Source organism: Scardinius erythrophthalmus (assembly GCF_964197995.2).
Source record: "Scardinius erythrophthalmus genome assembly, chromosome: 11".
Lineage (NCBI taxonomy): Eukaryota > Metazoa > Chordata > Actinopteri > Cypriniformes > Leuciscidae > Scardinius > Scardinius erythrophthalmus.
Genome location: NC_138231.1, coordinates 33,078,612 through 33,206,403, shown reverse-complemented (window position 1 = coordinate 33,206,403; position 127,792 = coordinate 33,078,612). Strand labels below are relative to the sequence as shown.

The 127,792-nt window shown below is 36.9% G+C and overlaps 4 protein-coding genes across 5 annotated transcripts; 2 read left to right on the top strand and 2 right to left on the bottom strand.

Moving 5' to 3' along the window:
• The first annotated feature begins 1,399 nt into the window (after nt 1–1,399).
• Nucleotides 1,400–22,155, top strand: LOC308698963 (E3 ubiquitin-protein ligase RNF19B). The gene is made up of 10 exons (XM_081379471.1): nt 1,400–1,604; nt 4,458–4,856; nt 6,876–7,321; nt 9,859–10,061; nt 10,145–10,292; nt 14,398–14,560; nt 15,210–15,324; nt 18,324–18,455; nt 19,582–19,846; nt 20,846–22,155. Exons 2-10 carry the CDS (start codon nt 4,698–4,700, stop codon nt 21,039–21,041), a joined length of 1,827 nt encoding a protein of 608 aa, XP_081235597.1. The 5' UTR covers nt 1,400–1,604; nt 4,458–4,697; the 3' UTR covers nt 21,042–22,155.
• Nucleotides 22,156–26,064: 3,909 nt separating this feature from the next.
• On the top strand, nt 26,065–61,050 carry LOC308698898 (low density lipoprotein receptor adapter protein 1; the record flags this gene model as incomplete). The annotated part of the gene is made up of 9 exons (XM_081379357.1): nt 26,065–26,149; nt 45,316–45,458; nt 46,627–46,739; nt 52,925–53,039; nt 53,369–53,441; nt 53,520–53,600; nt 53,702–53,820; nt 54,847–54,881; nt 58,992–61,050. The coding sequence occupies 9 exons, from the start codon at nt 26,065–26,067 to the stop codon at nt 59,086–59,088; spliced, it is 861 nt and encodes a 286-aa protein (XP_081235483.1). The 3' UTR covers nt 59,089–61,050.
• Nucleotides 61,051–61,376: 326 nt separating this feature from the next.
• Nucleotides 61,377–95,151, bottom strand: fndc4a (fibronectin type III domain containing 4a). Of its 2 annotated transcripts, XM_081379358.1 has the most exons (7): nt 94,891–95,151; nt 92,938–93,010; nt 77,657–77,772; nt 72,934–73,138; nt 67,307–67,396; nt 65,196–65,329; nt 61,377–62,235 (listed from the first exon to the last, which is right to left on the bottom strand). In XM_081379358.1, exons 3-7 carry the CDS (start codon nt 77,738–77,740, stop codon nt 62,194–62,196), a joined length of 555 nt encoding a protein of 184 aa, XP_081235484.1. In that variant the 5' UTR covers nt 77,741–77,772; nt 92,938–93,010; nt 94,891–95,151; the 3' UTR covers nt 61,377–62,193. The 2 variants fall into 2 exon arrangements, with proteins under 2 accessions (XP_081235484.1, XP_081235485.1); XM_081379359.1 differs by lacking the exon at nt 92,938–93,010 and having other exon boundaries at nt 94,891–95,147.
• A 3,553-nt stretch (nt 95,152–98,704) lies between these two features.
• On the bottom strand, nt 98,705–112,736 carry blk (BLK proto-oncogene, Src family tyrosine kinase). Its single transcript, XM_081379356.1, has 15 exons — nt 112,530–112,736; nt 112,191–112,232; nt 111,879–111,976; nt 111,696–111,789; nt 111,399–111,435; nt 111,017–111,110; nt 110,236–110,334; nt 109,306–109,409; nt 107,181–107,330; nt 106,638–106,790; nt 104,937–105,116; nt 104,760–104,836; nt 101,578–101,728; nt 101,097–101,228; nt 98,705–100,994 (listed from the first exon to the last, which is right to left on the bottom strand). Exons 4-15 carry the CDS (start codon nt 111,786–111,788, stop codon nt 100,792–100,794), a joined length of 1,473 nt encoding a protein of 490 aa, XP_081235482.1. The 5' UTR covers nt 111,789; nt 111,879–111,976; nt 112,191–112,232; nt 112,530–112,736; the 3' UTR covers nt 98,705–100,791.
• Nucleotides 112,737–127,792: the final 15,056 nt, after the last annotated feature.

Here is a 127,792-nt window from a genome sequence, read left to right as displayed (position 1 = left end):
ACCATAGACTGTTACATTACTGCAGTTAAACCAATGAATGTGTCCGTTACAAAGCGGGTGCCGGCTTCTGAAAGTACAGGTATGTGTAACGAACGCATCCATCAGGTGCTGCGAGGCAAAAGCCTAATAAGCACACAAAGAAGCACTGCTCAAAATGCAGGTGTGTGAGTTGTCGTCATCTATTTTGGAGTGATTGCAATGTATTCTAAATATAAACTTGTACTGTAGATCAGCGTCATTTCTGGAAAAATCATTCACCGCTTTATTACGAGTTTAAAAGAGCGCGAGCGTCATTAACGTGCCCAGACGCGACGCTTTGAATTTGCGCGTACAATGAATAACATAGCTGACTAGTAAAAAAGCTACAAAATTAAAAGACAAGACGTCTGTATTCTAAGTTAAAAAGCCAACACACTACAATATTTTTAAATGTTTCAAATAAAGGATCTCATATCTATGGGTCTATCTTCTAAATTCTGCTGCTGATTAGATTCCTGACATTACGCCAATAATATCAGTTTATATATTTTTTTTCTGCTCAGTAGCGATCGTGTTTTTCTCTTCCACTTGATTTGTGTATAGAATATTTAAGGTAGCAATGCAATATAAAGCACATATGCTCATCTACTGAAGTGTGATTCTGGAACTGTGAATAAATTGAATAAAACAGCAAAATAACAACAACAACAACAACAACAATAACATCTTCATTAAACAAAAAAGAGATTACCTTAGATAAAGTTTGATTAATATGTACATACAGTACCGGTAAAAGTCTGGACCCATTACTATTTTTAATGTTTTTGATTATTATGCTCTACAAGCCTGCATTTATTTGATCAAAAATACAGAAAAAAAAGAAACAGGAATATTCAGCAACTTTTTAATAATCAAAAATCCTGAAAAAAAGTATCACAGGTTATAAAATAAATATTAAGCACCATTTCTAACATTTGATAATAAATCAGAATATTATAAAGTTTTCTGAAGGATCACGTGACACTAAATTCAGCTTTGCATCACAGAAATATAACGTATAGTAAAATAGAAAACCATTATTTTAAATTTTAATAATATTTCACTATATTATTTTTTCTGTATTTTTGATCAAATAAATCCAGGCTTGATGAGCATAAGAGACTTCTTTCAAAAACATTAAAAATAGTAATGTGTCCAAACTTATGTAGTACTGTGTAAGTAAAAATATACTGCTTTTAAAATTAAATGTTGTATAAAAAGGTTAGGAATCATATTTGTTTCAAGTGTTTTTTTATTGGGGGTGGGGGGCCTCCAACATGAATTTTGCCTAGGGCCTCCTAATGTCTAGAACCGGCCCTGGTCGCAGCATCTTTCCCGCAGGCCGTTACAAGCTCTCGAGCAGCAGGCGCCGCCGGTGTGCAGAGAAGAGGGAACCTCGAGGTTTACGGGGATCTCCTCGCCAACGTCATGCGGCGAATCTCGGACCACAGGGTTCAGAAAAACGCTCAAAGACACCAAACAGGCGACGTTTTACAGCAGTGGGAGGAGCCGTCCTCAGCCGCTCAGTGGGAGGAGCCAAGCACCCAGCCGATGGTGCTGCTGAGCTGATAACGCACTGAGCGGAGGTAAGAGGCTGGTTTCATTCAAATATTGTGCGCTATCTTTTGGTCACAAGGTGATTTAGTCTTCTGCTTTACTGTATAATACGCTGCATTTACGCATAAAAGTGTATTATTTGGCGGGGGGGGGGGGGGGGGGGTGGGGGGTAGGGGGGTGAACAGTCATACGTAATAACCTTGCCACTCCCTGCAGTGCTGTGATGCCCTGGTCAGACCTTCTTATTAATTAATAATACAAATTCTGTTCGTAGACAATGAATTTCAGTGAATGAAATTTAAAGCAACGATAAACAGACCCATTTCTGCACAATCGAGAGGTCTTCTGAAGTGCATGTTGTTCTGTACGTAAAGTGTAGGCTAATATAAAAATTCGTAGGCTACTGTATCGTTAAAGTAACAGCTGGTGTACATGTCGGATCACTGATGCGCTCCTGGCCCTGTAATGTGGAGGTGTGTCCTCATATAACGTCCTTAACGGCATTGCCACGATGCTTTCCTGATGGGAGTTATAAGTCAGGGTATTAATGGGATCCCTTCCTTCTTCAAAATATCCTGATATAATTGTAATTTGTAAACATAGCTATGATAGCATTTCATCGGCTTTTGGTATTTTAGGTTTGCCAAGTTGTTGCCCAACTTTGCTTAATGTGGTTAAACAAGAAAGCCGTTGAGTGCATGTCCAGGAAAAGTCCAGGGAACCGAGAGAAAAGAAAACACAACAAAGCCTCAAAGATCTCAGCCACAGGATTTTGCTCTATGGCCAGAGAAGCTATAAAACACATTTGAGCTTTGTCTCATCATTGAGGTCCACTGGCACTGCATTATGCATGATATAAGTATTTCTTTTCCATGCATGCGTGAGACATAATATAGCATTGGTGGGAATTATTTCAGAAATCAATGATATGCAATTAGATCAGCCACGTTGCTTGTCTCTTAGAAGTCAAGCAGAATGTCTATATGCACCTTTGTAATAATTTAATATATCATGTAGGCTAATGTATTCCCTCCATTATAATGGTATAACCCTTTTTATTCACGCTTCAAGCTCGATCCTGTGCATTTTAAAACCCTGCTTGTCAGAATGTTGAATGACCTTGATATTATTGGTCCGTCTCCTATTGGTTTCTGTTCTGTTGAGTGATGGAGCATGCAGTCAAAGGCAAGACACAGACCCTCACGTTAATTACGTAATACTAGAGGTGCTGATGTTGCTTATTTCAGATCAAAATATTGATTTTTTTTTTTTTTTGGCCCATGAGATTTCATGTTTTTCTCTATTTAACAAAACCATGATTTACTTGAGATTGTTTTAAAAAGGGTAAGTGAAAGAAATATAGTTGTTTTGCTATTAAGAACTGAATAAGACATTGATTTTCTCGAATGAACATTTTATTTCTAATGACCATAAAATTCTGTTTTTTTTTATTGGCCATATCTCTTAATTTAATCTGCTATTTTTATAAGATTTACCACATCAGAATGTTTATATGCAAAGATCTGAATTAGATTGATCCTCATGAATATTAATTAATTAAAATATTATTTTATCTTAGTGTTTTATGTTGAATAATTTAGCAGTTTGTTTTCTGTTATATAGCAAAAGAACTAACAATATGTCAAATGGAGTGTTATTTTTGTATTATTTATATACTTATATATACTTGTACTTATATATATATTTATATTATAGTATTTATTCATATTTTGAATTAGTTTTTATTTTCAGCTTTTCAGCTTTTATTTTAATTTTAGTTCGCGTTTTAGTCATTTTTTTAGAGTACGTGCTTTTGTCATTAGTTTTTTCAAAATATTTCTTTTTAGTTTAATTCTTTTTTTAGTAATCTTTAAATTCAACTTATTTTATTTGAGTTAGTTGCCAAGCCAACGTTTCTAAGTTTTTAAAGCCAGATATGTCTGTTTAATTTGAAAATGCTTGAACGTGATGTTCTTAATAATGAGGTTAGGCCTATCTGATGTGGAGTCAGACTCCACATGAGTGTTTCTTTTGGAGGAGAGTAACATTAACAATTGACAGTAAAAAAAAAAAAAAAAAAAAACACCCCACATATACCGCATCTGAATCCTCCAGGGAAAAAAAGTCCGTCTTAACTATTTTTCGTCTGTCTGGCATCTCCTTCTCCATAACATGTTGACTGTCTGTTGATATGAATGTAACAGTCTGTGTTTCAGTTGGTAGATTAATTTCACATGATCATGTATCAAGATAAAATACAGCTCAGACTTCTCCATTCCACCAGTTTTGTCACCCCATAGCTCAAAATAACTACCTATCAGTGAAAGTGTGCACTATGCAGTTGTCTGTGCATTTTTTTTTTTAAGGTAAAAATATTTTTATATTTTATTTTATATACTTGTATGTATGTGTATGTGCAATATATGTGTTTGGGATTAGTAAGATTTTTTTAAATTAATACTTTTATTCAGCTTTTGAACTTTCTATCCATCAAATAATCCTGAAATGTATCAATGTATTTTTGTGGAAATGTTTTGTGGAAAAGCAAAACTGTTCTTAACATTGATAATAATAAGAATAAAAATAATCAGAAATGTTTCTTGAGCAGCAGTTCAGCATATTAGAATGATTTCTGAAGGAACATGTGACACTGAAGACTGGAGTAATGTTGCTGAAAATTCAGCTTTGCCATCACAGGAGTAAATTACACTTTAAAATATATTAAAACAGAAAACAGTTAAGAGACTTCTTTCAAAAACATTTAAACACCTTACCAACCCCAAACTTTGTAATGGATGTGCGCTGAAATATGTTTTCTACAACAATCTTACTTTCACAATCTACTGATACTGTTAATATGGTTTTGTTTTTTTGTTTTTCAGTTATGAAACCACCATTTGTGAACCGTTTGGATTACTAAAGGAACATAAAACATTTCATGTAAGAAGAAAACAAGGATGACCTTGATCAGGAAACGCTGTTGTGGACGATTTTTCTACTTCCTCACAATGGTCTATTTGCCAATGTTCAGTTTCAGACCATAAGCAACAAACAGAGACAGACAAACAAAAGGGGCCTGATTCACTCATGCTGTTTTTGGCTGGACTGTCCAGCTCTGTACAATGAAGAGACCCAAGCAGCAGTCACAGTCCCTTAGTTTTCTCAGCTTCTTCAGCCGAAAGCCCAAATCTGATCCCAGGATTGAGAAGCCCGCCGGGACTTTGAACAAGGAGGAAGTGGCCATCACTCTCACACCCAATGAGCATGAACATGTGGTACAGGTAAGATGATATTTAAACATTTATACTCTGTACATCTGTAACTCTGAAACATGTTTCAATTTAATCTCTGTATTCTGTAAGCAGTTGCTGTGATGGTTCACTTAAAGTCGGCATGAAATCAAATTTGACAAATCTTCTTTTTATATGTAATATTGTAGTGTTTATTATAAATGATTTATCTGTGCACTTCATTATTTTTTTTTAATTCATGTACCCTTATAATCTTTAATCAAATACATTACCCTTCCCTCCCCCCTCGAAACAACCTATCTTCTCTTTCGGTCACGTGCCATGGCGAAAGGGTGCGGCCAGAGCCGATGAGGGTGCGGCTATCGGTGTTTGTCTCGTTTCGACTGATTCCTGCCTGAAAATTGAGCTGCTCGTCCTCGTTGCCGGGCTCCTCAATAAAAAATCCTTCATGGGAGTGTAACGGTCCGGTGGAGAGAAATCCTCCACAACTGAATGTAAACTGGCATTCAAATCTGCCTCCATTTTGTTTGCAACGCCCAACCTCCAACGATCCAATCAATTACCGAAGGACGAAATCAAGCCCCGCCCTACTTTTTTTCTAATTTCAGAAGCCGTTTCACTCGGATATACGTCACAACAAGGAAAAAATGTTTCATGCCGACTTTAACCTGGTAGACACTTTAAAGGGGGGGTGAAATGCTCATTTTCACTCAATCTCCTGTTAATCTTGAGTACCTATAGAGTAATATTGCATCCTTCATATCTCCAAAAAGTCTTTTGTTTTATTATATTTTTAATTGAAAGATAGGTTGTACCGAGTCTTTCCGGAAAAAAACGAGCGGCTGGGGGCGGGCCGTGTGGGCGAAGCTTAGCTGTGCTTACCCGCCTAGCTAACAACACACAGAGGCATTTGTTCAACAGTTTTACTCACCGTTCCAACGCACGACCGCAAACCTTTATCATTGTGACTGCTCGATCCTTAAGCATTAGACGATCTGCAAATCCGTCGATCTGGGCTTTGTTTATAAAAAGATCATCGTCGAAATGCAGGGAACAACAGTCTTACACAACTCCGTTTATGCTCAGGAAAACAAACTCCATCCACGGGTCCCTTAACGCTGGGTTCTTTGGGAATCTGTGCAGGGTTGTCTTGCCCTGGCAACCAAAAACACACTTCTTTGGTGACATTGACTTCTCAAAAGCCGGGCAGGGCGCTTTGATGGCGAACTGCTTTCACTCTCTTGCTCTAGTCTACGAGTGCGCGCGGCCGCGATCTTACCGGAGAAGTGTCCTTAGGACCCATATAAGGAAATTCCGCTCTATCTTACGTAAGACAGAGCCATACTCGAAAAAAACTTTCCGAAACTTGTGACAAACCGGAAGGAGTATTTTTGGCACAGAAATACTCCTTCAAACGTACAACTTAGTTTTTGAAACTTTGTCCATGTTTAGCATGGGAATCCAACTCTTTACCAGAGTAAAAAACTCAGTATGCATGAAATAGCATTTCACCCCCCCTTTAACATCTCAGTTCCTTTCAGAAGCATCATGCCCAATCAAACATGCTCCCTCAGATTGCCGAGCCAAGTGGATTTTGAATGCAACTTCCAAAAAAAAAAAAAAAAATTTGAATAGCATAATAAAAAAAAAAAAAGGTCTAATAAAAAGTCTAAAATTCGCTAATTCAAAGTCAAACACATTACTTTTTCCTCTTGGAACACAAAAATACATGTTATCAAAACGTGAAATACAATAAAATACGATGTTTTTTTAATCCAATGAAAATAAAACTGTACCCACATTGGACATTTGGGACGCCCTTTGGACCACTTCCAGAAGGGCACCAGCACCCACTGAAAAATTAGATGCATGACGTTCCACAAACCTTGTTTTATTAGGAGTGTCTCATTTGTCCTGTTGTCAAGAAACAGAATGGTTAGACCGTGCCATTTTCTGATTTAATATAATAAAATTTTCTTCATTAGACTTTCATTAGTCCTAACTTTCATTACTGCCCTCAGTCATTTTGTCTTTCCCGTTTCCTCCCAGGACCGGGCTCACAGTGATGTTGGATTAGAGGGGGGTAGGGATGGAAGAGATCCTGGGAAAGGGGAAGATGACGAGGGAGGTGTGGAGTGTGGGAGCAGTGGCTCAATGGGTGTACTGTCCTTATCCTCCTCCAGCCAGGATCAGCTGCTCGAGCACCTGGTGGAGTGCCCGCTCTGCCTCCTGAGTCAACCACGCGACCACTTCCCACGCCTGTCCTCCTGCCAGCACCGTGCCTGCACCGACTGTTTGCGCCAATACCTACGCATCGAGATCTCAGAGAGCCGCGTGGGCATCGCCTGCCCGCAGTGCCCTGAAGTGCTGGCTCTGCCCGACGTCCGTGCCATCTTGGATGACGGTGCTCTGCTGGAGCGCTTCGAAGAGTTTCAGCTGCGCCGCTTTCTGGCTGCTGACCCGGACACGCGCTGGTGCCCAGCACCAGACTGCAGGTTAGCACATAAATGTGATTGCTGAAGCACAGCCATTGTCCCATCCTCTTCTAGAGTGCCATTATAGAGGGACATTGTTCCATCATTTGATTTAATATTACTTTTTCCTTTTATTGAACTTGTCACAATAATATCTACAAAAGGTTTTAGATGTTTTTAGCTGCGCTTTTTTGTATTAAAAGTGGTAAAAAAAAAGTGCAATGAATTTATCTTGGCGGTTTTGTATCTTTGATTTTAAATATAAAGCAGAAATTTAACTTAAGTTTATAATATTCACATTCTGGTCAATACGGGCAGATTTGGTTTTCACATTATGGCTAATAAACAATAAGTGATCATTTTTTTCAATTCTATATTATTTTATACAGTATATTTTTTATATTTAATAAAAAATATAAATTTGAAAATTTTATAAAAATCTTGGCGGTTTTTTATCTTTGATTTTAAATATAAAGCAGAAATTTAACTTAAGTTTATAATATTCATATTCTGGCCAGTACTGGCAGATATGGTTTTCACATTATGGCTATTAAACAATAAGTGTCAATTTTTTCAATTCTATATTATTTTATACAGTATATTTTTTTTATATTCAATAAAATAATAAATAACATTTTAAAGGGGTCATATAATGCCATTTTTGTACAAGCTAATATGATTCTTTAGGGTCTAAATTAAAAGTTTGTAATATACTTTAATTAAAAATTCTCATTAGTATTGTAAGAAAACACTAATTTTACCTGGTCAAAAACAGCTCTGTTTTCAGCACGCCGTTTCAGTGCATGTGCCTTTAAATGATAATGAGCTTTGCTCACCCCGCCCCTCTGTTCTGTGCGTACACCGTTTACCACGCGTTGTTCATTATAAACGTGGGATTATGAATTATATTGAGAACGTCGTACATAGAAAACATGCCGTAATGTACCCTGAGTGTAAACCTTAGAGATGCATTCATCGTGAAGCCTGCAGCAAGGTTTGCAAATTTCGCAAAGATTAATATAAATACTAATATAAAGGTTAATAAAACATTACACTCACATCTTCTGGAGGTTCAGCAGGAACACGTTGGTACCGATCCGTTTTTTCTCGTTTGTAAAGCTGTCTGGTGTGAAATGATTCGTGCAAACATGGATCGTGGGGAATCCCCGTGAGGGAATCCCCGCGTCAATCCTTTGGGCATATCGCTTCAAAAACAAAACTCAGCCACTGCATCTTCAACGGCTCGGATTTAGGAACATCCAAATGACTGCTGTGTTCCTTATTACATCTAAGAACAGAACACCACAATCGCTTAGACGCCATTCTGCTCCAGCATATCAACAATGGCGGACTACTGACGGCTGTCACAGCTCGCTCAGGGCGGGTCTTGTGTTGAAACACGGCTGTCAATCACAATCGCGGGAGGGGCGTTGGATATTATGACGTCACAATATCGAACGGCTTGATTTCAGAGAGGGTCAAACATATAAGGAGATTAAAACAAAACCACTGGATGGATTTTTATCATGATAGGATGGTTGTGTACAGTACAGGCACTGCCAACAGACATTTCAGTGCAATCAACTTGTAAAAGTGCATGTACCATTATATGACCCCTTTAATAATATTTTAATAAAGACACTAAAAACTAGTGAATTTACGCATCACCACATTATAATGTACAGTATGAAAAATGGATGTTCATTTTGAGATTCGATGAAGATTACATTTAGCAGTGCCATTAAATCTCATAAAAACCTGATCATCCATTTTTTTACAATATGCTGATATTCACAACAATTTAGATTGTGTTTCATAAAACAAACTTGCTGACATAAAGGCACCACATAATATTACTCAATGGAATTGCTTGTGAGAAACTTAATTGCTAGTGAGAAGTTTTATATTGAATAAAATTCAATAATTTAAAAATGTGGTCAAACAGTTTTTTTGGCTTGTTGCTGATAGTTAGTTAGACCATGGCTTCTCCACCAGCTTAGCCAAGGTGGTCTATCAACTCTAACCAGCTTGACTGAAATGGTCTCCCTCCCAGGTCATCCTCAGTCACACCAGCTTGTAGTCCTGCTGATCACCCGACCTCACCCATGTGATTGAGTTTTAGCTGGATTTTCAATGAGCAAGTGTATAGTGGCAGATCATTATGTCACGCACGCTGCAGCGTGAAGCACGTTCTCCTCTGTGGTGCATTATGTATAGTTCTGGAGGCTAGCTTTAGGTTTCGTAATGGTAACCGGATCGGGGTAGTGATGGGAATCCGTGGCTGTTTGGCATTTCTTGTCAACAAGACAGTATTAGGTATCACCTGCAGTCACTCACATGGGACCGAGAGCATCCTCTCTCTTTACTACTGTGACTGAAGCACAGAAAACAATGATATTCCACCACCGTCTGCTAGATGGTGGCTTATGTTCACATATCAAATGATGTGTGTTTAAAATATTGATTAACACACGTTAACTAGCTGCATGTTGTTGTTTTAATTTGAAATATAATTGACTTGACCCATATGTTTTATGTTGTATTCTGTCATTCATTAGCTATGCAGTGATAGCTTACGGCTGTGCGGAGTGTCCCAAGCTAAGCTGTGGTCGGGAAGGCTGTGAAACCGAGTTTTGCTACCACTGCCGTCAGCTGTGGCACCCAGACCAGACTTGCGACCAAGCCAGACGTCAGCGCGCTCGCCACACGTCAGGAGCCAATGATGTTTCCACACTCTTCGTGTTCAACGAGGAGCCTGGCGGTATGGTGCGAATATTGAGGGACTAACCTAATATCCATTTGGGGTCCCGGCTAAGATGTTTGTTTCTGCCCTTGCTCTTTAAGATGCAGAGGAGATCAAGCCCTGTCCACGTTGTGGGGCCTACATCATGAAGACTAATGATGGCAGCTGCAATAGAATGAACTGTACAGTGTGTGCTTGCCAGTTCTGTTGGCTGTGCATGCAGGAGATCACTGATGTGCACTACCTCAGGTACACACATACAGAACACACGCTCATCAGGTTACTGTAAGAGTTGTCGCACATAGCCAGATCTTTGACTAATGGCTAACAGCTACGGTCTCATCCACATTGTAGCTTATTTTGTGCAAGAACTGCCCATTTAGATCTGATTGACATGTAAAGCAACCAACCTTGGCTCAGTTTAGATTTTATGCACTTTAAAGATGGATTTATCTGAAATACACTACAGTTCAAAAGTTTGAGGTCAGAAAGATTATTTTATATTATTTTATTAAGGACAGGCACATTAAATTGAACAAAAGAGACAGTAAAGGCATTTATAATGTTACAAAAGATTTCAAATGAATGCTGTGTTTTGAGCATCAAAGAATCCTGAAGAAAAATGTATCAGGGTTTCCACTAAAATATTAAGCAGCACAACTGTTTTTAACATTGATAATAATATGAAATGTTTCTTGAGCAGCAAATCAGTATTAATGATTAGAATGATTTCTGAAGGATCATGTGATCCTGAAGACTGGAGAAATGGCTCCTGCCATTACATGAATATATATATATAAAAGATATATTAAAATAGAAAACAGTTATTTTAAGTTGTAATAATATTTTACAATGTCTCTGTATTTGTGGTCAAATAAATGCCTTGGTGAGCAAAAGACACTTCTTTCAAAAATATAAAAAATTCTTGCCTATCCTAAACTTTTGAACTTTAATGTAAATTATACCACAGTAAAATATTTAAATATCTATTTTTAATTTAAATAATAGTTCGCTAATCTCTGTGACCAGTCACATAGAAAATAATTTACATAATGACACTGAAAACGTCGACAAAAAATGTACAGGTTATTTCATACACAAAAAAAGGGAGAAAATATACAGTTTTGATCATAAATATTTCATTTACTTGCAGACTCAAACTGTTCTGGAGATTTGATGCTTCTAACATTGAAAACTCTTCCTCTCAAATGCTCATTGTATCAACCCTGTACATTCTAAATACTTTATTTCCTGACAGACTGATTTAAAATAAAACGTGCTACCCTTGGAAGTCACTTTAGCCATAAGCATAGTGTTAGATTTCTCTATATTTGGCCGAGCGATTGTTTGGGTGGCTCGATTTCTCTAATACATAAAATAAGTACGTTTGACCAGAGTTCTTGTGGGGAGATTAATTTATTGAAAGTAGTAGTGTAACAAAGTTCTCTCTGTGTAACAGACCTTTATACCTGGTAACAAATGTGCCACAAACAAAACAATGACACCCCATGGAGAGCCAATGAGACAGTAACCTGATGATGACCTAAGGGGCTTTGGGTCACACTTTAAGAAAAAAAAAATACAGTTACAAATACATCTGACTAAAGTTAATTAAATAGAAACAATCCTTCAGTAGTGTGGAATGGGTGATTTTATGAATGTGCCTGCAGTTTTGTATGCAAAATTTGGTCCGTGGTTGTGTGTAAGAGAAACTCATACAGTTTTTAAATCTGCCTGCGTTTATTAATTGATTAAGTTCCTGTTGGCTACTGTACACTTTGTAATTAACATTTACAGAATATTAATCCAGTGTGCAGAGCTTTCACAACCAAATATAGGACATTTGCCTGCAAGCACATAGTCCACATTCATCACAGAGTTTGTGATCTGTTATTAAGCTACTCTCTGACACATTCGGTCCAAGCTAAACAGGGGTAATTCTGCTGCACAAGAATGTCAAATATGTTTTTCTGGCCCTGCAATACTGAGTTTGTGCCAAGTTGCTTTTGTAGCCGACTTCATGAATGTTGCAGATTATCAGATTTGCTTAATTACTCTTAATCAACAAGTCTCACAGAAGCTGAGGCATTTTAGAGGTCTGATCTTTCAGATAGAGACTTTGCTTCCAGTTTCAGTAAGCTATCGCTGCACCAAAGCTGATTTCGAATAGATTTTTCCGTTCTTGGATGTTGGCCAGCACCAACGTTTGTCAATTAATCAGTGCAAATCTTGGTTCATATTTCCCTGTCCATGCAACCCAACCCCCATGATTTGCCAGAAGCAGGTTTCTTAATTTAATGAACACCCTATTCTGGTGGGCTCCAGCTGGCCGGAGAAAGATTTTTACTAAATGACAGAATGCATACATAATTCTCATCATAATTCTAAACTATCCATTTAAGACAAGACAGGTAGAGTGAAAAATGTGTAGAATTTACATTTCGTTATTGTGGATTTAGATTTAACACACCCTTGAACATCACCGAGATTTAGCGGTTTAAAGGGATAGTTCACCAATTTTTTTTTTACTCATTTACTTACCCTCAAGTTTTTCCAAACCTGTATTTATTTTTTAAAAAGTTTTTTTATTCTGCTGAACACAAAATAAGATATTTTAAAGAATGCAACTTTAAAAGAAACCAAACAGACCCAGGGCCCCATAGACCTCCATAGTATGAGGGGAAAAAAATACTAGGAAGTCAATGGCCCATCAACTGTTTGGTTACCGACAATCTTTAAAATATCTTCTTTTGTGTTCAACAGAAGAAAGAAACTTGAGGGTGAGTATGAAACTTGATGGCATAATTTTCAGTTTTGGGTGAACTATCCTTTTAATGGGAGCAACATACAGATGCATGTTTAATTCTGTCATGTGACTCCACATTTATTTGTGTTAATTTTTGAAAAAGGTAGAAAACCTTTTTCTAGACATAAAGGGAGGCCCCTTTATCATACACCCGGCGGAATGCGGCGCTGGGCGCGACATTAGTGTTTATTGCTAGTTTCAGCCTGACGCAGTTATCATTTTCACGTCCTGCGCCACGTTGTTTAAATAGCAAATGCATTTGCGCCCATTTGTGCGCCCATAGGCGTGCTGGTCTGAAAACGAGGTGTGTTCAGGCGCATTGTTGGCGCGTTGATATTTTGAGGCAACTGAAATAGACTGCGCAGTCAATGACGCAGTATTATTTTTTTTTGTTATTTAAAGGGTGCATTTGTAATATGAGCCTATAGGCGGGTACACAACTCGTGTACACTCTTCTTATTAAACACACAGGGATGCGCAACAGCACACAAACATGCCAAATATAAAAAATTAAAGGATTACAATGTAAAAGATTATTATTGTGTACATAAAGATATGGTGGAATCCGTCTTGTCCCGTAGATGGTGCACTTTAACCTAGCGCACGAGCAGATCTGTTTCCTCTCTGGAGAAGCGTTCAGTTTTTCCGCTTGCAAATTCCGCCATGTAAATAGAGAATCCGCCATGGCGCGAGCGCAACTGGCTTTTAAAGGGAATGGGAGGTGAGACTCTGATTGGTTTATTGCACGTTAAGCCCAAAACACACTCATTACTCATTAAGAGAATAGGGAGAACCCTTTAAGACCATGTGCCGACCATTTTTCCCATCGTTAAACTTGCAAAAGTGGATTCAGACACGCCACGCCCTAAGTGCACTTGAACTTTAGACCATGAGCTTAGATCGTTAAAAATAGGCCCCAAAGTGTTTTTGCGATATTTGAAATATTGACAGAAGTTACGAAAACCGATAGTATGGAAATTTAATTAATAATTCACATTTCTTTTAGCTAAATCAGTAAACATTTTGATGTGCTTACCCGTTTTCTGCTACAACAACAAAAATATCCTTGGATGAAAACTTGCCTATTGGGTGGTTGATCAACATTCATCTATAATAAAGTGTTGTCTTCAAATATTTACTTTAAATTCACTTTTAAGCTTGAACCTTGTAACACTTAGCCACAGTACAAAACAGGAAATGACACTGACCATAGAGGATTGTAATGCACCCAGGCAGTGCATGAGGCTAATCGAGGATGAGATCATAAAATATTGATTCAATGAGACTGTGTGTGTGTGTGTGTGTGTGTGTGTGTGTGTGTGTGTGTGTGTGTGTGTGTGTGTGTGTGTGTGTGTGTGTGTGTGTGTGTGTGTGTGTGTGTGTGTGTGTGTGTGTGTGTGTGTGTGTGTGTGTGTGTGTGTGTGTGTGTGTGCAGCTTTTATTGGCTAATATTCCTTGTCTTATATTTAACCCCATGTCATGTATATGCCACAGTGTGTGAGAGTATGAAACAGTAAATCAAATTTTTTTAATTTATTTTCTTTACAGTCCCTCAGGCTGCACTTTCTGGGGAAAGAAGCCGTGGTCACAGACCCGAAAGGTTCTGTGGCAGGTCGGCATGCTGCTCGGGGCTCCGGTGGTGATCTCACTCATAGCAGGCATTGCGATACCGGTCATCATTGTGGGCATCCCGATTTATATGGGCCGCAAGGTAAAGACTGAAAAATGTGCTGCATTATTTGAGCTGCTACTGTATCTGTCCTCTCTGTTGAGAAATGCATCCAGTGACCGTTTAATAGCTCTATGATTAAAAAGACAAGGTCATGCCCCTGGCTGTATGCTCATCATGAAAAAAGTGCTGCTGAATGCATATATGTAAATGTATGTAAATCCACCAGACCCCTTCACACAGCAGGTGAATGTGATATAGAAAATGTTTGCAAAGAAAGTAGAGAGTGCTTGGAGTCAATTTTGCTCTTTGGGACCCCATGAAAAAAACCCAGCAGGATATTTTTAGAGTAATCTGATTAATCAGAAAACACTCAATTGATTACTTCCTTTGTATGTGATGATTAATTTTAAGTCTCTTAAAAACCTTGCAGAGTATATTATAAATGATTTATCCGTGCACCTCATTATTATTTTTTTTAAAAGTCCATGTGCCCTTGTAATCTTTAATCAAAAACATTAATTAGCAAACCACAACATCAATAAACAAAATCAAGCCCCGCATTGCTTTTTTTTTTCCTTCTTGTTTTAGAAGCCGTTTCACTTGGATATAGAGTCACATAAAAGAAAGGATGATCACGATTTCCGTTTCATGCCGACTTTAAATCTGTATCTGTTTGCTTGCCTTTCAGGTCCATGGTCGCTGTAAGAAAAACAGTATCTCAGGAAGTAAGCATTATCTGACAGTGGCCAGTGGGGTCATGATGTCTGTTTTTGTGTCTCCAGTCATAGCGGCCATTACTGTCGGTAAGAAACTCATCCATCCACTTTGGCTACTAATATATTTGAGAGGTCATTTTATCCTATATGTTGTGTTTTATATTATATACATTACTGTTCTAAAGTGTGGGGCCAGTAAATGACACCCCATGGGGCCTTTTATTCAGCAAGGATGCATTAAAATATGGAAGCTTGTTTCCGCCACAAAAAAAAAAAAAAATTAAATGATAATTGCGACTTTTTATCTCACAATTGCGAGTTTACATCTCGCAATCCCGACTTTATTTCTCAGAATTGCGAGATATAAAGTCAGAATTGCGTGAAATAAAGTCGCAATTGCGTGTTATAAAGTCAGAATTGCGAGATATAAAGTCAGAATTGCGTGAAATAAAGTCACAATTGCGTTATAAAGTCAGAATTGCGAGATATAAAGTCGCAATTGCGTGTCAGAATTCTGACCCTTTTTTTAGCAATTGCGACTTTATATCACGCAATTCTGACTTTATAACACGCAATTGCGGGTTTATATATCGCAATTCTGACATCTTTTCTCAGAATTGTGAGATATAAAGTCCAATTCTAAGGGGAAAAAAAGACAGACTTTTTTTTTTTTTTACCTCAGAATAGTTTCTCACAATTCTGACTTTATAACTCGCAATTGCGACTTTATATCATGCAATTCTGACTTTATATCTCCCAATTGCGTATTATAAAGTCAGAATTGCGTGATATAAAGTCGCAATTGCGAGAAAAAAAGTCTGAATTCTGACTTTATAACACGCAATTGCGACTTTATTTCACGCAATTCTGACTTTATATCTCGAAATTCTGAGAAATAAAGTCAGAATTGCGAGATATAAAGTCAGAATTGCGTGAAATAAAGTCGCAATTGCGTGTTATAAAGTCAGAATTGAGAGATGTAAACTCGCAATTGTGAGATAAAAAGTCGCAATTATGTCTTAAAATGTTTTATTCTGTGGTGGAAACAAGCTTCCATATTAAAATGATCAAAAGTGACAGTTAAGACATTTATAATGTAAAATTTATATTTCAAATAAATGCTGTTCTGTTGAACTTTCTATTCATCAAAGAATCCTGAATTAATCGTAGTTTTCACAACAATGTTAAGCAGCACAACTGTTTTCAACATTGATAATAATCAGAAATGTTTCTTGAGCACCAAATAAGCATATTAGAATGATTTCTGAAGGATCATGTGACACTGAGGACTGGAGTAATGATGCTGAAAATTCAGCTTTGATCACAGGAATAAATTACATTTATTAAAATAGAAAATATTTTATATTGTAATGATGTTTCACAATATTACTGTTTTTACTGTATTCGTGATCAAATAAATGCAGCCTTGGTGAGCATAAGAGACTTTAAAAAAATCTTACTGACCCCAAACTTTTAAACAGTAGTGTTTGTCTTTTTTATGTTTTTGAATGTGAATATAAGAAATGGGTGTATTAAGAAGTCAAGGAGCACTTTAGTGGTCGTATTGTTGGGTTACGGCAATGTAAAGGTGCTGACTTGAGTGTTATTTCTTTGTAATGATTATTCTGGCATTCAGACAAATGAAGCTATTTAAAACACAAGTCTGCCTCTCTGCTGAGACCTTGAATGAAAAAGGTAGAAATGAAAACAAACACGCTTAAAGGAATAGTTCAACTAAAAAATATTAACTCACCTTCATGTCATTCCAAACCTGTACGACTTTCTTCTGTGGAGCCCAAAAGGGGATTTGAGGAATATTCTGGCCACTCTTTGAAATGCAAAAACCATCTGAAACCAAAAACAGACTGAAATTGAAGCCATTATATACTTCAAGTTTTTTGTGAAAAGTTCTTTTGAACCAGATCTTTTCAGTAAATAAGTTGATTTAGGTGAATAACAACAATCTGTTCATCAAGCAAAGCTATTGCATGACTCTGGAAGACCTCTTTTATGATGATTTATTGATATTTTTATGGTGCTTTTGCATCTGTTATAAAGCTTAAATGTTCCGGTCTCAATCATAATTATAGGGAAAAGAGCAGCTGGCACATTAAAATAGATTTCTCATTTCGTGTTATACAAAAGCAAGAATATCATATGGCTTTGGAATGACTTCAGAGTAAATAACCCTTTTTGGTGTTGGGTGAACTAATCCTTAAACATCCATATTGCACACATTTTAGCCTACATATGTGCATGCAGCTGTTTCATTCACACACACACACTGCCCGGTCGTCTCTGATGACTCATCTATCTTCTGCTTTGGCACTCCTGTGAGATTTGGAGCGGGGAGGGGAAGATTACAGCAGCCGGCCACGACTAAAATGTCAGAGCGATCTCCATGGCATAGCGTGAAGACCTGAGCGCAGCACATTCACTTCTCGGTGCTTTCCTCGCAAACCCATAGCTTGTGTTCCCTCTCATTCTCCCCTGTGAATAGCCCTGTCTGTTCTGTAGCTCTGACCTCTCCTCAGGAGAGCCACAGAGGGGCCTTGTCCCCTACAATGTCCTCATCAACAATGCCACACTGTTCTCATCCAGAACCAGGAGGATCATGGCCTTTTGTCTTCTTTATTGCGTGTTGTCCTTGTCTTTGCTGCTAGCATTATGCCTCTGTGTATTTACGCTGCCATGTGAATTACTGCCCTTTTCCTTCAGATTCATCTGAAAATAAGTTCACTTTTGAGGTAAATATGTCTGTGATGTATTCGTTTGCATAATATACAGTAGGGACTTGTACACTTATACAACTTTTTTCTGTAATTAATAATACACTGTAAGAAAAAGTTGCTGCCTTAACTTTTAAGTACAATCAACTTGAATGTTTAAGTCAATTCAACTTAAATTACTTAAAACAGATTTTAAAAAAATGAGTTTAATAAAAAAAAAACTTATTTTGATGAGGTAAAGCAATGTAAAAACATATGTTGTCATAACTTATTGATCATATATTTTTTTACAATGTAATACTCTTTTGGAACAACTTCCTAATTATTTCTAATGTAGTAAATCTTCTGTGTTTCAAGGTGTAGGGGTGCCTCTTATGTTGACGTATGTCTACGGGGTCGTGCCCATGTCGTTGTGCCGTAACGGCTGGTGCAGGCCACAAACTGAACCTCCTGAAGTACGGAACATACAGCTGGAAGATCTGGCCAATTGTAAGTTCAGCTAACGAGCTGCTTTCTAAATGAATATAATTGCTCTTGAAATTGATGTAAATTTAGCTGTTCAATTTAGTACAGAGATTCTTGTTGTTTTTTTGTGCCAGATAATGGCTATATGGCTGATACAATAATGGGGATAATATAATACAGATATTAGATAATATAGCAAGATAAATCTGCTTCTACATAGCTTCAGTGAAGTTAGCTATTTTGCTGCTAATACTGTAGCTTGTAGTGTAGCTAACAGGTTTATTTAAAGAGTATTTTTGCTGTAGTTTAACTACTTTAACTACTATGTTCTAATGTTTTGCTAACATTCCCAGTTCTGAAAAAAATATTTTCTGAACGTTCAACAGGTCCAGTTTTTTAAATGTTTTAAAAACGTTTCCATTTTATAATTCTGCAAACATTATGGGAACGTTACTTTTGAATGTTCTCTAAACATTTTGAAACAAGTAGTAACATTTAGAAAATGTTAGACAAACCAAAATGTTTCAGAAAAAAATTGTTCCACGTACAATGTTTTTGTGCTAACGTTTTGAGGACGTTATGACCAGATTTTTGAGCGAACATTCTATTAACGTAAATTGAAAACTTTTGTTTATGTTGAGAAAACCTTACCAGAACGTTAGCAAAAAAACTGAGGACGTTCCCTGTTAGATGGGTTCAATGTAGTTAGATACTTTTTACTAGTGATGATACTTTTGACTACTTTTAAGAATATCTTTGCTGTAGTTTAACCACCTTAAGGAGATTCAGACTGTAGTTAGCTACTTTTTGTTTGGAACTTTTGATGTGGCTTACTAAAGTATCTATTAATTGTAATTAGTTACTTGTAAATTTCTATAGCTAACTACTATTTTGAAAGAGCTTTAGCTTATTGGAAAGATTTTTAGCTTGGAAAGCTACAGTTAAAAAATTGCTTACCCAGCACTATACTGTACATTACCCATGACACTGTTTGCTTGAACATGATCTGCTTTATTATAAATTGCTTATCTTTCTATACGAGTTTGTATTTGATTATGCAAACATTGTAACTGTAGCGCAGAAAGATTAGTATTGCAATATTAAGCTCTCAGTTTGGCCTGATCTGATGACATTTAAACTTCTCTTGAAGATCTTCTATTTTCTCATGTAGTCAGTGATCATTGGACTGGCCAGCCTAACCCAGCTCTAACTGATGGAAGCATACAGGAAGTGAGTGTGAATGTGGAGGAAGTGATGCCGCTTCCCAGCACCAGTGTGGTCCAGACTGGAGCAAAGGGCTCCGTTGAACTCCCTAATGATGGACATAACGACAGCACTGAGCAGGTTGTTCAGTCAGACGATGTGGATGTAGCTGAGGAGTGTGCCTTCACCAGCACACAAACATTTGCTCTGAGGTCAGCAAATGTCATGAAATTACTTGATTTTGCAGGCAATCATTTTTCAAATATTAATCAAGTAAGCAAGATTGTTAAAACATATACAACTGTTTAAAAGTTAAAGATTTTGAAATAACTCTCTTATGCTCACCAAGACAGCATTTATTTTGATAAAAAATACAATATAAACAGTAATATTGTGAAATATTATTACAATTTAAATGGTTAGTTCACCTAAAAACAGAAATTCTGTCATTAATTACTAACCGCCATGTCGTTCCAAACCCGTGAGACTTTCGGTCACCTCCGGAACACAAATGAAGATATTTTTAATGAAGTATGAGAGTTTTCCATTTTAATATATTTTAAAATGTAATTTAGTCCTCTGATGGCAAAGCTGAATTTTCAGCATTATTACTCCAGTCTTCAGTGTCACATGATCCTTCAGAAATCAGATTTTTTTTTTTTTGAAAATGCTGCTTAATATTTTTGTGGAGGCCGTGATCGTTTTTTTCAGGATTCTTTGATGAACAGAAAGTTTTGTAACATGAATAGAAATCTTTTGTAACATTATAAAGGTCTTTACTTTCACTTTTCATCGGTTTAACGTAATCATCATAGAAGTATTCATTTCTTTCAAAAAAATCTTACTGACTCCAAACTTTTGTCTATTTTTCCTTAGAAATAATACTAAAAGTTTATGCCAAACTATGTACAGTTTAGCTTTTATTATTTAGTTGTTGTTTTTTTACATATGATTTTTTTTCTTCATTATGATATCAGGACAGTTTTATTACTCTGACATTTTGACATTATACCCCCTCAAAAATATATCAAAATTATTTTTAATTTAGAAATTAAAAAGATGATCATCATAGAAGAGGTGTATTTAAACCATTTTATGCAAGATATTACTTTTAATATATTTTTGTATAAATTATTAGATAGAATAAAAAAAAATAAGCATCACATCATTGACTCCTGTTTCCTAAAACAGTTTTTTGTTGTTTACCGCAGGGAAGGGACCAATATTGAGGTCCGTGTGGAGATCGAGGCCCAGCCACGGGGCGGCCGGAAGCCGAGTCTCAGCAGTATTCTGTCTAGCAGGAGCCTGTCGGCAGAATCTCTCAGCCAGCCCTGTGAACCTCTGTGTGCCTCTCAACAGCCTGGGAGCACCGACCCCGTGCCAGTTCCTGAGATAGACAGCGTCTGAGCGACTCCTGGAAAACCACGGCTTCCACGGCTCACCTACACTCCCACCAGGAGCTTCCAGCCTCTGCCTGCAAATGCAGAGAGTCAGCGAGCGTGAAAGTAAAGAGAGAGATGGAGAAGGGCATCCAGGGCAGCTGCTAAAATCCCACGGAGGGGATTAAAGATGATCATATAAACTCAAATGACCAAGCGCATGTTTGTCAACAAGTATGAGGAGTGCTAACCAATTTTATACTGTGTTCTATAGAAAACATTGCTGATTTGGATGCTGGTCTGTTTAATTTAATCAATCAGCTTTCCTTTTAGCTATACCCTTTTATCTAATGACCATATGGTTCATGTCCCCTGACTCATCCGTGGAGAAAAAAAAGAAACGGTAATAAGCTACGGATTAATAGCATGGTTATTTCTGCCACAGTTGCTAGCCTGACATGCCCTGTGAGTGACTTGCAAGATGGTAAAATGCGTGCTGCGGGCTAATGCTAAGGGCTTTTCCCTCATGGTATTCATTCATTTAAAATAATGCAATTTTCTTTTTTGCATTTTCATGAAGGAGCAGCAAAATCTGTGGGATTTAGGTCTAGAATTAGCCCTCAGCGTCATGCTGATTTCCATTATGAAAATCTTGGGTCAAAACTGGTGATCTTATGGAATGTAAACATCATGGACTATGAGTGCTGCTATGAAAACTGATGACCATGTTTTTCTCTATTCACTTTTCACCTTTATTTCTGCAGTAAAGGCATTTGTTTTGTTTTTTCCCACTGCTGTTATTGAGTACTTAATGAATCAAGTTTTAATAGCCCATTTACTAAAGAGAGCATCTTATCTCAATCATCTGCATTGACAGTTTCAGCTTGCTAAGTAATACATTGTACTGGTACCACAGAGCCAACAGTTGCATAATGTCTAGACTTTCTTTACTGCTATTTTTGACACTTTGCATTAATGAAGGAACTGCTAGATCAGGCCTCTAACTCAAACTGTTACCCTCTGTCCAATTCAAAAATGAACAGCAGATAGCCCTGCCTCCAGGAGTTTCCTAAACCTTTATAGCTGCACTGCAGATTGGGAACAATGAATGGAACAGTATGTCAGTAAAAAGATTTGTATTGAATGGTGTCGTGTTTTTATTCTTGGTTTTCTATATTTTTTCATTAATCGGATGTTATTTTATGTTGTAGGTGGTAGATTCTATTTAAACTGTTTTTGTCGCTATTTTATTAGGCACAGACAGAGGGCGCTAGAGCTCCAAAAAACAGACTAGATCGATGATACCTGCTGGATCCAAGCTGTAGTGGGCCAACAGACAGGCATGTCAGCAGTGCCGTCGCAGGTGGGCTGCGAGGCCCTGTGCGAATTTGAAATGCGAGGCCCTGCTCTTTGATGGGGATGCTCAATTGCGCATGAATAACAGTCACACGGACGTAGCTGTTCTAGTTCTATTGCACGCATAATCTCGCTGCAATAGGCTACGTTTTTATCAAGTAACGTTAGAATAATACAGCATAATCATGCACATAGTCTCAGCTATGACTTTTTGCTATTTATTTCAGAGGGAAAAAAAATCAACTGTGCAACAACGAGTAGCTTTACATCAACTCAAGTCAGCTCGAGAATTTTCGTGTGAATAAATACATAGATCCGCCTACTTAACCAACATGTATTTGAATAGTCCAGTGGTAGACCTTTCGCTTAGCGTGTTAGAGGTTGTGGGTGCTAATCCACACCCCTAGTTTTTTTTTTTTTTTTTTTTTTGCGTATAGTTTTTTTTCTCTCATCAAAACCGATTATGTTCATCAGTGGTTGTATATCAAGCAGGGATGTTTTGTCATTTCACCAGAACGAATAGAGAGTATCCGCTACGGATTGAAGCGCGCGTCCGAGTGAAGACAGTGCGGTGTGTGCGCGAGCCACACGAGAAAACACTGTATCCGCGTGATCGCAGCGGCAACGAGCACTTTGATCACTTGATTAAAAAAAAAAAACACACATTTCAGCGCTAGATCGTCTCTTATTTAAAAAACGAACGAAATGAATGCTCTGCCAGTTAACTGGAGATGTTTTATTTATTTGTAGAATTGATACATTCGTGCCGCGAGATGTTTTAAAAAGTGGTGGGGACAAAAAAAAGAAAAAGAAAAAAAAAGAAAAAGAAAAAACAGCAGGGTTGCGAGGCCCCCTAGTGGCGCGAGGCCCTGTGTGCGGTTGCACAGTTAGCAGTCTATGCGACGGCTCTGCATGTGATGTCAGTCTTTGTTTAACTCTAAAAAAGGCGGTTATCTTTCTAACGAACTAAATCTAACCCTCATTTTGGTCCAATGACATAATATGAAGATGCTCTATCTGTTTTTAGTAACTTCTTAATATTTCTATTGTCTATTGAATTGAACGGCTGCGTTTCCCAAAAGCATCGTAAGCCTAAGAAGTTCGTAAAGTCGCTCGTAGAAAATGCTCGTAAGTGTATACATCGTTATCTGGAAGTTATTTAACGAAAAATGTAGTACGCTGTTGTTAACCCATTGTAAATTAGGGTTGTTTTTTACTTTTTTTTTATTTTCAATTATATGACCAAGTTTGTAGCTACACTAGCTGAATGGCTATTGTTAAAGCTACCTGCAGGGCTTATGTTCCTTGCTCAACACTCTTGTTGTTCTTGTGGTTCCATGAAGAGCCTTTAACATGCATGGAACCTTTCCATTGCACAAAATGTTCTTTAATTATTAAATTGTACATCATGTTAATAAGTGAATTTTGAAGGTTAATTACAGGGTTGATGGGGAAAAAACTTTTAAGTAGCCTACAAATATTTTATTCAAATATATTTATTTAAATAAAATATTTGCTATTATGGGGAAGTATATATAGGACCTATTTACAAATATCCAGTTTCTAATAGTGAAAGGTTCATGTAAAAAATCATGGTAACAGGGTTGACTATTTAACTCTTTCCCCGCCATTGATGGAAATTTACGGCTTTCCATGTTTTCACTATTATATGGTAGGGGGCGCTATTAGGCATGTCGGGGCATCTACCCCATCTGTTGGCCCTGCACCAAATGGCGCACCTCATATGCACTTTCGGTCTTGTGGACTTACAATGGCTGCTGCGTGCGCATGTCCGTGAGACCGTGGGGTGTCCCATTTGTCATTTTAGTTTTCAGAAGGGTGCTCGCCTTTTCAGTCAATGACTGGATCCCAAATGACACACTCCGGCTTTGTGAACCTCCTTCGAGTTCACACTTGGTGACGTCAGGAAGTGGAGACCAAAGGGGCGCTGGCTTCGAGTCCACGAGGGCACGCGAGAGTGTATTTTGGGACAGGCTTGATGACATCATGCCACCGAAAGTCAAACAGCCACGAAACTCCTCCCCTCATTTATCTGATTGGGCGTTCGCAATGATTCCTGGGTAGGTAACTCGTGTGGAGGGTGCGAAAGTACGGGCTTCGCCAAAGTCCGCATCAAGGGCACAAAGGCGGCGCTCGCGAACGCTGAAAAGCACTTCTGAGCGTTGAAATGCCGAATGGGACACCCTACGGAATCGTACACTTGGCGAGCAGACGCAATTTAAGGCCACGTGACCGTGAGTCCACATGAAGTGTGCCATTTGCGATCCAGCTGATATACGCCCTAGATGCACACTTTTTCCAAGCCCGCACTTTGGCCCTGTACTAAATGGCATCCTAAACACTTGCGGTCTTCCTACGAGTCTACACTTTCAAGACGTAATGTTGCTTTGACTGTCGGGAAGAAGTCTGCTGCAGAGCTCGCATCAGTGTCGGCTCAGCAAAAGTGCGCATAGAGGGCGCATATCGACCGCAAAGGGGGTTCTTGAGAGCACCCTTCTGAAACCTTAAATGACAAACGGGACACTCTACGGTCTCATGGACTTAATGGACACGCGCACACGGCAGCCATTGTAAGTCCACAAGAGCGAAAGTGCATATGAAGTGTGCAATTTGGGACAGGGCTTGAAGTTCCGCAGCACACTTCTTCCCGACACTCAAAGCGGCATTACGTCACAAAAGTGCAGATTCGTAGAAAGGCTGTGAGTTTTTAGGGTGCCATTTGGGACAGGGCCTGTGTTTTTATCATTATTGTGAATCCCATCCAGATGAGATTTTCTCTTTTATGAAACTTACCCACATTCAAGTGTTGATTAAAAAAAAGAAGAATGCATTAAGCTAGAATAAAACTTTTTTTTTTTTTTAAGCAGGGGGTCTGTACTGTTCTTTCTTTTGATATATTGCATATTCAGATATTCATACAACAAAATATTCTGGGGGCCATGAAACTTTTGTGAAAATGAAAAAAAAAAAATGGCGTGGCTTTTTTCAAAAACGCTGGTGGTGAAAGAGTTAAGATCGTTCCCTACTGACAAACAACCAAACATGAGATAAAGTAATAAAAAAAGATGAAACATTTACTACCTGAAAGAGTTAACATTCTGAAAAAATATTTTTTTATTGTTTATGGAATTATGCTAGGCTATTTTAATGATGATGGTAACAGGGTTGACACATAAAATAGGGGACACTTCAAGTTCAAATATAATATTCAAATATATTTTAAATAAAATATTAGCTATTATGAAACATTATATGGCCTAGGAAGAATGAATAAAACATTCCAGACTTGAAATAACCTATACGGAATGCATATAGCCTAATGCAATAATGACACTTGATCAAAGTTGAATTAGCTTTTCGTTTTAAATTGGTCACAGCCGAACTTCATGGAATAAACCGGATGAATAATTATTTGGTTCACCAAGATTTGCATGGTTGTTCTCATTTTATAGTGAAACGTCAGCGGGTGCGTAGGGAACAGCTCGTGGGTCTCTGTCAGACGGGCAGTGAAGGGTTAATGTTACTGTACAGATACAGGACTGTGTGAGGTGTCTATAGGCTGCCCGTGTCCACTCGCTGCATTACTCGCTGCATGTTACTCTACTTTCCCCATTCCCACATTAGTAGGCACCAAAGAAGAGCTCTGCACCTGCTCTGCAGACACCTCCTCCAGCATGGATGCGTTAAAATCCGCCGGGAGAGCAATAATCAAAAGTCCTGGAGTTCCGCGGCACACATGGGGAGCGTCCAAGCACGAAAGTGAGTAGCATGCGTGCGTTTATCTCTGTTTACATTGACTGAATACAACTGCATCCGTGCTGCTGTTCACGCGATGCTACGATAACACTGCCTCTGTTACACATGAAACTACCTGAACATCTTTTAATTTGTCCTTTTATTGTTTGTTTTTTTTGCAGTGCGATTTGCTTAACTGTTCATATTGCTTTTATTTGTCTCTGCATAGTGAGAGATATTCACCTGTGTATTTATCTACAGGTTATTACAACAATTGTAAATGTTACGCTACTATTGTTTTATTAGCCTACAATATTCCTTAGTTGCATATTATCAGATCATTGACCCTATTACAGTCTGGTTATTGCAAAAGATATTGTTTCTCACTTTTTTCCCATGTGTAGACTATAAGAAAAACCAATTAGATCGAGATGTAACTAGCCACTGAACTGTTCAAGGTTGACTGGCTTTATGAAATGTGTTAGCCTAAAACTTGGTCAGGCTCAGAGAGACATCTGGCCAAAAAAAAAAAAAATCAGGGTTCTAACTTTCACACTTTCACTGACTCCAAATCACACTTCATCCATTTATGTTTTAATGATTGAATCAGCTGGCCGGTCCTGTCAGGTTTTGTTCTGTCAGTAGGAAGAATCGAGTGTGGAAAAGAGGGCATTGGTTTTATGAGACAGCCCGTGTCACATCGGCGGTGACAGACAGGAGCCTGAGGCTCAACGCTCTGTCATTCTGACGTGTGAGATGTGAAGTTCATGAGGCACTCTGGGGAGAAAACATCTCCATTCCACACTTGAACTGTGTGCCAAGCATACAGCTGGAGAAAATCCGCCTGTCTCTTGTTGCTGAGAGAATGTATATTTGCTAAAAACCAAGAAAATTAGCATAATGAATTATTAAAGTCAACAACTATGTCTTGGGAATTTACATGTGCCCTCCCCGGATTAAATTTTAATGATTTGATCTGTAATGGCTGTCTGTCTCTTTAGAAATGCATTGTGTTTCAGAGACAGAGTGACTAGGATCAAGTAGACAAGGTTTAATTTCTGTTTGAGGACTAAAACTGCTTGTTGGTCTACTGGCATTATTTCACACAAAGGACCAGAGAAACATTTTCAGTGTCCGAAGATGATTTAGAATTCCAGTTAGATTTTTAAAGGAATAGTAAAAAGGAATGAATGAATGTTTAGAAATAAATTAATGCTTATTTTCAGCTACAGTAGGATGCATTAAAGGATTAGTTCACCCAAAAATAAAAATTCTGTCAGTACTCACCCTCATGTTGTTCCAACCCCATAAGACTTTTGTTCATCTTCGGAACACAAATTAAAATATTTTTGATGAAATCTGAGAGCTGTCTCACTCCTCCATAGGCTGCAAGGTAATTGCATCTGCCAGCCCAGAAAAGTTAGTAAAGACATTGTTAAAATAGTCCAAGTGACTACAGTGGCTCAACCTTAAGTTTATCAAGCGACGAGAATATTTTTTGTGCGCAAAAACAAACAAAAATAACCACTTTATTAAACTATTAATTTTCGTCTGTGTGGGCCTCCGACGTGAGTTCACGAGAACTGAGAAGATGATGCTCACGATCATTTGATGGGAAAGTGTGAAAGGTAAGCCATTCATTTTGCGGCATTGGTAAGGCACTTTTACGTTTTCTCATTGGTTTCTCACGATTCGAACATCCAGGAAACACACACTTTAGAACCATTTTAAACACTACATCGAGACCCATCTGCGTCATCTTCTCAGTTTTTGTCTATGTGTCGTGATGCTCTCGTGAACTCACGTCAGAGGCCCACACGGAAGAAAATGAATAGTTGAATAAAGTGGTTATTTTTTTTATTTTTTTCGCACAAAAAGTATTCTCATCGCTTGATAAAATTTAAAGGGATAGTTCACTTTGAAATTAAATTTGGGTATGTTTTAGCTTACCTCAAGGGCATCCAAGATGTAGGTGTCTTTTTTTCCGCAGTAGTTTCAATTTTGATATTTTTAGGTCAAACCGTTCTTGTCTGTCAGTCATATAATGCAGGTCTATGGTCACTGTCTCAAAGAGCATGCACAGAGTCCAAATTAAAACAATTCTACATCGTCCAAATTAAACAATTCCGCATCGTAAGTACACATTGATGGCCTAAGACACGAAACGAGCGGTTTGTGGTTTGTGAATGTGGGGAATTGTTTAATTTGGACGATGGGGAATTGTTTTAATTTGGACTCTGTGCATGCTCTTTGAGACAGTGACCATAGACTTGCATTATACAACTGACAGACAAGAACGGTTTGACCTAAAAATATCAAAATTGAAACTACTGCGGAAAAAAAGACTAAAGGTAAGCTAAAACATACCAAAATTTAATTTCAAAGTGAACTATCCCTTTAAGGTATTTTAAACATTGTCTTTACTAACTTTTCTGGGATGGCAGATATCGATTACCTTGCAGCCTTTGAAGGAGTGAGCCAGCTCTCAGATTTCATCAATTTTTGGGTGAACTAACCCTTTAAAATTGATCAAAAGTGACTGTAAACACATGCTGTTCTTTAGAAATGTAATCAAAGAATCCTGGAAAAAATGTATCATGGTTTCCAAAAAACTGTTTGAACACTGATAATAATAATAATCAATGTTTCTTAGGCAGTAAATCAGCATATTAGAATGATTTCTGAAGGATCATGTGACACCGAAGACTAATGATGCTGAAAATTCAGCTATTTGTGCTTCTATACAAAACAACAGTGAAATTAATGAAATATTTCAAACTCAAAGGGGAACGGATTCTGGTACAGCACACAAACAAGTGAATAATGAACTGTTTTTGTGCTGGTATGATGAATATTCATGGGAGGGTGGTGATGTCTCTCAAGTGTGCATTTGACTTGAAGGTCAAAGTTTTCTCTGGCGCTCATTAAAAGTGAAATTTCATGTTTTATGTTGCCAAAAGAGAAAGTTCAAGGCAAGCTAAAATATCATGATTGGGATCCTGTAGATCCTGTAATTTTTCCCACACAGAGAGCCGATGTATTTAAAGTCAGGAGGACATGCACACAGAGAAGTCACTTTCAGTTCTCATTGTGTCATTAAATTACATTGACAGCTCCAAGTATTAGACGCCCACCCCGCTTTTTACACTGCAAGTTTGTGCAATTTTCATTGTAATAACCCCTGGTTAGGAAATAACAGGTTTGATGATAAGCAACTTCCCTGTCGATCTCATTTAGATATTAAGAAAATTATTTATAAAAAAAAAAAAAAAAAAAAGCATTGGCAGTTAATTACTGTTTAATCATACATCAATGCGTCAGACCCTCTTAGCTGAAAGGTACAGTTGTCTCAATCCATACTGTACATTTCTTTACTGTCGCTTTTGATCAATTTAATGTATCATGCTGAATAAAAGTATTAATTTCTTTAAAAAAAAAAAATCTTACAGACCCCAACCTTTGAACGGTGATGTACATGATTACGTATACGGTAAAATATAAATCATATAGTGTGAGGAAAATAATTCTATACAACACTGAATCAATGACCGAAATGTGCATGTGAGTTCATTTTAAGGATGTTTCCTGTGAAAAAGTAGAATTTGTATTCTTTATCGTATACTCTTCTCATTTTTTTTTTGTTTTTTTTTTTTGATTTATGGTTCTTGTATTAAGTTCTGTTGCTAGAAAGTTAAGGATTCTTGGTATGTTGTTTCTTTAACATTCTTTACATTTTATTATTAATTTAGGTCTATAATTTATCATAAAGCTAGTATCATATAGCATATTTTTTATATTCATTTTTTAGATTACGTTTATATTGATGTTTCACACATATATTGATTTTGTCTTGCTAAATGTTTGATTTTTGTTGAAATAACTATGAAATACGTATAAGTCCAAGTTTCATTCATTTCTGCTGATAGCAGGGAAGTTTGAAGAGTATATGTTATGTTCAAGGTTGACTGATAAGCAGTTGTTTCCTCTGTGAATTCTTTGTTTCATATGCTATAAAGAGTGTGCTTTTTGACTGCACTTTGAGGAGGTTGTTAGATTTTTCAGATGGGAGCTCTGGTAATAAAGAAAGCTTTGTAGCCTTCTTTCACAGCAGGCACCGATGTTCATACCAACAGGGTGAAAAATACACACACAACCATTTTTCTAATTCAAGAGTGTGCAGTGCTGTGTAAAAAGACCCCATTAGATTTTATAAGGGTGTCACTGCTGCTCATTTCAGTGTGTGTCCACTAATGGACAAGACTGAAACTATCCTTCCTCTCCCTTAAAGTGAAATCAGTACTGACCTGGAAGGCAAACAGGGAAAGAGAGAGAAATAGGCACGCTCCTTTATTACTTCTGGCCTCAGTGACTCCCAGACATTGTTATTGTGATCACCCTCAGACACTGTGACAGCCGTGTGCAACAGCCTGTCTGCTTTTAACTGTTTCTCAGCACAGGCTGCTCAGGTCCAACAATAAGGTTTGAATTTCTTAAAAATGACACTAGACCTAATGCCCTGGGTGACAAAATCAACCTAGCCTGTGAATCGGGACCTGAATAAAGAAACAGATGTTCGTGCTGCAAATAAATAACGCAACACATTCTTCAATCTAATTTAATCATGTGCAATCCACTTAAATTTGTGTAACAGAAGTTTATTTTCCATTTGCATTGGTATATGTGAATACTTTTTTGTGCTGTTGATGTAGCATCGCACATATCTATTAGCAGGGTATTTTTGTTCCCAGCATGCTTTGCATAAGGCACTAAGTAAAATTAAGAAGTATTTACGTGTTTTTGAGCAAGATGAGAAAATCTGGAACTTGTTTGTGTTTAATATTTCAGTTATTATGTTAAAGTCACCGCAAAACTAAAGTACTGACAGAAAACGAGTCGACACTGGGCTTGTCTGAGTTCATTATCAAATGTAAGACAAAAATAATGTTTTCAGAGATGAAGGCATACATGTTATCTTTTGTTTTGGTGTCAATTAATCACTTAACACGAAACTACCAATAATGTAAGCCACGGGGAGACCACAGACTGTTGTCAATCACTGCATTGCATTAATAGAAAGCCAGTTAATATAAAGATTTGTTATACAAAGTATTTTTCTTATAGTTCTATAGTTCTAGTAGCATTTTCGTGCTGCGACCTTGGGTGCGGGAACATGTGTGACATAGCCATGCGCACTAGGAAGGACACAGCCTCTCTAGGATGCAGCCTTCCGTTTGACAAACACCCGTAGACAGTGATCCATGTGCTCAATGACATCGCCTCCTATTGGCAACCCAATGGAATTTGGAAACGTTACGAAACAGTTATAACGTAACAAAGCCTTGTTTACTTAAATTACGTGGCAGTTTAATACACGCTCTTGGAAAACAAGATTTGGAGCTTTGCAAAACAGTGGTTTGAAAGCACCCATCACTAATGTGCACAATTTCTAGTTAACTTATTTTATTTAATATATGACTTATTTTATTGGCTTCACTCAGCTTTAACTACTCAAGGTGTTTGAGTAGAGGTTAAAGTTAAATTTAAGGTCAAGACAACCCATCTCAATATTTGGAACCTCTTGAAGTTGTCTTAATGCGTGAATAAAAAGTGAATATTACATTTTGACAGTTTCTTTGAAATATGTTTTTTTCCTTAGATCAAATATAAATGCATTCAGTTTGAACTGCCAGCTCTCACAACTGTCAGCTAAGAGAAATTTAGCTTCCCATGCCTTCTTTTTAAACCAAATAATAACCAGTCTCTGTTTTCCCCTTTTCTTTGATTTGTTTGCTGGTTACTTATCTCTCAAATCACTGGCAAATAAGAGCACAATCCCTTAAGATCTCAGACTAGGTCTCTCTCTCTGTCTCAATCCTTCTGGCTTTGTCATTATTTTTCCTTAGTGTCTGTGAGCATGGATACTCCCTGTGGTTTGTTTCCTGCAGGCTATGAATAAAAGAAGAGAATAGGATTTTGGAGAGAGAAACGGATGCACAATGTGCGTATAGCCACACTCAAAAGACACAATCCACAAAAACCTCAGGGCACTTCACATTCATGTTACAGTGTACAATTGCATATAAATCTGTTGATAACACTTCATTTGAGTAACATGGACAGATAAGGACTGTGATGTATTGGCACTGTGATATATGAATATTTCAGAAGTATTTATTTCCCTTAAAATAAAAGTAACATGCTGATCAGGGTGGTCTCACCAAATACACAAATACGTGGATATGAAATATATATTTTTATATGAATTAAATAAATAAAAAATTAGATTTTAGTTTAAAGGTGATATTCAATTACTCATAATACTCAACGGAGTGTATATTATCAAATATGATCATGATTTGAGCTAGCAACAAGATGAGCACCGCAGCAATACTACAAGTTTAATTTATATAAAATAATCAATTTAAATGACTTTTACTGTGGACAAGTTAGTCAATACACTTAATGAAGTAGCAAGTGTTTCATTTCTAGTTTAATTTCTTTCTAATTAATACCAAAAGAGAGAGAAAGACATGAAAGCAGCACCAGTATTTTTCCATAGACATATGGTGAAATATAAGTCTTCACTTTACAAGCTTATTATGTGGTTCTCTGAAATACTTCAATGTACTTAATAATCAGTGCACTTGCTCTCTGTTTTTTCATGCAAATGTGTGCTGCTACAGACCAATCAGAATCAAGGACTGTGTCCAAAAAAAAAAAAAAAAAAAACTTACTTGTGATGATCTGGTTAATTAATAAATGCATACAATTGCATATCTTTATCCAGTGAGTTCCCCCTCATGACATTAATCAACACACACACACACACACACACACACACACACACACACACACACACACACACACACACACACACACACACACACACACCTTTCTCTAAATTAATCTAAAAAATAACCAGTGGTTCTTTCATGTCTTTCTTTAAAGTTGCATTGCTTTTTTCATTAGTCTGAACCTGCTTTATCTCAGTTAGACTGTGAGAGCGGTCAATGATATGGTCCTCCCAAATATTGATTTTCTTTGTTCTCCTGATGTTCACCAAAACTGAACAGCATTATACACCGTCCTCACCTCTTGCATTAGATTGCACTGAACCATTGCCAGGTTGTGAATGCATATAGAAGCACCAATATTAGTTATATAAAAATATTTCCCTCAGTTGAGTCATGGAATGTGTTTGAGTTCAGTGATAACATTATATTCTTATTCATAAATTATATTTTTGCTAATAGAACTTTTTGTCTCTCTAATTTTAATGTGCATCATAACTCCAATGTAAAATAGGTAACAGCCTGCAAAAATAGGCAGTGTCCCATAGAAAAAGAGTTAAATAAAGCGCACACTGAATGCATGAGAATCAGCCGTCGCTTCCTTCCACAGAGAGATCCGTGACATCCAAACCTTTTCAAACCTTCACATTTTCCTGATGCATGTCCAGGTTGTTGACAACCTGGACATGCATCAGGAAAATTTGACACTCGTTCTGTCTACCCTCCCGTTTCTCGTTCTCTGCGTCTGTTTCTCTTTCCTTCCTTCCGCTTCATCTGACAGCTCTCTTTTCCTCTGTTGATTTTAGGTACCGGTGGTTTCTTATAAAAAAAAACAGCCTTTTATTCTATTTGAGGCCTTCTCTGCTGCCAGCATTACCCCCAGTGAACCCTATCACTGATAGTCTCTCTTGGTCTGTCTGTCACTCCAGCTACACACACTCTCGGTGTCTTTTATCTGTGCAGTTGGGCTCAGTGGGATTCAAACGGCTCCGCTCAGACTGACTGAACACCTGAAACAGGAGCTGATCAATTGAGCTGTCTTTTATGTGTTTCAATCGTCTTTATGCATGCATAAATAACACATTCCATTAATAACTTATTATAGCTGTTATGCGATTGACATTTGAGCTATATAAAACAAGATGTTCTATTCTGCAAAAAACTATTTTTGTTGTAGTTTATACATCATTTGTATCATGTTGTAATTAACAGTTTAGTGTTCTGTTCTTTCATTTCAATACATCACTTCTGCCATAATATATATATATATATATATATATATATATATATATATATATATATAAACTCATAAAGAAATTATTTTAATTCTCATATTCTCTTGAGATTGACCCCAATGATATAAAATTCTAACTTTTCACTTATCACGGTTTCAAAAAAAAAATTAAGCTGCAAGCTTGAAGTATCAACCTTTAATGTTAAGTATATTTTCAAGCTATTTCATTGGCCATTGGTCTATCAGAACCCAAACAAATTCCTTGTACTTTTATGATTAAAAGTCCTCGTTTTAAATCTAGCAAGAAATGTGCTATCTGTCACAGCTTGTTGAAAAAAAAAAGATAAATGAAAAGGATCTAAATGCTAGACTTTATTTACACAAGAACTTAAAAAAAACCACTATAAGCAGTAACAGAATCAACTAAGCTAAACGTGATGTCAATGGACAAAGAACTGAAATAAACACAGAGCTTAAATGAACTGACACAAACCAATTAACTAAATGAACATCAGGTGCAAACAATGATTAACCCATGAATAACCATAGTAACTAATTAACACAGACATAGAAAACTGATCTAGAAACTGTGAAAACCACCTCAAACTTAAGCAAACACAAACACAAAACCGAGACATAATCCTGACACTATCTATACCAGAGGTTCTCAAACCTGTCCTGGAGTACCCCCAACACTGCACATTTTCTTTGTCTCCCTAATCAAACACACCTGATTCAACTCATCAGCTCATTCTCACATGGGTTAACGAGCTGATGAGTTGAATTAGGTGTGTTTGATTAGGGAGACAAAGAAAACGTGCAGTGTTGGTGGTACTCCAGGACAGGTTTGAGAACCACTGATCTATACCATAAATATAATGTAAGACTTAGTTCTTCTGACTGAGCCTCCTCATGTATAATGAGAGCAGTGTTCATTTCAACATGCACTTCATCTATCCTTTGGCAGAGTCTTCAGTGCTTTGACCTTTAACCTCAGCCATTACTGAGTGCAGGCATGGTGTTCAGAAGGGCTGCGCTGAACCAACCTAAACCCACCAATCAGCAGCACATGTAGGGACTTGCATTAGTGCCAAACCCCCATGAGACACCACTTACTCCGCACACACCAGCTGAGGCCCTGTGACACACACAAGCCTGTCTCTCGTGATTAGACATTATCATATTAAGCTCATACAGTTCTATTCTATTACTGAGCTCTTAGAGATGGTTTCTCTTTTGATGGTGTATCTAAATATTCTCTGGACAATTAGATTAAACTCTTATCTAGACCATTAGATAAATTCAACTAACACCAGCTGTTAAAGCACAATGTTGTAATAGTATAAACTTTCAGATTGTGACATACCGCATAACAACAAATCATGTGTGAAATCAATATATGGATTTCTCCATGCATTTCCCAAATCATTTTTCTTGAAACTATTTGCTCCCACTTAAAAACTCATGCATATTGTAAAAGAGTTGCGGTGTGCCTGCCCTCTCTTATCTAGCAAAACATCCCTCTGAAAAGCAGACCTTGATAAATGGTTTCAAACATGACCTTTGCATATAGGTGACCAACAGCCGATAGTGTTGCCTGCTCCCTTATCAAGACAAGAAAAAAAGTGCTGAGAAAGCTCCCATAACTCAAACTTATAGAGTATAGAATGAGTCATATAACACACTTCCATTCTTACCAGAACTTTTCCAATACACTGAATTTGATCTTATGCCTTATTAAATGCACTGTTGGTTGCATTCAGATCATTTCAGACAAAGGTGTGTCTGGGTTCATATACAACTGAGGAGAAACAGTCCCTTTGTGACATTCAAAACATGTTTACATTTTCTTAAAACAAAATGTTAATGTGCTTGCTGTTCAGGACAAACAAAACCTGAGCGCACAAAGTCTGAGCTGCTGTTTTGCTGCTGATAAGACTTACTGTAAAGCTGCTGTGATTTTGAGAAAGAAACATTTTGCAAAGCATTTGGATTACTTTGAAATCAAAAAGTAAATAATCCACATTTTTATGTATGAGGATTTGAGGTGAAAATGTCTGTATGATAAATGGTTACGCTTTGTTGTGAACATTTATTAAAAGTTGTGAAAAGGAAGAATGGCCATAATGTGTAGCAGTAAAGTATAATTCATGCAGCTCATTACTGAAGTTACGACATAGCCAGGGCCGGCGCTCCGCACACGCACATCACGCACTGCGCGTAGGGCACCAAGTGCTTGGGGGGGCACCAAAAAATCTGGATCGTGAAAAATCATCACAATAGGGTACTAGTATAAATAACAAATAAAATATGTCTAAAGCATGTTAATATTGGGTTTAAGTGGTCGTTCAATGAGGCCTATTATATGTTGATCCGACGAAGACTATGTGTGTATTTAAGTGGTCCAGTGGTAGAATTTTTGCCAAGCGTGTCAGAGGTTCTGAGTTCTAATCCGCACTCATATAGTTTTTTTTTTTTTTTCTCATCAAAACCGATTATGTTTTTTAGTGGTTGTATATCAGGCAGGGACACTTTTTGTGCTTTTTGTTTTCTAATTGTACCGGAGCGAATAGAGAGTCTCTCCACAACGGATTGAAACGCGCGTCTGAGTGAAGGCTGTGCACGAGACAGAAACAAACATAGTATCCGCGCCACTGATCGCTCGGCAACGAGCACTTTGATCAGTTGATTTAAAAAAACAACACATTTCAGCGCTAGATCGACTCTTATTTAAAAAACGAATTAAATGAATGCTCTGCTGGTTAACTGGAGATGTTTTGTTTGTTTGTATTGGTAACAGTTTGCTTAGGGCACCCAAATGGCTAGCGCCGGCCCTGGACATAGCATATGTTTCTTTTTAAGGTTCTATACTATATATACACTCACCTAAAGGATTATTAGGAACACCATACTAATACTGTGTTTGACCCCCTTTCGCCTTCAGAACTGCCTTAATTCTACGTTGCATTGATTCAACAAGGTGCTGAAAGCATTCTTTAGAAATGTTGGCCCATATTGATAGGATAGCATCTTGCAGTTGATGGAGATTTGTGGGATGCACATCCAGGGCACGAAGCTCCCGTTCCACCACATCCCTAAGATGCTCTATTGGGTTGAGATCTGGTGACTGTGGGGGCCATTTTAGTACAGTGAACTCATTGTCATGTTCAAGAAACCAATCTGAAATGATTTGAGCTTTGTGACATGGTGCATTATCCTGCTGGAAGTAGCCATCAGAGGATGGGTACATGGTGGTCATAAAGGGATGGACATGGTCAGAAACAATGCTCAGGTAGGCCGTGGCATTTAAACGATGCCCAATTGGCACTAAGGGGCCTAAAGTGTGCCAAGAAAACATCCCCCACACCATTACACCACCACCACCAGCCTGCACAGTGGTAACAAGGCATGATGGATCCATGTTCTCATTCTGTTTACGCCAAATTCTGACTCTACCATCTGAATGTCTCAACAGAAATCGAGACTCATCAGACCAGGCAATATTTTTCCAGTCTTCAACTGTCCAATTTTGGTGAGCTCGTGCAAATTGTAGCCTCTTTTTCCTATTTGTAGTGGAGATGAGTGGTACCCGGTGGGGTCTTCTGCTGTTGTAGCCCATCCGCCTCAAGGTTGTGCGTGTTGTGGCTTCACAAATGCTTTGCTGCATACCTCGGTTGTAACGAGTGGTTATTTCAGTCAAAGTTGCTCTTCTATCAGCTTGAATCAGTCGGCCCATTCTCCTCTGACCTCTAGCATCAACAAGGAATTTTCGCCCACAGGACTGACGCATACTGGATGTTTTTCCCTTTTCACACCATTCTTTGTAAACCCTAGAAATGGTTGTGCGTGAAAATCCCAGTAACTGAGCAGATTGTGAAATACTCAGACCGGCCCGTCTGGCACCAACAACCATGCCACGCTCAAAATTGCTTAAATCACCTTTCTTTCCCATTCTGACATTCAGTTTGGAGTTCAGGAGATTGTCTTGACCAGGACCACACCCCTAAATGCATTGAAGCAACTGCCATGTGATTGGTTGATTAGATAATTGCATTAATGAGAAATTGAACAGGTGTTCCTAATAATCCTTTAGGTGAGTGTATATTGCAAATATAGTTTTTTTTTGGCAAAATATACAGACTTTCTAGCCTGGATGCCAGCCGAACTTAGCCCCGCCCACAAAATTTTTAGGTCGGGAAGTTCGGTCTGGACTCGATCCGTTGAGGAGCTATTATGCCCGAACAAAAATTGTTCGGACCAATCAAATTGTCAGGGCGGGCTTTATACGATGATGGACAGATGAGCAACATAACGTAATCATCCATGTCACCAACGAGCGCTTGGGTTGAATTCGTTTACAACAAAGATGACTGCTGCTGGAGAATTGTTATTTCACGAGTTCACACTTACAAATAAGTCAGATAGAATAAATGCATATTTGGCATGCTGTCCGAGGAGAGGCTCCGGGCTCGGTATTCAACCCAAAGTACTCCCCCCCCCTATTCCTGGCTGTGGAAGAACGAGCCGAGAGTGAGTGGAGGGATGCTGAAAACTGTCAAGGAATGTTAGGTGAGTTGACAGAGTGAATAAATATATGCTTCCTCTCATGCTGATAGTGTAGACCGTAGACGGTCATTGTTTGATGACAAGTTGATTGGATTGATTAGGCTATTTGAACCTATTTGAGCGTCTGTTATAGAAGATATCGACATCGCATTAATTTTAAAAGAGGAACAGAGAACCGCGATCAAGGCATTTGTCGATCGGAAACATGAATGAAAAACATATGTCACTTACTCCGTTGCTCTGATTGGTTGTAGGTCTATCCAATTGAGTGCAGAGGCATTTTCCTTCCTGGTTCGGTTGAAACACGCCCCATAATCAAAGGTCAATGGAGCAGTATCAGACTCACATTCTGACTAGAATCTGAGTATGACGACGTCAGGCTACATACTTTCAGCCGTTTGCAATGAACAAATCAAACAAAGGTAATTGAAATAGCAACAAATGTTTCAAGTGGTTTCCCCAAATTCAACTGAAAATGCAACTTTTAATGACTTCTGCAGTCTCAAAATTATTTAACTCCTTCATGGCAAGCATCTTTAGTACTTAGTAGAACACCCTTTTGCTGTTATGACCTGCTGCAAACGAGATGTATAACCAGACACCAGCTTCTGGCAGCATTTCAGACGAATCTAGCCCATTCCTCATGAACAATTGACTGTAGGCAGAGTGTTCTATTCAGCATATGATTCATTCTTCTTCCTCCAGACATACTACTGATCCATAGGGCCGGAAAGTTCCAGTTTTGTTTCATCACTCCACAGAACAGAATCCCAAAACTTCTGTGACTTATTTATATGATTTTGAGTAAAATGGACCTGACTTTTCTTGTGCTATTGGGTCAGTAGTGGTTTATGTCTTGGAGTTCTGGCATGCGTTTAGTACGTGCCTTACTATGCATGCTGAAACCTCAGTGTCTGTTTGCACCAAGTCTTGCTGTAGGTCTTTTGCAGTCACTCAAGGGTTTTTCTTTTCTTTGAACCTGCCTTCTCAGAAATCTGGTTGCAGCGGTTGAAAGCTTCCTTTTTCTGCCTCGTCCAGGTAGTGTAAACCACTGTTCCTTTAACTTTGAACTAGCGAACTACGCTTGCAATGGTGTCTCTAAGAACATTTAGTGTTCGTGTGTTTGTGAAATGCGATGATATCTTTTCTTAACTCTTTGGACCATTCTTTTGACTTAGCCTTTTTTCTAACATGCAGTTAAACGTGACACTCAACAAACCTAGCCAGTTCAGATGTTTCATGTGTTCTAGCTCAAGCACACCTGGAGCAAAAAATGTCCTTAATTAGTTGCATCAGGTGTGCTTGAGACACCTGTTTTGCAGATTTGTTCTTTTGCAAGTGATTCTATTCAGGGGGTTGAATAATTTTGAGACTGCAAAAGTCATTAAAAGTTGCATTTTCAGCTGTATTTGAGGAAACCACTTGAAACATTTTTGTGTTGAGATATTTCAATTACTTTTGTTTGATTTGTTCCTTGCAAACAGCTGAAAGTCTGTAAATTTTGCCAATTAACCTGATTTGCAATGGGGGTTGAATAAATACGATTACAACTGTAGCCCACCAAGGCTGCACAAATCAAGGTAGGCTAAGTATTAAATGTGAACAGAAACATTTATTGTTTATCATTTCCAAACAATTCTCATCACTTCTTTGTATGTGTGTGTATTTTTAAGGAGTTTATTTAATAAGTGTCTACAGTGGCCTAAATGCCTAAAGTGGCCCATAGCTGAAGAAACACTCATATAGAGTATGTATAAATATATGTGCTGTGTTGATTAGGCAGCATGTGTGTATTAGTTCCCATTGGTTGGCAAATCAAGCAGAAAGTTATTAATTCATTCAGTTTTGGAAGAAAATTCCCCTTGTCGCCTTGAGGCAGAAGATGTTGTCTTTCTTCTTTCTTCTTTCAGTCATACTGTAAGAAAGACGTTGCTTTCTGTGCATTAATTCCATTTGTGCAGTCTTGCATAAGAGTGATAACACTCATAACTATAGGCCTCTGCAGACTGAGAACACTTCAGGAAAAAAAAACTGTGAACAGAGATGAATGAAGGTTTTCAAGTAATTATTTTGTTTTATTCGGCTATTTTAATCATAAGATTCAGTTGCATTGAAATATCACTCTGGCTCTGAATTTATATTACTCTGCAAAAAACCCTGTGATGTAAATACAAAGTTCTTTCATGAAACTCTTGATGGCGCAGACTGAAAGGTCCTTAGTGCAATCACATAATTCTCTATAGGGCACGTTTCCTCCCTGCTTCACAAGATAGATCTGCTACGGGTAATTCACAGCAGCGTGTATGTATCGAAGAAATCTGTTGTCGAATTATGCAGTCAAAAATATAAATATATATTGTTATATACATAATTTGAGGATTTTCATTATAATGGTTTCTTAGAGTTTAGTGTGTGCTATTGTGACTGCTGATGTTTATATGCTAACATCCCCCATTGTCGGACTTTTGTTGCTAAGCAATGGAGCTTGGTCTGACACCACTGTGGTTGTCCTGAGCAGAGAAATTTGATGAAGATATGGCATGTTCAACACAGCTTAAACAGCTTTGAGACCTTCCTGTTATTTCTCCTCAACAACTCTCAACAGTCTCTTTCACTCCTAAAGAAATGTTCAAGACAGCAGAATCAACAGTGTTTGATACGAGATGAGAACCTTTGAAGACACTACCAATAACTTAATGGAATATAAATATAAATTTTTTTTTTAGCACCTTTATTTTAAAGTGTGTACTCCACTTATGGCTGATAGAAGCGGTTCTATTCCCCAATTCCTCTCTGCCGTATCATGTCCTATATACTGTCAAGGTAATGTCCTAGATTCTTACAACACTCATTATTTAGACACTAAATTGTAGAGCAGAGATCAGAGGCCTTTATTCAGCTGCTGTCAGCACATATTTAAAACCTTTTATTTTTCTTAGGGAAAACCATTCAAGTCTGAGGTATTTCATATTCAACAATTTGTATGTGATGCATAAAAATGCGAGTGCAGAATCATTCCAGGAATCTAGGCATCTGATTTACTCGTTGCTACGGGCAACTGTCCTGCCCGTGTGTCCATGTGTGAGCTCTCGTTTTAATTAATCATCTTATGGAAATGCAGTCATTATATTCACTGGGATTCAACGTGCTTGTGTATTCATGTGACTTTTGAATGTAAATGAGACCATTAAGCATGTAGTATACATATATAACTAGATCTGTGGCTGACGTCTCCCTTGCTTTCCTTCATTGCCACGGTTTAAGGCATCCATGTGCTAAATTATCAAATGTGTCAGTGAAAGCACTAGATCTTTATGAATAAGAAAATGATCACCTTTAAGAAAGTTAACTGCTCATGATTCTGCCCTGTCTAATCGTGGCATGTACGTATGTTTTTATCTTGAGGAAACATTTCAGCATTAACATTGAATTAATACTGTTTTATGAATGTAGTTTATGAAAAAAATGTAACCATTAGAAAATGTTCTGTTTAAATTCTTATTAGGTTAGCACACAAAAACCTCCCTAAAATGTTCCTAGAATGTTAGAAATTTGTTCCCAAAGAAATAACCAAACAGGAACCATATACATGTACCATACACTTTCACAGTTGACACTTAGTTATAACGATGACGATCTAAAGGAAAAGGAATAGCAGAGTCCACACTGCAACTATAACGATAAAGAGAAACGATATCGTTGCAATCACTTTCCGAACGATGTTTTTTTTTTTTTTTAGCTGATGAGCGATAAAAAACATTGGCAGTCAATCCGAATTTATCCTGCTTTAAAAAGCTTGAGCATTTAAAGCAACTGTCAGGATTATGTTTAGTTTTGTTGTCTTTTTGTTCCCATGCGTTTGTTTCTGGTAGTTCAGTTTTAGTCCCATTTTTGTCCCTAATTTGGGTACTGATTATGTTCACCTGTCAATCATTATGTCTCCCTGTGTATTTAAGCCCTTAGTTTCTTAAATTCATTGTCTGGTATCTTCTTTATTTCATGTGGTCGAGTGTTAGTTTTCTCCTGCTGTGTGTATCTTTGTAGATTAATAAAGAAGTGTTTGTTTAGATTCACCTTCGTCATGCGATTACTACAACCACCACATGACAGCAACATGGTTGCTAATATAGTCATTGTTATAGTTATCTTTATAGTTAGATCTTGGTGTGAATGGGCATTTAGTGGTAAGTGGGAGGTTCTGTGTTTGCTGGGAGGTTCTAGATTTCACTGTTCAAACTGTTCAAAGCGCTTCTGAAAAAAAAAAAAGAAAAGCTAAATAATATATTTAAGTTGGCTTCTTTTGATTTAAACATCAAAAGCTTAAGCATTGCATCACAGAAACCTTTACACCACTGCAAGATCAGTCTGGAGAAATGCCATGCAGCTTTTGTCTAGCGCAGACACAAATGCAGTTACAGTACGTCTCAGTGTCTGTGGTAATCACATTTTATGTCTGCACAAATCGGATCAGTCTATCATGCAGACACATGCACCAACCCAGACGTCACATTATGTGCTGTTAAAAATGCCACTTTCCTGCCAAACACACAATACTGCCTGCTTTTTATTTCACACTGCAACCTGCTCTTGGCTAAACCTGAGAATCCAATTTCCATCAGCCCATGGCCTTTTTTGCATTATTTGCTTTACTTTATTGTCATAACCTCTGCAAAGTTTTATGACCATAAACATGTCCTACTTCAATCTGAGTGAAGGCCTGGAGCATCAACAAAAAAAATTGATCAATTATTCATTCAGCAGCCTGGTGAACGTATGGTACATCCCTCAAGTTACAGAGAGATACTAGTTACAGAGCGATTCTTTATTGGGGCCCAAGTTTTATGTGTGCCAGCATTCCCACTTTCAGGGATTTCAGCACGACAAATGTGCTGCAACAGCTCAAGGAGATTATACATGCCAGCAAGTAACCCTAAGAGCTTTTCTGGCTTCTTTTGGCTACTTCTGTTGTGTTGCCATGCCCTGCAGCTCATCTTAAATAGGCTATAACATGTCATTTAGAGATGGCTGCAGTGCTGAGTGAGCAATGACTGTTAGTTTTCCTGCCTATTGAGTGCTGAGATAGATTTAGTGTCTTCTTAGGTTAATAATTGACTTACAGTTGAGAAAGCCATGATGGTGGTGTTGTCTTCCTGGCCTCAAACAGCTGGTGCTGCTGGGAGAGCCAGATGGCTCCGAGCAGAGCTGTCAGAACAGGACACAGGACACTGTCAGATTAAATGAGTTTCTGTCCTCCATAGTTACCTTTTTAGGCAAAGGAACATAGAAGTAATCAGTTACTGAGTTGGAACTGATCTGTATTCAGATGCAGTCTCTGAAAAAAGAAATCATGGCTGTTGTGGCCTAAGATTTTATGTGTAATAAATTCTATGTTGAATCAAATAAAACCCCCAATATATATATATATATATATATATATATATATATATATATATATATATATATTAGGGCTGTCAAAAGATTAATCGCGATTAATCGCATCCAAAATAAAAGTTTGTGTTTACATAATATATGTGTGTGTACTGTGTATAATTAAATTTGTATATATAAATACACACACATGCTTGTATATATTTAAGAAAAATGTGTAATTTATATATAAAAAAATATATTTATATATAATATAAATTATATATAAATATATACAGTATATGTATGCAAATATTTCTTAAATATATACATGCATGTGTGTGTATTTATATATACAAAATAATTATACACAGTACACACACATATATTATGTAAACACAAACTTTTATTTTGGATGCGATTAATCGCGATTAATCTTTTGACAGCCCTAATATATATATATATATATATATACATACATATTTACATTTTGTTTTCTAATGACCTACAGCAGGTCATAAGAAGAACGTTTTAAAGAGTTTACTGCTGTCTGAAACTTTGGCTTACCTGTCACGATAAATATAAATTATCAAGGAAGAACTATTTTCAATGCTCTATTCCTGCAGTTCTGATGTTTTTTTCGGCCATAATAAATTTATATAAAATAAAATAATAAAGAATCTTTGTCGTTTTGAAAGCATAATAATCAATAATTCACACTGATATGGCTAACAATTGCTTAAGGTCCATCACTTCAGTGCTTGCTTTATATAGATTTTTGCTTCAGAATTGCACTAGCAGGGCAGTGGATGTCCAGGTTCATTCTGCATATCTTTCGATCCAGCTCTACACTCTGCAGGGCTTTGTATTGGATTCAAATGGGACCGGAAAGCTATTTAAAGCTCAGTGTGTGGCACAGTTCTCCATACATGGGAATGAGCCCCACTTCTCCTAATGGAAAGGTGTGAAACCTACCATCTATTTTCAATGGACGTATTTTTATATGAAAAACATATTTAGCAAATGGATTATTTATTGCATCAAAAAAGTAATTATTCCGTAAAGGCTGAAAGGCATCTTTCCTGTGATATCCTGCAGTGTTAATCAATAAATCCACATTCACATTTCAGGCAGTTTATTTTGAGCCTTTGATATTTGAAGCCTTGAACATTTAGTTTGTTTCTTAAAGGGGTAGTTCACTCATAAAGGGAATGTTTTATTTTGTGTTTTAGAGCTCCCAGAGAACTGGACGGACACCAAGGAAACACTCCTGGAAGGGATGGTGTTCAATGTGAAGTATCTCGGCATGACTCTGGTCGGCCAACCTAAAGGAGAAGACATGGCAGCGGCTGCCATCAGGAGGATTGTAACCACGGTCAGTCATCAGAGGAAAAGCGGGTCAAGGGACTTGAGGATAGTGAGGAATGATCATGAGTCAAGTCGGCACAAAATCTTACTCAAATCGTTTTTATGCCTTTGGCAATTTGTGGTGGTATAAAATGTATATGTTATCACATAATAATAATAATATATGATAAGTATTATTATTATATATTAATAATAATGAAGACGCAAGAAGAACTTTGTAAAGAATTGATTGATGCTTCTCATTAGTATCAAACTGATTAACAGATCAAAACAGAAACCAAAAGCTTTTGTGATCAATAGTTTAGGGGAGGGGTGTCCAAACTCAGTCCTGGAGGGCCACTGTCCTGCAGAGTTTAGCTCTAGCCTGCCTCAACACACCTACCTGGAAGTTTCTAGAATGCCTAGAAAGACCTTGATTATCTGGTTCAGGTGTGTTTAATTGGGGTTGGAGCTAAATTCTGCAGGACAGTGGCCCTCCAGGAGCAGGATTGGACATAGTGCCTCACAAAGACTTTTATACAAGTTACTTTTTGGTGATAAAATTTTGTACTGAACAAAAGAGTCAGCCTTTCAGTACAGTCTGTTTCCTATTAAAATACACAATATAGTTCCTTGTTCTTTAGAAAGCAAATGAAAAAGAGATTTTTCTTCCTTTGACAGCACAATCAAATCATAACAAGACAACTTTCTCTACAAACTAATTGTCAAGACTGTGAATCTTTGAGATGAGTTTCATTTGTGTTTTAAATCAGTATTTACTGTCTCCTGGGAAGGGAGAAAGACCCTCCAGATATGCTTTGCCTGATTTCCCTTTGTCCTTGACGAGTCCCCCCTCTCTCTCTCTCTCTCTCTCTCTCTCTCTCTCTCTCTGTGTGTGTGTGTGGGCCTCTTTTCTTTCTGCCAGCACACTGCATTGATGTACCAGTGTGTTCATATGCGGGGGTCACAGCAACACCACTTAAACAAGGCAGAAGATGAATTTTATATATTAAGCGTCATCTCTTTTTAGCTCTTGTACCCATGGAGTTGGATTTAATAGTCCACACAGATTTCACTGACCTTTTCTGGTTATTGTTCATGGTCAGTGAGTTATGAGTGACATTTCAGTGTTGACTATGACAAAGATGTTTGACCAGGGTTCACACAAATTGTTTATCCTTGTCAACCACATGCAGGCTCGGGCCAGTGCAAAGAAGTTTCGGAAAGTGACCCTCACTGTCTCCCCCAAGGGAATCATCATGTCAGACACAGAGACCAATGACCTCATTGAGGACGTTTCCATTTACAGGTATAAAACCACACCAAAAACAAGGAAAAAAACTATTTACAATAAGCTTTCACGAAATAACAATGAACAATACTTTTACAGCATTTCTTAATTTTTGCTCATGTTAATCTCAACATTATAATAATTTGAACTATTTGTAATAAATGCTATAAGAAGATTATTAGAAGAGAATAGGGCTTGGGCGTCGTGACGTCATACTTGGCGTGGCGGCCATGTTGATGGCCTCGCGAATGTAAACATACAGCAAGTCGAACGAGGAGAAGCAGAGTTGGGAGATATTAAAGTCCCGAAAATGATGTGGAATTTACGGGGATATGTTAAATAGGGAAGCCAGGAACCAGTAATGTTATGTGGACAAAATTGGCAAAAAAAGTGTAGTTAGTAGCTGTCCCTCCCGTTTTTTCCGGGTTTCTCACGCATTTGAGCTCTTTTCCCGCTGTCTTCCCGTTTTAGTATTTTCCTATAAAATATCCCGAAAAATGAAAATTTCAACATTCATCTTTCTGTTGCTATCCCTCTGCTGACAGCAAAAATTCGTACTACAAAACTGCAGCATGTTAAGCGAGTTGTGAAGCTAGGTCTAACGTGACTTTGCTTACAGATTGGCATGAAATCGTGCTCTCACAACAACCACGCTGTTATCTTAAAAAGGCCAATATCACGCTAAGGTTGCCTTCAAGTAAGCAAAACGATGCTTTGAAAACATCTGTTTCGCTGGAAGGGCAAGGGGGTAGCAACAGGACAACAGTACAGAGACTGACAGGTCCGATGGAAGGGCTAACATTAATGTTATGAGAGTAAGGTATTAAAATACGGGATATTTTACAGGAAAATTTGTCCACATACTGGTCCCTGGTTTCCCTATTTAACGTATCCCGGTAAACTCCACATCCTTTTCGGGATTTTAACATCTTTTTTCTTTCTTTTCTTCTCCCAACTCTGCTTCTCCTCCTTCGACTTGCTGTATGTTTACATTCGCGAGGCCATCAACATGGCCGCCACGCGAAGTATGACGTCACGGCGCCCAAGCCCTATTAGCTTATTGTTAATTCATGCTAGTTAATGCATGAATACATTTTAAAAATGTGAGCTGATTGTAAAGTTTTACCCATTTATTTGCTCAGAAATACAGTAAAAACAGTAATATTGTGAAATATTATTACAATTTAAAATAACTTTTCTATTGCAATATATTTAAAAATGTAATTTATTCCTGTGATGACAAAGCTGAATTTTCAGCATCAGTAGTCTTTAGAGTCACATGAACCTTCAGAAATCATTCAAATATGTTGATTTGATGCTCAAGAAACATCATTATTATTATTATCAATGTTGAAAATAATGTTCTGCTTAATGCTTTTATGGAAATATGATACTTTTTTCAGGATTTTTCGATGAATAGAAAGTTCAAAAGAACAGTATTTTTTTTAAATATACATTTTTCTACTAATGTAGCAACGTTTTTGTCACTTTGATCAATTTAATTGCTAATATTTAAAAAATCTTGCTGACCCCAAACTTTTAAACAGTGTACTTGTACCTGATCGAACCCTTAAACATGATTTACTGTATGATTTATGGATTATTTATAAAATCTGTATACATTTTGTAACAATTATATTGGGGTTCTTTTGCATTGTATTTATGACGTATTAAATAATATTTTTGTCAAACCTAGCTGATTTAAACCACATGAAGCTGACAAAGCATTTCTTGTTTTTAAAAACCATTGAGTCAATTATTGCAAACTTCACTCCCTCCTAATCAGTTGTTTAAAGATTTTTAGTCAGTCAAGGTCTATAGAACAACATGAACACTGCAGTGAGATCACTAACAAGTGAATCATTAACATTTGAGTGTGTCAAACAAATATTGATGCAAGAGGTGATATGCTTGTATGGTATTCATACATTTTAGAGAGTATTAGCCCTCTGTTAGAGGGAGGTGATTTGTTCAGTGGGCATGAGGGGTGCTTTAGAGTGCAGAGAGGAGCCCCATGCTGATCCCCCTTATCAGCTACAGCAGAGACACAGTCACGGGAATCACGCATCTATTTAATCCTCTCCCATAAAAAAAAAAACTTATCCCACATCCTTCCTACTGTTTTATTCTTTTCTCTATCCCGTCTTTCTCTCTTTCACATTTTCTCTCATACAGTACATAAAACACGCACACTCTGTCCCTGTCTCTTTTACCATTTTTATTATCACTTTTTTTCTTGTATTCCAGTAACATTAAAATGCTAAGTAAATCGGCCTAAATTTATTTGAGATGCAAAATTGCATACATGTTTTTAAAATTTTAAATTATTTTCTAAGCATTATTTATTGATGTTTACACTTAAAACAGGACAAACCAACATTAAAATAAGAAAAATAATTAAGGGATAGCTCAACGAAAAATACAAATTCTGTCATAATTTACTCACCCTTAAGTTGTTCTAAACCTGTATGAATTTCTTTCTTCAGCTGAAGATATTTTGAAGAATGAGTTGATGGACCCCATTGACTTCCGTAGTATTTTTTTTCCATACTATGGAAGTCAATGGGGTCCATCACTGTTTGGCCACTGACATTCTTCAAAATATCTTATTTTGTGTTCAGCTGAAGAAAGAAATTCATACAGGTTTGGAATAACTTGAATGTGAGTAAATTATGACAGAATTTTCATTTTTCAGTGAACTATCCCTTTAACTCAAGATACTGTACATTCTCTCTAGTCTTTAAAACAAATGAATGTAAAATGTATTAAAGTAAAATACATTTTTTTTTTGATAAGCTTTTTCTTATTTCTTATTTAGTTTCTGCTTGTTCTAAGAACTATTTATTGAAGTTTACACTACAACATGAGAATGATTCCAGGGGGTTATAATGAACTTAATTCAAGATACTGAATATCCTTATGTAAAATTAAAAGGGTCATTAAAGCAAAATACATTTATTTGAAAAGCAAAATGATATATCATTTGAATTAATCTCTCAATGTTTTTTTTATATTATCTTTGTCTTTTGTTCTAAACAGTATTTATTTTAGGTTTACACTTACAAAATATATTTTCCAAATATAGATACTGAATAGTCTTAACATTTTTTTATTTTTTAAATGGTTAATGGTATTGAAAACCAAATTACTAATTAATTTTTAGCAGCAGAGCATCAGGTCTGACACAAAACACTCTGTCCTTGTACCTGGAACTCCTCCATCCGTGGCACTGTCCTGCGCCGCTCCCTTCAGAGATGCTCTGTGGGCTTCTGGCTATTTAGTGTGATGGCATATGGATTCCTGTGTAAGACAAGGAATTCTGTGAGCTCACGTAGAGGACAAACTGCTCTCCACCGCACAGAGTTTCATCTTATTTTCTTACGTCTGTATTATTAGCCTTATCCAGGTAAAGCACACCTCAAAATCGAGAATAGACCCTGGAGCGATGGGTCTTATACAGCAGAATGTAATCAGTGTAGACTTTGATCATACAGCCTCAGTTTGACTTTCAAAGGAGGCTGGAGAATAAACACAAGTACCAGGGGACCATAAAATCACAGTTCAGTCGGGATGCTATAATAAATGCTATTTCAACCCAGACCCTGAGGGGGTCTTGGACAACCGTTTGGAGGGTGAAGCAGAGAATCATGGGTATTCTCTGCCTTTCCACTGACAGCAAAATAAACGAGAGCATCTTGAATGAAGTGGTGGGGGTTTCAAAAGAAGGAAACATAGTGCTGATGATATGAACACTTTTCCTCATCTTTATTCACTCCTTTGATCCACCCCCCCTCCCCCCACACAGCTGAATATACAAATAATGATGAAAAAACACAGCCGTTCTATTTTTAGTGAAAAATAGGAGATGATGTTGTTTGTCTAGGCTCAGTGGGAACTGTCAGCTTTATTACATCAGAAATTGTAAAGATTTGAAGGGCATTCTGGGTCTTTATTTCATTTTTTTTTTTTTCATCAACGCTCACTGCAATTTAGAATTTTTATGTGCCTTTTTATGCAAATAAATATCACTTTCACTACTGCCACTACTGACAGCTTGTCTCTTGAAAAGAAAACATCTGTGTGCAATACTTTATTTTCCAAAGCCACAAATCTTGCACAGTGATTTGTGTAATGAGATTCACTACGGTCCCGCATTAACTGTTCATGAAAAGATTAAACCCCACTTTGGCTCCCCCCATTCTGGGAATGTCATATTCCACTGTAATGTGTTCGGCAAGAGAAGGGAGCCAGGGCATCACTGAGGGAGCAATCTGTGTCACTGCCAATGCAAACACTGCCAAGGTTATAATAGGCTCTTATGCTAGTCAGGGCCACAAGGTCATGTTTGTTACCCTTGAGCTGCTTATGTGAAGGCTCCTATTATTATTATTATTATTATTCTATTTACAATGTACGTGGCCTGACTGAGGCTCTATATGTATTTGTTGAAATTTAACAAGCGTGTGTCTCTTCCTTGCCTAAAGCAGAAAGCATTCATGTTAAGGCCAAACTCACTTTGTGCATTACTTTATCTCTGCTTTTCACTTGGCCTGGATTCAGTTTCTTTGTGTTGCGTTTTCCCATTTATTTACAGTACAGTAGGATCTGAGAACAGATAGATCTGAGAACACATTGACAATAAAAATAAATAAAATTGCTCAGTAAACAAAAAGTTAACATTGAGTACCTTTCATTTTAGACATTTACTTTGTTTTTAGCTCCGCCAACCCAAAAAAACAAAGAAAATAGTTCCACAGCAAATCAAATGTTGCTAAATTGCGCATCTTCCAGCGGCACACAGGAGTTGTGTTACATTTCAAAATGATTCAGTGATTTTGATTAAATCGGTTGAGTGAATGATTCCGTGACTCACTAATAAAGACGTGACTTGTCACCACCTACTTGCATAACATAAAGAGTAAATGAAAAATCCCTACCTGTAGAACTCACAGACAAGTGGAGTGATTCAAACACTGTTGTTGAACTGTATACACACTATATCATATATATAATGCCGCTCAGCCAAACAAATGAGAGGACTGAAACTTACTGTTGTATAAAACGTGTTTGTTTTGTAATGCATTCAGTTTCATGCATTGAGCTACAGTACTTTCAAAGATGTTCTATTTGAGTACCGCAAAAGCAAAGATTGAAAGGTTCATTTCAGCATAGCTGAGGTTGTTTATGATCAAATTTCCTCCTCCTTTAATTCAGTTCAAAAGGAGCTACAAACAAGCTAAATTCAGGCCATTTACCATTTCCTTCCCTCTCAGTGTCACGCTCTTCAATAATGAAGTTGTGCAATGCACCACAGACTGGAATAAATGATAATTCACCACACCCCCCCATGTTCAGAGAGAGAAAGGGGAGGGAGAAAGGGAATAGAGAGTCTTGGGCATTTCTATTTAGGTCGTGCATCAGAAGTAGTGCACTAACAATTGTAGATGAAGTGAGATTAGAGCTCTGTCTTCCCTAATGCATCTCATTATTTCACTCGAGCTCTTTTGGTTTGGTGCTCTAAATTCAGGTCCTTTTCCTAAAATGACAAAAAAGAAAATGAAAATGTCCTTTTAGGTTCTTTTTTCTGTGGAACATAAAGTACAGAATGTTGAAGCTGAATCCATGCTCTACTGTTTAGGCTACAGGAACACTTCATTGTATGGAAGAGAGCAGTGTAAATATTCTTCAAAATATCTTCTTTTGTGTTCCACAGAAATTAATTCATTTTTTGGGTGCACTATTCCTTTAAATGCAGAAATATGTCTTATTACAGTTCAACCATATACTTTACCATCTCACTTCTGTCTTGGCACTGAATAGGTTTTTCATGAGTTTTCTTAGGGATCTGAGAGATTACAAACCCATTAAAATACAAATCAGGAATCATCTGGGTTGGTTTGCAGACTGTAAATGACCGATGCAATTATTACTGCAGTTAAAAGCTAGAAATGACTCAATAAATTAAAGAAGAGTGTCATTATCAATGAAACTACAAACAGTTTGTTGCATTGTCTCTGTAAAATAAAGCTGATGATTTTCACACACTTCCATTGACATTATTGAAAGATTAAACAAAATGAGTCATAACCAAGTCTCTGCCAGTAGATTATTAATTCCTGGAAATGTTATTTAATTATATGAGTCTTTATGAACAAACATAAAGTCAGTCCACAGTGAAAAGCTTTTATTTCTCACCTCTGCAGAATATCTTACTGCACAACAGACAAAACTCAGGATAAGGTATTTGCCTACGTCTCCCAAAGCCAGTTCAATGAAACTCTGGAGTGCCATGCCTTCCTCTGCCAAAAAAAGAAAATAGTAAGTGTGTTCAGATGCACATCATGAACATATTTGGAAGCACAGTAACAGATGGCAAAACATATAGGCTTAATTCCCACGCATATGCACATTGTTTGTTAAAACTTTTCCATTTTGATAGTATTGCAATCCTTCTTCACCATGTTATGTTTCCTTATAAATCATAACCTATTTTTTCGCTACAGTTTTTATGTGATTATAATTGACAAACTAACCTGTGTGAGCCACAGCCTTTTCTCTTGACCCGTATCTATAGCAGGTATCTAGCGCCATCTTGTGGACAACCTTCAGAAACCTTCTGATTTTGTGCGTTCATGTGTTTTCCACAGGCTCAGGCTGTGACTCTGACAGTTGCGCAAGCTTTTAAAGTAGCTCTAGATATGTGGGAAATCGCACAAGAAGGTGAGGGGTTTTGCCACGTTTGTTTATATAGGCTATACATGGAAAACAAATATCCCTGTCTTCATTTTTCCATTGCAGACAAAAGCAAGAAAGTTCGCACATGCTACTCCTGTTCAGACCCTGAATCTCAGCCTGAATCTGAACCAAACCGTGTTTCAGGTACATTTATTGGTTTAAACACAATGGTTTGCTTGATGTTTTGTCTTAATTGTGTTAAATTCATGGGAATACCATTTATTTTCGTTCTTTCCTTGTGTCAGAGGAGGAGAAGACTCGGGCTCTGGTGGAGCACAAACTGAGGAAGCCCTTCTTCCCTTCCTTCCTTTCACCATCTCCACGCAGCAACACCAGGAGACGGCCAATCAAACATGACTCCTGGGTATGATGTCATTAACCTTTTTTTTTTTTTTTTTTTTTTTGTCAGCCACTACCGTACAAAAGTTTTGGGAGTCTGTAGGACGTTTTAATGCTTTTGAAAGAAGTCTCTATATTTTTAAATGTAATGAATTTAAATGAATTTTCAGCTTCATTACTTCAGTCTTCAGGGTCACGTGATTCTTCCGAAATCGTTCTAATTATGCTGATTTGAATCATTCTAAAATGCTGAGCCCAAACTTTTAAATGGTAATGTGTATTTGGGCAATTGTTTGGGTTCAGCAAATGTTCAGAGTGTTAGTGTTTCATTCAGAGCTTAACTAATTTCACACATAATAAATATCCCTTCAGAGGATATACTGCTTTACCAGGAGTCTATTTTGAATCGTTTCCATATTATTTGATTAAATATGGCTGAAATGCCAGGCAGTCCTTTCTGATAACATTAAATCTAGTTTGTCTTTTGGCCTGCCTGGTCATCTGAATCCTGACTTTAATTAATTTTCTGAAAGAGTGCCACTATTATGCAGAGTATCCGCTCCAAAATGAAGGTCAGTTGTTTTGACACCATGACAAAAAAAGGTAATTACTATTGCCACTGTCTAATTGCCATTATATTGTCAGTCAGCATGGCCGGTCCTGTTGATAAAGCACATAGTCACCACTAAGTGGCATTCTCTGCTTTAATGCCGTATTTATTGATTAAACGTATGACCACTAGGCGTAGAGCTACCCTTATTGGATCCGTCAAACTCTCTGTCTGCACACCATGTTCAACCTGCCTTTTGTTGATTACTTTTTTCAGCTGTGATTGCATTCCATCCACTGTTCATGAGGTTCTGAAACCCAATTAGAATCTTAAGTCTGCTGGTCTCAGAAAATGACTGTCACAGAAGAGACATTAGAGTAACTCTTTAGAGCTTGCTGGTGCTGATGTTGTTCAAGTTACTCTCTGGTTCTGCAGGTATGATATAGATATGATCTGTGATGTGTTTGCTTACATGGTTATTGCATGTTCTCTCATTCTCAGGATGCGGAAGATGGCCTCGATGATGCGTTTTCAAGGTAAGTTTCTTCCCTTCTACTCACTTTTAATCACACATAGTAAGCCTCACAGAAAACGGTCTGTGAAATCAGAGATTGTTCATTCAGGATAGTGTTTATTGGAGATCGAATGCTTATTGATAATTACTTACCCTTTAAAATACTCTTATACATATTCACAAAAAGAAAAGAACTGACTTTGGTATTAAAAAAAACACTACCGTTCAAAAGTTTGGTGTCTGTGAGATTATTTTAATGTTTTTGAAAGACGTTTATTTGACCAGAAATACAGTAAAAACAGTAATATTGTAAAATATTGTTACAATTTAAAACTTTTTTTAGTTTAATATACTTTAAAAAGTGATGGCAAAGCTGAATTTTCAGCATCATTACTCCAGTCTACAGTGTCACATGATCCTTCAGAAATAATTACAATATGCTGATTTGATGCTCAAGAAACATTTCAGATTATTTTTAATGTTGAAAAAAGTTGTGCTGCTTAATATTTTTGTGGAATCTGTGATTCTTAGAGAGTTAAAAAGAGCAGTATTTAGTTGTAAAAGCAATCTTTTGTAACAATACAAATGTCTTTACGGTCAATTTTGACCAATTTAATTAATCCTTGCTGAATACAAGTTTATTGAAAAATCTTACTGACCCCAAACATTTGAACGGTGTATATTGCAGCATTTTTGACTGCAGTGCAGCTTAGCAAATGTCTGAAAACAGATTTTTTAAAAAGAGATAATTTCCCCTGAGATACACTCAAATTCAGTCAATATTTCTTTGTTTGTTATCTTTGTTGATTTGCTGCCCACTTGAAATAAAATTGTTAGTTTTGTCGCAGTTGTCCATGTGTTGTAGCTTCAAGGCCATCTGTATGCTGATGTGGAACTATTTGTAAAATATTCTGTCTCATATAATCAGCTAATGTGTTCGTACTCCCTCAAGTGTGACATTATGTCTCATAAAGTGGAGATGGTGTGAGATTCGGCACACAGTAGGAGCACTGAAACACATTAGCCATCGCAGCTCTGGTTCCGATTAACAGACATGATGAATCACTTTATTCTGAGTGTCTCTCCATACATGGTTATTTATACAAAGTCAAACAGAGCCCTGGAAATGTTATGGAAATAGTTATTCACGTTTAGCAGCGGATTGAATGTAAAGAGTTCATAACGACTTCATTCAAGCATTTCTGTGTACAGTTAAAGCTGGTAGATTTATAAACAGATGTACCAAAACGATGATTTTTTTTCTTATTATCCAGATTAGCAGATTGTCAGTGGTACAGCAGGTGGGGTTTGGGGAACACAAAAACAAATAAAGAATCTGTTCTGTGAAGGTGTGGATCTATAGTTGCAGCAGTAGAACTTTAATAAAAGAATCAAAATACTCAGGATAACAGGGAACCGCCGGAGAAAAAGAAACCACACATTAACGCAACCAGAATAGACAAAACACAACTGAGGGCTATGGCTGCGTTCCAGTCCACTTTTAGACACGCACTTGCGAACTTCCCTAAGCACTTCCCCTCGGGGGAATCCCTGCCGCCATTTTGAAGTGCGTTCCACTTCGTGAAGTGGACGAGCTAAGTTTATATAGACAGACCCTTGTTCCCTCGATTTTGACCAAGGGAGCGAGTCTACTTCATATGTACAGTTCAGGCACCTATATGTCCCACAATGCAGTACGATTGTGACGTCACCACAGATCTCGTCTAATCACCACCTCAACAAACAACTCTATGATATATTAATTATAATTTTTTTTTAATTTAAAACAACCCAAACACACCTATATACATTTGGATGCTGCATTAAACAAATTCTTAAAGGGAAAAACAAATTTAAATAATACATAGCTGATTCCAAGTGATCAAGGGCTGTTTCAATTCAGCCCATTGCAGTTTCCGCCAGTAGTGGGCACTCGTGCAACGTAAGCAATGACGTACATCCGAGTGAACAAGATGGAGGAAGTTAGCAAGTGAAGGGCATGACCATTTTGGACTGGCCTTAGCCTATATATGCACACAAGGCTGACTGAGGAACCAAACAAGACACAGGTGAACGTAATTAATCAACAACAATGCACTAAAAACTGATAAGTTTTTCCTTTGCTTTTTCATATACAGACAACAACGTTGTCAAAATGATACCTGTTCACAAGAATCCACGCAAACGACTAAAACGGCAGTGTTATACTGTCAGGCCAGTAGTTGGCGATATCACTTTGTAATGAAACACTACCCGCCTAACATGTAATGCACATCACCGTGTTCACAAATTCGCGTTTTTGTTGTTTTCACAGAGACAACAACGGTAGCGTTTTCAAAAACTAGCACTTTGAAACCCAATTTCAAAAGTTTGAGTTTTCAGGCCCCCAAATCATGTAAATCATGTCATGTAAATGAACGGCCAAAACGCATAAGTTTTCAGTTGAAAACGGTGTCGTGTAAACGGCCCCAAATACAACAGAGAAAACACAGGGAACTGAAAATACTTTCAGTATATAAAAAGTAAATAAAAATAAGAAAATAAAAGTCCTTGAACAGAAACAGAGAATATGTGACAGTAATAAACATCTAGAACAATTAAATAAGTAGAGTTAAGGTAGAAAAACTTAAAGTGTATACATCTGGATGGAGCAAGCAGAAGACTTAATGAACAGATGTTCACATTAAATATTGTGTATTTAATATACTGTCTAAAAATAATATATATTTACATGATATTTTACATAACGCCCAGCAGCTTGCATACTATCATAAGGATATTGATCTATAAAAAATAGATCAATATCCTTATGACAATAAGGATCAGTATCCTTATATAAAATCACAAACATCCAATGATTTCATTGCTTAGTGAGTTACAAGCATTCTTGTGCATAGGGATGTGCTTTCTAATAAGGTTGTGTAACTTGTTGAATCAATTTATTTTTAACATGATGATACATGTTACAAGTCTTTAAATGATTGCTCACCACATTCTCCGCCACTATAAAGTTATAACTGCTTGTGATGCCAATGCATTACTATGACTTCATTGCTGGCATACAGCAGGACAGTAACAGCACTCATCTTGCCAGTAGAATCCATTATTATAAGTAATGCAATGGGCCAAAAAGGAGCCAAAAGTGATTCAGACGAGGCAAATCCAAATCAGCTCTTTCCGTTCACTGAGCGCGTATAAAAAGCACAATAAAAAATGTAACTAATAGATATAGATCCCCACAAAGTTTGAACAGTAGCATGCTTGGGAGGATGTGATGGTTTAATCATAGCTTACTGTCAGCATGTGTCATGCTCTCTCTCGCCTGCCATGCAGCAATATGGAGGTGGAGGAGATGGACGCAGGTAAGTGAGGTGAGAGAAACCGTACCGTGTAATGACATGCCTCGGTTTTCATCAGCCATCACTAAACCTCAATGAGAAATTAATATCATTGCACTTCAGACTTAGTTTCCTTTATGGTCACTGCCTGACAAGATTTCTGTTTCACTTCAACACAACAACTTACAACAGGGTTCCCAGTGAATTCCCATGACCTTTTGTAATTAATCTTTTCTTTCAACATTGTTTCGTTTTCAACATTGATCATATAAAATGTTTCTCGAGCAGCAAATCATCATATTTAAATGATTTCTGAAGGTTCATGTGACACTGAAGGCTGGAGTAATGATGCTGAAAATTCAGCTTTGATCACAGGAATACTTATATTACATTTTAAAATATTTCACAATATTGCTGTTTTTACTGTATTTTTTTATCAAATAAATGGTGAGCCTGGTCAGATTCCTTTAAAAAACATTAAAAAAAATCTTACTGACCCCAAACTTTTGAACAGTAGTGTATCTGATTAAATGTTTTAGAGCATGCATAACAAAAAAAAAAAAAAAAAAAAAGCAAATCAAAAGTTAAATTCCCTGACATTTCCATGTTTACGATGACTGTGGGAACCCTGATAAAAGCATTGTTGCATGTGCATCTTTCACATCTTTCAGTGTAATTTTGAATTTAGTTTTAAAATCCATTTTATCTTTGAAATAAACTTTTAGGATTTTAAAGAGAAAAAGATTAAAACAAGAAGGAAACATTAAGATTACCCTTCCTGTTCCCTCAATCAGACTGGCAACGTCCCGCAGCAGAACCGTGTCTGAGGATGCAGCTGTGAGTCCGGTGGAAGATCATCTCCTGTCCTTCAGCAGTGAGGACTCAGACTGAGCACACACACACACACAAATCACTCTCACCAGCCTATCAGAAAGTGTCACGAACACACAACGTGCAACTTATGCCTCAGCGATGGATTCACTCACACCACTGCCATTTAAAACAGCAAACAATACCACAAAAAAGCATCACAGACATGCATGATTCAGCTATATAACTCTTGAATGCCAATGTACTTGCATTATAACACTGTAAGTTAAGGGTAAGAACTTGACAATACAACATGTATGAAACCGCATGTTGATATATTGTACCAGTATAATGTAAAGAGTGTAAATCTTTCCAACGCATTGGTGCTATATTGTAAATACTTTGGTTATGTTATTTAAATATACAATAACATTTACTTGAAAGGGTGACCAAATGTACATTCCACAAAACTGATGTTTGTCCTTCAGCCCAGCATTCTTCAAGACTCCCACGGCATTCATCTGAAAGTCAGATTGCATGGTTAATTTCAATCGAGTGCTTTGTACTGAACAAAAGCCACTGAAACGCTCTCAGACAAGTGTTACAGGATGTACAGTGCTAGATCCGCATGTGTTAGCGAACTTTAGACGTGCAGTTATACACTCTAGGTGAACGTTTACAAATAAGTATGTACTGTAGAGCTGTTCGGGACTAACATTTTGAAGCACTGTTGAATTTCAGATATGATTGTGGGTCAGGGGACGTTTGCTTAAGCAATCATTACAGAAATGATTTTCTTTCCTAGAAAGCAACATAATGTCGGCCCTGATCCGGCCCGCATCCGGGCCGTGTGGAATCCACGTGTACCAGATGTGGGCCGGATCTGGGCCAACACTATGTTGCTGTCTGGGGTGGATCACGGAATTTTTAAATATTTTAATAAGGCCTCAAAACACTTCAGATTTCTTTCTTTTTTAGGATCCAAAATATTGCAGTCTAAAAGCCTCGCACAATGGGCTTCCAACCATAAGTGTTAGATTTATTATTATTACCATTATTTATGTTCACAGATGCTTTGTCATGTCAGACAATGTCATGTCACACAAATCATCTCTGATTTGGTTAAACTTTGGGCAGACAATCATCACACATTCATTTTGCAAAAATAAATGCCATATTCTGTCAAATAGAAACTGGATAGAAAGACGGAAATGTATATCTTATTTCTATAGGCTCTGACATTTCTTTGCTTTGTAAGTGCTGAAGTAAAGAATATTACACATTGGCTCTCAGAAATGAAAAATATTTTCCATCAGTCTCTAGTGTTACATGTAATATACTGCCATTCTGCCCTTTTTAAGTGATATTAAAATGCACACAGAAATCTCTTCTTCATCATTTAACGCTCCGTCTTTGAGCCTCAGTAGCTCTGTCAGCTTTTTTCTCCTTATTTGCAGTATTTCTTCTCGACATTACAGAATTTTTGTTTTTTTTTACATTTTCTATCCTCCTAAAAGTGGGATAAGTTTCATTTAATTTGATAGAATATATGCTGTGATAGCAGTATATACTGTAACTAGCGTTCTTAGTTCAGTTAGTGGTGTTCTAGTTATTTTGGTTAATCATATTGAAACTGTCAGTGGTTTAATAATTAATTTTTGATCTGATTTGACTGCTTATTCATTTCAAATAATCACTAATTTTCCGTGGAAGGATTTGAGACACTTTCAATGTCTTTCCCGATTGCAACAACCATAGTGAAACAACAAAAATGTATACAACCATATCTGAAATGGTTTCTAAAATATTGTGTAGATTGTCTCTATAATGTGTGATTGTCTTTATAATGTGTTTTATTTGATTAATATTTTGTAAAGTAAGAAAGTTGGTGCTTTAAGAAAATCTATGCAATCTATGTTTGGCTTTGTACACATACTAATTTTTATTATTTAATCATCATGAAACCATAATGGAGCTCAAGAGGTAATTTGCATATATACATAAACAATTGGTATTTAATAATGTATAATAAAATATTTGTTCAAAAACACAAAAGTGTCATATCTTGTGATTTTAGTAAATGGAAAAATTGCCATTAGACAAAATAATATTAGTCTGTAGTTCAACACAATGGGTTTCTATTTTGAAAATATTGGTCATTTGATTAACTCCCAAATGTTTTATTAATATTAATGACTCTTAATGTGCTTGGTGGCTGAATGCACCAATAAATGAGATCCCACTCCATTAGCATGTTTTTGTTGAAACAAACAATATATGGGTTTCTGCATACTGTGCATAGTACTTCTCTCAAATTCCAAAAATGCTAATATGTCAATAAGAAAGCAAGAAAAAAAACAAGCTTCCATCAAGTCATTCATTATCTTTATTAAAACTGAAAAGGAGAAAAAGAAGATAACAACATCCTCTAATTAAGAGAATAAACATGAGATTAAGGGCATAAAAAAACATAAAATATGCATGCATTATATTCTTAATAGCAAACAATAATTCAGGTAGGATATTGTTTTATTTGAGCATGTTTTGTATACAACACAGAGATTAGCAATTATGTACATTGTTCAGTCTGGCAGGTTTTTAAGATTAGTATGTAGTGGGCAAAAAACTGGGCAAATATGCATATTTAGAATACAAAAAAAACTGGTTATGAGGATGAAGAGCTGACAAGCAGAGAGATTTGGCGTCAGTCTGTTCCCTCTAATAAGCAGCGCAGTCACAATTCCACCAGTTTTACAGACTAATGAAAAGAAGAGCACAAGCTTAATCCAATGACCTGCTTCTGTACACATCCTGACTCAAAAGAGATGCATGCACAAACCAAACACAAGCTAATAAAGAGTAGAAACCCTGTCATACCGCAACAGTACCATATCAAAAATACACTTTCCTTCCTTTTCTATACAAGAGGGAAAAAATCCCTGATTCAATCTGATATATTGCAGGAAAGTTTGGGGTGTTCTCCATCCATCATACAATATAGGCATCCAGTCATATACGCAATATGATATTTACAGTCCCAATGGATTGCTTTAATATACGTGCGTATGGGTGGGCCAATGCTGATGTGCTGCTCCATGAGGATTCTTGACTGTGTTATGATGGAAGGGCCGATAAACTGTCATCCTGATACGGGGGATGGTGCAACTGACATCTACGAAACTCCCATCACACCTCAATGATGTTGATAGATGGCACAGACTGGTGGAACTGCAACAGACAGGAGGACAAAAAAAAAACAGAAGAGTGATTCTCCTCCGAGGGGCCCGTTCATCAACGCCTACAATCGTTTGGGACAGGATGGCTTCCTGGATGGATAGAATGCCGCTGGATGTATTTGCAGCTTGAGATTATTGTATATATGGCTGTGAGCACTAAGATGTAATGCACACAGAGACGAATGAACATCATTTTGCTCTGTAGTAGTGCAATATGTCGAAATGAAGGCCATTAGGGTCTTGGTGCAGGGGGTGACTTCATACATGGTCTGATATTGATTTTATCACGTGTCTAAAAGGGCGTTATAAGGACTAATGGTGGCACATAGTGGAACGGGTGAAATGTGAAGCATCAGTTCTTGCTTTATCACTTTGAATTTCCAACACAGAGAAAGTGGCAAGTGAAAAGCAGGAACATGAAGGCTCAAAGGCACATGGTGGTTTTCCTGAGATGGTTTATTATAGAAGTAGGTCAGTAGCTCTGGCATTTGATCCAAAGCACTTATTATGCCGAAAAATGTCTCTGATTCTAAAATTAAAGTTGCATGCATAACATCTGCTCAAACTGAACCCTTCCAAGCTCCAAAAGGTAACAAAATATGCTTTATTTCATGTTTTTATGTTATTTTTATGTTATCGCGACAGGTAGAGATCCATCCGTGTTAGATATCTGTGTCGCTAAAGACCCGGATATGTAATAATGATTGGGGAAACATTCATGCATTTAAGGGTTAACTTAAACCATTCTGATATCAATTCTTAAAAATCCCACAATTGGTCTGGCTGCACGAAAATGTATACATAATCTGGGCTCTGTAGTTAACTTTTTATCATACAGCCGGCGTAATGTAGCGCCTGGCGCGACGTGTTAAGTGTTTATTGCTAGTTTCAGCCCGACGCAGTTATCATTTTCACGCCCTGCGCCACGTTGTTTAAATAGCAAATGCATTTGCGCCCATTTGTGCGCCCATGAGCGTGCTGGTCTGAAAACGAGGTGTGTTCAGGCGCATTTTTGGCACATTGCTATTTTGAGGAAATATGAATTGTCAACTGAAATAGACTGCGTCATTGACCAACTGAAACCTGGTTTAAAGTCAATGGCGCAATATTTTTTAGTTATTTACAGAGCGCGTTAGTAAAGTTAGGTCCACAACAAGCGTACACTTTGTCCCGTAGATGGTCTGCTCACGCGCTTCAGTTTCCTCTCTGTAGAAGCGTTAAGTTTTTCCGCTTGCAAATTCCACCTTGTAAATAGTAAATCCGCCATGGCGCGAGCGCAACTGGCTTTGACTCTGATTGGTTTACGCCCAAAACACACCCGGCCATTTTTCCCGTCGTTAAACTAGCAAAAGTGGATTTGGACATGCCCTAAGTGCACTTGCACCGTGCGCTTTAGACCATACGCTTAGATTGTTAAAAAAAGGTGCCCTTAAAATTGTTGTTTTCATTATATCCCAAATTAGAAGGTTTTCTGTATCAATGTTTCCTGTACTGCTTTTCACACTGTTGAATATTCAGTACTACGGTAAAAGAAATCATATTTTACCTTGAGTTGTGAGTTTGTATTTAATCACAGTCTGTTTTGAATTCAATAAAAATACTTTGTTCTGCAAAATGACAATAAAAGGCCTTCAAGTTGGATTGTCCTTGAAGGCTGCATGCAAACGCTAAACTCAACAAGTGTAGTCCGATTAATGAACTAATGACTCAGAAGAATCAAAAACATAGTGCAAAGTGTAGTCTGATTCTTATGAGCTGGTTCTTTTAACTACGTACTAGTTCAAAAAGATACCCATTTTACAATATGACTGAGATATCCCTAAATGAATTAGAATGAAATAATTTCAAGAGAATTTGAAAATCTGTATCGAAACCCAGCCTGACTATTCTTTTTTATTCATAAACAAAAATAATGATTCTGGGACACACTTTCTCTAGCAAATCACTCAGCATTACTGATCAAAGCCAAACAGTTAGTTCTAGCGTTGCCTATGCAAATATAAAGTAAAGCTCCATAGGCTTAGTTGATCTCACAAAACTTGTACAACAGAGAGCTACCCTGAAGCCTTTCACATGAGTCAGGGAATGCAGGCCATAGTGTTCCATCTAATCCTTCATTGCTGGCAGGTTTCATCCGACAAATAACAAAAAGGTTTGATCAATCAGAGGTTTTATCAATTGCCAGTTCCTGGGCAGACAATCTTTGTGAAAAGTGAGATGGATAGCAATCTAATGCTTTCCTGCTTTCTGTCTTAGTCTTTCCGCAGGTGTTAAAGTGATCAGGTTGTTTTTCCTTGTCCTCTTGGCTTGAATGCTTATGCTACTCTTTTCATTAAGAGCTAATGAAATGTATCGGGAAATGTAATTTCAACTCAATCTGTTTTGAAAACGGGGAATTGTGGGGGAAAGCACAAATGCATAGCTGTTTTACATTGCAATTAACAGTTTAAAACTGGAGATATCTGAAAATCTGTTACAGCACATTCGTTTAAAGGCAAATATTACATTTATTCAAGGGCGATTTCCTTCACAATGAAGAGGAATATTTTTATGTCATGACAACTCCTGGAGTGTTTGACATGGTAATAGATATGACAATGTTGTATGTTTGGCCTTGGCGTAATAGATCTGCTATGCTGCTGCTGCTGTACAATATAGCATACATGAATTACCCGTAGCAGATCTATACAGGTGGAGCTGGGGAAGGTGGAGGGTTTCTGAAGTGTGCTGCACTGCTAAGGCAAATGCTACCCAAGTAGTTGAAGGTTGAGCAGCGAGCTCATTGGCTACTGATACAGCAGGAACCAATCGGCTGCGCCCTATAGATAATGACGCGATTATGAACAGGTGAGTAGAATGACATACAGTAAGTAAGTGACAAACAGGATTTTCCTCTTTCTTTAAAAGGGATGTGTGGTTTAGACAAGACGTTGAGTTGAGAAAGATTCCCACCTTGCTCCGCAGCAGACCTCCGCTGTGGTGCTCTGGTGTGCTTCTCTCTGAGGATGGTTTTGCCTTCTCTTTGCTGTTGCTGGAATCGTTGTCCTTTATTATGTCATACTGCCGGCAAAACAAGGCAATTACGGCTGCAGAAACAAAAAAGACACAGAGTCGTCACACTAATGTAACTCTACAAAGCTCTGGAGAGACAGGACAGATTGATAGGTTTCATAGAGTCACTGAAGCATCCAACCCTAAGACACAAACATTGAAGAATCACAAAATTGTAACCATGTTACCACCATTTCACCTCTGTCTCGGCCCATTTTCTTAAGTAGCTCAGCACTTTCAGCATGTATACAACCCAACTTTTAATTCTTACAGTATCATTAAAGCTTTCAATAAAAAATTATCATTAAAATACAGTGTAGTGCCATTTAACTTTTCCTTGACCTTTTTGAGATTAAATAGCTTGAAAATGAAAACATACAGTAACTTTAAATATTCAAAACGTCCTCCTCAGTTTAAAAAACTGCTGAATGTATCGACATAGATTAGTGTTTATAGGGTCAGTAATATATATATATATATATATATGTATATATATATAAAGAGATTAATACTTTTATTCAGCAAGGTTGCATTCAATTGATCAGTAAAGACATTTATATTAATGTAACATTTACATTACTACATTTACATCTAATGTAAGATTTACATTTCAAATAAATTCTGCTCTTTTAAACTTTATTCAAAGAATCATAAAAAGTTGCATCACAGCTTCAACAAAAATATTAAGCAGCACAACTGTTTTCAACATTGATAAATTATTACATGATAAAAAAAATGTTTCTTGAGCAGCAAATCAGCATTATATTACTAAGGATCATGTGACACTGAAGACTGGAGTAATGACTGCTGAAATGAATTTATTATTTATGTATTTGTCATCAGGAATAAATTATATTTTAAAATATAAAAAAAAAATCATTTAAATTTTAATATTATTTCACAATATTACAGATTTTATTGGATTTGTGATTAAAATAAATGCAGCATTGATGAACATAAAAGACCTCTTTTAAAAACATTTTAAAAATCTTACTGACACCAAACTTTTGAATGCTTTTCAATGTCACCTGTTAGATGAACTTGAACTTGGTCCACTCAGATACAGTGAGGAAATAAGGAGAAAGGAGGACAGACATTATTAGTCCTGAACACCAGAATAAGCTATTGAGCAAAACAAGGAAAAGGAAAGGAAAAGTTTAATTCTGAGGCTCTGATGACAGAAAATATTTTAACGACGTCATTGACCATTTCGGTCTGATCTTAAAAAAAAAAGAATAATAATACTAAGGGTCAGATAAAGGGTTCCATGAAAATTTGTTGATGAAAATCTAAACATTGTAAGTGGACTTTAGCAAAAAAATAAAATAAAAAAAATTGTACATGGAGTTTGCATGTTCATTAATTAAAGATGTCAAAAGCTGAGGGGCAATTTTTAAATGTATTTAATTTTTAAGTGTAAATGCTTGAAAAAAGTGTAAAGGTTGATGGAGTCTCTTTTAAATCAGGGTGTAGGGGCTGCCCCCGATCTTCATGTTGCACCATCCTCTGGATTGAGAGGGGTTGACAGAATTCCTTTCAGTAGTCAAAGCCCAGCGGTGCGAAGACATTCCTTGTTTCCTGGAGTGGCAGTTGCAATTGAGCGCATGAATTATTTTGTGACAGTGAGGCAGACTGGCTCAGTGCCTTACGTAAGGAGAGAAGTGCTTCTATTTCCTGTGCCCTTCTTAAAATTCAAGCAGTACATTTCATATTTTATCAGTTTAATGCATATTATGGTTTCGCAAGGCTTTTTAGGGCTGGCATGCATAGTGGAATTTCAAGTGCAATTTAATTCAAGTGATGTTAAAATTATTCAGGTGAAAAATGAATAACCATTAACAAATCAAAGAAAAACTTATGATCCGCACTCTCTTTCTCAGACTCATCTCTCTGGAAGTTTAATAATTTATGAGGTGATGTTTGCAAGCATAGTTTTTCTCAGTAGATATAAACGGTCATGAAAGAATGAACAGACTCTGCATATTTCTTTTGAGCTGACATCAGTGTCTCACCTGCCCACATTAGAAGCACCACCACAATGATGATCATCTCCCCTGTCTGCAGCTGTCGAGCTTTATCCAGGCCTTGGACTGTTGGGTCATCTGTTAGAAGACAGAGGATCATCTGTGAGTGATTGTACTGAGAACTGAATGCTCATTTATAGCTGATACAGTCATCGCTGATCCAGCTCTGAAATTAAAAGTGGACAGTTTTTATTCTTGTGGTCATGAATAAAAAAATTGATTTAAAAAAAAATTTATGCACTATGGTTTAAAAGTTTGGGGTATTTTCATAGAAGGCTTGATACAGTTTTCTCAGGATTTATTGATGAATAGAACGTTTAAAAAACAGCATTTACAGTTGTGGTCAGAATTAATGGCACCCCTGGTAAATATGATAAAAAATGGCTTTAAAAATTAAATCTGTATTGTTTATCCTTTTGATCTTTCATTAAAATTTTTTTGCAAAAATCTAACCTTTCATTGAAGTAAAAGAATTGAAAGTGTGTGTGTGTGGGCGGGGGGAAATCACATTATGAAATAAATGTTTTTCTCCAAAACACGCTGGCCACAATTATTGGCACCCCTAGAATTTTTTACGAGTAAAATATCTCTGAAGTATATTCCCATTAATATTAATCCTTTTTTAGCACACCAGGTTGACTAGGAATATTAAATTGTCTAGCTATGACTTGTTTCACAGGAGTTTAAATATGAGGAATCACAAAGGCCAAATTCCCTTAATCATCCATCACAATGAGTAAAACCAAAGAATAGTTCTGATGTGCATCAAAAGATTGTTGAGCATCACAAAATAGAAAGTGGCTGTAAGAAAATAGCTAAAAAATTGAAAATCCTCATTTTGACCATTAGGGCAATAATTAAGAAGTTCCAATCAACTAAAGATGTTACGAATCTGCCAGGAAGAGGATGTGCGTCTATATTGTCTTAATGGACAGTGAGGAGGAGAGTCTGAGTGGCCAAAGACTCTCCAAGGATCACAGCTGGAGAATTGCAGAGATTACTTGAGTGTTGGGGGTCAGAAAGCCTTTAAAAATAAATCAAACACCACATGCTGTTTGGGAGGATTTCAAGAAAAATCCTCCTCGCTCATCCAAAAACAAACTCCAGCAAATTCAGTTGTCAGACACGACTGGATCTTCAAAAGAGATTTCTATGGTCAGATGAAACTAAAAAAAGAGCTTTTTGGCAGCAAACCCACCAGATGGGTTTGGTGCAAACAGTGATAAAAAGTACCCCATGCCTACGGTTAAATATATTGCTGGATCTTATGGATCTGTTGTGGGCCTATTTTTTTGCTGGAGGTCCTGGACATCTTGTTCAGATACATGGTATTATGGATTCTAGCAAATACCGTTGCTAGAAATCTTATAAAGGCCCGTGGATTGGATCTTCCATCAGGACAACGGTCCAAAACAAACATCAAAATTACACAAATATTGGGTAACTGAGCACAAAATTAAGCTACTGCCATGACCGTCCCAGTCCCATAAACTGAACCCTATAGAAATGAGTGGGGTGAACTGAAGAGAAGAAGCACCAATATGGATCTGGGAATGTGAAGGGTCTGGAGAGATTCTGTATGGAGGAATGGTCTCTGATCTCTTGTCAGGTGTTCTCCAAACTCATCAGGCATTATAGGAGAAAAACTCAGAGCTGTTATCTTGGCAAAAAGAGGTTGCAAAAAGTATTTAATAACAGGGAGCCAATAATTATGGCCAGCGTGTTTTGGAGAAAAGCATTTATTTCATAATGTGATTTACCCCCCACTTTCAAATCTTTTACTTCAATGAAACGATAGATTTTTGCAAATTTTTTGAATGAAAGATCAAAAGGATAAACAATGCAGATTTATTTTTTACAGCCATTTTTGATCATATTTACCAGGGGTGCCATTAATTCTGACCACAACTGTATTTGAAATACAAATATTTTTTCTAACATTATAAATGTATTTACTGTCACTTTGCATTTGCTGAATAAAAGTAGTAATTTCTTAAAGAAATTCTTACTGCCCCCAAACTTTTGAATGGTAGTGTAAATAAATACATTTTAGTGCTGTCAAATCGATTAATCGCATATAACATAAAATGTAAATATAGTGGTAGTTGTGTAGGCTGTCAATGGAGGGACAGAAAGCTGTCAGATTAAAAAGATCTTCATTTGTGTTCCAAAGATGAAAGAAAATCTTACGGGTTTGGAATGACATGAGAGTAATTAACAGAATTTTCATTTTTGGGTGAACTATCCCTTTAAGCACAAATTTTTTTACCATTTAAATGAGACACTTTTAAAAATGTTATACTGTATGTGTTTAAAAGAATTATAACACACACACACGCACACACACACAACCATACAAAATTCAATTCAGAATGCAGCCAGCTTTGTTTAGCCCCAAGTATGTATCCCAGCATCCCAATCACCACCACCGTCCAACCTCAGCCTGATCTAACCAGCCATCTGTCTTCATTATTAATCCAGTGTTAAAGGGATTGAATTCAGGCCCATTTCCTCCCCCAAGTATCTTTTAACCTGTGTGGAGTTGGTCCAGAGCACCACTCTTCCCAATTGCTGATCCTTTTTGGATAAAAGCGGCTGAGACACTGAGACACCTGCTGTCATAAAATGAAAAAGTAACGGGTACAGAGATGAGCGCCCGCTCCCCTTCACATTCTCCGCCACTAAAGAATCAGGTTAGAAGACAGCGAGACGTTCCTCTCATCATTCCCATGAATATTTATAATGATAAGTGTAGAGGTTTTTCACTCATGTGTGGAAAATGAATACTGTGCTCCACACATTAAGCAGTTTCAACATAACCTTGCCACTTCTCTCAACAGAGATAAGAGCCTTATGTGGGACGCAGTGCTGTTTATCTAACTGGTTACGTTCCAAAAGCTCTACAGGAGGGCCCTTAAGAGAACTTTAAAGGCAGCTGCATACAACGGCAGACAACATAGAGCTTCCTCGCTTCTTCTTTGGTCCAAGGAACCAAAGCAAGACATCTGCTCATTAGTTCCACTAGCTGGGATCAGTTCAAAGATGCTGTTGCACATGTATGTATCACTGTGACATTCTCATGATGAAGAACACAAAAACAATATTAAATTAAATTTAAATTATGTCATAATTTACTGACTCTAGTGTTTTCCAAACCCTAAAGGCTGTTTACACACTGCAAGCCTTAATGCACAGATCTGATCTTTAGACCATATCTGATTTTTAGTCCCAGCTGTTTACATTCACTTTGGACATGACTGCAAAAATTACTCCCCAAAATTCGTAATCTCTTATAAATTTTCGACCTCAATAGTGTGAGCGCATACAGGAACATCATCTTCATAATACGACCATAAAAATCTATCTTTGTTGGCAAACGTGTCGCCCTCGCCTTGTGGTGGCTTGGAATTCCAAGGGGAACCGGATACACGTGTTTAGGCATAGGTCAGATGTCCAGATATTGGATATGCATCTGATTAAAAACCACATTGGAAGAGGCTCTGCACAGATACGGATTTTTGTGTTTAAACGTGTGCCAAAAATTCAGATCTGTGTCAGATGTAAACGCAACCCTATATGACTTTATTTCTTCTGTGGAACACAAAAGAAGATTTTTTCCATACTGTGACAATGGGGCCCAAACCAACACGTTGGACCCAATTGACTTACAGAGACATTTTTCAAAATATCTTCTTTTGCAAAAATAATGACAGAATTCTTATTTTTGGGTGAACTATCCCTTTAAAGGGATATTTACTCACCCCTTTATATATTTACTCACCATTTCCTCACACTCATTTCGTTCCATCCCTGACTTACTTTCTTCTGTGGAACATAAAAGAAAATAATTTGAGAAATGTCTCAGGATTTTTTTGTCCATACAATAAAAGTCAATGGTAAGTCAAAAGGGTTTGGTTACCAGCATTCTTCAAAAAATCTTCTTTTGTGTTCTGCAGAAGAAAGAAAGTCATACAGTACAGGTTTAAAACAACTTGAGGTTGAGTAAATGACAGAATTTAGATTTTTGGGTGAACTATCCCTTTAAGTGCCTGATCTGTATTGATCAAAGCATTGTGCTCGCTAGAACATGTTTATTGTCTTTCTAGTTGTAATTGTGATGGGTCTTTCCTCATCAGGATGCACAGGTTTGTTTGTTAGAACTGCAGGGCCCAGGTCTTTGATATTGACACAGCTTCTACAGACGCAGTTCTTTGAAGTATCACAGTAATTGAGTCCAATGGGAATCATCTTCAGCAAAGTCTGACAGCACACGAGAAGCATTGGCCAAAAATACCTAAGAGATGCAGGTGAAACTGTCTGAAGTCACAAAACAAGATACATTACTCAATGACTTGGCTCACTTTTCCTTTCTCTCTTTCTTATCTCTATGGAGACTACTTCTTTCCTTTTCGGATTTATTTAGAAATTTGTCAGATTCCTTAGGCAATTATGGCAAGTTGACTTTGAAAAGCAGCACTCTGCATTGGATTGTGTTTCCTGTTTGTAAGCAGATGGCAAATACTCCCTGCTAAGTCTATTGCTTCTCATTTCAAATCCATGCACTGCATGATGGAGGAGGGAGGGTTGTAAAATGTATTTAACTGGTGTTGCATCATGATGAGATTCATTATTATAGGAACAGAGAGAGCTGCATGAATGCATCGAGAAAGACTGTACTAATTTAAAATTCCTCTGAACATGCAATAAATCACTGGGTCATGAACTGAGTGCTCGGTTTATAACATGTAAATGTCTGTATTTGAATGATGCTTGTTAAATTCTTTCTCTGGGAGGGAATTTTAAAGTCATTCTGAGTAAATAGAGCCATTTGTGTCAGATAATTTATTTTTTATAAGATTTTGAAAATCAATATGACTTTTTCTAGTAATTTTTCTTAATTACACACCTTCCTGTATTCGCAAGAGTCAAACGGGAAGTCTAAAAAGTCTTCTGATATCTATTATGCTTTGAACATGCTTTTTCAGTTTAAGGCAGGAGAGCGTTAATGATACTGAGCATGTTTTCTGAACTACGTGCATCTTTGAATGCTCGGATGATTAATTTTGAGCGCTCCATTTGCGTTGGTGTGCACAAGCTATCTGGATGTTTTGTTGTTCTCAACATGGCTGGCAAAAATAGCTACTATCATGTTGAAGGCAGCTTGATTTATCTGGTTTTCAGTGCTTTTTTCAGTGCTAGATTTCATACAGAAGAGAAAATCTCTCAAAAACATCTCGTATCAACACAACATTGAAATGGGTGTTAATAATCCACTCAATGGCCTGCTATTAAGGATCACCGCTCGTGCCGCACAGCACCAAATATACAGCATTATCCCCCTGAGAGGCAGCGAGCTGATTAGAAATTGGTGCTGAAAATGAGAGGCAGTAACCAGGTCTACCTGCATCCATGCGTGAAGTGTTCATCAATAATTAATTGGGGTGTAGGAAAGAGAACTGTTTAACACAATGGCAGAATCCACTGAGAATGTAAACGGTTACTGCCCTGTTCACATTTTATGTTTCACACAAAATGTCAAGCTATGATGGACTGCATCAAAACAAGTGTAAAGAATGATATACTAATGTGGTGTAGGAGTGAGGGTGGGCTGTTACCTTGGTTTGAACTGTTTGAGGGGAAACGGTCAGTTTTCTTCAGGGTTCTGAAGTGGTAACGTTTGCTGGCCTGACTCTCTCCGTACAGGCCGATGGACTGAACCTGGATGATGTAATCCATCTCCTCCTCCAGGTCCCACAGCACACAGGATCTGCTGGTGGTGTTCACCTCTCTGATAAACCTCTGCATTTTGCCGTCCATTCTCTGAAAGAGTCAAACCACTTGATTGGTATAGATCAGAAGAAGCTGTAATTATGTTATGGTTCAGTGATGTATATTTATATTATATGTATATTCATGTACTGCGTACAGTATGTTACATAATAAAGCAGACCGCATATTAAATTTGCATTTATAGGGTAAGGTAGGGTAAAACAATAAGTAATAAAACAATAAAATTGTCTTCTTGAAAATAGATGTCATTAAATCTCAACACATTTATTGAATAGTTATGTTCTTGACATTTGAATTAAGGGTCGTTCACACCAACAACGATAACTATAAAAGGTTTTTATTTTGAAGTGAAAAGTAAATGTGAGAGTAAGACGCACTCCTTAGAATTGGGGCAGAAGTTACCGTAGAGAAATGTTATTACGGGTGTTTTTATTTATTATTTATTAGTTATTGTTTTTTTCTAAATCCATTAACTAAATGCATATTTTAGACAATTTCATTATTCATAACATTATTTCGAATTCATAGTTCATTGGTATTATGACAATTCCGAATAAAAATACAGACACACATAATTTTGCAAAACATTACCCTTTCACGGTTTGTGACATTCACAAATGTTTCCAATTACATCCTTTAACAATAAATTGAATGATGCATGATGATTCTGCTCATGCTATAACTAATTTCTAAATATGTTACAATTTACTGTAGGAGTAAATGCACACTGTTCCTAAATGGTATGTATATTGGGGATTTATATGCTGTGGGTTGCGATTAGCTGTTTTGTAGTCCAGGTCCATCTCTAGTCTAAACTACCGAGATTTAGATGTTCTTTCAAATGGCAAAAACTTTTCAAGGTTCCTGTTGAATTTACATGATCTGAAACATCACCTACAGAGCTTTAGGCTGGTTTTCGCTGACATTTCAAACAGCTCATGCTGTCTAGAGGTCAGCAATAAAGTAACAGTTAGGGTTTTCTAAGAGGTCACCTAATAAATATAAATCACACATTAGAGCACTAAAGGATATTCTCTAAGCCCTGAGAGCCAAACACGACAGCCTTTCATTTCAGCTATAATTCTGCTCTCTAACTTAACATTGCATTTAGCTCTGCCTCGGTTGCTTTTGAAAGTCTGTGAATAGAGTCAAAGCACTTTCCTCTGCCCTTGAGCTCTGAAGCAGCCTCTAGGTGTGCGTGTGTGTGTGTGTGTGTGTGGGGGGGGGGGGGTCTGATGAAAGTCCTTGACTAAATTAATAATGCATTCATCTGTGAGTGTCGCCTGCAAAGCCATTACAAATGTGCAGACAACCAATTGCATAACATGACTGACAGATATATTTGTAATTGTTTGAATGTGACATAGGCGTATTGCGATACATGTACGTATTGACGGTGTTGACAATAAATTACATTCAAAACATGAAATATTGATATTGTGTTAATTAAGGGTGTGAAAATATACCGGTATTAGCGATAACCATAATATTTTAAATTAATAGCACACAATCACATATGATATTATGAAACGTAAATAATCAAGCACCAGTACCTGGTTGACATCCCAATGTACAGTTGGTGGCGGTATTGCAACTTAACACTACCATCTGTCATAAAGCAGATGACGCAATGCGTGCAGATACTACTGCTTTGCAAAATCAGGTCGTCCGATAAGACAGAGTAGAGACTCTACCCACACTTAAAAAAAATAAGCTTGCCAGTATGGGAGGTTTTGGGATTTAGAGAAAATTACTCCTTAATCAGCCCAGTCTGCAGGACTTGCCGATGAACAGTGAGCGGAAAAGGGGGCAATACCAGCAACCTGTTCACCCACCTCGCATTTCGTCACTATACAGAGAAGTTGTAATTATATTGCTAGTCCTGAAATGGGAAATGTTACATTAACCTGTTAACTGCTGACACCTTTCTGTGTTTTGTTATATTTACAGGCTTTTAGTCCAAAAGTATGCTCATTTGGATAATTCTCAGTCTCAATGCTTTCATAGTGATGAGGGCTCAGGCTTTCAATGTGCTAGATCTTCAGTAGTGCTCTCGCTGCAGGACACAATCAAGATGCTCCTTGCTAGGTTGACTTTGGACCTACCTCCTCCTGTTTGGGGCTTTCAAACCTCTTGCATCATCCGGTTGCATGGCCGGAGGACTTGCAGATACCTAGCTGTCCTGACTTTACCGAAGTGGTCTTCTCTGTATTTCCCTCGGCTCCCTCATCCAGGCTGAATTGAGTAGCGTGCACACTGACAGCAATTACCGAAGCCCAGGAGGACTCTGTAGCTTGCCTCCTGTAGTGCCATGTATTTCTTCCCTAGTGGTATATCCAGATGAAGCCCTGAAACATGAACTCCGCTGCCCCGGATGCCTTTACATCATTCAACTTCACAACAGTGTAGACGGGGGCAATCTTACAGGCTACTGCAGCAAGATACTCAACTTGGCTTGTCATCAAGAGGAGAGGTATCCCACACTCGGATTAGGCCACCAACTCACCCTATGCCTACAAACTCTCCATACTGTTGCTAGTGTTTTAGGGTCTGTGGGGGGACACATTTCAACCTCTCATTTACATCATTGGAGAGGTATTACAGACAACAAGCGGCTTCTCGACACACTTGAGAAAGGCTATTGTCTACAGTTCTGTCGCAGACCCCTAGCAACACCCATATCTGTCCTACAGTGATCCAGGATCCTCGTCAGACCCTTGCCCTATCGATGGAGGTCCAAAACCTGTTGGAGAAGAGTGCGATAGAGCCAGTAGCCCCCCAACCCAGGGGATTCCACTCAAAATATTTTTTAGACCAGAAGAAAGATGGGAGCTTCAGGCACTTCCTGGACCTCAGATGCTTAAACAAGAGCCTCAAGCATCGTCCTTTCCTCATGTTATGGACTGTAGATGTCAGACATGCGATCGAACTTGGAATGTGGTTCACCTTTAGGGACTTGAGGGATGCATATTTTCATATACGCATTGCCCCACACCACAGAAGGTTCCTTTAATTTATGTTTCAGGGCAGGACATATCAGTTCATGTCGTTACCTTGGACTTGAGGGTAAACCTTCAGAAAAGCACCCTAACCTGACACCAGTCAGTGTGTTTTCTGGGCATGTACTTGGACACCAGGTCAATGAGAGTCCCCCTCAAAGATGGCAGAAACCAGGTACTGCAGAGGACCTTAGCAAGGTTCCAGGTTCATTGTAAGCTTCCCTTTTTCAGCTTCCTACAACTGGCAGGCCTTCTCACAGCGACCTCATCGGTTATCCAGCAGGGCCTTTTGCATCTTCGTCCATTCCAATGGACAATACCACAGTGGTATTTTTAATCAACCACCAGGGAGGCACGAGGTCCCTACACTGTTTCCAGTTGAGGAGAGTGCTTCTATTGTGAGCAAACAAACACTTCCTGACAGTCAGAGAAGCACACATTCCCAGTTGATGCAACAGTGTGTTACTTACCTGTTTGGAACCGAAACCAGGGAAATGGTGTCTGCAGAAGGAGGTTGTCCGGTCTTTCTGGAAGACTTACGGAACAGCAGCCGTGAACCTCTTTTCCAACAAGGCAACGACACATTGCCTGATGTGGTTCTCGGCACAAGAGGAAAAAGGATTGCTAGGGCAGGATGTCCTGGCCCACGAATGGCCAGACCTCCTTCTCTATGCCTTTCCCCCTATTCCGCTCTTCTAGTCCATCCTGAGGCTTGTACAGGAGAAGCACCACAGACTTATTCTAGTGGCCCCCGGTTGGCCATCCATGCCTTGGTTCAGCCTCCTATTAACTCTCAAAACTGGTCCACCTCAGCCACTGCCAGCTTGGATTGATCTGCTTTCACAGATGGACAGGGCATTTGCATCCTTCTCTGGACAGGTTGAAACCGTGTGTCTGGCCTCTGGGGTTGAGAGGACACTCTCTAAATGTTCAACAGGAGTAAGGAACACAGTCATGAGTGCTAGGGCCTCTTCACCACGTCACACTTATGCCGATTAATGGAAACAGTTTGTTGCATGGTGTGCAGAGCGGACTCTCAGCCCAATCGATTGCCATATCAGCAAAGTGTTGGACTTTCTGTAGTACTTATTGGACGCTGGACATTTTCCAGCCACTCTTAATGTGTTTTTGTCAGCCTAATGGGATCCTATGGGGCCGGTATCAATCGGTGCAAATAGGCTAGTGGTGGCTTTTCTTGAAGGAGCTATGTGGCTTAAACCACCAGCATGGGTAGTGTATACCCAGTGGTGTTGTACAGTCTGTGTTCAGCACCCTAGGAGCCGATGGATCAAGCAGATATTAGAAATCTTTCTATGAAAACTGCTTTACTTTTAGCCATCACATCAACCAGAAGGGTCATAGAGTTATCGAATATATATAAGCCAAGGACGGACAAAAATTGTTCGGATATTGCGCAATCAAAAACAAATGTGCAAATGTCTCTACTGCTTGTTTACAAAAAGAGCACAAACTGCCAATCTCTACATATTTAAAAGATTATATTTGATGGGGTACATTTTATGTAATATTTTGTTGAAAAGTGATTTACCTGTTGGGAGATAGAAAAGCCAATGATAATGTCACCCTCAGGCACCTCCCAGGACACGGTTGCTGAATCAGCTCTCAGGTGCATGACCGACACATTAACCGGAGCAGGTGGACGGTCTAGAAACACAGGATAGACATTAAAATAACTTTGAATCTTTGAGCCATAATAATTTATATAACCTGTTAGGCTTTATTGCCCACTTATACTATGGTTGCGTCAGAAAGCTTAAAAATTTTGCTTTTGGAGGACGCATTCCAAGGTAAGAAGACATCAATTGATTGTTTGATTGCAATGTTAGCTTCACCTCCTGACTCCTGAGATACTTCATCTGATTGATTTTTGAAGACAGCATAGATGTATCCTTCACTCCCTTTGATATCCCACAATCCTGTGCGTTCCATTCTGTGACAGTTGAGCTAAAAAAATAGATGGCATCTGAAAGTTGCGGTTGGTGGTCAGTTTGTGTGTAATGTTTTTTTGACCAACTTTTTCCACTTTTGATGTCATTTCTAGCGAGAAATTAGAATTGTAGTAAAAATATATTCGATTAGTTATCACCAAAGCTCTCTCTATTTTGTCTTAGATCATTAAACCATTATGTTGCCACAGAAGTCCAAAATCAGTTTTGTGAGGTTTCTTCATCCCCAAACGCTGCCTGCAAAGTCATTGCCTGAGAGGGCAGCGACGCAACAAGTCAGCTGCCTAAGATTTTGGACGCAGCCTATGTTATAAACTGTGGAGTGATAATAATAGAAATCATTGGCTTTGTAAGCCCAACTCAATCGGCCCAATGGAGGCACCCGGTCAGCGAGTGAAGGTCTCTGCGCGTTACTGTCCTTCCTCGTGGCAAAATAATTTGATTAAATTAAATACATTTTTTCATATGTATTACCTCGTTATTTCATCTGACTCCATAAATGAAAAGGTTTTAATGATATCTGTGCATCATTAAATGTGAACGAATGTTTGACTATTCTTTTTAACTTTTTACTGAAAATAATGTTAGAGTCAGATAGAATAAAATCAAATGTTTACAATTTATTATGTCAGGTAAATGTATCATGCCAATTACATAATAAGTTCAAAGATAATCAATACATCAAATGCTCTGGAAACAAAGAGAAAAGATGCAAACCTGACATTAGAAAGTACATGATGCTAAGAGTCTCGGCCACTCTCAGCATCACGGGCTGATCTCGGTCACAAAATCGCGCAGAGCCTTCTTCAGCATCTCCCTAAATACTCAGACCAAGGCAGAAACCTCTTTTCAAATGTAAACACGAGTTCACAGTGGCAATTTGCATTAATCACCATCCCAGACTTACTGGGGACAGGAGCTGATTTACATGGGGGCACACCAACAGCAGTTAACAAGATATCTCTAAACTCTCCACACCTTATTACCTTTTTGAGGTAATACTTATCGGATCAAAAAACCGCCCACAAAACCTCTCACAATACAACTTTAACATAGTAGGGTGTCCTGTTACTTTATCCTCTACAGTAAAAGACCTGGGTGTTATATTAGATTGTAACTTGTCTTTTGAAAATCATATTTCATATGTTACAAAAACAGCATTTTTTCACCTTAGAAATATTGCTAAATTACGTAACATGCTATCTGTCTCTGATGCAGAAAAGCTAGTTCATGCATTCATGACCTCGAGACTAGATTACTGTAATGCTTTATTAGCTGGTTGTCCTGCATCCTCAATAAACAAGCTACAGTTAGTCCAAAATGCCGCCGCTAGAGTTCTTACTAGATCAAGAAAGTTTGACCATATAACACCAATTTTATCATCACTACATTGGTTACCTATAAAGTTCCGTATTAATTACAAGGTATTGCTACTGACTTATAAAGCCCTAAACGGCTTAGCTCCAGTTTATTTAACGGATCTTCTATCGCCCTATAATCCATCGTGCTCTTTAAGATCACTAAATTCGAGGCTTCTGGTCATACCTAGGATATCCAGATCCACCAAAGGAGGGAGAGCATTTTCACATTTAGCACCAAAACTCTGGAATAGCCTTCCTGATACTGTTCGTTGCTCAGATTCGCTCTCCCAGTTTAAAACTAGATTAAAGACGCATCTCTTCAGCCAGGCATTCATATAATATTTTAATCTTACAGTTAAATCCGGTCTCTACTTCATAAACGCCAGAGGAGAACTGGCCCCCGACTGAGCCTGGGTTCTCCCAAGGTTTTTTTTTCTCCATTAGGTCACCTAATGGAGTTTTTCGGTTCCTTGCCACTGTTGCCTTTGGCTTGCTCAGTTGGGGATACTTAATTTGATTAATCGATTCAACAGTGCTATTGATCTGCATTACCAAACGTGGATGTTTTACACCAGAAACAAACACTGATGTACTATTTTATTTAATACTGTGAAGCTGCTTTGATACAATCTGTATTGTGAAAAGCGCTATATAAATAAAGTTGACTTGACTTGACTTGACTTGACTTTTTGGTTTACTTCTGTGGGAATGAGACATTTGTACCAGTCGCACTGAGACATTTCAAATGATACCAAACATGTATAATACTGTATGATAATTGTTCATAATTAAACCATATAGATTTTTGGGTGAATTCAGGTAGGGTTGGGTGAAGGGAATGATGTGTAAATTAGTAGGTGATCAATTCAAGTGTGATCGTGTCTCGAATGGGGATGGTAATATAGCAAGAGAGTTCAAATGTTAATTTCCTTTGTTTTCTCAGAGAGTAGCCCTCTCTTCCAGTTCTTCCAGTTTCTCCAGTCTTACAGCTGCCATACTTAAACTGGTATACTGTTATAACATTTCCACTCTAATCTTAGTGCAGAGACAAGTAGAGCGAAGAAATATTTTCAAGAAAACCTCCAAAGCAATAACCTACTGTCAAACAAAAGTCATGACTCATGGACCAGCTATTATACCTTCCCATGAAAACACAACAATAATCTACAGGTCTGAAATATGTTGCTGTGCACTGTTTTTATTTGCTGTCCTTTTATAGACTGTCTGAGTCGCTTGCCAAGAAAGCTTTCCAATCTGACCAATCAGATTTGGGAAGGAAAACATTCTCTCTATGGCTCTATCTCTTCTTACCAGCTTGCTCTCTGAGGGTCTACAGCTCTCTCTAAAAGCAAACCTGGTACTTACAGATGTTTTATGCAAAGCTACAGTACATTCCTTTTTTCTTAATGTCAGTACAACCCTCCTGAGCAACATGTTTAAATTGGGATATTTAAAAGTTGTTTGGGTCCATTATGCTGTTTGCTATATTACCAATTAACCACTTCATTTGTGATTAAATGAGGCGACAAAGTAACTGTATCTAAATCAGATTGACCGTGTCAAAAACACCAGGGATCAGCCAGGTTTCATAAAAACTCAAAGAAATGGAAAGTGTTCTCTTCAAGACAACATGTTTTATTGAAATTGCTTTCTGAAATTGATTGAATCCAGCACATATTATCCTATATGGGACTTTTATGCAGGACCTTTTTTTAATTCAGCTCAGCTCTAGGGTGCTCGATCATGATTTAGGAAGCAATAAACAAGCTAATTAGTCAAAAAAAAAACAAGGAGAACAATGACAGATTCAATAGTCAAGCACATGCCTCTGTCGCTGTGGTGAAAATAGAAAGGCAGTGAACTAGACTGAACCGCGAGAGCATTTTCTAGCATCTCTTCTGAGCAGTGCTCTAATGGACTTTATGTGTTCGTGTGGGCGATTGCAAAAAGGGGAAGGGGTGTTTTTTTGTTCCTGCACCGAAACCAATGCAATAACATCAACAATAACATATACAGACTCTTAGCTAAGTTACATAACAGCTGTTTTGAAATAAGTTGTGGCTCGTTGCACAACGATTCTGTTCCAGATCTGTATGATGCATCTTTCCCAGAGGTCCACAAAATTAACAGGCACTTTAAAAGAGTAGTAGAGTACAAAATAATGCTTAAAAATCATACAAACACTCATATTTCTTATGATCAATAATAAAATAGTATAAATATAAATAATTAAAATTTTATACAATAGATTTATTTGAAAAATATGACAAAACAAAACATTGGTATTTGTACCTTTAATGCTTTAAATGGACCATTGAACATCAAAGTGTAATGTATTTGTGGAAAGTGCCAACAAAAAAAGCAAGCATCTAGGACAATATAAGTTAAGCAGAGGAGCTTGGATCTGCATTCGTCATTAATCTGCTTTTCTCCAGAGCTAACCATCGGCAACAAAACCCATAATGCATCACAAAGCTGAATGATCACTCTCAGTATCAGAGGCCATCCTTAAAAATATTCTTGTTTGCCGTAACCCGACCGACCCTGTCAATTTAGTACCGACCCAATTATTTATTTATTTCCCCTTTTAGTCCGACCGACTTGCCGGTTGTAAACTTGCGTTAAGACCGACCAATTTTTTTTTAACTCTTCAAACAACTAATACAAATGCAATAAAATAATATTAGTTATTAAGTATTGTGAATATAAATTGCTTAGACATACATACAAACATAAGCTACGTTCTTTCTTTTAAATAAAAACTCATGGCGCGTCATTATGTTTACACCAGGTTTACGCATGTCACACTACGGCCTGCAGGCTAAGATCGCTCCGTTTCATTCACTGTCAATGGTTCGCGCTTGGTAATGATGGCTGCGGCTTTACTCTAAAGATTATTTCATTTTTATATGTTGTTGAATATGGTTTATTAAAAAATAAACATGTGAAAGCGTGTTATATAGGCTACATGTCATGTTTTAGTCAGTAATGACGACGCTACTGCAACACGCATCGCCGCAGATGAGAAGCTAAGCATCAACGTGCTATCGCAAATCAAAGTGAAAGTAAGTCGCAGACGCTTAACACACGATCATCTTTATTAAATGTAAAGAAACGAAATGATCTTACCAGGGCTGTTTCCGCTTTCTCTTATTGCGGGCTTTGATTCAGAAATTTTAGCTGTTGACCAATAAAATAATAACTGTTGCTTTCGGTGCACTGCATTAAATCTGCATATAGCGGGAATTGAAGATCGGTTATATCCGCAAAAAAACAACAACACACATCTATGTAACCAGGTGTAAATAATTGAATCGTTTTGATCAATCAGATTGCAATCCGATCTGAGAAAACGCAAAGTGGCCTGGTGTAAACAGCCCCTAGACATCGGTGAAAAATGTTCTCTCAAGACCCCCCCGACCCCGATTTTTTTTTATTATTAAAAAAATATACTTTTTTATATTATTTTTTATATATATAAAAAAATAAAGACCTACCTACCGACCCTTTTTTTCTTTTTTTTTGCTGTTACTGCAAACCAAAATATTTTTAAGGATGGCCAGACTGATAATCAATGTCCTGTATTGACGCCCTAGGAGGTCACTAGTATGGCAGCACTCCTTTCCATGCAACTATGATCATCATACACAATGGGGGTCAGGGCTGATTATGCTGGTCTTCCTTGCCCTCAGCAATAGCTGTGTAAATTGGATGTAGAGAAGTCTGACTCCAGCTCTGCGCCATGGATAATAATTTAGAGGAAGGAGAGGGCCACCTCGGTGAAGGCTGACTTGCACAGCTGACAAAGCGTCTATAGGTCACATGCATCAAATCTTCCATTTTAATGAGTCTCCAGGTTTGCAGCTACATCATTGTTTTTGTGCAATTCTTATTATGAAGCTCTACATCTACACTAGCGGAGGATGCATATGTTATATAAGATATTTATACAATGTCACACATGCAAAGAGGCCGCGAGTCAGACTGGAACGTGGACAAGGGAAGTATAGTTTCGGCTGTTGGCAAATAACAGAACAGCACAATTGTGAGAATTAACAAGTCAATGCTGAGTCTCATTTTAGACTATATTGCAAGCTACTTTGTTTGCTTCATGAATGAAAATAATTTCAAACAAACCTATAGCTGTCTTGTAACTGAGGAGCGGTCTTTTGTACCTGAATGAATCAGCTGTGTTGAATGAATCGGTTCATTGAATAATTCAGTCACTCACTCAAAGTTCCTGAATAAAAACCTGCTTTCTAACCATTTTTTTAAAAAAAATTTTATTAATCACTCACTCATAAAGATGTCCCCGTAATGAATCGCTGAGAAATCGCCCGGTACTTTTGGAATGCTGCTCAACTAATCAGATCCGAGAGCCAGAACTAACTATCGTTTAAAAATATTTTCTGCATCCAAACAATTTACAGACACATTTGTCAGATAATAGAAGGGCTAAAAAATATTGTTTTTGTCCATTTGTGTAAGATGAAATCACTGTTATAGTGTGTTTTTACAGGAACTAAAAGCAGGTCCAATTTCATTCCACCAGTCCAGCAGATTGCTCAATGAAGTGAAAAATGAAAGATTTTCATAAACATATATAATGATAGAACATATGCAGGGGTCATTTCTGCCACATCAACAATTGTATTTGCACCTCAGAGTCTGTTAAATTACATCTCATGATTATGACTGGTGATTTGTCACAGAAAGCAGCAAATATTTGAACATTCAACAAAATGTCCCACTGACTAAGAGTCCATTCTAGTAACAGTGCAGTTTGATGCCAAATGAATGTACAGAATGTACTAATGGCATAATGGATTGCCTTATATATATATATATATATATATATATATATATATATATATATATATATATATATATATATATATATATATATATATATATATATATACACAGTGCTATGCATAAGTTTAGACACCCATGCTAAAGTTGACTAAAAAGAGGAATAAAAAATCATCTTTTGGAAATTGAACTTAATGCCTTAATTTAAAAAATTAGGAAAAATCCAACCTTTAAGGACACCAATTTTCTTTGTGAATGAATAATGTATCATAAATAAATAAATGTTCTTCCTTAAAATGCAGGGTGCATAAGTTTGGACACCCCTATGTTAAATTCCCATAGAGGCAGGCAGATTTTTATTTTTAAAGGCCAGTTACTTCATGGATCCAGGATACTATGCATCCTGATAAAGTTCCCTTGGCCTTTGGAATTAAAATAGCCCCACATCATCACATAGCCTTCACCATACCGAGAGATTGGCATGGAGTACTTTCCATAAGATCATCTCTCAATGCAAATCAAACCAGCTATTAGGCTAACTGAAATAAAACCATGCCAATCTCTAGGTATGGTGAAGGCTATGTGATGATGTGGGGCTATTTTAATTCCAAAGGCCAAGGGAACTTTATCAGGATGCATAGTATCCTGGATCCATGAAGTAACTGTAAAAATAAAAATAAAAATTTTCCTGCCTCTATGGGAATTTAACATAGGGGTGTCCAAACTTATGCACCCTGCATTTTAAGGAAGAACATTTATTTATTTACGATACATTATTCATTCACAAAGAAAATTGGTGTCCTTAAAGGTTGGATTTTTCCTGTTTTTTTTAATTAAGGCATTAAGTTCAATTTCCAAAAGATGATTTTGTATTCCTCTTTTTAGTCAACTTTAGTATGGGTGTCTAAACTTATGCATAGCACTGTATATATATATGAAGAGTTCAGATGCAAAAAAGTGCCATCTGAAATTTTCTTCTAGAATGATCATTTTTATCAAGCTTGTATATTTAAGTTCAGTAAATTCACTTAAATGGCAATGAAAATTACCTATTAATTGTCATTTAAGTGAAATTACTGAACTTAAATATACAAGCTTGATAAAAATGATCATTCTAGAAGAAAATTTCAGATTGCACTAAGAGGCTTTTGCATCTGAACTCTTCATTATATATATATATATATATATATATATATATATATATATATATATATATATATATATATATATATATATATATATATATAATATATATATATATATATATATATAATGTCACACATGCATTTTTTTTTTTTTTTTTTTTTTTACTTAATATAATGAACTTTTTCACTGTCTGGGAAAAGGTAGTTCTAATTAAATAATTAATCAGGTTTTATGTAATTTTAGTGACATTTACCTCACTCTTCCCCCGCAAGAGCTCATTGTCCTTGAAGTAATAGAGGTTGAGAGTAGCTTCAAATTGTGATACATGGCCAGGCATAAGCTCTTTAGTGATGAGGAAAGTAATTGTTTAGATAAAGGAAGACTTTTTGAGTTTTGGTGGTCTGGTCAGCATTTGCAATGTATTATCTCACTGCCTGAATAAAATTAAATTGTCATTATTTACCCACCCCAACTCATTCCTTATTTTTCCAATGCATTACACATCTCTAAGGTTTTGTTCATTGATTTATTCTGCTAAGCTACAAAAACACTATATTATATTATATTATATTATATTATATTATATTATATTATATTATATTATATTATATTATATTATATTATATTATATTATATCTTAAATCTTGAATAAATCAGCTCTCACTTTTGTTGTAAGGAAAACGGAAGCTCAAAAATGTTGTAGTATATCTCATTTTGCATTAAAAAAATTAATACTGGAAAGCAAAGAGTGAGAATATAACAACAAAATCATAATTTTTAAATGTTTTAAAGTCATATGTTGCAGCAAACATATGGAAGATATCAGTCTTTGGTAACTACTGTTGTCTATATCCTTCCTAAAATATATGTCAGACGTTGAAGTATCTTGCACTGCAAAAGTTGATGAATATACTGATGCAAGCTTTGCTTACTTTCATTAGTACCTAACAAGAAGTGATTTATATATGTATAGCGCTAATAAAGCCTAGACCCTCATAAAACCAAAATACATTTTATGCAAAATAAGTCTCACTCTCAAGCACAAGTCAGATGCACTCAAATATTTTACATAACAGAAAGAGGAGAGCAGGTCACCTTGGGTAATACACTGAGCATACAGTTAAAAAGCAAGAGGCCACATGAGATACAGACATCCTGTCAGAGTAATCCACATGAAACAGGCACATACTGTAGCAGCATTTCAGCTGGACTTCATGACTGAGAGTAGACACAGGCAATTCCAAAAGCACCTTCAAAGAAACCTTCCACAAATCCACATGCAAGTTCAACTACAATCCACAAGTATATTAAAGCAGAATAAACATGTGTTCACAGAGTCAGCAGCATTTAAATAGCATCAAGGCAGAATTTTGCGTGGCTTTGATCCAGCTAGCTAAAAATACACATTTAGGCTGCAAAAAAACCTGGATTGCTTTTTCCTCCTTTTTTCATTAAATGTTAAGTCCTCCCAACTGTTTAAACTGCAAATGTGTAAATTGATTCCTTCAGCTTTCTTATCCAAATTAAGGATTTAAAAGAATCCTCTTGCGGCATCAGAGGTCTGTTAGGTGAATGCAATAAAGAGAACACATCACAAAGTCATTTGTCTTTACCACATAAATGCGGCATCTCTCTCACACGTCTCTGTCCAACATGTTACCTAATGCTCTAATGACCTTCAGGCATGCAATGAATTCTGGAAAGGGATTAGTTCTTCATGATAGATTTTGTCAAATGTTGTGCTGTCTGATCCTTTCAGGGTAGACAACGCACTCACAGATGGAGCTGTAGGGTGTTCTATCAACACAAAGCCGTAGAGGGAGCGCGTCTCAGCCTCAGGGGAGAACTGCACTTTCCCAGCAGAGTGAGATGTCACCAGAACACCCCACACTTCAACAGTCATTGGGTTTTCCAAGGACAAGATGGAGAACTCAGGCATAGGATATTTTGCAAGAGCAACATGATTGTAATTATGCCGTTTATACATACAGGTATATCCACCTTATTTTTGAAGTCAGAGGTAACTTGAATATGCAAGGGTTCCAGTGTCATCCACTTCTGGTTATTTTAGCTGTAGGCTACAAAAACAGTTTGCAATTTCAAGCAGCATAACAAGCTGGGTTTTTTTTTTTGACACCAGGAGCCTCGTCCATTCAAGTTCCCAAGTAGCCGCGCACTCTTACGTTAAAAATTAGGTGAACAACAGCTAATGAATGTGAGGTCTCGCACATTCACAGAAAATATCGTACTCTGTTGTTGCAAAATAAGGTGGATAAACACTTTTTTCACACAAGTTTTGGTTTCGGTTTCAGTTTTTGGCAGTTTTGCCTGCCTGTGTTCTCTAGTTAAATTCCTTGTTAATTGGTTTCACGCACCTGTTTCACTTCAGTTGACTACCCTCCCTCTGTACTTAATGAGTTCTTTTTGTTCATCATTCGGTCTCGTCAATGTTAACGTATACCATCCTTCTTTATTCTCCTGTATAGTAAATAAAGATTGTTCCATGACAGTCAGTTACTTACTTTTTTCAGTTACTTTTTTTTTTACTTTTTTCTGCCACATGTCTCTTAACACACAATAAAGGCGTTTAATTCCTGAATGAATGAATCAGTGGGTTTGAAAGATTCAGTTGAATGAATGATTCAATGACTCACTCATAAGGAGTCGTAACAAAAATTATATTGAGTAACTTACATTTTTGATAGTATATTGGTATGTCTGATTTGCTTCATTAATGAAAATACTTCCAAACAAACCCAGACGGGCGCATCTCAGAGCAACATGCAGTAGTGGTGTTTCAGCGTTGTACTTCTAAAGATGGTCACTTGTTGCCATGCTGGCGTAATCATGAAACCTTCAAAAAGAATCGCTGAAAAATCCCCACCACTAAACCACAAACCATCGGAGTATCAAACCACAAATTTGTACAACGTCGAGGGTACAATTTTTGCATATCTTCTGACAGTCAATGATTATTAATTAAATTAAAAATATATTTTGGCCTTGTAGTATAATATGTTGTTTTCTATTAGATCTAAAGAAATGTGTCCTACATTTTATGTTTCTTTTTAATTTCATTTTAATGTCCTTATTTTAAGGCAAAGCACTTTTCAAAGACACATATTAGAGTCAAAATAGTTAATACTTATGTCATTGTGTGGAAATGTTGAAAGCCTTTTGCATAGTCTCTTATTATAATGAGTTTGAAATATGAGTGGTTTCACATTAACATGTTTCATGTAGATTATTGTCTGTGAGCTATCAAAAAACAAACTATTCAAATCAATAATCTCATTTATTATAAATACAATAAATCGATTGATTATTTTCATAATTACACATTGACATATGAATCAAGTGTTTTTTAAACATGTACATAGTTCATTTGTTAATATTGCATGTTCTGTGTCTACCCAAAAATATCAAACTGTACATGACTTCCACTTTATGGACAAATACCTACGATTACTAATGAGATCACACAGTCATGCCTCCCTGCTCCACCATATCACCTGTGCACTAGTACCACCTCATTTCCATCTGACAATGACGACCCTAGCTAAGAAAACTCATTGCAGGCTCTAGCAGTGATCCGTGAACACTTCGCCTCCCTGGGTCTGCAAGAGATGGAATTGGACAGTGTGGCAGTTTAAGGTCAATGTAATTGGTGACCACAGTCCACCAGGTCTGGCCTGCCGATGCAATTCTCGTCACCTCAGCACGGGCCAGATGAGGTGTTGGATGTCGGACAATTTTTTGCAGGCAGCCAATTTCAGCACAAATACTCTGGAATTACACGACATGGCCAGAAGTATTAGAACACAAACACCACACCCATATCTATGCTTGTTGAACATCTGATGGAAAGGTTTTCCATCCAGACAAAATAGCATCAGGTCCGTTCTGTCTGGCTCACAGTTGCTGTTTCAATTTGTCCTAATGGTGGTCATTGGGGTTCAGGTCTGCATTTCACATTTTTCTATTTCACCAGCATCAAATTTAGTCTTGATCTAACGTGACTTTAACCGAAAGTGAATTTGCTGTAGGTATTTTGAGCAGTGCAGTGCTCTGGATGACACTAACTAACTCATTTCAGGTGTCTGTTGTCAAGGTACAGACACCAACTCTGCAAAGAAGCTGTTCTGGATCATAAACTAGGATAGATTTCAGGCTGCATGATCATAATTTCTCACATATAGCTCTCTTTAAACTGAATCAAGTGCAGTACATCTATTGTGCTGTATTTGCATCGGACACGACAGTCCGCATGCTTTTGTATTGAGACTCTGCGCTTATGTTAAACGCATGAGTGTAAAGGTTATTTAGTGTTATATGCACTTTTTAATATGGGGTTGTTGAGAATGAATATTGCACTATTCGGTTATGTTTTCTCTGACAGGTGTAATCTATTTTGCAAAAGGAGAGGCGTCCTGGATTCAAAGGAGCAACTTTCAGCACTGGAAGTGTTCATATTTCAGACAGAAACACTGTGCTTGTGAGAAGAGAAGCACCAACTGCTGCCTTATCAAAGCTACCACAAAATCCCAGGTGACTCAATGAGGAAAAAAGGGAGAGGATTAGAAACATACCGGAAAAGATTTTCCTGACATGCTTCCATGCCTTCAATTGCATGCATGAAAATTCAACTAAATTTCTAGAGGAATACAAGAAAAGCTATTTTGTAAAAAATATGATACAATATTTAAGCTTTTGTGTAGCTTAAACAGTAAAGGTGCTAGCAATGCCAAATTCATGGGTTTGATTCCCAGGGAACACATGAACTTCTAAAATGCATACTGAATGCAATGTAAGTTGTTTTGGATAAAATGCATACATGTCAACAGCGACATTATAAAATAAAAAATACTCAATGCAAATCAAAGTAGGCATTAGTTCATTATCTGTAAAACACAATGAACTACTTGTTTTTAATTAATCTTTAATTTAACCAATGCAATAGTGTCACAGAACACAACTGCAGCTCAGTGGTTGATTTCTATGCTTATCCTGACCAGAATTTTATGGGGCATTATAATCTCTTGATATAATCAAACTAATATTTTACATAGCATAGCACCACTCATCTTAAAAGTACAACAACTACTTGGCAGGAATATGCTGAGGATTTAAACTGTTTTTAGTCTCTCTATCAATATCTTAACCAAAGCACAATTTGGTCAGCATGTTAACATCTGTATTTGTCTACGCCATATTAAAATGATGCAAAATAATGGAGATCATTGTTATCTCGAGGTATCTTTCGTTTTAAATTTAAATTTTAACAATTTATGTAACCTATTTCATGGCATGATTTTGCACAAAGACCCAAGCACAGAGGATCCAAGCAAGCCAGCAATGGTTCAGTTAACATTATTTGAAGAAGCACAATTGTACCCATTCAATACAAGACAGAACACTGATTATCAGACAAATGTTTCATAGTAAGAATAAACTTACTTGCTCCCACCAGAAACATTTCACTACCGAAGAGCAACAGTCCGACTGAGTTAACAAGGACAAGAATGCGAGCCATATCTCCACAAATGTCAAAGAATCCAAATGAATCTTCTTTTGCTTCTAAACAGCTTTGTTTATAGCAACATTATAAATGATTATGTATTCATCCAAATAAACACATCTTAAATAAAGTACAGTAAAAATCTCAGGATGGGCATCATGTTCGCAAATGCTATTAAAACACGTGCCGGAACGTCCATGTCAGCTTCAGGTATAATGCTGACTTTCCAACGACTTCCAAAATAATTCCGTCTTACTTCAAATTCATGCTCGATTTCCTCCGAAACTGCAGGTTAGCGTCCAGTTCAATCTCAGGTTCGGAGGTGTTCAGATCTACCGCTCGTTCATGTCAGTGTTGATCTTGATCTTGAGCGAGAGCGAGAGCGAGCGCGAGGCGATCAGCACCACGGTCAGCTCCAGCGCTGATGCGCGCGAACACGAGCCAGAGAGACCGCAGATATATTCATTTATGAATGCGCGCGCATCAAGACAAAGTGGAGATACCAGTGTAGCTACATTCCTGGTGTGCACTTCACCGAACACCTGTAAAGTATCTGAAAATGCAAAGTAAGAGGCCTCCGGCGCTTTGACCTTCACAAAAGTCTTTGCAGTAAAGTTCAATATGCTAAATATCAGTGTTGACGGTACAACCGTCTGACAAAATTAAACTTTAGAGAGTGGCATGGTTGCTCTGCAATGATTTTTAGCCTTCTATCTTAATGGGAAGATTTTCAAAGGTCAATGCAGCACGGTTGCCTCTATGCATTTTCAGGTACAACAGAAATCTTCTAGAACTATAAAATTAGCTTAATGTTAAAAATCATATGCAGTTTGTCAGTGATTTACTGAATATGCTCCACTCCTACTATATGACAATAAAGCCCATTGTTGCATTTTTCTATACATTTTGAGGGATGTAATCTCTATACTGTATTCCACATTAGATTTGTACTTGGAAAATGACTAAATTTGGTCCAAAAGGAATAGTGTCAGTAAACTATGAATATATACGACTTCAACAATCTATTATGTGAACTTCTTACCCTTGTTTAGTAAAAACAAAATTTCTTATTTAAATGATTTTAATTTTGTTACAGATTGGCTTTTAGAGTTAATACATCATCTCTATTTCCTTCTCCTTTATCAGCTATCCAACTATCAATCCAAACATGTTCTCTATAAATGCTAAGGCATAACTCATTCATGTGACAGTCTGATATCCTCCTCAGCCTCTGCTTATGTCATAAACACATAAACGGTATGAAGGCTAAACATTCCAGACAGACCCTCAGGTTTACCCTGAGTTCATATATGACTGTATAGGTGCAATGGTAGAATCTAACATAGTGTATTTGGTTGAATGCAATAGTCGTTCTTTGTGCAGTTATGAATGCGCACGCATGTAGTTTCAATGAAAGCTATTCAGAAGGCTGCAATTACAACTGAATATTTTGCAGCGATTTTAATGCATAGCCTTCACATTAAGTACATTTAGAGATCATTTTACAAGACTGCTTTGATATTATTCTAAGAATATTTTACAATGTTCTGCTGTGCTTTTAAAGACAGATTGCAGGTCCTTACATGGAACGAAGGTCTTTAATATCCTTTAGACACCTGTGGAGCAGAAGACTGTAATCATACTGCAAGTAATTTGTCTCTTTTCAAAGGCACAACAGGAGATACATTTCAAACTGTATGTGGTTTCTTTTTATCGTCTATCTATCTATCTATCTATCTATCTATCTATCTATCTATCTATCTATCTATCTATCTATCTATCTATTTATTTTCCACACTCATATTCCACAGGCTCTTTGAAATATGCTTTACCGGTACCTGAACATTGTATAGAATGATTTGGATGATTGAGGTTATAATAGAAGTAAGAATAATCAGAGAAGCTGATTTTCTCTGCAATTGTGAAACACTTGGAAAAGCACATTTCATCTGGCATTACTTCAAAAGACAGAAATGAATTAGTAAATTCAGAATTGGATGGCATTCTGCATTTATAATGGACTCACCTAAGAGTTGAATTGGATATGTGTCTCCAACAGCCTTCACTTTCCAAATTGCATATTACGTACACAAATGAACCTAAAATATATCAAGGACAAAAGACTGTTATATTTTAGCAGTACATTGGATGTATGTTGTTTTTGTTTTATTTATAAATTATAAGTGCTTTGTGGAGAGAATAATAAATCTACATTGAGTTTATTTGAGCTACAAATTATAGTAAATAAACAATAGCTTTTTCAATATCATGATAAAGTAAGATTCCAATCAGGTTAGTCTTGAAATAGCTTTATGACAAATACAGTAACTCATCTTTGTACTTTAAACCAGAGGGAATAGCAAAAGCAGTGACCGTCTCATCATTATAAATTATGATTATACTAGCCAGGTAAATTTGCTTTTAGGCTGTGGGATGTAGAACTGAAGATGAATGTACATACTGTACATTCAATGAAAAGCTGTAGAAATGCTATTTCAAGTTGCTTTTAGTTCAAAATGAAAATGTTTCCAAAATCAATGGGATTGAGAAAGTAAAAAATGCTTCACAACAGTCTTCTCTATTTGTTTGGTAAACATAAAAGAATAAGCACGTACAGCTATTGATTTTTGCTGCAACAGGCTCTCTAGAGCTTTCTAATTGTTTCTGCGAGAGGGAGAGAGAGACCAAGGCCAATTCCATCACCACAAAGGACAGTATTCTAGGTCACAGAAACATTAATATTTATGTGAGGATGTTTCTCCTATAGATTAATATTAGTCATCCACTGTCCTGACTCTGCAATAGTTTACGCTCTAGGGATCTGCAGTGTTGCTGTGTATATTTAAAAGGCTCTCATTTTAATTGAATTTCAATCAGGAACTTCTCTTTAATATTCTTACTTGACTAAAATTAATCTATTGGAAAGGAATGAATTTATTGAAAAGGAAACCACAAAAAGGCTGATTTGAACCTGCATCATCTGCGCGAGCACCATTCATGCCTGGATATTTTCTGAGTTTTAAAATCAACATAAAAAGCTGTTCGCAAACCCATTTTACTTGTCTAATATATTTCAGAGTGAAAGAGAATTTTGTTCATTGAGGATAAAAATTAGGAGTTAATTGTCAAAGATAAGATCATAAATGTGCACAAAGAAATTAAATTGCGTCATTTTTGATTTCATGTTGAAGTTTCCTTTTCAATATGCAACTGTTTTACACATTGGGGGAAAACCACACCAGAACATTCTTAATGTGAAGGCCAAAATAATGAAGGTAATTTGCAAGATGTGTTATTCAAGAAATGACACGCTATTTTAAAATGGGTACTTTTGCAAGGCACTGCATTAGTCATGAAACAAAGGCAGCGTTTGGTCAGTTTAGTCAGGTTTCTTGTAGGCAAGAGGAGAATACCCACCTGGGTGCATTTTTAGAATGGGACCAAAAAAATCAGATTTTATTCCTCATTACTTCCTTACTGTTTTGTATTCATAACACTCTCTTTCCACTGAGTAGCCTACAGGAAGGAGGGAGTGACTGTGAGGGGAATATTTTGGTCTTCGATCGGGGTGTGCAAAGTCAACCTAAGGACAGAGGTTACTCAAACTCATGTAACAAAAGACCCTTTTGGATGTTGCTGCTACAGTCCCTGTTCATTTGTGTAAAACATGTTTGCCCGTATCTTTTTGTTTTGTTGTTCTCAATGGCCTCGACTACCCTGCATGTTAGTAATTTAGACAATGTTATATACAGTAGAGACATCATGACATAAGAGTATTTCTGTTTGTAAGGCAGTACTAAAGGGAAGTCAGAGGCCCTGAAGTGAACTTTAACAGAACAGGCAAAGAATTGTGGAGCAAAATGTTGACTCAAGTTCACAGACAGACCACAAGCCTTGAGCTACATGTGTTTGATACAGAGATAATAGGGATAGTTCACCTAAAAATGAAAAATAATTTTCAAAAAAAAATTATACTCACCCTCAGTAGTTCCAAAATCGTACGACGTGTTGAATAACGAGCTGTTGTTGTTTCACTACAGTTATAGTTAATGAGGACTGGAGCGTTCCAACTTCCAAGCTTAAAAAAATATGAAAATGTGTCATAAAGTTGGTCAGTGATGCGTTGTAAGTCTTCTTAAGTATGATACATTTGTGTGACAAACTGAAGATGACATCTTGACCCTTAATTGCCCCCACTTCACAAGGAAGGGAGAAGTAACGATGTTTGAATCTTTTCAATGAATCGGTTGATCCATTTCACGAAACCATTCGAGCACGAATCGTACTGACTCTGATTCAACTCAATAATTCAATAAACAGTAGATAAGATTATCATTGAATAACAGTTTATAAATTATTATAAAACCAAAATATTGCTTAGTTCTTCAAACAAAACTATCTTATGGCTTCAGAAGACTTTTATGGGGCTATTGATTTTTTATTTTATTTTTTTAAGCTTGAAAGCTTTAGTCTCAAATTCGCCTTCGTCTAAAATAATTTTTCTACAGAAGAAAAAATATACATGGATTCGGAACGACATGAGGGTGAAAAAACGATGACAGAATTTACATTGTTTGTCTTGAAGTAGCCTAAATTGTGAAATGGGAGAGGGTGAAATTTCTTAAAGAACACATTACACAGTACATGCCATGGGGTAGCCTACATGAGAATATTGTTATATAGATATAGAATAATGAAGTCTGAGTGAAAGAGGCAAGAGCTGACTGTTAGTTTTGCCTCAGACAGTCTGTGTCAGTATCCAAATAAGAGATATTGAGACTAACTGATGGCAGATATTGAGACTAACTGAAAGCAGATGATTTATCAAGCAAGTTTCAAAAGAAAAGTGCAGCGTTTGACCAGAGATATATAAATTATGTCGTCAAATAATGTGATCTGGCACATTATCAGAGGCTACAGATGTTAAATGCTACAAGTAGGCTAACACAAAATCATTTTTGTGCTTGACTACCCCTAGTGGAAATGTCTGAGACAGACTGAAAGAGGAAACGTGTAGGTGCATCAACTTCATTAACACTCATCATTTCAAGTTCCAGGCCAGCCACCAAAAAGATGGAACATTTTCTGACTGAGGTTATTATATCTTTTCTAATTCAGACTTCAAAAACACTCAAAATCCAATAGAATTCCAATGACTATACTTCATGCAAAAGCTTTCAAACTGACTAAAATCAGCATATTCTTTAGGATGCCAGTCTGAAAGGTCTATAGCCTTCAAACAACCAGTGTTATTTTGGTATCATTGAGATACTATTAAAGGGGTTGAATTAATTTGACTTTAATTTTGTTAAATTTTAAGTAATTTTGTCAGGTTTTTGTCATTTTTATAGTTTTATTGACTTTTATTTTCATTATACCTTAAATTTGTATGGTTTTAGTTTGTTAAATATAATCACCCTCCTTCAAACTTTTTAAATAATTTTTTTTAAAACTTGTCTAGCCATTTTTTAAATTATTATTTTACTACATTATCAAAATGTTCAAAGCAGGGTGAATTCAGCACACTATAAAGCTGTGTTGCAAATTAATTCATTTGTAACTGATCCTTGCTAAAAGTGCATGACACTGATTATCAAATCGATTTTACAGTTTTATAATATTCATAGGCTTTTTCTTCTTTTTTTTTTCTGGGGACTTCAATATCAGACAGTTTGCTTCTGCCAGGAGATAATGTAAAGTAAATGGAACCATAAATATATATATATATATTTGCAGCCTAGCTGTTGGAACATGGCCAAACTAGATGTTTAAATCAAAGAGGTGCTCATTGTATATTTTTCAGAGAAAACCTTCTGTAATCTTTATAATGGGTTGACGTTTTTGCAGAAAAGCAATTTGTGATGATGCATTAGAATAATTGGTCTTCCATACGTAAATCACACTGCTTTGGGAGGGAGCTGGCAAACACAGAGAGCTTGCTGACTCCAAGACTAGACTAGTCAAGTCTAATCCTCTTATTTGTCTTATTTATATAAAAAAAAAACACTCATATATGCATATGCATTTCACAAATCTAATGATGCATCCATCTAATATTGCAGTGAAAAAACTAGATAATGACCTCATTTAAAAAGTATGACAGTAAATGCGCTCTGGATAATGATTCATAACCACTGTTACAGTCAACATAGCCCTAACGTAACTGAAGAGGCAGTTCATTTATCAGCCTCTGTTAAATATGATCATTCCATTAAAGCAACGCTACTTAATATATGAACAGATATCAAGTTGCGGAAGTTTGTCATTAACACAGCTTGAGAGCATTACTCAAAAGTTTTCAGCATGCACTTCCCAGAAATATTTAGCTTATCTGGCCACCTTTGATTTTGCATGAATGCTGGGAAAAACTTCTGCAGCGTGTTTGGAATTCCGAGCCATAGAGTGCTTTTCGTGAGAGGAATGCTGACTCAATGCTTCCTGTTTCAGCTGCAGACTGGCAGGCAGGAAACCACAGGAGCAGCTCTTGGGTGTTGGTTGCATTCTCACTCAGTTATCTCTAAACATATAAAAGCCCCAGGGGTGAGTTTAAGGCAGGGAGAAGTGCTGTATGAATGCTGGGCATTTCTCATATTCATCTGAGCAACCAGAGATTTACACTGTGAAATAGGAGAACTGTGCTCCAAAGATTTTAAATTAACAGTATGCTATTTAAAATATCAGTTAAGTTTATGATTGCACCTTCTTTTAAGTGAACATTTTGAAAAAAAATTGTTTAGGCTATTCTTAATAGCTTTCCAGAACTATTTGGATATTATGTACTATTTCTCCTAAGAATGAACATATTTCATTATATGATGATCATACTAATGCTATACACTACTGTTCAAAAGTTTGGAGTCAGTAAGATTTTTTTATTTTTTATTTTTATTTTTGATATGCTTTATTGAGCACAAACCATACAAAATGTACACAATGTTAAACAGTACTTATAAATATGAAACAGTGCTCATATTTTTTTGTTTTTTCACCACTCCCCCCCCCCCCACCTCTCCCCAATACACCAACCCTATCCCCTACATGGGATCCCACCACCTGATGCCCCTTGCTCCTAGAAGAACTCAATACAATACAAAAAATTAAGATAAAAAATAATTGAAAAATAATAATAATAAAAAAAATAAAAAAAAATCTTGCACTGGTGGTTAGTTACACTGTAGATCCAAAGGACATAAACATTTCACTCCTCAGGTATGATGTCTAGGGAGTCTATGATGGAAAGCAAGGGGTTCCAAGTTTTATCAAATCTCCTCAAGGAGCCTCTAAGGGAGAACCTTAGCCTCTCAAGTTTTAGATTATATATGGACTTCCTTAATCCATCTGTCATATGATGGAGGCAGGGCCTGCTTCCAGTTAAGTAAGATCAAGCGTCTAGCAAGCAGGGTACAGAAGGCCAGAGAGTGTTGTGCTTCAGCTGTTAGAGTGTTGCCATGTGATATCAAAAAGGGCAGACAGAGGATTTGGGTTTGTTACACAATGGTAGGCCGAGTGAAGAGTGTCAAATATTTTAAACCAGAAGTCTGCTAGCTTTGGACATGACCAGAACATGTGGATGAAGTCTGCAGGAGATTGGTTGCACCTATTACAGGCATCTGCAACATTGGGGTAGAACTTGGACAATCTGTGGTTAGTGTAGTAAGTCCTATGTATTAGTTTACATTGAATCAGTCCGTGCCGTGCACAGATGGAAGAGTTATGGACTAACTCCAGAATCTGGTCCCATTGGTCTTCTTCAATATACCCCAAGTCCTGCTCCCATAAATCTTTGTTTTTTTGGGGGAAATTAGAGAAAGTGGAATCAAGGGCTTTAAAGATATAAGAAATAGCCCCTCTCTGATTGGGGTTTACTTTGAGAAGCGTGTCTACCAAAGTCTCTGGAGGTAGATTTGGAAAATCAGGGTAAGTTCTTTGTACAAAATGCCTAATTTGAAAGAAGCGAAAAAGGTGAGCAGATGAAAGTTGAAACTTGGCTGACAGGTCGGCGAAAGACATGAAAGTACCACTGTCATAAAGGTCTTTGGTAGCCATGATTCCTCTGTCACTCCAGAGTTGAAAGGCAGAATCCATAATAGATGGTTTGAAACTATGATTGTGGAATACTGGGGCATGTATAGAGGGATGCTTCAGGCCAAAATGCTTTCTGAATTGCATCCATATTTTAAGCGATTGAATGACTACAGGATTAGCACTAATGTCAGTAGCTGACATTGGAAGTTGGGAGCATAACCATGACTGTAATGAGGTTTTAGAAGAGGAAAATTCTATTTGGACCCAGGCTGGCTGATTGGCCGCGGTTTCGACTGTCCAGTATAGGAGTTTTTGAATGCTAGCAGCCTATTTTAGTTTATTTTGAAAGAAATCAATACTTTTATTCTGCAATGATGCATTAAAATGTTCAAAAGTGACAGTAAACACATTTATCATGTATAATGTTTCCAAACATTTTAATTAGCATATTAGAATAATTTCTGAATGACCATGTGACACTGAAGACTGAAAATTCAGCTTCATGAATAAATGTCATTTTAAAATATATTTAAATGGAAAACAGTTATTTGAAATTGTGTACTATTTCACAATATTACTACTTTTACTGTATATATTTGATCAAATAAATACAGCCTTGGTGAACAAAAATTTGACAAAAAATTGTCAACCCCAAACTTTTAAACAGTACTGTATATGATCAGATAATCACAAACTACTTCACTGTTATGTAACTCTTTAATCTATTCCTGATTAACAGAGCATTCACAGTCTGTTATCTCAGGAGGAAGTCCTATAATGACTATGTTCATTTTATGGTTTCCTGTAGTCAGTGCATTTAAAACACATCTACATCAGTTCAGAGTTCATAGGTATGTGCATGGTTTGACTGAAACTTCAGAGTAAGATATAAGAAGATCTTGTTTACTGGCTGTTAAAAACAAATGTGTCATAATTCAGAATTTTCCAAAGAGAGCTTTAAATCTGAAGTGTTTAATTTATGTGAAACTAGCATTTCTCACCCTGTCTTCGAACTGATTGGATAAACAGATATTGGATAAACAGATAGCTCCGCCCCAATCTCATGCCATTGGTTGAGCCAGTGATGGTGTGTTGGGCTCAAACAAACCACAGAGCCACTGTGTTCATATTTTTTGGTGGAATCAAACAAATGGCTTACTTACAGTTGTTTTATATATTAAATTGTGATAGGAGAAAGTATTTTTATTGAGAAAAAGTACACACTTCTCTTTTAAAATCGGCATGAAATGGAAGTTGCGATAGTTTTTTCTTCTCCATTGTGACGTATATCCGAGTGAAACGACTTCTTGAACAAAAAACAAATGTAGAGAGGGACTTGATTTTGTTCAACATGAATTGATCGGATCGTAGGATGGTTGTGGTTTGCTATTTCTGTGATGTCATGTGAGTGACAGGTTGTCCCGCCCTTATGCCAGTAAACAGAGAAGAAAAGTTGTTGCAAGAGGGAGGGGAAGTTATTCTGATGAATTTACAAAAAGAAAAGAAATGATGTGCACGGATAAATCATTTATAATAAATACGGCAATATTCCAAAAAAAATAAGATTTGTCCATTTTGATTTCAAGGTGACTTAAAAAATACCATAAGACAACCAAAAAACAAATCTTAGAAATAAACTAAACCTTGACAAAAGTGACATAAGTGTAAAAAAAACAACATTTATAGATATACAAGGACGCAATCTTGTCGTTGCTCTAGTATATTCCCCATAATCCATTGTTTGGTCAGGTTTTTAGTCCATCCTTTCATTCCTTTCCTTTCATGTGTTTTTTGTACCCCCTTTTCATTTATCCACTTTTCAGTTCATCTATTCATTCATACTTCAGAATGGAGGCTATGGTTGCATCTCGTACTGGCCCTCAGTAGCAATGAAAAAGTCATTGAGTGTGTCCTGTAGGTGGTCAAAAGTGGGCCTGTCCTCTGGCCTTTCCTTCCAGCAATTCAGCATGATGTCATAGAGCTCTTCTGGACATCCATCAGGACACGGCATTCTGTAGCTCTTGTCAAGATTACGGATCACCTCCGGATTCGTCATACCTGAAATTGTGAGGAAAGCACAGCCAGATTGTTAAAGATCTACCCATCTATCCTACACAGTTCTTGATGGGAAGCGAAACCCTTGAGAGAAAAACCCATTACCTGGATATGGTACTCGGCCATATGTGACAATCTCTGTCAAAAGAACTCCAAAGGACCACACGTCTGACTTGATGGTGAAAGTACCAAAGTTGATGGCCTCAGGGGCCGTCCACTTAATAGGGAACTTCGCACCTGATCGGTAAATAAGACACATTGACAGGCGACAATAAGCCTTTCATAAATGTGATGTGGAACAGAGATGCATGCATGGAAAACTAACTCATAATTTGATGGTATCAGTTACCAAAAATTACTATAAATAAAGCTACAAAGACAAAAAAATCTGTCTTAAAGTGGTTAAAGTGGCAAATTTCACCATGGAAAGATGCTATTTTTGAACGTCAGTAGCTCGTACCCAACCTTAAAAGGTCAGATATGTCAGTTAATCGTATTAGAAATCAAATGTCAACGATGACTGGTGCCAATTAATTTGTTGCAGTGGAAAAAGCACTGCATTGTGGGAATAAATTAGTGAACTGACCTTCTTGTGCAGTGTATTCAGTTTCTATGATCCTGGCAAGGCCAAAGTCTGCTATTTTACAGTGCAGGGTCTCAGAGACGAGAATATTAGCGGCACGCAGATCTCTGTGAATGTAGTTTTTCCTCTCGATGTAAGCCATGCCTTCTGCAATCTGTTACATAAAGAGAGTTAAGTGTGCAGTGAAGTGGATAACAATACTGTTACAATCATCATTTACCACTAAAACATTTTTTTTAATTAGGTTAAATATAATATAGGCTATACTGTATGTGGGATTGTGGTTCATTTGACTAGATGCTAATTTAATAGCTAATTAAAAATATCTGCAGTAAAGTTTTGTTGGCTATTATATTATTAAAAGCAACCCAAATATTTTTGTTTAGGTTTGGTTGATTGTAATTATGGGTAACACTTTATTTTACAGTGTCCTTGTTACCAGGCTTGTGCAAAATTCAGAATTTCAGAATTGGCTTCAATTCATGAATTGGAATTTGAATTGAATTTACTCCGCCCCACGGGACGTTGAATTGAATTTGAATTGGAATGACAGGAAGTGGAATTAAATTCATGGCAATTCAAAGAAATTCCACACAGTCACACAACAGAAAGAATGTGTTGAGTCTCGCATGCATTCAGTGTTAGGAAGGTTACTTTGGAAATGTTATTGCTTACTGTTATTAGTTACCCATTATAAATGTGGTTTGGATTACTTTATTTGGATAACTTTATCAATGCAAAGCAATTTCGTTTTAAGTTGATTAGTAACTAATTGAATTAAACATTTTACCTCAGTAATACAACTAAATACAATTACAATAAATCAAATTTAATTATTTGTTCTGTGACTAGAGCTTTTAACATTCATTGCTGGGGGAAAACATATCCTTTTAATGTAATCTGTACAAGTAGTTCAAACTAATATCATTTATAATGCAATCATATCTGACATATACTGTAAAGCGTCATTGTTAAACACTTCACTTAAAATATGTATATGAATTTCATTGAATTTTTATTGAATTGCAATTCTGCTTCCTTTAATTCAAATTCGAATTGTAATTCTAGATCCTGTTTTTGACATCAATTCAAATTCAAGAATTGAATTGGAATTAAGGAGTCATTCTCAATTCAATTCTGAATTGTGCACAAGCCTGCTTGTTACATATGTTACATGTACTTACAATAGTATTAACAGTTAACTATGCATAATTGCATGCAACTAACCCTCAACCAAACCCTAATCCTACCCTAACTCTATAGTAAGTACATGCACTTAATTAATATTACTCTGTACTTAAATATATAATTACACTGTAACAATGACACTATATATTATTACATAATGTTATTACTAGTAAGTCTTAGTAAGTGTGTTATCATAAGTGTTATCACAAATTCATCTACTCTGTAAAAAAAAATTACAACATATGTTTTTACATTGCCTTAACTAAAAGTAAATGTAAGTTGAAATGACTTAAACATCCAAGTTTTTTACAGTGTACATAGGATTTTTAGGTCGAATTCAGATCAAAATTCTAGAAGTTTTGAACTCAAAATTAACCTTAAAGTGGCCTTCGAACATATACATAAAGCATTTGCATTTTGCATTTATATTTGCAATGCAGACCATAAAAAACAGACAGCATGAACAAAGTGGTCTCTAACAGGAAGTTGCTTTTGCATAGAGAGCGAGATCACAGTCACACATGGTAGGGGCTTCAGGTCGATGGAAAAATGTACGTAATATCCTGCACAGAAGATATTAATCTAAATTTGTGGCGGTGTTCAGATCTAAAAATGTTCAGACCATGTGTCTACAAAACCAAAGACCATTTCCTCTACATGTCCCTGAGAGTGCAAAACAGTACTCAAAATAGTTACAAAAGTTGAAATAGTACAGTAGGTGTGCAGATTTCCACTCACTGCGTTAAAATGTGTCCTGTTCCACAAAGTTTCAAATAGTAGTGGCCAAAACTGATTTCCAGAAGGGGTCTTTGTTTTTAGTGACCCTAAAAGTTTGAATAAACCATCAAAATGTGAGGAATATATGAAATTTACCTTTTTTACCACTTTAAGGCAGCATTTTTTTTGTTCCTGTGGCTTTATTTATAGTATATTTTGGTAACTGATACCATCAAATTATGAGTTCGTTTTCCATGCATGCATCTCTTTTCTACATCACATTAACGAAAGGCTTATTGTCGCCTGTCAAAGCGTTTTATTAAGCTATTAAAATATGAGGAATATATATATGTATATATATATATATATATATATATATATATATATATATATATATATATATATATATATATGAAGAGTTCAGATGCAAAAGCCTCTAAGTGCCATCTGAAATTTTCTTCTTGAATGATCATTTTTATCAAGCTCGTATAATTAAGTTCAGTGATTTCACTTAAATGACAATTAATAGGTAATTTTCATTGCCGTTTAATTGAAATTACTAAACTTAAATATACGAGCTTGATAAAAATGATCATTCTAGAAGAAAATTTCAGATGGCATTTAGAGGCTTTTGCATCTGAACTCTTCATATATATATATATATATATATATATATATATATATATATATATATATATATATTCCTCATATTTTGATAGTATATATATATATATACTGTATATATATATATATATATATATATATATATATATATATTCCTCATATTTTGATAGTATATATATATATATATTATTATTATTTACAAGGTATTTCTCTAAAAATATTATTTGGGAAAAATAGGCAAACTATAGCTACAGATTTTTTTTTTAAGTCCATAAAACAAAAAGCTCACAGGAAAAGGCAAAAATTGTAATCTATAATATTTCCAGTTATTAATATTTCATTGCTTCTCTATTGTTTTTGCATGTATTCATAATTTCTTTGTAAGACAGCCTGGCCAAAAATTCTGTCCGCACAAATTGCCATTTTTCATTGTCTTATTACAAATTAAACAGTCCACTTTCCAAGCACAACTACGCAATATGCTTAAAAATCTTTAACAAATTTTTAATAATATTTGAATATATGGTAAAGATGTTAGTTTTCCTACACCAGAGATCACTTTTGGCCACTACTGTACATTGCAAGAGAAATATCAATTAATTGCTACTAAGCAATGAAGACAATCAAGGGAAATCATAAAATTGAATTATTCTTACTTGAGCAGCCATATCAATCAGCTTGGGAAGTTTTAATTTATGGCCATCATCTGTCTTCAGAAAATCTAACAAGCTTCCTGGAATAAGACAAGAACAATTGTATGGTTTGGACAGTCACAACATAATTTAATCAAATAAAAAATGGTTTAGAACTAATAATGCTGTGTTAATACTAACCATTAGCCATGTATTCTGTGACAATGAAGATGGGCTCCTTGGTGACTACAGCGTGCAATTTGACCAGTCTCTCATGCTGGAGCTGCTTCATCAGATTCGCCTCCTGTAGGAAGGCCTCTGGCTCCATGGTGCCTTCCTTCAAAGTCTTGATGGCGACTTTCTGGTTGTTTTTGTAAAACCCTACAAACAAGAGCCACAGGCAAACACAGGTTTATTAAATAAACTTGCAAAGAAAACCACATCGATCTACGGCAGCTCAATAAACACAATTTTCATGACAGATAATACTACAGATTTATGGTTCGATTCGTGAGAAAGGGTCTAGAATCAATAATTCATTATCAGATATGCTGTAAAAAATAATAATCAGAATATATATGTAAACATCCCTAAAACAAGATCAATTTACTTGAGAAACACAATTGTCAAAGGTATTAAAGGGATAGTTCACTCAAAAATGAAAATTGTGTCATCGTTTACTTACACCCATGTTGTTCAAAACCTGTATGAGTTTCTTTCTTCTACTGAACACAAAAGAAGATATTTTGAAGAATGTCTGTAACCAAACAGTTTCTGGACCCCACTGACTTCCATGGTATGGAAGAAAAAAAATACTATGGAAGTCAATGGGGTCCAGAAACGGTTTGGTTACAAACATTCTTTAAAATATTTTCTTTTGTGTTCAACACAAGAAAGAAACTCATATAGGTTTAGAAAAACTTGAGGGTGAGTAAATTATGTCACAAATTTCATATTTGGGTAATCTATCCCTTTAATGCTTGTTTTCTGAGAATATATCATACTGTACATTCATTTTTCTCACCCAGTTTTCAATCAGTTTGTTCTTGTTTTGGCCACAAACCTCACTAAATATTGTTTCATAAATTAAATGCAAATACAAAAAATAAAAAACACAAAAAATAAAAAAGATATATTGTATGAAAACAAATGTCATAGCAAATAAAGGTATAAGAACATTTAAAGAATTAAAGAAAGATTAAAAGAAAATTGACGTTTTGAAGATTTGCAGAAGCACATACAGTAGAGAAAATTGGGCCAGAGGTTTTTGAGCCTTTGATTAATGTTGAACCTGGTGGTCAAAGTCAAAGCCCCAGTGAGGTGCAAATAATTTATCATTTGTGGCTAAAATATGACAGTACCACACAAAGCCACATGACACACAAACACGTGCCCTTGAACAAACAAATTCAAGGCCAGTATAATTACAATTTTACTCTGAAGTGAGTATAATACAATGACATTTTACATTTTGTATTAAATGTAGTGTCTGATTAACTTAAGTCTTTAATTAAATTGTGAAAAATAATATTTGGTCATTTTAAGATACTGCAACACTGACTTGCACAAAGACTTTACTGATGTCAGAATACTAAAAACAGAATCGGCTCCTACTTTAGATTACATCTGAATTAACTTTTAAATCAAAATAACATGACTCTACATATTTTTATTTGGGTAGTTCTCCAGAGCAAAAATACATGTCCTCTAAATGTTGTACCATACCAGATTTTTTTTTTTTTTTTTTTTGACTACCAGAGTGTTGTGTGACCAAATTTGAATCGGTTTAATCAAAGTTATTCCTTCATCCTTATTGGAACCATGTGCTTGCAAAGGGAAAGTAAGAATTGCCTTTTTACCCAAAGGCAACATTGCGTAACTGAACTTTCTTCTGCTTCTTACCCATCCACACTTCTCCAAACTGGCCGGCACCAAGTTTATTCACCATCTTTAGAGTATCTCTGGGAATCTCCCACTCATCTTGAGCCCAGGGTCTCTGAGGGGCAATGGTTTTACAGGGACTTCCCAGCCTCTGGCACAAACCATCCGCTGACCCTATAGGTTTGATAAAGAAGTTTGGGAAAAGAACAAGAATGTTCAGAGGAGAGTAAGAATGCAGAGTCACAAATTAAAGCTAAGACTAGCATCTACGTATCTGACAGAAATTAAACCATGCTTACTGGTTTTGTCTGGAGAAAACCACAAGATATGCCCAAAAAATTCAGCAAAAATTATTTTGTTGCCTGTAAACAGTTCTATAAAAGACACAACAAACCAAAATGGGGCAGGATTGTGGACTACAAACTGAGACAGAAGCTGACCTATTTATCTGGTGGTTAAAGCAACCGTTTGTCACATTTTCACAGCTACAACCACAGAGAGCATACAGTAGATGAATCAGAAAGGGTCCTTGGTATAGCAACATCCTTTGCTCGGAGTACTTACTGGAGTAATACTTCACTAGATCTTGAAGAGAAGAAAAGGTTATGGAGGGAGAGATGTAGTAGCCACCATTATCAAGGGCTCGGATCTTATAGTGCTTGACCACATCACCTTGATCTGGGTTGGCGTCTCTTAAAGACAGAGAGAAAGCACCTGCGGAGGATCATTCAGAAACAGCAGTCAAATAACATGGCTTATTTTTATAAAGATTGCCTTAGCCAGCCAAAATCTACTCAAAAATATGATTTTAAGGCAATGAAATAGTCAGGGTGAACCTGGGTGAACCTGATTTCAGCAAGTACAACATGTTCCTTGACCAACATCTTTGTTGATCCTGGAACAACATTCCAATCAACCAATCAGATCTGAGGGACAATTTTACAGTTAATGTCAAGTTTAGGCTTACAACCAGGAGTTACTGCTTCTACATCTGTGTTATTCACCTATTATTTCCCTCTGATTTAAGGGAAAAAATTATGGGTAGAGTTATGTTTAGGGGTAGGAATCGGGCAAAATTTTCAGACAGGAATGTTCTTCAGCAAAATATGTTGATCCAGAAGCATGTCTTACTTAGCAAAATCACGGTGACTGATCTGACAGGTTATCACTGAAATAAGTGTCCTAAGAACTAACACCTGTCATCCTAGGCTCTGTAAAAAACTAAAAAATAATCAGAGAAGCAAACTTTAAGTGAACTCAGAAACTGATCATTCTGAATGTTCAGGATTTCACATCAGGTTTCCTGACATGTCTTTGGAGGGCTGAAGAAAATAAAATTGCTGACATTTCCTTATAGCACCTTAAAAAAGAGCTTATATAATAATAATAATAATAATAATAATAAAAATGAACAGTATTTTAATGTATTTTCTGAATGTCTTCAAGTACAGTGTCTTAATTTTCAATGTGGGTGTGTTTGTTTGTGTGTGTGTGTGTGTGTGTGTGTGTGTGTGTGTGTGTGTGTGTGTGTGTGTGTGTGTGTGTGTGTGTGTGTGTGTGTGTGTGTGTGTGTGTGTGTGTGTGAAATAAATGAATACTTTTTTTCAGCAAATATACATTAAATTGATCAAAAGTGACAGTAAAGACTTGTATAAAGTTAAAAAAAGTTTTACACTTTTGAACTTTCTATTCACCAAATAACCCTGAAAAAATGTATCACAGTTTCCATAAAAATATTAAGCATTAAAAAAATGTTGTTTTCAACATTGATGATAATAATAAATGTTATTTTGAGCAGCAAATCAGCATATTAGAATGATTTCTGAATGATCATGTGACACTGAAGACTGGAGTAGTAAATCGCACTATATCTACATACAAACAAGAAAATTCCAGTGAAGACTAGTTTCTGCACTTCCCCTTGCTCCACAACTACACAAATAAAACAATAAAGGCAATTAATATCTTCCATCAAGCTCTGAGCAAAAGCACATGCAGATCTCAGTACGTAGTTTGACATTTATTTGCTCTTTCTTTGCATGATGTGAACTTGAAAAAGAGCACCAGATGAAAAATTCAGGCATGCACACATTATCAATGAAAAATTTGATCAAGTTTTGAGGCTGTGGATCCAGTGCTCCTTCAAATATAATATTAGGTAAAAACAAAAACCTACAGTAATATTATATTGTACCAATAACTTGTTTTCTTTCATATTTCTTTTTTACGGTAGACATTTAACTAATGCCATACGCAGTTCTTGATGCACTACATTGTGCCTAGAAAAGTTCATAGTGAAATATTGTAGCAATGGAAATTGTTTGAAAAGTTGTGCACTTTTGTTATTGGTCCAAAGTAGTGAAATGATGATGTAATTTTATTAGGGAAAACTGAATGTTTATTAGGGAAAACTGATTGTTTCTTGAATAGTGGATAAGGGGTAGGTTTTAATAAGCTTATGCTTCATCCTACTCCTTTTCGGACATGTTGGTTTCATATTATTATCATTAATTGTTGGATTGTTTGTCTTTTTTTATTTTTCAGTTTACTTTCTTTGTTACTTGTTTTATGTTTATGTCCGAAATAAAGCATTCATTCATTCATTCATTCATTCATTCATTCATTCATAATTATTCAGAGATTACGTGAAAACATATTAATGGGACACTGAAGATTATTGGCATCTGACCTTTGGTTGTTTCACTTTCTCGTACAAGAAATGCACCAGGTTTGTTTCCTGGCGCCAACAGAAGACGCTCTGTGTCTCTGCGACTCAAGTCCTTGAAAAACCACCTGTAACAGAAAACAGAACCAATTATACAAAAGCTAGTTCCGAGTGACATTCCAAGAATCCTGACATTATTATGAACAGCATAGCAGTGGAATGGATTTGGTACCTCCAAGCTAACAAAGATCATTTTGCCAGCGTTCAGGGGTAAATCTGGGGTTTCAATATTAGGGGGGCTCAGACCCCAATGAGGGTATGATAAACATTTTTTTTTTTTTAATTGTTTCTGAGGCGATCATGAATTTGTGTACAGATTATGGAGCCAATCACAAATTGTTTGGGGGGACTGGGAAGAAATTTAGGGGGGCTGAAGCCCATCTTAAAAAGTGGCCTAGTGACGTCCTTGCCAATGTTCCCATTACGTTATGAAAAAGTTTTTTCTGAATTTTCCTTGACAGTTCAAAACTTTTTAAATATGTTTTTCTGGGTTGTTAAGGGAACATTCCATTTTATAATTTTGTGAATATAGTCCTATTATGCGAACGTTAGGTCTGCTTTCAAATATATTCTTTGAAAGTTCTGAAACAAGTAGTAACATTTAAAAAACGTTATGCGAACATCCAACTAAAACGTTTCAGGAAAAAATATGCTCCATGAACCATGTATTAATAATGTTTTTATTAAAGAGCCGATAACTTTGACTGAACGTTCTATTAACATTAGCCTACTGGAAGAATGTTTGTTCATAACTTTGAGGAAACCTTGCCAGAACGTTACCCAAAGTTCAGAGAACGCTCCCTGTTAGTTTGGCTATGGATGAAATACAGCAGTGCTGATATTCACGATATTGCTTAAATATATATGCATGATATTAATTATATCTTTGCCTACCTCTCCACCTCCAATGTTTGTGCTCTTGCCACGTATGAACTTGGAATATATCCCTCATAACCTGTGACCAAGGACTTCGCCAACCACCATTCACCAGTCCTGAAAAAACATGGATTAGTTACTAGTAATCACTTGGCTCTTTAAACTTGTCTTTTGTGTTTATATATTATTTTAGCTGACATTTAGCATTTATCAATTTCAACAATTAATACAAATATAATCCACCTGGAACAACGTGAGATAAAATGGGAGCAAAACGGATTGACGGATTTGCCCACTATGCCATTCACACTTCATTAAAGGGATAGTTCACCCAAAAATGAAAATGCTGTCATCATTTACTCTTCCTCAAGTTGTTCCAAACCTGTATGACTTTCTTTCTTCTGCTGAACACAAAAGAAGATATTTTAAAGAAGGTTGGTAAGTAAACAGTTGCTGGTCCCCACTGACTTCCATAGTATTTTTTATTCCTACTATGGAAGTCAATGGGGTCCATCAGTCGTTTGGTTACCGACTTTCTTCAAAATATCTTCTTTTGTGTTCAGCAGAAGAAAGAAAGTCATACAGGTTTGGAACAACTTGAGGAAGAGTAAATGATGACAGCATTTTCATTTTTGGGTGAACTATCCCTTTAAGTTGTTAATCGAATTTTAGTCTTTGGATTTATGCACAATTAAATACCTGATTCTTTAAGTGGAGATCTTCTCTTATTGTAATACACTAGAAGCTGAATTTAATTTTATTCTCATATTACCAAAAAATATACATATTGTTTACTCACTCCTTAATAATCTTGAGTCTGTCCCCTTTTTTGAATTGAAGATCAGAATCACTAGCAGGCTGGAAGTCATGTTGAGCAACAACAATGTCTTCATCTGAAAAGAAATTTTAATCTGTTAAAATATGCAATTCAAATAAACACATAATAAATCTCTTCCATCTGTAACATTTCCCTCTATGGCATAACATGTGAACCATTACATGTATTGACAGTTTCTGGCCTTTAATGTTTTATTCATTTTAGTTTGAACACAAGCTCTGCGCCTAGCAGCATTATGGCTATGATGTATTCAAAATTATTTTTAATCAATGAATAATAAGTGTTCAAAGAAAAACGCTCTCCTGATGCCATATTCCGCAACAAGAAAATTAATATGTATTACCTTGATTGTTGCTTTGCTTCCTGTGATCTCTTGACAACTGTAAATCAAATTATTAATTTGCTTATTGACTGAGATATATTTAAAAAGATAACATGTAATAGAAATGTATACATTTGAGTATAATATAAACTGAACATAATTTTCAAGCAATATAACACAGATCGAATCAGCACTCATCAAAAGTAAAAGCAAAGGACTAAACAGAAAGTTGACGTTTTTCACTGTAAAGCTCAAAGGGCAAAGTAAGAAAATTTGTAAAATTCATAATAATATTAATAAAAAAAAAGCAATACTTACATGAGATGCGTTAGAATTTGAGGAATTATGATGTTCATGCCCTTTACTCTTTGAGTCTTTGCCATGTTTCTGGTCACTACAAGCACAACCCATCCTTAAAAATAAAATGTAATCATCTTCTTAATCAGTGTTCATTGAACTTTGTTTTATAAAAACGAATGGATTTGTTAATCGCAATCGCACCTATATTCGCCGCTGTCAGTCTCCGCAGTTCTCTACTCGGAGTTCAGTAATAGTCCAGAAGAAATCCAGAAAGGTCCAGAAAGGCATCATACTGGGGGCTGAAGAAAAGAAGAAAACATTTTATCAAACTTATAATGATATCACCACAGTTTGGTGGTTTACACTTTAGTCTTTAAAACACCAAACCAGTAATGTTTTCATTAGTATAATAAATAGATCACATGATGTGCTCTAGTACAAGTGCAAATCTTAAACCAATCACACAAATAATAAACCAACATATGAAATATTACATAAAGAGTGACTGCTTACCCTTGTGATATGAAAACAGATTCCATAGGACGAAAATATTAACTAGTGAAAAAGATAAACAAGATAAAGTTTGTGTGTGTGTGTGTGTGTTTACAATGTTTAACAGCTTGGTAGGTTAAACCAAATCAAAGAAAACTATTTAATACGTTATGATATTGATAGTTTGCAGATAATCGGAAGTCATTAAAAATAATTATGGTCACTGGATACAAGCATCCTCATATATTATGTATCAAATTAAACAATACTTGAATGTCAAAATATGAACATTTAAAAAAAATGTGTTTATAAAGAAAGAAAAACATTATTTTAAAGTAAAAAATACATAGTTTTACTTACATTTTTGTGGCCTATAATATATTTAATAATCCAACTTTAGATTCTTAATTTCTGAACTAAATCAAAAGTGTTCCTCTCTTTCAGACACATACAAAGACATACTCAGTCAGACCATCTACCGCACACATGCACACACACGCACACACACACAGGATCTGCATTTGAGGCCCGTCATGTGCCCTGAGAGATCACATTAGTTGAAAGAGATAAATAGAGATCAGTAGTTGTGTTTATTTAGCTTATACCCCTCCCTCCCTTTCCTCTGTCAGTGCTTAATTCACAAACTGCAAATGCCTTTGCATGCATATGATGAGCATGTGATGTCAGACATTAAAGCTACAGACAACTACATAATTTAACATCCTCATTTTTAGTAACTGTTTCACTCAGAAAGACGTTAGATAGATTCATGATATGAGTATTACACTATTTGTAAATAAGGAAGCCAGAGCATTTCTTAGAAATACAGAAATAGCAGTTCCGAACATGTAAATGCGTTTAAAGGAATGAAGCTTTCTATGAAAATCATTTGAATGAATTTGGAAAGCTGTGTTTTCTGTTTTAAAGGCATCTCTCATAAGAAATATGCATGGATCATAATATTAAAAATCTTGCTCAACCACATGTAGGCCTAACTGTAAGACTATGTGAAGTGCTCTGAAGATACATGAGATTTCGCTCACAGCAGCAGCAGCTGTGTCACAGGATGTTGCTGACTAGCCCCTATACAGAGAGTGCTTTCCTTTTATAGGCACTGTGGTTTTCTTCAGTTAAACTTCAGTTATTCGGATCTCTACATTTTGCACGTTCATTTACTCTGCAGATGTAATTCGAAGTTTGGATGTGTTAACAAATCAAACATGTTTTTGTTCCAGTCCTGTTAGGCCTTCAAGACTCAAATCAAAATGAGAGTTTTGTGTCTATAGTCTTTGAGCTCAATCTGAACATTGATCAAATTGACATGAGGCAGATGTTTACAACACAGATATTTGCCCAGTGAAATGCTTTCTAGAACGAGAATGTCACTCACCCTAATGCCAAACACAAAAATGACTTAAATTGCTTAAAACTTTTGGAACACAGAGAATGTCTTAATAGAAATTAGGTGTGAAAAATAATGATGTGTGCAATATGTAAGAAAAACAATAATGATGCAGTGTGTAGCCTACCTTGATTTGACTTTGGATGAGATATCTGGAAGGCTAGAGAAGCTCATAGTCTTCTCGCAGTCTCTATAACTATAAAAGTTAATTTATCCAAGTTACTCCGAAATGTAATAAAATACTTTATATTGTGTAGAATTTAGTAATTGTTTTCTCCTCCTTTGTATATAATTTCTGAATAGATTATTAACAGTAGCCTATAGTATTACCATACAATAAAATATTGATTTTAACGGAAAAATCATATTTTGTATTTAGAATTGTGTATAGAATACAATACAGCATTTAAATGGAAATAGCTGTCTTACATTAAACGCCTGCCTTTTAGCTGTTTATTGCAAATTATAAACCTATTTGAATTTTGGGTCTGTGAAAAAAGTTATGGGATGATGGGCAGCAGTAAAAATCCTATAGTAGGCTATAGCCTACGTAAAACAGTATGTGACAGCACGAGCAACTACTTCCGGCGAGATTCTGAAGTGTGCATCTGATGGACACTTTCCCATGAGGCCACGGGAGAGGATTTGTGAATGGCAGAGAAGCGACGCAACTGATTCTGGTAACTTAGGTAACATGACAAATGTAGATTACATTCATACTATATAGAACATACTTTTTAGCTGCATTAATTATTCAAAATAAGTACCAAGGCCTACTCAAGAGAGGGATTTTGGACGCAGCCACCGTCTATGGTAGGTTGCTTCCGGAACCAAGCCTGATGAAAACGAAATTCAGAACCACATAGGCCTACTAGTTTGCTATTTAGCCCCGTTAACATGACGATAAATAAAGATAACGATAAAATAGTTCTAAAAAATCGTTCAGTATAAAAGAATAGAAGAGTTAACACCACAGATAGTAGCCTAAGATATCGTTGGAATCACTTTCAGAATGATTTATCCAGCTGATGAATGCTAAAAACATAGACATACCATCAGAATCCATTCTGCTGTAACGAGCTCGAGCATTTAAAGTGACAGACAAGCAAACACTTAGATTAAACAGAACGATATCAACCACTGGTGTGGATGCTAATATAGTTATCGTTATAGTTATCGTTCTTGGTGTGAACCTATTTTTTACAGTCTATGGTGTGAACCGGCCTTTACTCTTAGAGAGAGAGATATATATTGTATATTTAACTATACATTTAAACTGTATTTTTTTCTTCTTATATTGTATAATGTATGAAATGCATTTACAGTTGCACAACAACTTATGACATATTTGCACTAGCCTACTCTACTCATGTCTGTCACTTGGCCAGCTCCATTACAGGCTGATTGTTGTCAATCTCTGTCCTTCACTGTCAGACAGACAGTAGGCCTACGCCTACCAATACACAGATACATGAGTAGGCCTACGTTAAAAGTGGCAAAATTGTGTCCATTACAAAACGTCCACTAGAGAGCAGCAAAGCTTTTTTTTAGACGATATAATGCCTTGGATATTGGACATGAATATCAATGTGCAGTTAACAGCTATTTAGATGTGAGAATGAGTGTCGAGACTCCAGTGAATTATTATATAGACCTAACTATAATTATATAATTAGATGGTTGTTATTTACATTTTGTATTTACCTAATTAAAATTGACCCTTTTTCTAATATTTTTGCTTTTTTAATTTTTTTTTTTTTTTCATTTAATCATGATCACTGAGCAAGCATCATCTCTGTAATTAAACAAACTACTTGAGTATCAAAACCCAACATCATTTTAATTTTGCTATACATATTTTTAAAGTAAGTGGAAATATTTAACATTTATTGTTTTCTTTTTTAATTTTCATTCCACTTAAGATCTTTTTCATCTTACTTTACATTTGATTATAATTATAATGGTTGTTGTGGTCATTTTAATTCTGCTAGAAAATTCATTTGAAAGAATTTGTAGCACATGTCAAAGCCGTCAAAAACACTTTTATGCAGCTATATGGTGTGAAATTCTCTGTTATTACAATGCAGGGTAGGCTATATGAGACTGAAAATGACATCATTCCACTTGATCATTTGAAAAATTGTCAAAAGTAACAAAGGAAATGACCGATAATAAACATCAAACAATAGATTGTTGATTAATCATTTTATCCTAAGTAAACTCTGGTTTTCCCATATAATCAGGAAGACATTTATCATATTAATACGAGAACTCCATAAACAATGATAACAAGGAAGTACAGTAAACTTTAAATCACTTCAAAGTTGTTTCCTCTGAGTTCCTGTTTTCCTGTCAGAATCACTTTTTGATTGCACATAAATGGAGAGTAACAATGTCACTCTCTGGCCAGGTTTTTTTTGCGGACCACCTGTGTATGTGATGTGGAGTCTGAGGGGCCCCTCTGACATGCAGTGCAGGTGTGTGATGGGACTCTGTTGAGGTAACACATTCATCTTTTTCCCACTCTGGTTTTCCCAGAGATTGCGGATACTGTGTCCCCGCAACCCAGGTCCCCAGACACTGCATCCTGTCCAGCAGTATAACCTGAATAACAGTGGAAATGAAGGAGTGGAGAGAGAGAGAGAGAGAGAGAGAGAGAGAGAGAGAGAGAGAGAGAGAGAGAGAGAGAGAGAGAGAGAGAGAGAGAGAGAGAGAGAGAGAGAGAGAGAGAGAGAGAGAGAGAACCTCCGTGCCCTGCCCATATTCACGACAATGTGCTAACCCTGCAAAATTCCTGCTGCACCATGTCTTATTGTGTTATGTGTGTACACACACACACACACACACATATATATATACACTGTACCCAAAAATGTCTTGGCTTCAAAAAATAAATAAATTATTGAAGGGTGGGCGATATAACCAAAATCTTATATCACGACATGAGTAAAATCACGATAGCATAACGATAAACCCCATTATAAAACCCCACAGGAAAATCTCAAAGGAACCAGCGGCGAATTAGACTTACGGGTTCTGACATCATACCTGTAGCACTGGGGTTGTTGAATGCTTGAATCTGATTGGTTGATGAACGTGGCGTGCAATTGTTTTCATGGAAACGCACGGCTAAAGTGGTTCTAGGCAGGTCTTGACCGCATTACAGTTCCAAACCATTTCAGTTATTTCAAAGGTCTTTACAGCCTATAACAGCAAAAGAACCAAAACCCACAACGACACTGTCCAAGCAAATAAATATAGTAAACAATAGGATAAAAATGACTAATTATTTCCATGTTTTTGCCACAAAATTTCTCCCACTCTCTCTCCCACTCAAATATGTTGCGCTGCTCTGACAATTTTATCAGTAGACTAGTTGAACAGCTTAAAAGACACATGACATTTCTCACTAGCGAGGAAATAACGCCATTGTTCTTGAAGCAGATAAACTTACAGTTTCGCTATTAGTAGACGCTGCTGCCGAAAACTGTCAAGAGACGCACATACTCAGGTAATTCACACACGTTTAACCCTCCCTAATTTAAGGGTTCTGAACTGTTTTTAAATCAAAGTCGCTGCTAGAGAAAAACACATTTGTCTCATTTGGCTTTTTATTCAAACGTAATTGTTAATGCGATAAAGTGAAAACGTCCCTGTATGAAAACTAGTCTTCATTGCTAGTGCATGTGTAACTCAGACTGTGCATCTTGACTATGGACTCTTGTGCATAAAACAACAGGTAGGCCTAGTAGATTGATGTGAGAGTCTGCTCTCTCACACGGTTTGCGTGCACCCAGTCCTAACCGTGCCAATCAAGCAGCACCTGAGGACAAAAGAGAGAGAAGCCCCTATTCACAGCCTTGTAGGGTGCTTCCTTAGTGGAAGAGGGGAAAGCGGCGTACTGTGAGAACATTTTCTCTCTTCCTCTCACCGTGTGGGAAAACTCCTCTGCCCCTCTCACACATCAAGCCGGACAGGGACTCACTCATTTATTCGTCCTTTATTAAACGAGACCATGGACAGATCAGTTACAATAACACTGAACAATGCTCTCAAGGGCCTGTTGTTTAGCCCTGGCTTCCAGGACTGCTTTATACATGGTACTTCCTATGTGGAATCAGTTTTTGTCTGGAGTTGGTGGTCTGAAAAGACACGTCCTTGGCACTGGAGCCATATCCTACTGTAAAAAGACATGCCAGGACTGATACAATGATCAATGATTGGCTCATTCTCCTAGATTTGTGTCCTGTTTGCGCTCCCAAGAATTGCCTGCAAATCATAAGACAATCACAGACTTCTCATATTATTTGACAGAGGTTAACTTTAGTGTGTAATTTTAAAAGAAAAGTTTGTTTTTTCATTGGGCAATATGAATGCACAATTTTTATAGGCTTTGGAGAATACAAAAATCTACTGACATTTTTTTGAGAAAATGCAGAAATTGTTGTTCAACCCTGTGTTGTGATATTTATAATAATAATGGTTTGATCTTTCTGACGTATTGACCTTTTAAATCAATATTATTTTTCATTTTATATATATCATTATATTTGGCCGTGTCAAGTTCAGTGTTATGGGGAAAAAATAGTTGTCAGATTTTATGAATTTTTTTTATAAACAAAAATAGTGACTGAAAATTGTGGTTGATATTTGTAAATTCTTGCAGTACAGTATACATTATAATTTGTATATACATATATATACAAATTATAACGTATACTGTACACTAATAATGTTCACCCCTTTCAACTTAAAAACTTAAGTTCAGTTGCCTACATTTTTAAGTAGAATCAAATTGGCTGTACTGTACATTTCAACTTAAATTATTTAAAACTGCCTTTAGTTGAATCTTGTATAACTTGTCATTTTTTTTTGAAATTGTTTAAATAATGTTGTTAATGTAAAAACATGCCATGATATTGATCATATACTTTTTACAGTGTGTTATATGATCAATAATTTATATACGTAGTGACTCTGTAGCAACATTAGGCAAATATTTAGAGAATCAGCCTTTAAAACATAATATATATATATATATATATATATATATATATATATATATATATATATATATATATATATATATATATATATATATATGTATTTGTATATGTATATGTGTGTGTGTATAAATTGAAAAAGTGGAGGAGAAAGACTTAAATTACTTAAAATAAAATAATCTTATTTAAAAAAATGATTTAGAAGTGATTTAAAAAGACAAGTGTCCTCTGTTACACTTGTAAGTGACATCCACCTGCATATGTGTGAGGCAGGAAGTCCTGGCACACAGCTTAAAATGGCTCTTCTCCTGACCGACAGGCTGGCACACTTGTTTTTCCTGGAACATCTGGAAGCATGAGAGTGTGGAGTCACACTAAGCTGGTCTTTGCAGCTGGCTACAGGCATAACACTCAAAGGTAAACAGGGAAAAACCCCTTGCATTATCCTCCGGAATAGATGTCTGTATATCCCAGTGTTGAGGGTGGAAATAGCCCCCCTATCAGGGAGCAGGTGCTTCCTCCAGCAAGTCTTCTTATTTATCCACATTTACAGCCATGTTTGGGCAACCATGGACACCAGCTCAAGTTCAGGCCCCAAAGTCTCTTAATACCAACAACAGCTAAAAAGCGTTTCAATGTGCTGCACAGGTGGACAAATCATAAAAAGGGGAATTGAATTCATAATCTCAAAGTAACTCCAGCTATTCCTCATTTGGCTTTCAGCCTTCAGGAAATGTTTTTTTTATTTTTTATTAACTGGTGATATTTTCTTTTGTTTTTTGTAATATGGCAGATTTGATCCCTGCGAGACACAGTGAGCTTCAGGATCACTGTATGCTTGACTTCTAGAGGGACACATTGGTCTGTCATCACTTTTTGATTATGATGCATTATTATCTTCATATTCCTCATATATACTGTAGGGTAAACAACTACCTATTTTAGACTTAACTGATTGAAGTTTAAGTTTAAATAGTATTTAAACCGCAGAAATAAAAAAAGTGTTAAGTTCTCAGAAATGTGCTTCTTGAATTCCTGCTTTCATTTGGTTGTAAAGAACGTTTTAACAAGGTTACATTGAATTTACATCCTGAACCCCTTTCCTTAAAAAGGTACAATCCTATCTGATATTTTAATAGACTTATTGACAAGGGGTTCTATATATGATATAATTTCCTGTATTAAGGTTGTTGTGGTTTTTGAAAGCAAATAAAGCAGTTTCTGTTTCACCATTTGACTAGCTTTCGAATGATTACAGTACTCTTACAAATAAAGTAAACAGGAAAAAGCAATAACCTTCTGTATTCTCTGCATACTGCCATGCAAACATAATCATGTATACTCTTCCACTGGTCCGTCTTTACATTCAAACGGTCTCGTCGTCTCTCTCTCTGTAAAGAGATGGAAGGCACTCTAGGATATTGTGAGAACTTGCGTGATTAGACAGCTGTGTTTTGTCGGCTGCTTCAGCCCCGCCTTCGAGTGTGGCACCCGGTCGATGGGAGTGACACCAATTATTTATGTCACATTCCCTCCGGAAGCAGAGGATGGAAACTCAACAAGAGAGGACCATCCATCAGACTTGTCCAATGGGGCTGTATACCTATGACTCCAGCACTGCGAAGGCAGGGATGAAGTCTCTTAGGACAGTTTCAAATAACCAGCCACACACTTACCCTGTCAGAAAGAGACAGTAATTAAAAGTCCCAGAATATACATACCATTTAGTCTGCAAATATCAATTTTAGACTGACGGATTGTAAAAGGTGATGCCATTTTAGGGGGTGTTAACTTGAGTAATTGGAGTTGTCGTGGAATCCTTGGGCTCTGCCCCTGTTCGGTGAACTGGTCGGCCTGTTAAAAACACAGCGAAGTTAGGGAGGAAAAACAAAATGCAGGTTGTTTCAGATCTCTCACTGGCTGGGAATTGACTCTTAACTAGGTGGTTGATGGATGAGGTGGGTCAGGTTATTAATAGTTTGCTGATTTTCACCTTCAATATTTTCAGGGGGCATTTTTTATTGTGTCATGAATGTCATAGTATGATCTATTGAAGGTTCAGAGACAAAGTCAGCTCCCTTGAAATAATTTTCCTCTTATTCAAAACTTCTGAAAGGCACAGTGACCAAAGCAACATATAGCATTTGTAATGCGAGTGGACAGCAGAGTTACGGAAGATTGATAGAGTGGCAGGTGTCTGTCATTGCACATGCATTTTACTGGAAGAAAAAACATTTTAAGTGACTATAGTTACACATAGAAAGAGATTAGAATACTTATGAAAGAGTAAAGTCTATCTCACCTTATATAATCTTTAAAAATATGGCTGATATCTCTACAAGGTGTCATTAGTGCTTAATGCTTCAGCCACACGTCGACTTAAATAACAGTGACCCCATAATTCAATTAAGCAATCCTCTGGAAGGATTCTATATGTAGACATGTAAAGTACATCCTAGACCTAGAAATTTAGACCTTCTAAAGTCTTTTTTTAGAAATCAACCTTTTTGTTTGACAAATAGCCACTCATCTACTCCAACCTTTTTTTGTCATTTGAAAGGTAAACAAAAATAAATAATTATAAAACAGTAACATGCAGATGATACATCAGAGATTACTACTTGCAGCATAAGCCCAACCTAAATAAGAAGAACTCATATTTAAAACCCAAATGATGCATTTTAAAAGGTGCGCTCAAGAAAAGCCCCATGACTTTTTCAGGCTTTTTGATTAATTTCTCAAGCTAAAAAATAAAAACCATTTAAAATATTTTTTATTTCAGGCAGGAATTTAGTACATTCAAGTCACAAGGAATTGATCATATTTAAGTTAACCATTACCTTTTGGCCTGCAGAAAAGACACTGCAATGAAGGAACCACATTTGCATGTGCATCATTTCACTTTGAAGTTTTGTGTGAACACATAAGAACATATAATCCTTTAAATGTACAATCCTTTACGTGTTGTGGCAAAACATCTGAGGCATGTCTTAACGTGTACACCTCAATTCTTATAATACACAATATGATGTAATATGGGTGATTTTTGGTGTACATCTGCATTTAGTACACTTACTTACCATAAAAGTAAGCATTACTGTACATATTCTGACTAAGCCTGATGGTGGACTTCTGTTATGTGATTTAGCAGGGATAACAATGTTTTTCTTTTACCTTTTATAATGATCTCCCACAATCAAACATGAAAGCCACATTAAACAATCAGTCAATTCAATACACATTCATTCTTATGCACTCATACACACAGGTCAGGCCCCCTGATTTCCCTTACACGTCACCATGGTATGTGATTTTCCATTTACAGTGTATTTAAATAAAGGGACATTTTAGTACACTTGTATAGCAGCACACACATACATTAAATACTTGTAATCCTTTATCAGCAGTCCCTTATTCCCCATGGCTAAGGCTTACAACCAAGTGTTTTATATAAACTGCAATTAAATATGTTGTTTTGACATACATTTAATACAATTCTAAACAAGTTTCTACCATAAAGCTAGAAGAGCTTCCTGTGCTGTTCAAGTTTCAGAAATTCCCTTTTTACAGTACCTGAGCAGTAATGCTGTGCGTTTGCATATATAATCTGCATATACAGTACAATGGAAACATAAGTAAAGTGCATAATTTTTTATAAATAACATTATATTTTATATTATATTAAATAAATAAAATAAGGGGTCCAAAGGGCTACTAAGAAAAAAAACTCAATTTAGGTTTATAGTATTTATAAGGTCTAATTATAATAGAGAAATAACCTCTCTGGAACAATTTTTACATGCTCAAAACTATCTTGGGTTCTTTTCTCTGATGTTGAGGAATGATTCTACGGGTTGGCTTTCAGATGATTTAAACCATTCTGATTCTTTGTCAGTTCCTCATGAACTTCTTCGAAGGAACCTGGCTGAGATTCCATGGATGACTTTGTCATCTGCTTTTGCAAGGCATTTTCAGATGATTCCCATTCACTGTCCTTTGAATCATCATTAGTCTCATTTGTCTGGTCCTGCTCTTCTTCTGCTGTATCCTCTGTAATATCTGAGAGTTTGCCCTTCTCATTTCCATTCAACTCTTCAACCTCGTCTTTTTCCACACAAGAACTCTCTCTTGCATCATCACTCTCATCCTCTCGAGTCTCTTCATCTTCAACTTCATGTTCATTATCCTCTTCCCTCCTCTCTGGTTGTCCAGTGGCTGAGAGTTTGAGGAAATTCAGAGCATGAATGATCATCTTGAAGGTTTTATGTGCAGTTTTTTTCTGTGTTTCGCCCTCTGATTCAGAATTCAAATCCACGACTTGGTTGTGTTCTTCTGTTTCCGAGTCTTCTCCATCAGCATCAGCCCCATCCTCAGACTCTACCAAAACATTAAATGAAGTTTCCCCATCTGGTTTTTCATCTATTGGTTTTGGCTGTAACACAGGGTGTAAAGCTGGAGCATTGCCATCATGTTCCCCTTCATCTGTCTCCATATCTGGCTCGGTATCATCCTCAGCTTCATCACCAGCTTCAGCTGATTCACCAATGTTGGCCACAAGACCACATTTATTTTCAATTATCTCCACACCATCTTCTTCTTTCTCACTTTCTTCACCATTATCATCAACACTATCTAGGACAACATCACCCTTGTTCTTAAGAGATGTTTCGTCTTCAACCACATCAAGACACTCTGCGTTTTCAAGGTTAGAAAGAACGTCTCCCTCCTCTGCTGCTTCACAACTGACAGATTCCTTGTCTTCTTCAACGTCTGATTTACTATTGTCTGTCTCTTCTCCAGTTGTCTCATGATCAGGTGTTTGCTTTCGCTCTGCCAGTTCTACCTCAGCATTCTTGTCTTCTGCTGTGATGCCGTCTTCAACAGTAGCTTTCTCTTCAGACATCTCAGTTTCAGCTTCAGCGGTCCCTTCATCTGCTGTGTCCTCGTCACCTGCATCAGTCTCTCCTGCAGTTTCAGCTTCAGCAGTCTGGCCATCTTCTACAGATTCATTCTCAGCCATCTCACACTCTTCTACAGTGCCATCATTAACTGTCTCACCCTTTTCTGCAGTTTGATCATCACCTGTATCACCATCTTCTGTAGTTTCATCTTCAGCATCTTCTACAGATACATTATTAGCAGATGTCTCACCCTCTGCAGTTTCATCTTCAGTTATGTCATCCTCGCCAGCAGTTTGTCCATCTTCTTCAGATTCATTTTTAGCAGCTGTCTCACTATCTTCTGCAGTTTCATCTTCAGTTACGTCCTCCTCTCCAGCAGTTTGTTCATCTTCTACAGATTCACTTTTAGCAGCTGTCTCACCCTCCTCTGCAGTTTCATCTGCAGTTATTTTATCCTCTTCAGCAGTTTCTGCTTCAGCAGTTCGTCCATCTTCTGATCCACTGTCTTCTGCAGTTTCATTTTCAGCCGCCTCATGCTCTTCTCCAGTGTCGTAATTTCCTGTCTCAACTTCTTCTCCATTTCCTTCTTCTGCAGTTTGTCCATTTTCTGCAGATTCATTTTCAGCCGTCTCATGCTCTTCTACACTGTTGTTGTTTCCTGTCTCAGCTTCTTCTCCAGTTTCATCTTCAGCAGTTTGTCCATCTTCTGCGGTGTAATTTTCATCCACCTCATCCTCTTCTGCAGTGTTGTCATTAACTGTCTCACCTTCTTCTCCAGTTTCATCTTCAGTTATTTTATCCTCTCCAGCAGTTTCTGCTTCATCAGTTCGTCCATCTTCTGAAGCTGTTTCACTGTCTTCTGCAGTTTCATTTTCAGCCACCTCATGCTCTTCTACACTGTTGTTGTTTCCTGTCTCAGCTTCTTCTCCAGTTTCATCTTCAGCAGTTTGTCCATCTTCTGCGGTGTAATTTTCATCCACCTCATCCTCTTCTGCAGTGTTGTCATTAACTGTCTCACCTTCTTCTCCAGTTTCATCTTCAGTTATTTTATCCTCTCCAGCAGTTTCTGCTTCATCAGTTCGTCCATCTTCTGAAGCTGTTTCACTGTCTTCTGCAGTTTCATTTTCAGCCACCTCATGCTCTTCTACACTGTCGTTGTTTCCTGTCTCAGCTTCTTCTCCAATTTCATCTTCAGCAGTTTGTCCATCTTCTGCAGTGTAATTTCCATCCACCTCATCCTCTTCTGCAGTGTCGTCATTAACTGTCTCACCTTCTCCAGTTTCATCTTCAGCAGTTTGTCCATCTTCTGCAGTTTCATTTTCAGCCACCTCATCCTCTTCTGCAGTGTCGTCATTAACTGTCTCACCTTCTCCAGTTTCATCTTCAGCAGTTTGTCCATCTTCTGCAGTTTCCTTTTCAGCCACCTCATCCTCTTCTGCAGTGTCATCAATAACGGTCTCACCTTCTCCAGTTTCATCTTCAGTTATTTTATCTTCTCTAGTGGTTTCTGCTTCTGGAGTTTGTCCTTTATCTAAAGTTTTATTTTCAGCTGTTTCACCCTCTTCTACTGTTTCACCCTCAGCAGTCTCTCCATCTTCTACAGTTTTACTTTCATCTGTATTAAGCTCTTCTTCAGTGTCATAATTAGTTGTCTCACCATCTTCTGCAGTTTTATTACCAGCTAAGTCATCCTCTTCAACGGCTAGCGCTTCTGCAGTCGGCCCGTTTTCTACAGTCTCTTCACCAGTGGTCTCACCCTCTTCATAAGCTGTTTCGTCCTGCTCTTCTGATTCTTCCTCAGTGTATTCTTCAGTTGGTTCCTCCTTTGCTGTTTCAGCCTGCATTATATCATCAAATTCACTAATGTCATCATTTGCCACATCTTCATCTAATTCATCATTAATCTTAGAACTGCTTTCACTTTCTTTGACGGCCATTACATCAGAATCAGTCTCATCATTCTGCTCTTGCTCTTCATCTTGTTCTGCTGCCTTATGTTGTGATGTCATCATGTTATTAGACATCTCAGCAATTTCCCCAACTTCATCCACATCTTTCCTTAAATGTTTGGATATATTTGATTGTTTCACAGAACTATCCTCTACATAAGTGCTGGAGGCATTGTCTTCCTCTCCACCCTCCTCACTTTCTTGTTTTTCATAATCTTCCTTAATTTCTTGGGCACTGGAAGCAAGAATTTCTTTATTCATCCCCTCTTTCTCATCCTCCTCTTTGACAGCCTGAAGCCCCACATGTTCTCCCTCCTTCTTACTGGCTGTAGATTCACTGGCAATCCCCCCGACTCTTTCATGGGTAGGAGACGATTTCTTTATCTGGAGAATTCTTCTCAAATCAAAGTCCATCATCACAGGGGCAGAATTCATCATTTCCACAGGTAACACATGTTTGGATGCCATTTTCTTTTTCAAGCATGTGTCACAAGGACAAAATTCATCATCGCTACGTTGATCACTGAAATCAGTCCCTGTCATTGTGTAATCATCATCACTTTTAGCAGGTTGCGGATCAATTGATTGGTTGCGCATTACTTTCAGGCGCCTCCGCTTTTGATCCGTTTGAATGGTAGATTCACGTGACATTGTCTCTTTCGGTGGTCTTGGTCTTCCAGCTCTGCCTTGGATTTTTCTTAGTTCCCTGTCAATACTCGTTTGTATCCGTCTGCGGACTTCATCTTGCAATTCACTTATCATGGCGTCAAGCTGCTCATTGTCATCCAGATTCCAACGGACTTTGAACTCAGCCATTGCATCAACATAATTTGTCATAAATTGTTTTTCTAATTTGTTCAATAAATTCAGAATCCATACAGGATCAGGGTCTTGAGAAAGCCTTTTTGAAAAATTACCTCTTTGTAGTGTTGGAGCACTGCTTGAACTTGTGTCCTCTTGACGGTCTGATTCAGTTTCCTTATTATTATTTCCAGAACTCTTGTTTGATGAAACAGGTGTTTCAATGAGTTCCCTTGGACTATCGTTATTCCTGATAGTCTCGTCAGAGCCTTGGACATCTTTTAGCTTCTCTTCAACTGTGTCCATAGTCTCTGGGGTCCACTGAGCTTGACTGGCTGAATCATATTTTGATACTGGTGTTTCTGAAGCTTCTTCTTCCACGGTTTCATCAACTTCCTGTACCTTTGTCAGGGTGTCCAGGCCTTCACATTCTTTATTGATTTGCGCTTGGGTGCCGTCATTGACACTACTTTTCCCAGAACCTGTTGAGCCACTGTTAACATCTACCCCTGATGATGACCTGGCTTTGAATTCCTTGTCCAGATGCTTGTTTCTTTCCTCAGATGTCTTCTCACTGTCTGTGGGGTCACAAAGCCAAAGGGACTTAAGCATGCTCATGAGCTCCTGGTATTTTTCTTTTTTACCATCTTCATCGCTAGAACCAAAGTCTAACAACTGTAGATTTGCCAAACAATCCAGAAGGCCTTGCGCTGCTGTACTGAGCTTACGACCATATACACGAGACACCTCTGGTAAGCTATTGCATCTGTCTAATTTGGGGCTCAGCAAGACTTTCATCACCAGAACTGAGGAATTAAACATCTTCGGTTCTTCTCCCCTCTGAGAGTGATCACCCTCAGCAACTTTTTTGTCAGTAACTCCCTCTGCATTCACCATATAAGCATCTTCCATCTCAGGTTGTGTTTCAAGCTTGGTTACGCCATGTCGCAAAGTATCATGTTTATTTTCATCCCCTGAAGGCACATGTGATGTGCAGAGTGGTTCTATTGAATCAAAGTTGTCGTGAAATTCATCGCCTAAATCACACAAGGTGGTGTCTGATGGAATTTTCCTCAGCCATTCATTTACCACCTCAGTTGGGGAGGCATTTGGCAGGCAAGAAGGACTCAGCTCAGACATGTCTTCATCCATCTTGTGGCAAGACGAGTCACTCCCAATCCTTTTCCTACATTTGCTACTTTTTTCACTCTTGATGTCACTGACATTTGTATCAGATTTACAAGATTGAGTTTTTTGACCGAGATCTGCTGCTATATTCAAACAGTCAGTGTGTTCTTCTCTTGGTTCTAGAGCAGGAACGGTCTGTGATAACATGCTATCATTGGAGCTGGCAAGTATATTAACAGGTTTTTTGGATTTTTTGGGAGATTTTGGTGGGATAGGACTGAGATGGTTTCCTGAGGTAACAGATAAAGTTGCTGAATGACACCTGGGTGTATTGTCCTCAACTTTCTGTATCGACCTGATGCTTAATTTATTGTTTCTTCCATCGACAACTGTAGTTTTAACATCATTCTTTTGACCATTTACTTTTAAATGAGATGAT

Bases quoted from the DNA above. Each gene is read 5' to 3' on its own strand.
- fndc4a (XM_081379358.1), bottom strand. From the start codon at position 77,740: ATGCACCTGAGAGCTGATTCAGCAACCGTGTCCTGGGAGGTGCCTGAG. The intron at 67,397-72,933 runs GTAACAGCCCAC...GTCTTCTAACAG, and splicing joins CTCAAACAGTTCAAACCAAG to ATGACCCAACAGTCCAAGGC. The intron at 65,330-67,306 runs GTGAGACACTGA...TTGTTTCTGCAG, and splicing joins GGTGCTTCTAATGTGGGCAG to CCGTAATTGCCTTGTTTTGC.
- blk (XM_081379356.1), bottom strand. From the start codon at position 111,788: ATGGGTTGTGCTTGTAGTGACCAGAAACATGGCAAAGACTCAAAGAGT. The intron at 106,791-107,180 runs GTAAGTACTCCG...TCAAACCTATAG, and splicing joins TCTAGTGAAGTATTACTCCA to GGTCAGCGGATGGTTTGTGC. The intron at 105,117-106,637 runs GTAAGAAGCAGA...TCTTGTTTGTAG, and splicing joins GTTTGGAGAAGTGTGGATGG to GGTTTTACAAAAACAACCAG.
- LOC308698963 (XM_081379471.1), top strand. From the start codon at position 4,698: ATGAAGAGACCCAAGCAGCAGTCACAGTCCCTTAGTTTTCTCAGCTTC. The intron at 7,322-9,858 runs GTTAGCACATAA...GTCATTCATTAG, and splicing joins TGCCCAGCACCAGACTGCAG to CTATGCAGTGATAGCTTACG. The intron at 10,293-14,397 runs GTACACACATAC...TTTTCTTTACAG, and splicing joins ACTGATGTGCACTACCTCAG to TCCCTCAGGCTGCACTTTCT.